This window comes from Capra hircus, chromosome 2, assembly GCF_001704415.2.
Source record: "Capra hircus breed San Clemente chromosome 2, ASM170441v1, whole genome shotgun sequence".
Taxonomy (NCBI): Eukaryota; Metazoa; Chordata; class Mammalia; order Artiodactyla; family Bovidae; genus Capra; species Capra hircus.
In genome coordinates this window covers 101,886,217-102,013,314 of record NC_030809.1, presented here as the reverse complement: position 1 = coordinate 102,013,314, position 127,098 = coordinate 101,886,217, and the positions used below count along the sequence as shown (strand labels likewise).

General features: G+C 38.3%; 1 protein-coding gene across 1 annotated transcript; it reads left to right on the top strand.

Moving 5' to 3' along the window:
- On the top strand, positions 35,196-117,824 carry FAP (fibroblast activation protein alpha). The gene is made up of 27 exons (XM_005676043.3): positions 35,196-35,447; positions 36,640-36,823; positions 37,154-37,238; positions 56,001-56,099; positions 57,205-57,299; positions 58,217-58,291; positions 60,022-60,074; positions 63,889-63,961; positions 64,650-64,770; positions 65,664-65,818; positions 67,919-68,022; positions 69,821-69,956; positions 73,630-73,674; positions 80,437-80,541; positions 80,640-80,710; positions 83,173-83,226; positions 84,981-85,105; positions 89,462-89,509; positions 99,280-99,378; positions 99,849-99,918; positions 100,660-100,854; positions 106,463-106,517; positions 113,787-113,886; positions 115,046-115,110; positions 115,581-115,653; positions 115,914-115,987; positions 117,425-117,824. The coding sequence occupies exons 2-27, from the start codon at positions 36,818-36,820 to the stop codon at positions 117,524-117,526; spliced, it is 2,283 nt and encodes a 760-aa protein (XP_005676100.2). The 5' UTR covers positions 35,196-35,447; positions 36,640-36,817; the 3' UTR covers positions 117,527-117,824.

The following is a 127,098-nucleotide window of genomic DNA, read 5'->3' as shown; positions in this document are numbered from 1 at the left end:
GTCTCCTCTTTTTATATGTTTTTTTCCTCCCCCTGGGCCTGCCTGATGTAGTTGGGCTAGCCAGGAATGCTGTTTGTTCTACCTGAGGTCTTCACTCCGGTCCTCGGACCTTTCTTTGTTCTATTTTCGCGGGCTTTTCCCTTCCTTGTCTTTTACCCACCTCCATTCTGGACTCCTTTTTCCTATTCTAACTACCTAACATCCCCCCCTCAAGAGATGGGAGGCCCAATTCTTTGGGAATAGGGGTGTTGAGGTCTTTCTGGCTACTGCCTACTGAACTGGGATGGCGACAGCTATTGGGCCTCCCCCTCTTGCTAGTTTCAGGCCTCAGAGTCCTTATAGTGGTGTCCATCTAAGGGTGAGTGATATTTTCCATGGTGGGCTTTAGTTTTATATAGCCTTGTTGAACCGGCACTGCATGTTGTAGCTTATTGACCTGGACAGAGACAAAACAGATTAGACAATTGATAATACATAGAACAATCATAAGCAGCATCAATATGACATAACAAGGACTAGTAGGGGCGTTATCCAACTCCAAATTCCCATCGCTAGGATGGCTCAAGTCCCTTCTTGTTCAGGGATAAGAAGATCTATCTCCTGTCTGTTTTGGAGTACAACCTCTGCCAAGCTATGTTGACTCTTTAGAGCTGTCCTGAGAAATCTTATCCCCAGAAGCTAGAATTTGGGGGTGTTTATTAGAATGACACTCATCTGTGGTTCTGAACAGGTATCTGAGATCCCCCAGGGGCTCACAGGTGTATTGAGTGTCCTCTTCTGTTTTCTTCCACAGCTTGACTCTTGTGTAGTGAATCCAGGAGTCATGTCCTGGCACCTTGACTGCTGTGGGGGTAGAAAGTATTACAAGGTATAGGCCCTTCCATGTGGGCTGGAGTTGAGACTTTGGGAACCCATCTTTCCAGACTTTAATTAGGACTTGAGTCCCTGGAGCATATAGTGGTGATTCCTTAGAACCTTTTGGGTCCTGGTTCACACCCCACAAGCGTATGTCCTGTTGGGTTGACCAATGGCCATGGCATAAGATTGGAGGGTCTAAGCCTCTGGATCTAGGAAGAGGTCTCCCGTCAGTTCAGTTCAGTTGCTCAGAGATGTCCAACTCTTTGCGACACCATGAACTGCAGCAGGCCAGGCCTCCCTGTCCATCACCAACTTCCGGAGTTTACTCAAACTTGTTGATTGAGTCAGCGATGCCATCCAACCATCTCATCCTCTGTCATCCCCTTCTCCTCCCACCCTCAATCTTTTCCAGCATCAGGGTCTTTTCAAACGAGTCAGCTCTTTGCATCAGGTGGCCAAAGTATTAGAGTTTCAGCTTCAACATCACTCCTTCCAATGAACACCCAGGACTGATCTCCTTTAGGATGGACTGGTTGGATCTCCTTGCAGTCCAAGGGATTCTCAAGAGTCTTCTCCAATGCCACAGTTCAAAAACATCAATTCTGCTCGGCTTTCTTTATAGTCCAACTCTCACATCCATACCTTTCCTTCCAAGCAGTAAGCATCTTTTAATTTCATGGCTGCAATCACCATCTTCAGTGATTTTGGAGCCCAGAAAAATAAAGTTAGCCACTGTTTCCACTGTTTCCCCATCTATTTGCTGTGAAGTGTGGGACCAGATGCCATGATCTTAGTTTTCTGAATGTTGAGCTTTAAGCCAACTTTATTACTCTCCTCTTTCACTTTCATCAAGAGGCTCTTTAGTTCTTCAACACTTTCTGCCATTAGGGTGGTGTCATCTGCATATCTGAGGTTATCGATATTTCTGCAATCTTGATTCCAGCTTGTGCTTCATGCAGCCCAGTGTTTCTCATGATGTACTCTGCATATAAGTTAAATAAGCAGGGTGACAATATACAGCCTTGATGTACTCCTTTTCCTATTTGGAACCAGTCTGTTGTTCCATGTCCAGTTCTAACATGGAGGTCTCCCATATAGCATCTCATAAGGACTAAAACCAGCCTGTTCCTTAGGGCCAATATGGGTGCAGAGGAGAGCTATTGGGCAAGTCTCCTTCCATCCCAGGGAGGTCTTTAAATGATGTCCCATTGTCACTTTGTAATGACCTGGGCAGACCAAATCTCAGAATGATTTCATGGAGCGGTTTTTTTACCACCACCTCAGCCTTCTCCGTCTGGGTGGGAAAGCCTTCAATCCATCCTGTGAATGTATCTATCATGACTAATAGGTTATTATACCCTTGAGAAACTGGCATCTGGGTGAAGTCCATCTGCCAGTCTTCTCCTGGGTGGGCCAGCTGGGGTCTTCGAGCTCCTTGGGGGTTGTTTAATTGGCAAGTGGGACAAGAGGAGACCACTTGCCTTATAGTCGTTTGGAGGCCTGTTCCTCTGAAGGACCTTTCTAGTAATCTTTGGAGGGCCTTTTCCCCTAAATGAGTGGTGACATATAAGGAGTTAACCAACTTCCATTGGAGGTTCCCAGGCAGAAAAAGGAGTCTCTCCTTTTGGAACCACCCCATATGATCTTGAAAGCCCTCACTCTTAGCTTTAAGAGTCTCATCTTCAGTATATGATGGAGTTTCTGGCAAATTAGTCTGTGGAACTAAGGTGGCAACCCCTATTGGGTCATTGTTCTGTAATGCTGCTCTCTTAGCTGCCTGATCAGTTGCTTGGTTCCCTCGTACCACTTCAGTGCTCCCTTTTTGGTGTCCTTTACTCTGGGAGTTGGTGATGGACAGGGAGGCCTGGCGTGCTGCGGTTCATAGGGTTGCAAAGAGTTGGACACAACTGAGTGACTGAACTGAACTGAACTGAACAGTGGGAAACTGAAACCTCAGCGCGCAGATGGACTGCCTCCAAGAGTCTTAGAATTTGATCACCATATCTGACTGGGGACCCTCGGGTGGTCAGGTGGTCCTTTTCTTTCCAAATAGCTGCATGTGCATGTAGCACCAGAAAGGCATACCTGGAGTCAGTGTAAATGGCTATTCTTTTTCCTTTTCCCAGCTCTAAAGCTCGAGTCAGGGCTATGAGCTCAGCTAATTGGGCTGAAGTACTTGGTGGCAGAAGCTTAGCCTCTAATGTCTCAAAATTGGAGACTACTGCACATCCGGCTCTTCTTTTACCATCCAAGACAAAGCTGCTTCCATCAGTGTACCAGATTTCCTCAGGATTGGTCAGAGGATCTTCCGACAATCCCCTTCAGGGTTTTGTCCAGTGGGCCAAGATTTCTAGGCAACAGTGAAAGGGGAGAGAGCCCTTGGGGATAGAAAGGAGGGTGGCTGGGTTAAGAACCTCACAAGGGGATATAGTAAGGCCTGGATTTTCCATCAGCACTACTTGATATCTGAGAATTCTTTTATTAGGTATCCATAAATGGCCTCTCCCATTTAGGAGTTGTTTCACTTGGTGGCTGGTAAAAATAATTAGTTAACCCCCAAAAGAGAGTTTTAAAGCATATTCTATCAAGACTGCAATAGCTGCAAGGTTCCAAAGGCAGGGAGAGATTTCTTGCCAGTAAGGGAGGAGGACAGTCAGGGACCACTAGAAACTGGTGGGAAAATATTTGTCCACCTCAGCAACAAAGTGCTCAGGTGAATTTTTTTGTAACTGTTTTTCCTGTAGCACTCAAAATGGTACAAATTTAGGAGGAGAAGCCTCTAGAGTAGAAGATCAAGACAGACTGGGTAGCCCCCGTGTCAATCCAAGAAATTTTCAGACCTACCTGCCACATCCAGTTGCACTCTTGGCTCCAGCCCCATGATGGTGGTCTGTGACAGGCGAGCTGGCTGGAGTGGGCCCACTTCAGTCCTGTTGAACCATTGTTAGGGAAGGCTTGGTGCTTAACCTTGAGACTTTTGAGTCCTGAGGGCAGAGTGCCACCCAATGTCCCAGTTGATGGCATTTGTAGCAAGCCATTTTAGGAGACTTGTCATGGTTTGGATGCTCTTTGGCCCAGTGTTTCACCTGTCTACAGATTATACATTTGCCTTGTGCCTTGTCCTTCAAGGACTCAGGGTTGCCATAGGGCTTCCCTGGAGGGAGACCACCATCTGGGCATGCCTTGTCTCTTTCCTTTTCTCCCTCTCCTGGGCCTTGGCTTCCTTCTTCTGTTCTGTTACAAAAGGTATTGGTGGCTGTCTGGACCATCTCATCTAAAGAGGCAGTAGGGTCCTGCTGCTGTAGCTTTTGTAACTTGATTCTGATATCTGATGCACACTGGGACAGGAATTTGTCCTTTAAAATCACCTGTCCCTCATAAGAGTCTAAGTCCAGATTGGTAAACTTTTGGAGGGCCTCTTTTAGTCTTTCTAGAAAGGCAATGGGGTCTCGTTGGGCTCCTGAGTTATTGCTGAGACTGGGCACAGTCCTACAAGGCTGTGGGACTTCTATTTTCATGGGTGGACTTCTTAGGGGTGAGTCTTTCTGAAGCTTATCCTACCCAGTACTGTTGCAACCTGAGAGCCAGGCATCCCCAGGTCAGGGTGCAGATCCCCAGGCAGGCTGAGGCTTGACAGCCTCCTGGAGATCAAATCCCCAGGCAGGTCAAGGCAGATTGGCCTCCCAAGAATTGGGTCCCTGGGCAGATCGAGGCATGATGACCTCCTGGGACCCCTGGACTGGTGGGACCCCGAGCAGGTTGAGGCATGACAACCTTTTGAGGACCAGATTCCTAGGAGGTCAATGCAGGTTGACTCCTGGGACCCCAGGACTGGAGTTGGGTATCCCCAAAGTCTCCAGCGTGACCAATGCTGGGTAGGACTAAAGGGTTGAAATTTTAACTCATTGCCAGTTTGTTCACCATGGATTGGAATAGATACCCTGATGTAAAGCAGTCCAAGCCTGCGCCCTGAGACTGGGAACCAGTGAGACAGTCATCAGCCTTGTCCTCTTACTGCTCTAAGGGATCATAAGTCACTGATTTCTTCCCCTAGTCCTCCCTAAGAGCAGGTTAGGGTGTCTCCAATAGTAAATATCTCATTGTCATAGACCCACTTTAGGTAATAACAGAAGTAATGAAAAAGGAGTGGGTTATCTGGCCTTGTTAGGGGCATTCAGTTCAGTCGCTCAGTCGTGTCCGACTCTTTGCGACCCCATGAATCACAGCACGCCAGGCCTCCCCGTCCATCAGCAACTCCTGGAGTTCACTCAGGCTCACGTCCATTGAGTCAGTGATGCCATCCAGTGATCTCATCCTCTGTCGTCCCCTTCTCCTCCTGCCTCCAATCCCTCCCAGCATCAGAGTCTTTTCCAATGAGTCAACTCTTTGCATGAAGTGACCGAAGTACTGGAGTTTTAGCTTTAGCATTTATTGTATTTCTTTAAGATCACACAGAAGTTGTCATTTCTACATTTTTGAAGATTAAATCTTAAGGGAAATCAGAAAAGAATCTCATATTTCTTGTAAATTTAAGTCATGGAAGAACCACATGATCGAGACAGAACCACAATAGACCATTTTAACCCACACTTACCCAGTCTCACGGATGGTCTGCTTCACAGAAAGTTACCTCCTATGACTAAGGAGAAACAAAATGTTGGAGGGACTAAACAGTAAATTCTGTGGTTTTTGGATTAATTAAATTCAATCTAACAATATCTTTGAATCTTTTGATTAAGACCTGAGCAAATATGAAATTAACCAATCAGAGCTCTTCAGAATATAAGAGGACAAAAGAAGGCTATGACATTCTTAAGATATTTTTAAAACTCCAGCTGACTCTATTTAAAGTATTGCTCTCTTCTAGAATATTTTGGAAATTATACAAGAAATCAAATGCATAGAATAGCTAAACATACTACCACAACATATGTAGACTGTTTATGAAGTATCAGCAAATACTAGGTTTTTTCATCAATGTTTTCCAGTATGTTTTCAATAAAGAGATGTTATTTTTACTGCAAAGTTTCAAAATACATGTTTCAAGTAACATAAAACTTAATATGCACTGTAACTGAACTCAAACTTTGATGCATTCAAAAGCCATTGTAATCGTTGTAACACTTTGATTGTTGATGAACAGTTTAATATTTTAAGGTCATTTACAGACTATCCTCATGACAGGTAGATATCATGTCAGATGCCTGAGTTTCTGTCCCCATATAGTCTTCAATTACTTGGGTAACTGAGCAACCTCATTTCACAGAGCCTGTGTTTGCTTTCTTAAAAAATCAGAGGTTGTATTAAGTGGTATCGAAGTTTCCTTATAACTCAAGCATTCTCATTGTTCATGCTTCTGGCTCCCTGGCTGCTCTCATATGGAGACCTTGTTTAGTGATTTGTGATATTACTGTCATGCGAGTGTATGTTCCTCGATTCTTTGTCTCATCACAGCAAAGATTTGGAGTGACGCACATTAAAGCCCCCTCGGCGTGTCACAGCTCTCAGGTCTTGGATAGACCGTGTTATAGCTCTTAGGTCTTGAATGGACAGTGTTATAGCTCTTTTTTTTTTTAATTTTTTTTAATTTTAAAATCTTTAATTCTTACATGCGTTCCCAAACATGAACCCCCCCTTCCACCACCCTCCCCATAACATCTCTCTGGGTCATCACCGTGCACCAGCCCCAAGCATGCTGTATCCTGCGTCAGACATAGACTGGCGATTCAATTCTTACATGATAGTATACATGTTAGAATGCCATTCTCCCAAATCATCCCACCCTCTCCCTCTCCCTCTCCCTCTGAGTCCAAAAGTCCGTTATACACATCTGTGTCTTTTTTCCTGTCTTACATACAGGGTCATCATTGCCATCTTTCTAAATTCCATATACATGTGTTAGTATACTGTATTGGTGTTTTTCTTTCTGGCTTACTTCACTCTGTATAATCGGCTCCAGTTTCATCCATCTCATCAGAACTGATTCAAATGAATTCTTTTTAACGGCTGAGTAATACTCCATTGTGTATATGTACCACAGCTTTCTTATCCATTCATCTGCTGATGGACATCTAGGTTGTTTCCATGTCCTGGCTATTATAAACAGTGTTATAGCTCTTAGACAAATCATTGTTACAGCTCTATTTTATTTAGAAGATAGCAGGAAAATCCATCTTCGAGGCGTGAGGGCACGTCGATCTAAAGAGATGAGGAGAAGAGCAGCCCAGCGCGCGGGAGAGAGAGAGAGAGCTGGCTCTGGCTCCTCTATTTATATGTTTCTCTCTCCCTGGGCCTGTCCTATGTAAATTGGGCCAGCCAGGAGTGTTGTTTGTTTTACCTGAAGTCCTCACTCCGGTCCTCGTCCTCGGACCTTCTTTTGTTTCATTTTCACGGGCTTTTCCCTTTCTTGTCTGTGGCCACCACCATTTTGGACTCCTTTTCCCTGTTCTACCTACCTAACATTACCAACCATGGACTCGGGCTTCCTAGGTGGCTCAGATGATGAAGAATCTGCCTGCAATGTAGGAAACCCAGACTTTGACCCCTGGGTTAGGAAGATACCATGAAGAAGGGAATGACAACCCACTCCAGTATTCTTGCCTGGAGAATTCCATGGACAAAGGAGCCTGGTGGGCTATATAGTCCATGAGATCACAAGAGTGAAATACAATTGAGTGATTAACACTCTAACAACTGTGGGCTAGATATCTACCACATACATTACATTGCACTTTTGAAGGTAGCTCTTGTTTGCTGAAGGGCATTGCAGAGGTCTCACTAAACAGGTTCACAGGCTGGAGTCATGCGTCTCAAGGCAGGGTTGAGAGGTCTGAAAGGGTCCGCAAATTTTAGAACAACCAGCATTTCCAAGCCAATAGATCACTGGTCAACCTTGGGGATAAAAAAAAAAAAAAAAATATATGTAACACAAAACCACATAAGCATTACAGCAAAACTTCAGATTTCCCCCCTTAATTCTTAAAATCATCTTTAAAATTAATTGAACTAAAAAATACTATAAATCATGCAATATTTTGAATATATAAAAGTCTTCTTTCATGTCCCTAATAAATATATTTATCCCATACTTTGCTCATTTTTGCCTGCACACTGCTGTTTTATTTCTTTTGCTAGAGATAATATGAAATGAATAAGCAATTAAGAACAAATTAACTTTTAAGTTGTTGAATAAAGGTTCATGAACAAAAAAAAAAAAAAAAAAGAACTGTAAAGACTTACTACCACAAGTTTGAGATCGTTTCAGTGAAATCTCATGAAATTAAGATACAGTAACTTATGGTTTATACAGGTATTTTTTTTGTAAGGCATTGAGAAAACGCATAAATGGATGAGAAATGGTTTTCCACGGATGATTAGTGCATGTCACAAGCAACTGTTGAAAATGAAAAACGCTATAAGAGAGGTGAATATTTTCCTCTCTGTAATTTAATAGTCTCTATATCAGAGTGTTGTGCCTTAGGGAAAGGAAGGCTTCTGACATTGTTTTCAAATGTTTGAACCTAAAGGCAAAGAGGATTCAATGTTTTTCATTGTTATTGTTGCTTTTAAGATGTAAGAGTCTTGAACAGTTTATGTGCGAAGAAAAAGACAAGAGGAAGTGAGAAAATTAGCAATGTTCAGCTCAAAAGTAAATTGTTTATTGGGTATTAATGATATATTCTACAAAATGTTTTCTTGCTACAGAATTTTCTAGTCACCCTGATCCTTTTTCACCCTGATGCCTTTGCACAAAAATAGAAGCCCTTCCGGAGGTGGAAATGGCAACCAGCTCCAGTGTCTTTGCCTGGAAAATCCCATGGACAGAGAAGCCTGGCAAGCTATAGTCTATGGGATCCCAAAGAGTCAGACACAACTGAAGCGACTTAGCAGGCAGGCAGGCAGAATCCCTTGCCATCTCTTCAGCAGACATCCTTCACATTTTTCAAAGACAAAATCTGTGTGTCACTTCCCAGTATTTAGCACAGTTCACGTTTTCAAAATTAGAATGGAGAGCACACCCAGGGAAAGTAATGTTCATGCACCCTGAGCAAAACAAAGTGTTCATTTCCAAAATCTGGTAAACAATTACATGAGTCATAGCAACAAAGAAAAAACAAGAAAATTATTTTATTTTCTTCTAAGAGTTAGGAAGTTAATTTGAAGTGACTGTAAGTTTGTTTGCTGTTTGTGAATTTATCCTTAATTAGTTCTACTAGGCATACAATTTTATATCTTTGTTTTTATTAGCAGATTACGGAGTGAGACAAACTTGGGTGTGGATCCTCACTAGCTTTGTGACTTGAGCAAGTCACTTAACATCTCTGAGACTATGGGAAATTAATACCAATCTTGAGGAACTGTCAGGAGAATTTGGATATTGCAAAAAAAACATACCTATTAAGTGCTAGATGCATTTGGTTTCTTGTATAATCTCCAAATATATATGTATATATTTCCAAATAATATATGTATAGAATATATTAGTAAGAGTTTTCAGAAAAGCAGAAGCAGTGGTAGAAGCACAGCTGTGGATATAGCATAATGAGAAAATTTGAGACCTATGTTTGATTATGAGTATTATAAACATTCAATACTTAATCTAGAGGGCTTTTCTAAAGAAGTAAGGGGCTCAGTGGTGAAGAATCCATCTGCTAGTGCAGGAGATGCTGGTTTGATCCCTGGGTTGGGAAGATCCCTTGGATAAGGAAATGGCAACCCAATCCAGTATTCCTCCCTGGAAAATCCCACGGACAGAGGAGACTGGCCGGATACAGTCGTCTATGGGATCACAAAAGAGTTGGACAGGACGTAGTAACTAAACAACAATATTAGTTATAATGACACATGATTGCTATGAATATGCTATTCAGTGTAGTTTGAGGAAGGATTTAATGGCCAAATCTTCTATAGATGCAACAACACAAAGACAGGTATCAATCACAAAGATAGAAAAATGTAAAGATCAACACTTTTTTAAGTGACTATAGGAGTTAAGTAGGTCTAGCATATAAATAACAATTATAATTAGAGACTGTCTTCATCTTCAAGGAGACTATAATAATGGAAGCAACCTAATGTATAAACATACTATGCATATATACGGAGAAGGCAATGGCACCCCACTCCAGCACTCTTGCCTGGAAAAGCCCATGGACGGAGGAGCCTGGTGGGCTGCAGTCCATGGGGGTTGCTAAGAGTTGGACACGACTGAGTGACTTCACTTTCACTTTTCACTTTCATGCATTGGAGAAGGAAATGACAACCCACTCCAGTGTTCTTGCCTGGAGAATCCCAGGGAGGGGGGAGCCTGGTGGGTTGTTGTCTATGGGGTCGTGCAGTGTTGGACACGACTGAAGTGACTTAGCAGCAGCAGCAGCAGTATTCCATTGTGTGTGAGTATACGTACATACACACACACATATATATGTATGTATATATGTATGCTACTGCTGCTAAGTCGCTTCAGTCGTGTCCGACTCTGCGCGACCCCATAGATGGCAGCCCACCAGGCACCGCCGTCCCTGGGATTCTCCAGGCAAGAGTGCTAGAGTGGGGTGCCATTGCCTTCTCTGATTCAACCATAAAAAAGAATGAAATCTTGTCATTTGCAGCAACATGGATGGACTTAGAGAGCGTTATACTAAGTAAAATAAGTCAGACCAGAAGATGACATATACTGTATAATAGTGCTTTTATGTGGAATATAAAAAATACAACAAACAAAGGCATATAACAAAGAAGAATCAGACTCATGCTATAGAGAACAAACTAGGGTTTACAGCAGTGGGGAGAGGGGAGCAGTATATACAGGTTGGGGAGTGGAAAGTACCAACTTTTGGTTAAGATAGGCTCAAGGATATATTGTACAGCACAGGAATATTAGCCAATATTTTGTAATAACAGTAAATGGAAAATGACCTTTTAAACTGAATATACATTTAAAAATAATAATATAATTTGAAACTGAGCAGGCCAGCAATTGCATGAAAAAATGAGAGCAAGCGAGAGAAGGATTTTTGTTGTAGCATATGAACAGTAATTTTTGTCTAGCACAAATTGAAATTTTTTTTTTTTGAGGGGGAGGTTCTCTAAACATTTTTTTCAGGTCATAGATTATAAAATATAAAATATATATGGAAAGCATTGCAGATATTCATTATAATTTTTAGATATTTTCTACATAGAGTATTACCAAGTCTCTCTATATAGGAAATTAGTCATTCCATAAGCATCTTGTTTGAGGATGACATCAGATAGTGCTGAGCTCTATTAGTTTATAATTTAAAATCCAAATTAAAGGCTACATTCTGGGTGAGAAGAGAAACAGACTGTTCATAGGAAGTAATATTTAGCTACGCAGTTGTTAGAATATATTTAAAGCACTATTTAATTTGAATATATGTAATGAAATATATAACGTTTTGCACACTAATTTCAAAACTGGACATTAAGACACAGATGAAAGAAATTTAAATGTTTGACTCAGTTATATATGTAAACTAATAATGAACCAAAGATGAGCCTTTTTTCAACTTAAATATATCCTTCAAACTCTGCCTTTTGCTGTTTTTAATGTGCACTTGCATTTTATTTTACATACACAGGATCACTGGACTGTTGGATGGTTAAATCCATTGGCCATTAAATCCTTCCTCAAAGAGATTCATTCTGAATCTCTTAATGAGCATGAAAATGATTTTAATTCAATAAGCTATAAGGATTTGTGTAACACTAAAATGACCTGAACATCTGAATTAGTGTTGCCCACCTGAGATTTATATCAATTCACTACCATACTGACATTTCTACTACTAAATTTACTTTTTTCCTTAGCATTTGATCCAGATTTATAATTTCATGACTTGACTTTGTACAATTCATGCCTAAATAACCTGTTAAGTTCAAAACTGCAACTTCATATGACTTTCAAAGCATTTATTACATTTGACAAATGAATCTTAAATCTTTCTCTAAAACACTGATGTTTCTTGTGTTTAATTAGACTAAATGGTTTTTCTTGTTTTGAAAACCACTAACATCTTGGGGAAAGATCCTTTAAGGTTCTCCAAATTTTGTAATAAACAACTTAGTTTAGTATTTTATTCTATCACTTGTTTAGAGATAAAACATAGAACTCAAATAACTGCAAGAAACAAACAAAAATAATGTTTCATTCCAAGGAAAATGGTGTGTTACAAGCAGGAGAGTAAAAAGAAGAGAAAATGAAGGTAAAAATGGAGTAGAAACTAAATGAATGAAACAATAGAGACAGAAGCAAAGAAGATAAAAAGACACCCACACTAAAACACATAGACAAAGAAATGATAAAGGAAGAAGGAAAAATGAATTTACCGAGAGATATGTGTAGTTTGAATAAATGGCCAATTCTGGCTTTTATCTACTAATCAAATATTTTTAAGTCCTACTATTTGTTTTGTTGTTGTTCAGTTGCTAAGTCATGTCCTACTCTTTGTGACTCCATGGAATGCAGCACTCCAGGCTCATCTATCTTCCAATATCTCCTAGATTTTGCTCAGATTTATGTCCATTGAGTCAGTGATGCTATCTAACTATCTCATCCTTTGTTGCTCTCTTCTCTTTTTGCCTTCACTCTTTCCCAGCATCAATGAGTCAGTTCTTTGCATCAGGTACCCAAAGTATTGGAGTTTGAGCTTCAGCATCAGTTCTTCCAATGAATTTTCTGGGTTAATTTCCTTTAGGACTGACTGATTTGATCTCCCTGCAGTCCAAGGGACTCTCAAGAGTCTTCTCCAGCACCACAGTTCAAAAATATCAGTTATTTGGCCCTCAGCCTTCTATATGGCCCAACTCTCACATCTGTGCATGACCACTAGAAAAACTGCAGCTTTGACTATACAGACCTTTGTTAGCAAAGTGATGTCCCTGCTTTTTAATATGTTGTTTAGGTTTGTCATAGCTTTCCTTTCCAGGACCAAGTGTCTTTGAATTTCATGGGTGCAGTCACTGTCCACAGTGATTTTGGAGCCCAAGAAAGTGAAATCTGTCACTGTTTCCACTTTCCCCCTTCCGTTTGCCATGAAGTGGTGGGAATAGATGCCATGATCTTAGTTGCTTTTTTAAAAATTGAGCTTCAAGCCAGCTTTTTCACTCTCCTCTTTCACCCTCATTAAGAGGCTCACTAGTTCCCTGAAAAAGTAGGGAAAACCAGTAGGCCATTCAGTTATAACCTAAATCAAATCCCATATGATTATACAGTGGAGATGATGACTAGATTCAGGGGATTAGATCTGGTATACAGAGTGGCTGAAGAACTTTGGATGGAGGTTTGTAACTTTGTACAGGAAGCAGTGACCAAAAACATCCCAAAGAAAAATAATTGCAAGAAAGCAAAGTGGTTGTCTGAGGAACCTTTACAAATAGCTAAGGGAAGAAGAGAAATGAAAGGCAAGGGAGCAAGGGAAAGATATATCCAAGTGAATGCAGAGTGCCAGAGAATAGCAAGACAAGATTAAGGCCTTCGTAAATGAGCAAGGCAAAGAAATAGAGGAAAACAATAGAATGAAAAAGGCTAGAGGCCTCTTTAAGAAAACTGGAGATATCAAGGGAACATTTCATGTAAGAATGGACATGATAAAGGACAGAAATGGTAAGGACTTAACAGAAGCAGAAGAGATGAAGAAAAGTTGGCAATAATACACAGAATAATGACACAAGAAAGGTCTTAATGACCCAGATAACCATCATGGTGTAGGCACTCACCTAGAACTGGACATCTTGGAGTATGAAGTCAAGTGGGCCTTAGGAAGAAATACTATGAACAAAGCTAATGGACCTGATGGAATTCCAGTGGAATTATTTAAAACTCTAAAAGATGATGCTGTTAAAGTGCTACACTCAATACACAACAAGTTTAGAAAATTCAGCAGTGGCCACAGAACTGGAAAAGATCAGTTTTCATTCTAATACCAAAGAAAGGCAATGCTAATGGATGTTCAAACTACTGTACAATTGCATTTATTTTACATGCTAGCAAGGTTAGGCTCAAAATCCTTCAAGTTAGGCATAAGCAGTATGTGAACCAAGAACTTCCAGATGTACAAACTGGGTTTAGAAGAGGCAAAGGAACTAGAGATCAAATTGCCAACATTCACTGGATCATGGATAAAGCAAAGGAATTCCAGAAAAACGCCTACTTTTCTTTCATTGACTACAGTAAAGCCTTTGATTGTATGGGCCACAAACAATGTGGGAAATTCTTAACAAGATTATAGTACCAGCCCACCTTACCTGTCTCCTGAGAAACTTGTATGTGGGTCAAGAAGCAACAGTTAGAACCAGACGTAAAACAACTGACTGGTTCCAAATAGGGAAAGGAGTATGTCAAGGCTATATGTTGTCACCTTGCTTATTTAACTTATATGCAAAGTACATCATGAGCCATGCCATGTAGGGCATGCCATGTAGGGCATGTCTTGTAGGGCCATCCAAGATGGACGGGTCATGGTAGAGAGTTAGGACAAAATGTGGTCCACTGGAGAAGGAAAAGGCAAACCACCTCAGTATTCTTGCCTTGAGAACCCCATGAACAGTATGAAAAGGCAAAAAGATAGGACACTGAAAGATGAACTCCCCAGGTTGTTCACCATATAGGTGCCCCATATGCTAAGGAAGATCAGTGGAGAATTAACTCCAGAAAGAATGAAGAGATGAAGCCAAAGCAAAAACAACACCCAGCTGTGGATGCCACTAGTGATGGAAGTCAAGTCTGATGCTGTAAGAGCAATATTGCATAGGAACCTGGAATGTTAGGTCCATGAATCAAGGCAAATTGGAGGTGGTCAAACAGGAGATGGCAAGAGTGAACATCAACATCTTAGGAATCAGTGAACTAAAATGGACTGGGATGGATGAATTTAACTCAGAGGACCATCATATCTACTACTGTGGGCAGGAATCCCTTAGAAGAAATGGAGTAGCCATCATGGTCAACAAAAGAGTCCAAAATGCAGTACTTGGATGCAATCTCAAAGACGACAGAATGGTCTCTGTTCCTTTCCAAGGCAAACCATTCAGTATCATGGTAATCCAAGTCTGTGCCCTGACCAGTAATGCCAAAGAAACTGAAGTTGAATGGTTCTATGAAGACCTGTAAGACCTTCTAGAACACCCCAAAAAGATGTCCTTTTCATTGTAGGGGACTGGAATGCAAAAGTAGGAAGTCAAGAGATACCTGGGGTAATAGGCAAGTTTGGCCTTGGAGTACAAAACAAAGCAGAGCAAAAGTTAACAGAGTTTTGCCAAGAGAACACACTGGTCATAGCAAACACCCTCTTTCAACAAGAGAAGACTCTGCACACAGACATCACCAGATGGTCAACACCAAAATCAGATTAATTATATTCTTTGCAGCCAAAGATGGAGAAGCTCTATAGAGTCAGCAAAAACAAGATCGAGAGCTGACTGTGCTCCGATCATGAACTCCTTATTACCAAATTCAGACTTAAATTGAAGAGGGTAGGGAAAACCACTACCCCTTTCAGGTATGTCAGAAATCAAATCCCTTATGACTTTACAATGGAGGTAACAAATAGATTAAAGGGATTGGATCTTATAGACAGATTGCCTGATGAACTATGGACAGAGATTTGTGACATTGTACAAGAGGCAATGATCAAGCCCATCCAGAAAAAAAGGAATGCAAAAAGGCAAAATGGTTCTCTGAAGAGGCATTACAAACAGCTGAGAAAAGAAGAGAAGCTGAAGGCAAAGATAAAAGACATACCCATTTAAATGCAAAGTTCCAAAGAATAGCAAGGAGAGATTAGAAAGACTCTGTCAGTGATCAATGCAAAGAAATAGAGGAAAACAATAGAATGGGAAAGACTAGAGATCTCGTCAAGAAAATTAGAGATACCAAGGGAACATTTCTTGCAAAGATGGGCTTGACAAAGGACAGAAATGGTATAAACCTAACAGAAGCAGAAGATATTAAGAAGAGGCAGCAAGAATACACAGAAGAGCTATACAAAAAAGATCTTCATGACCCAGATGACCGTGATGGTGTGATCACTCATCTAGAGCCAGACATCCTGGAGTGTGAAGTCAAGTGAGCCTTAGGAATCATCACTAAGAACAAAACTAGTGGAAGTGATGGAATTCCAGTTGAGCTATGTCAAATCCTGAAAGATGATGCTGTGAAAGTGCTGCACTCAATATGCCAGCAAATTTGGAAAACTCAGCAGTGGCCACAAGACTGGCAAAGGTCAGTTTTCATTCCAATCCCAAGGAAAGGCAGTGCCAAAGAATGTTCAAACTGGTGCACAAATGCATTCATCTCACACACTAGTAAAGTAATGCTAAAAATTCTCCAAGCTGGGCTTCAACAGTATATGAATTGTGAATTTCCAGATGTTCAAGGTGGATTTAGAAGAGGCAGAGGAACCAGAGATCATTTGCCAACATTCGTTGGATCATGGAAAAAGCAAGAGAGTTCCAGAAAAACATTTATTTCTGCTTTACTGACTACACCAAAGCCTTTGACTGTGTGGATCATGACAAACTGTGGGAAATTCTTAAAGAGATGGGAATACCAGACCACCTTACTTGCTTCCTGAGAAATCTGTATGCAGATCAAGAAGCAACAGTTAGGACTGGACATGGAACAGACTGGTTCCAAATCAAGAAAGGAGTACGTCAAGGCTGTATATTATCACCCTGCTTATTAAACTTATATGCAGAGTACATCATGTGAAGTGCCGGGCTGGATAAAGCATAGGCTGGAATCAATATTGCTGGGAGAAATATCAATAACCTCAGATATGCTGATGACACCACCCTTATGACCCAAAGTGAAGAAGAACTAAAGAGCCTCTTGAAAGTGAAAGAGGAGAGTGAAAAAGTTGGCTTAAAGCTCAACATTCAGAACACTAGGACCATGGCATCTTGTCCCATCACTTCATGGCACACAGATGGGGAAACAATGGAAACAGTGAGAGACTTTATTTTTTGGGCTCCAAAATCACTGCAGATGGTGACAGCAGACATGAAATTAAAAGATGCTTGCTCCTTGGAAGAAAAATTATGACCAAGCTAGACACATATTAAAAAGCAGAGGCATTACTTTGCCAACAAAATTCCATCTAGTTAAAGCTATGGCTTTTCCAGTAGTCATGTATGGATGTGAGAGCTGGAGTATAAAGAAAGCTGAGTGCCAAAGAATTGATGCTTTTGAACTGTGGTGTTGGAGAAGACTCTTGAGAGTCCCTTGGACTGCAAGGAGATCCAATCAGTCCATTCTAAAAGGAGATGAGTCCTGGGTGTTCTTTGGAAGGAATGATGCTGAAGCTGAAATTCCAATACTTTGGCCACCTCATGTGATGAACTGACTCATTGGAGAAGTCCCTGATGCTGGGACAGATTGAAGGTGGAAGGAGAAGGGGACTACAGAAGATAAGATGGTTGGATGGCATTACTGAATAGATGGACACGAGTTTGAATAAGCTCCGGGACTTGGTGATGGACAGGGAAGCCTGGCGTGCTGAAGTCCAGGGGGTCACAAAGAGTTGGACACTACTGAGAGACTGAACTGAACCGAACTGAAAGTTCATTATGCAAAATGCCTGGCTGGATGAATCAGAAGCTAGAATCAACAACTTCAGATATGCTGATGATACCACTCTAATGGTAGAAAGAAAAAAGCAACTATAAGAGCCTACTGTTTGTAAGGTATTATACTTTAGGCACAGTAAAATAAGGATCTTTTACTCCATAAATAAGAATTTTTTACTCCATAATGAGTAAAATAAGAATTTTATTTTTAAGATTTACTTGCCACATTCACAAATTCATAAATTCGCCATATCATAAATATCAACAATACAAAGCACAGTGATCAACGCCAAAGAAGAGAGATTATTTCCAACAGGTTTCACTGGACTGTGGCGAGTCTAGGAGGTTTCTCAAAGTCTTTTTGAGGATTAGCCTACCTCGGAAAGGGTGTGTAGGGCCGACATAAGAAAAAAGGAGAACATGTAATAATTTAGGAAAGAGAATTTTACCTTCAAGCATGGGTAGATAACCTCCCATTAGAAAACAAAACGTTGTTCTGTTCAGAAAAAAATATATTTTTGGCTTAAAATGTATAATAAGTTTGAGAGAGTTTTTATAGATAACATAGTATTTAATTTTAAAACATTACACTTTATTGAAGTAATTATAAAATAGCTGAATTGTTTCAAAAGATTCAGTGCCTCTGTAAAGGTGTGAAATGGAACTGAACTGATTTAAGAGGATGAGAACTGTTGGTATAGCGCTTATGGGGAAAGGTCAGGACTTCTCTGAATGGAGTTATATACGAGAGAAGAATTGTAAGATGCCTGTGTTCTGATCATATCCATCCTGTTCAAAAGATGCCTAGAGATGCAGTCCTACTTTTTCAGCATTCTCCTAGACAAAGGTCTTAGCAAGTGAACCAGCAGAGTCATCTTCTGGCCCAGGTAAGGTCATAACCACAACCTCATAATCATTCTGAGGAAAAGAATGCCCAGACAATCATAGCTTGCTCTGGGACTACAATGGTGGATGAAGGGATGGATAGTTAATGCCACATACATCTTTGTTTACAATATCCAGTGACTGTGATGCGTTAAAAATGTTCTTTAAAATGTTTTGTGATGAGTGCTCAATTTGATTTAATTATGTGTTTGGCTGAAGGAAAACTGACCTATAACAAGTGAACCTAGTAGATACTCTTCAACAGATAGTGAATTTGCGGAGGTGGAAAAATGGATGTAATGAGAATAGATACTCTCTGAATAGGAATTGTAAAAAAAGAAAAAAATCGCAAAAAGAGGGAGATGGGAAGGACATTTTGAAAGGGAATCTAAAGTTTCAAGCCTGTTTACAGGACAAGGAGTAAGAGTCAAAAAACAAGGCGAGATTCAAGACTCAAGAGGAATAAATGAGAGTGTAATTGTTGAAACAAAAGCCTAGGAAGGAGGAAAAGGATGAAACCACCAAGAGCCCAGGAAAGACAAAGGTTGGCAGCAGGAGAGCTGCAGCTGCTTCTGAATCAGGAAAAAAGTAAATATGAGTAAAAGATACAGCTTAGCACAGAAGGAGGAGGTTGATGGAAATATTCTCTGACATCAATCATCAGACTGTCTACTGAGCTGGGTTTGGAATTTAAGGATGGGCATGGGGACATCTAGAAGGGATTTTCAAACAGGCTTTGATGAAGGCAAAATAAATAATTAGAAACCAAGAAGATGGTCATTCAGTAACTGAATTGAAAATAATAAATGTAGAAATAATAATTTAATAAAGAATTATGTGCAAGATATTAAACTAAGTTCCCTTATGTTTATTCTCTGGTATGCAACAGGAAAACATCTGTATGTTAAAAAATCTGACCGATTTGAAAACTTTAAAATATTATGGTCAGTGTAATACAAAGCTGGTTCTGTTTGTAGCTTCCCTCAGCATGAAGTTATATTACAAGAAACCTAACATCAATATCCAGACTAATTAAAAATTAATTTAATATTTTTTCTGGCATTCCCCAAAAAATCCAGATGGAAACTGCATATTATAAAAATATCTTCAAACCTTTTAAACTTGGGGTTTCCCTAAGAATTCTGCATTATTCTGAACTGCTTCACAACCTTCCTCTTTTCAAAACTCCTCAAAATTATCTCCCTAAATCATCCTGTATTACTTTTTATCTCACCTATTCCTTCTCCCAGTCTCTTCTTTTTAGTGTAAATCAACATGGATTTTTTTTTTCCTCTCAATTTCTTTTCCTCTCTTTATTATCCTAGGCTTGATGGATGCCTGAACCACAATTGGTTATCCTACCTTGGAAGTATGAATTGGGAGGTAGGAAATTTTTGTGAATATCCATATTAGTATTTTTAGTCCCTGGAATATCTGAAAGTAACAGTGACCATTATCAATGTATTGCCTTTTATCTCCAAATTCAACCTTTCTATCTGCTCCCTAAAGATACGTCTGGGTCCTTTGAATATTTTTGATTTGCCTACTGCCGTGACGTTAAAGTTTGCCTGGAGAGGATGCTGCAGAGGCAATACAGGAAGAAAGGGTTTATTTCCTGGTTCTGGTGTGCTTCTATGACAGGCTTCTGCCATCTGAGTAGTTTCTCCAGTGTCCAGTTACTGCAGTACCTGTGACTTTCTCCAGTATCAGTGTGTTGCATGGCAGCCAGCAGTACTCAGTGGCCAGCAACTGCATATTCCCAGGCAGCTTTGTTTAGAGTACCTCCAATAAGACACGTCCCCTTGAACAGCTTTCCCTGGTTCCCAGAGAGCACAATTTCAGCAAGGTCTAAGAGGTAGGCTACTTAAGTTCTAATGGCACCATGGCAACTTCCTTGCTTTCTAAAACCTACAATTGGGTTGTAGTCTGACCCGTCTGGGAAGAAGGGCTCTGGGGAGAAGGGGGCAGCCCTCACCTCAGTCATATACTGCAGCATAGCCATCCGGGCCAGCTTCTCCTGGATCAGCCCAAAGTTGTGAATTTTCTCTCCAAACTGGGTACGGTTAGCAGCATGATCCACCTGTAAGAGGACACATGTGTCCCAAAAATAAAAAATAAAAAAAATAATAAAACCTACAATTGCCCTCTCCAATAAAGTCTGAATCAAGCTTGGGTGCTCTATCTCAACCACAAGAGAAGCCGCTGCTTCATATGTCTCTGTTGTTCAGTTGCTAAGTCATGTCTGACTCTTTGCGACTCCATGGACTGCAACATGCCAGGCTTCCCTGTCCTTCACTACCTCCCAGAGTTTGCTCAAACTCATGTCCATTGAGTCGGTGATGCCATCCAATCATTTCATCCTCTGTCACCCCCTTCTCCTCTTGCCTTCAATTTTTCCCAGCATCAGGGTCTTTTCCAATGAGTTGGTTTTTCACATCAGGAGGCCAAAATATTGGAACTTTAGCTTCAGCATCAGTCTTTCCAATAAATCTTCAGGGCTGATTTCCTTCCCGACTGACTGGTTTGGTCTACTATTTCTATATTCTTTAGGATTCTTTATACTTCTTAGCTAATTCTCTGTTACTCCAAACCCATTGTCATAAGTCATTATCTATATTAAAATTCATAAGTTCAAATTACTCTGTGGTTTTTCTCCCAGCAGACTAAACTCGCATTCACACAACAATATGTAAAGGCATATTGGAAATAGTTCTTAAGAAGTTATCATTTTCAAACATCCAGTTATGTTCTCTTAAGTTTAAGCATTGAATTTCACATTGGAAATTACTCAAATGCATCTAAACCAAAAATTTAGAAACAGGACAGAATGTGTTTTATAACTAGATAATTTCATTTTCTGAATCTAAGCTATCCACTTTATAATACCAATAACTGAGCTGCAAATCTCTATCTTATGTGAAAGACCATGAAATGAGTTGTGGAGAGGATATAATGAGAAAATGTGTGTATGACATATTTTTTAAATACTTGAAACTCACCAGAATTACTCTCAGAGAGAGAGAGAGCAAGAGAAAACTACTTTTGTAGAACCCTTGCTAACATATTTGCTTATTTTTGAAGATGAGATCTTCTTAGGTCATTGGTAATGAGTCAAAGAAATAGTTTAAATGTTTTGCATTAAACAGAATCAGTTTAGTAGGAGCTAAAGAGGAAGGGAAAAAAAAAATTGAAGAGAGAGGGAATCCCAGAGGCAAGGCAGGAGGCTGCAGCCTGAGTTGAAATTACCAATGGAAATTCAACCATCGTTGTCCCAAAACACCAGTAAATCTGCTTATTACATACTTGAGTTGGTGTCATTTGGCATCAGACATCAGGGCAGTCTGGCAGGGAAATATGGAAACAATGAAGGGAGAGCACTCACACAAAGGAAAGTGGAGACAGAGAAATTCTGGATAACAAACGCTGGACATATTTTACAGTGACTGACAGTAAGTAGGTATTCAATAAATATTAATTTCCTTTCCTGACTTGAAGTATTAATATAAGGTGTAATCTCTGACCTTAGGGAGTTAACAAATTGGTTGAAAGTTCAGTGACTATAGGTACAAAATTGTCAGAAAAAATATGGGTATACAACAACTGTGCGGTATACAAACTATAGATATTCCAGACTTCTCAAAAGTCAGGGATTGAGAAAAGCTTCTGAATTAGAGTAATAAGGAATTTGAATAATGCCTTGTGTAGAATAAATGTTCATAGTTCTTTAAAATAATTTTAAAAGGGAAGGAGTAGGGCATACGTTCTAAATGGAGATAGTGAGGAAGAAGAGAGAAGAAAAATGAATGTGTTTTGCACATCTATTGTGAAGCCAGACTGAGTGTGGCCTTGACAGGGTAACCAGCACAAATGAAGTCATTCTAGTTTTTTGAGCAGTGGAGTAACATGTTTCAGACAAGATGATCTACAGGGAGTTAAGCTAAATCATCCTGAGGAAATAAAAACTGGAAGGAAAAAAGATTAAGGAAGGAGCTGGTTGCAGTCACTCGGGCTGAGGTGATGAAAACCTGGACTTGATCTTTGGCAGCGAGAGTGAGAGAAATGACTGGTTCTAGATGACGCTGAAATAATGTCACGAGCTGAGGAAAACATGGCTGGCATCGAATTGATGGCAATCAGCAAAGAAATACAAAAGGACAACACAGTTTGTGACAGAAAGAAATGCAAGTCATTTCTTTACGTTACCTTATTTTTGTTCTCAGTGTGACTCATAATTCTGTTTGGTCAGCATCTAGTGCCACGTGCGGTCATGTTCCTGGCATATGGAGTCATTGTTTCATTGCATCCAGGAACTTGCTCACTGGGCTCCAACTGTTCCCTGGTCCACCCACACGTATCACTGAGCTGTGGTGAATACAATTCCTTTGTCCTGAGGAAAAGGCTTAAAATGAGTCAGAATCTCTTGATTTGTGAATAAAGCAAACTTTTTGTTTCCCTAAGGCTCTGGTTACCATGGAGGAGAGCACAATGCATCTTGGTTACTTCCTCCATCCATTCCCACTCTACCAATGGGGACACACTGGCTATATGCCCCATGTGCCATCTTGGTCTCTTAAAAGATAAATAAAGTGCTTCGGGGTACCTCCCACTTTACTGAGGCCAGGGAAATGAATTTCTGATAATGCGGAGGAGATTGTGCTATACTCTTTATTCTGCAGCCCTTTCAAGTGCTGCTCTCTCTGAGGCTATGGCTTGAGATTATGACACCTTTGTTAGACTTTAAGATTTTTCTAGACCAGCTCTGTCCAATACCCGTGAAGCACACAGTTCAGTTCAGTTCAGTTCAGTCGCTCAGTCGTGTCCGACTCTTTGCGACCCCATGAATCGCAGCGTGCCAGGCCTCCATGTTCATCACCAACTCCCGGAGTTCACTCAGACTCACATCCATCGAGTCTGTGATGCCATCCAGCCATACAATTAATCTAAAATTTGTCAATACTGAGTGCCGAAGAATTGATGCTTTTAAACTGTGGTGTTGGAGAAGACTCTTGAGAGTCCCTTGGACTGCAAGGAGATCCAACCAGTCCATTTTGAAGGAGATCAGTCCTGGGTGTTCATTGGAAGGACTGATGCTGAAGCTGAAACTCCAATATTGTGGCCACCTCATGCGAGGAGTTGACTCATTGGAAAAGACCCTGATGCTGGGAGGGATTGGGGTCAGGAGGAGAAGGGTATGATAGAGGATGAGACGGGTGGATGGCATCACCGACTCAATGGACATGGGTTTGGGTGAACTCCGGGAGATGGTGATGGACAGGGAGGCCTGGTGTGCTGTGATTCATGGGGTCGCAAGAGTAGGACACGACTGAGCAACTGAACTGAACTGAACTGATATTGCCAATAGCAGATGAGATTAATTTTCAGTTCAGTTCAGTTGCTCAGTTGTGTCCGACTCTGCAACCCCATGGACTGCAGACCCCATAATAACATTAAATTCAATGTAGCAAAAATACTATATTGATGTTACCAAGATAAAATTATAATAAGATACTTCACAATACTTTTTTGCCTATTAAGTTTCCAAAATGTTGTCTGTATTTTACATTTCTAGTACATCTCAACTTGAACTTGACTATTCAAGGACTCGATTGATACATGTGGTTAGTTGTCACTGTAGAGGATACTGTCATTTTAGACAGTGAATCACCTGAAATGTATAATATTGTAAATCAATAATACATCAAAAAAGTCTCATAAATCTGGTCCATGAACCCCACAAAGATTTTTTTCTAAGTCTAGATGTTAATCTAATATTGGTTCTTATAATTGAGGATAATTTTTGACACCCATGAAATTGCGTATGGGTGCTAAATTGCCTCATTGTGTCTGACTAGCCCACCAGGCTTTGTCTGTGGGATTCTCCAAACAAGAAAATTGGAGTGGGTTGCCATGCACTCTTCCAGGGAATCTTCCCCACCCAGGGATCAAACCCACATATCTATGTTTCCTGAATTGACAAATAGGTTCTTTACGATTAGTGCATTATATGTATGTATTTTAAACTAAAAGTTCCTGGTGTAAAAAATTAATAAACAGGATTAATAAATAGAACTCAATTAAGCAAAATTAGGTGACCACAGGGAGAACTCTCATGGGCTGTAAAGATTGTAGAGTCTAGCTGGAAGAAGAAAGGTTCCATTTGGCCCTTTACTGATCACATGTAGAGGTGTTCCCCTTGAGCAGTATCTATCTCGGGCCCACACTGAGAGCTGGTGAGCTCCTGATCTTCTATATTCTTCTTCATTCATTCATTCATATAGCAATATTTATTCAGCACTTACTATCCACTGAACATTGTTTCTATGTCCTTTGGCTACATGAGTGAAACAAGCCAAAATTAAGGATAAAATATGAGATCAAGGGGAATAGCAATAAAAATAATATATATGTATACATACCCCATATTTGATGATATTGGGAAGTGGTAAAATCTACAGAGTGAAGTAAGCCAGAAAGAAAAACACCAATACAGTATACTAACACATATATATGGAATTTAGAAAGATGGCAATGATGACCCTGTATGCGAGACAGCAAAAGAGACACAGATGTATAAAGTGGACTTTTGGACTCTGAGGGAGAGGGAGAGGGTGGGATGATTTGAGAGAATGGCATTGAAACATGTATACTATCATGTAAGATATGAATCGTCAGTCTATGTCCGATGCAGGATACAGGATGCTTGGGGCTGGTGCACGGGGATGACCCAGAAAGATATTATGGGGAGGGAGGTGGGAGAGGGGGTTCATGTTTGGGAACACATGTACACCCGTGGTGGATTCATGTCAATGTATGGCAAAACCAATACAGTATTGTAAAGTAAAATAAAGTAAAAATAAAAATTTTTTAAAAATTAAAAAAAAAAGAAGAGTAACTAAGAAAAACTGGAGGCTAAGAGAAATCAATTTTAAATGAGTGAATCAGCCTCATTGACAAGGTGACATGAGCAAAAACTTGAGCTCATGTTGGCAATGTCTTTCCTATTTTCTCATCTAGAAATCTTGCTGCTGCTGCTGCTGCTGTCACTTCAGTCGTGTCCAACTCTGTGCAACCCCATAGAAGGCAGCCCACCAGGATCCCCGTCCCTGGGATTCTCCAGGCAAGAACACTGGAGTGGGTTGCCAGTTCCTTCTCCAATGCATGAAATGAAAAGTGAAAGTGAAGTCATTCAGTCATGTCCGACTCCTAGCGACCCCATGGACTGCAGCCCACCAGGCTCCTCTGTCTGTGGGATTCTCCAGGCAAGAGTACTGGAGTGGGGTGCCATTGCCTTCTCCGATCTAGAAATCTTACTTTCTATTATAAATCTTTCCTGATGCTATCTATTAGAAATAAGAAAAGGGTTTAAGACTACATAGACTTCAGGTCTAGGCCAGTGTTCTTTTTTTTAAATAATAGCATATCATTTGTCTCTTGAAAACCTAGGAGACCTGGCCTTACTCATAGTAGCAGCTGGTCAGTTCATAGATGGTGTGGCGTAAGATGTGCTCCCCAAAGTCCTGTTTTGTCTCCCAGTTCCTCTCCTGTTTTAAAATCTACTTCTTAAAGAAATTATGTGATTTCCCCATCAGACAAGCTGCCTGTGTTCACTACCATTAAGATATTCATTATATTAAAGCAAAGCATAATTATCTCTTCTCTTTTGAAATTCAAATTTGTCATGGGAATAAGACTCAAGAAAAAACCTATATTCATGAAAGGGAAAGTCTGTGTCTATGGCATAGACTGGCAGATGTGTAGACAGAAAGTCTCCCAAATAGACCAGGGGCTGAATTGTCAGTGATGAGGTAGGGTAGAAAAGTAGAGAGAGTGCAGATATAGACCAGAACAAGGATGATAGGGTCTTAAACTTGATGTCATAGGCTTTGCATAGTAAACACACAAGATATATTTTTTGATCTTGCAAAGACATGTGCTTTTACACAGTTTTCTTGACCAGTTGGCCCTCTGATGTAACTTTATTTTTACACTGGGATAAGACTTTTTGAATTTTTTTTTTTGGCTGCACTGTGAAGCCTGAGCAATCTTAGTTGCCCAATCTAGGACTGAACCTATGCCCTCTGCAGTGGAAGCTCTGAATCTTAACCACTGGACCACCAGGAAGTGGTGGTCCACTTTTTAACTTTTGATGGAATGGCACAACAAGAGTGGGATACGGTGAGAGTGAGATGATCTGCTTTAGGAGAAAGGAGAATTTTATTACCAAAATTATTTAGAACTGCTGCGTATGGTGATAAGAAAAAGCAGATTGATTTAGTAGGTTTTGTTGTTTGTAAATATGTTCTTGATATACATTTCCTTTTTTCTGCTTCCAGGGATAAGTATGTCCTCCATGCCCCCACTTCATAACCAGTGCTCTGACACATATATTTCCAGAGTTTCTACTACATATATCCCCACATAAACATTTTCTCTCTCCTTTTCACACACACACACACACACACACACACACACACACACACACACACACATACCATACAAACTGAGCGATTGATTGTGGATATTTTTCATGTCAACACATTTAGACCTACAACATTCGCTTTCTTATGTTCCATGATGGATTTGTCCAATTCCCTCTAGACGGGCTTTTAGATGCTTTTCAGTTTCTAGATATTGTAAACTGACTTTCAACAATACTCTTGTATTTGCATTTTATCCAATGTCATCCTTAAAATATACTCCCAGGGTAGAATTGCTATCCCAGAGGAAATGTATAATTTTGATGTTTGTTCCTAGACTGCTTTCCAGAAAGTCTGTCTCTATTTAACATTTGATTTCTTTATACCCAAAATAGGAGTGTTGCAAGGACTGTTATAGGGAATTAATAGTCTCTGTTCCTTTAAATTTTCGATGATGGGTTTTAACCCTTCCTTAACCTCAGGTTTCAGTGGATACTGCTTCTTATGTGGAAATAAGTGCGGGTCTTTGAGCTTGACAACAACAGGAATAGCATTTTGTGCTCGACCCACAGAGTGGTATTTTTCTCTGCCAGCAGCTGATCTTGAGAATGCATTTCTTGGTGACCTTGCTACCATTTTTTAATCCCTGTTATTTCTGCCTTATTGACTATGCCAAAGCCTTTAACCATATGGATCACAATAAACTGTGGAAAATTCTGAAGGAGATGGGAATACCAGACCACCTGACCTGCCTCTTGAGAAACCTATATGCAGGTCAGGAAGCAACAGTTAGAACTGGACATGAGCAACAGACTGGTTCCAAATAGGAAAAGGAGTACATCAAGGCTGTATATTGTCACCCTGCTTATTTAATTTATATGCAGAGTATATCATGAGAAACGCTGGGCTGGAAGAAGCCCAAGCTGGAATCAAGATTGCCGGGAGAAATATCAATAACCTCAGATATGCATATGACATCACCCTTATGGCAGAAAGTGAAGAGGAACTAAAAAGCCTGTTGAAGAAAGTGAAAGAAGAGAGTGAAAAAGTTGGCTTAAAACTCAACATTCAGAAAACTAAGATCATGGCATCTGGTCTCACCACTTCATGGAAGATAGGTGGGGAAACAGTGGAAACAATGTCAGACTTTATTTTTTTGGGCTCCAAGATCACTGCAAATAGTGACTGTAGCCATGAAATTAAAAGATGCTTACTCCTTGAAAGGAAAGTTATGACCAACCTAGATAGCATATTCAAAAGCAGAGACATCACTTTGCCAACAAAGGTCCATCTAGTCAAGGCTATGGTTTTTCCAGTGGTCATGTATGAATGTGAGAGTTGGACTGTGAAGAAAGCTGAGCACTGAAGAATTGATGCTTTTGAGCTGTGGTGTTGGAGAAGACTCTTGAGAGTCCCTTGGACTGCAAGGAGATCCAACCAGTCCATCCTAAAGGAGATCAGTCCTGGATGTTCATTGGAAGGAATGATACTAAAGCTGAAACTCCAGTACTTTGGCCACCTCATGCAAGGAGTTGACTCATTGGAAAAGACCCTGATGCTGGGAGGGACTGGAGGAGGAAGAGAAGGGGACGACAGAGGATGAGATGGCTGGATGATATCACCGACTCGATATACATGAGTTTGAGTGAACTCCGGGAGATGGTGATGGACAGGGAGACCTGGTGTGCAGTGATTCATGGGGTTGCAAAGAGTTGGACACGACTGAGCGACTGAACTGAACTGAACTGAACTGAATACAATAAATGCTTCCCAGGTGACAGTAGTGGAAAAGAATCCACCTGTCAATGCAGGAGACTCAGGTTCGATCCCTGAGTTGGAAAGATGCTCTGGAGAAGAAAATGGCAACCCACTCCAGTATTCTTGCCTAGAGAATCCCATGGATAGAAGAGGCTACAGACCATGGGGTTGCAAAGAGTCAGACTCAAATACAATAAATTAAAAATATCCGATTTGGTTATGTTATTTTGCATTTCTTTGATTTCTAGCAAATTTAGCATCATGTTTATATTTTTTATCACTTGTGAATTTGCCTGAGTAAACTGCTTTGTTTTGTTTTGTTTTACCATTTATCCACTTTTCCCTATTGTGCTGCAGAATAAATGTTCTGAAAGAGGAACAAAAGATGGGAAGCACAAATGTCACCTCCATCTTATTCAGCTTATAGCTGAAAGTTTATATCCTTTACCAAGCTCTCCCTGTTTCCCCCAGCAACCACTTCTACTCTATTTCTGAGTCTGACTTTTTTAAAAAAAGATTTCATATATAAATGAAAACACGACATATATGTCTTTCTTTATTGAGGTTATTTCACTTTGCATATCGTCCCTCAGATCCATCCACGTTGTTAACAGTAAATGGCAGGATTCCTGTTTTCTCATGGATGAATAATATTCCATTGTATATGTTGTGTGCTTAGTCACTCAGTCATGTCCAACTCTTTTCAGCCCCCCAATGGATAGTAGTCTGTCAGGCTCCTCTGTCCATGGGGATTCTCCAGCCAAGAACGCTGGAGTGGGTTTCCACACCCTCCTCCAGGGGATCTTCCCAACCCAGGAACTGAACCCAGTTCTCCTACATTGCAGGCAGATTCTTTACCGTTGGAGTCGCCAGTGAAGCCCATTGTATATGTATACCCATAATTCCTTATCCATTCATCTGTTGCTGTGACACTTAGGTTGTTTCTATATCTTGGCTATCGTGAATAGTGTTGCAATGAACATGGGAATGAAGATACCTCTTTGATATCCTGTCTTCACTTCCTTTGGACATGAACCAGATGAGGGATTACTGAATTCAAGCTTAAATGGTTGTCTTCTGTTCTCATAAATATCTTTGTGGTCGTTTTTCCCTATTTTTCTTGAGTTTTTTTTTTTTTCTTACTTCTTTTTTCTTAGTGTCTTTACATTTTCTTTAAGATTTTGACTCTTCTTTTTTTAAAAAAAAATTCTTCTCTACTTATTCTTGGTTTTCATAGTAGATATAAGAATGAGGGAAGATCAGAGAGAACTTGGTATGCAGGTGGAGCTTGTTGGCTGGTGGGTTTTGTTTAAGGATAAGTGGTCAGGAATCGATTGAATTGAAGAACTGAATTTATTTTGTTGCACTGACTCCCAGCAAGTTCCTCTCACAGTCCCCACAAATAGTTTAATATCTCTTAAATATTTTTTTTTGGCCTGGAATAAATGCTCAGCTGCAGACTGTTTTGCATCCAGAGGTGAAGAATCCATACATACATATCTAACTGCTGCTGCTGCTGCTGCTGCTAAGTCGCTTCAGTCGTGTCTGACTCTGTGCAAACCCACAGACGGCAGCCCACTAGGCTCCCCCATCCCTGGGATTCTCCAGGGAAGAATACTGGAGTGGGCTGCCATTTCCTTCTCCAGCCTCGCTTTTTTCTGAGTGCCAGTTCTCTCTCCTACCCTCACTGGTAAATGTCATTTCAATTCTGGAACCATTCCATGCAAGTCCCATTCTAGGTGTGTCACAGGCAGTTTCTATTTCTGCTCTGCTATATGCAGAGTACATCATGAGAAACGCTGGGATGGAAGAAGCACAAGCTGGAATCAAGATTGCTGGGAGAAATAACAATAACCTCAGATATGCAGATGACATCACCCTTATGGCAGAAAGTGAAGAGGAATTAAAAAGCCGCCTGATGAAAGTGAAAAAGTTGGCTTAAAGCTCAACATTCAGAAAACGAAGATCATGGCATCTGGTCCCATCAGTTCATGGGAATTAGATGGGGAAACAGTGGAAACAGTGTCAGACTTCATTTTGGGGGCTCCAAAATCACTGCAGATGGTGACTGCAGCCATGAAATTAAAAGACGCTTACTCCTTGGAAGAAAAGTTATGACTAACCTAGATAGAATATTCAAAAGCAAAGACACTACTTTGCCAACTAAGGTCCGTTTAGTCAAGGCTATGGTTTTTCCTGCAGTCATGTACGGATGTGAGAGTTGGACTGTGAAGAAAGCTGAGCACCAAAGAATTGATGCTTTTGAACTGCGGTATTGGAGAAGACTCTTGAGAGTCCCTTGGCCTGCAAGGAGATCCAACCAGTCCATTCTAAAGGAGATCAGCCCTGGGTGTTCTTTGGAAGGAATGATGCTAAAGCTGAAACTCCAGTACTTTGGCCACCTCATGTGAAGAGTTGACTCATTGGAAAAGACTCTGATGCTGGGAGGGATTGGGGGCAGGAGGAAAAGGGGACGACAGAGGATGAGATGGCTGGATGGCATCACCGACTGGATGGACATGAATTTGAGTGAACTCCGGGAGATGGTGATGGACAGGGATGCCTGGCGTGCTGCGATTCATGGGGTCACAAAGAGTCGGACACGACTGAGCGACTGAACTGAACTAAACTGAGCTGAATCCCATGCTCTCTCCATCTCTCCATTGTTATATGTCTTATCCTTTTCTTCCTTTTCCAATCAGTTTAACCGTGTTTTAGAAGCAAAGTAATTGATGTATATGTTCATTCTAACATTTTGACCTGACGTGAAATGAAGTGACCTGAGAATCTTAATAATTCTTTTATAAACAGTTTAGAATGTGACTGCATGTATTTCTTCCCCCTCCTCAATTATCGCCATAATATGGAATCAATTAAGATCCCATATACATCCCAAACGATTCCCTCACTTCTCATTGTTTTGGCAACTATAGTATAGATACCTTCACCTCTTTCCTCTACCATAGCCACTTACTTCTGTATCCACACCCACACCTTTGTCAGCACCTTGCACTGAAATCTTAAACTGAAGCCTGCTCATTCTGATAACAACCTCTTTATGTCCTATTCTATTACTGGTCTCATTAAGATATCCAGCTTATTAGACCACCTAATTTCTCCCTTCTGTTTCACCTTCTCCTAGATCCAGTCTTGATTACATACCCCAATTGCTACACCTATATTGTGTATATATACCCTCCTAGCAGAAACTGAAACATGGGCCAATCAAATTGTATTATAGGATAAGACTTTTTGGGTTCATGTGGTGTCTCTACCACCCACATAGCTCATGAACACATAATCATAAGCTATGTAACTTTGAGGAAGTTATTTAAATTTTCTTTGCATCCATGCCCTTGTGTTTCAAATGAAGAACATAATGGTACTAATGTTCTGAAGGTGGAATGAGAAAGTACAAGTAAAGTGCTTAGAAAAATGTCAGGATTAATACATATCCAATAAGCATTACCTATTAATAGTAATATTCTTTACTGTAAAAATACTGGTGAAAGAGCAGTCTAGTTCAGTTCAGTTCAGTTCAGTAGCTCTGTCTAGTAAGTTTTATCAAATTGTATAAAACACACACTCAATTTAAACTATTTAATATAATCAAGCCTACTGATTTATTACTTTTAGGAAAATGTAATATTTGCATTTTTAACCTGCATCTAAACACCCAAAGAAATAGGTTGTTTCTCTACTTTTTATTTCCTAATCCAACTTTATTGTTAACTCTCTGGGCCACCAAGGAGACCTTGCCCTAATTATTAGAGGATAATAAACACTGGCATCTAATTATAACATTTATTAAGAGAGTAGGTATCAATTACAAACCAGAAGGCATGTTGCTTCATATTCTCCCTCATGTAAACAACTGGAGTTTTAGAAAATAGATCAGACTCAAAGGAAGTTTAAGCTGTATCGTTTGTCATCAATGCTGTTATATCACATCTTCCACATCTATAATTATGTGACAGTTGCCCTGAGCTTGGACGACATTAGCTCTTCTTAGTTTATGATGGATATTCTGGTGAATCCCTTAATTTAAACAGATCCCTGGAGGGATACCTTCTAAGCTTAGGCATCCTGTAACTAGTGCTCTGATTACCAGACCTCGATTCTAATAAGACTCTAACCAAGCTGATATTTTGGACGCAGACCCTATAGAGTAAGACTGAGATCTTTGGAGTCATGTGTAACAGTGTTCTCTGAAGATGTGAGGACTATACATAATTTAGCTCTAATTATTCTACCATCATACTTGGATGCCTTTCAACAGAAAACTCAGTAAGATATTAATTAAAAATTTTACTTATTTTTATTAATTTTTAAGAATATGTTTATTAATCAATATATTTTTTAAAATTAAAAGAAAAAAGCTTTGGAATCAACTTCAAGACTTATCACAAAGACTCAATATACCATAGTAACAATGGTTCCTGCTGGAATCTTGGGCAAGTTATCTAATTTTTCAGTTCTCCATTTCCTTCTCTGCCTTTGGTTCTCTTGTTAGAGAATCATTCTAATGAGGTAACTAGTTTTTGTTTGGTAACATATTAGCAACCAATTCCAGATCATTTGTTTTCATCTAGATGTGAGGTCTTTCTTTTATTCCCCCAATATTCAGGACACTGGTATGAAACACATTTAGGAACTTAATTTGTATAAGAATACCATCTCTAATAAGATACTGCTCATCCTTTTCTTTTGGAGAAGGAAATGGCAACCCACTCCAATATTCTTGCTTAGAGAATCCTGGGGACAGAGGAGCCTGGGGGCTGCTGTCCATAGGATCGCACAGAGTTGGACACGACTGAAGCGACTTAGCAAGCACGCATGCGATCATTAAAATGGGTCTTGTATGAGTTAAAGGAAATGTATTAATGCACTTTGTACAAAACAGTTGACAGGAAATTTTTAATGAATGTGAGAAGTCAAATGGACAGGCATGGCCTTCTTGGGAGCAAACGTTTATTTTAGAGTTATTGCTCAACCTTAATAATAAGTTTTAGCTTTTGATTAATGAAAGCATCTCTCTTTATCTCCCTACCCCAAATTAAAAAGACAAAACTTATTTATGCTTTCAACATTGTCTTAACCTTCACACTCAAGGAGTATACAGTTGAATATGTTTTCTGGAAAAATATCTATATCAAAATCATTTTGGCAGACACAGTAGCTATTAGTAAATAGTTCTATTGCTACTAAATAGCAAGCTAAGGATTTATGTTATAGTTAACTTATCCAGTGGGCTTACTAAAATGCAGTCGTATTTTAAATTAAAACATGTAAGTTCTGTCTCTGATAAAAGCTCACTTTAGTCTCTAGTATCCTAATACTTGCTCTTAATTGTTTACAGGCCAAAGTCATACTTTCTATTTTATCAGCAATGAATAGGTCCAGAATTGCTAAATGAGGAAAGTCTCAGTCTCAATAAAAATAAGACTTAGACTTGAATTAAGGATCACAAACATGTGTCATGTTGACTTTCTGTCTCTCTTCCTGGGTCCATGTAGCAATCAACAAACCCACCAGGGCACTCTTGGGCACTTTTTACTACTAAACACAAAGCCAGCTTCAGGTTCATTCTCAGCAAGGGCTCCAGGAAAGGAAAAGAAACAAATACGTAAGGATTTACTTGCCAGGTGGCGCAGTGGTAAAGAATACACTTGCCAGTGCCGGAGAGGCAAGAAACACAGGTTCAATCCCTGGGTTGGGAAGATTCCCTTGGAGGAGGAAATGGCAACCCACTCCAGTCTTCTTGCCTGGAAAATTCTATAGACAGAGGAGCCTGATGGGCTATATAGTCCAGGGGGTCATAAAGAGTCAGACATGACTAAGCATACACACACACACACACACACACACACACACACACACACACACACACAGAGTTGCCAGGCTTGTAGAAGAATGTAAGTTTCCTGAAGACACAGAACATAGCTTATTCATAATTATTTCCACCCCCTGGCTTATTCATAATTATTTTCCCCAAGAAATGTTAACTGGATGTTAACTAACTATATAAAATAAGGATATATTGAGTTTCCTTAATGTTTAAAAAATGTTAGCATAAACATTTGCATTTTGACTCTAAAAGGAGAAAAAGTCAGTAAAGATGCTATAATATTAAAAGAATGTAAGTTATTTTTGTGGGAGTACTTGTTTGGATGAAAATTAGAACACTTACACATTATCTCAAAGGGATGGATATGTGTAGTTCTGTTATAAGCAGTGTATCCCTAACTCACTTTTATTTCTGTAGTCAGTCTCATTTTTCCTGAAACCTTTCAAACAAGTCAGAATCTTCCAAAATTTGAATTACCCAACCGCCCAAGGGAAAAACAAACAAAATTAAAGAAACATGTTTTAGCCTCATATTTTCCCTTCTCACTAAAAGTTTCAATCAAAACTTTTCCTTCTTAAAGCACTCAGATTTCTTCTTAGATTCTGTCAAATGAGTTTTTTATAGACACCCACACTTGACTGCAGTCCTAAGTGGTACCCAGGCAAGTCACATGTCATGCATTTTTAATTGCTAAAGCCAAGAGTAACCATTCTAATTATGCCCTAATCATTTACTACAGTCAGTTTCTCTTCAGGATGTAAAGTCGTGGAAATAACTCACTAAAAAGCACTTGGAGACTTTGGAGCCTTGGCAGCTGGAACAGAACTTCTGAGAATGCGCTGTGTGAACTTTCCAAAGAAGGCAATACATGTGAGAGGACCCACATGGTAGCAGCAGTTCATTTGGAACCTGGCTGGTGGCTTTTATCTTGGATTTGAGGATTTCACAAGCACATGGAGATGCCTACATGTATATAGCACAACTTGGATGTTTATCTCAATGATTGCTCCAGTTTGCAAAGAGCTGGCCCCATCAACTGCAAAGGAGGGAGGGGCGCCTCTCCAACCTGGGGTGGCTACATCTCGCTGCCAGTAAGTGCTTCATGACTCATTTTCCTCAACAGAATTTTCATAAGGCTGGAATTCAGGGAGGGATGTCTGGAGAATGTCTGAAAGGAAGTTCACAAGCCACTGTCCTGCACTTTACTGGAGAAAACCTTCCATGGTAGTCAGACCAGTTGACTAAAGCAAACAGCAAAAGATTTCAGAAACACTCACCATGAAGTTTGTTTTAGTCAGGTTGAGACCCATGAGTGGGAAAAATACACACAGTAGGTTAACAACTGTATTTATGAGGAACAACAGAATCTATCCAAAAGAGTTACATTGAACCAGCCAACATACGCTAATAAACTTGTATGTGTGTGTGCACGTGGATGTGTGTGTGTTTTAATTCAGACCGATGTCAGATGATGTCAGGTTGACTGATTGCTTGGGATTTATGCAAATTTAGCCAAAATGAAATTGTATGTAAGACTTACTTCTTTTTTCACATGCTTTTTATTTATTTTAAAGGCTTTATAATTACTAACTGTTCTCTTTCAGAATATATTCTGAGAGGGAAGCAAAAATATCACTTTTGCAAAGCCATGTTCATTCTTTCAAAGGTCTGCTGGTAAATTATTCTTACTGATCTTTCCATCTTTCTGGCCTGTGCATACACACCTAACCCATACTAAATTTCACCAGATGGCATTTTAATTCTTTAAAGTAAAGCAGTCGTGGGTTTAGACAGTTGAATTTTTAAACTTCTGTATTTACTGAAAGTGCATATGGTGCTATATGGACAAAGAAATTGTGCTGAAAGAAAAACATTTCTGTCTGCAGTACCTCATAATCTCCCAGAGAAAGAAAAATTGCAGTAACATGGAGTCTGTCTTACAAAATCTTATGTGGCTTTAATCTTCTTCCTCTGCTAAAAGTTAGATACATGTGTATTATACACACCTTAAAGTTATATTTTAAATTCTTCTTTTGGTTGCACATAAAAAGGTTATCCAAAATCCCATGACTTCCCAATATGACTCATAAGTGATTTCTAGAAGAAAATGAAACATAAACCTAAACTTGTTAAAAAAATATTTTAAAAAACCTCTGTATGTCAGCGTAAGCAGATGTTGGTGTAGAATTTACAAGGATAAGAAGGCTATAAAACCTCCCTTGGGCCACTCACAGTTCATTTCAAGGCCAAGAACGCCCCCAAAATCTGTTTCTAATTTTACAGAAATCTTTTGAAATTTGGCACGGTTTTCGAAAGTCCGTGGAAAGAAAAAAAAAAGAAACTTGCCCTAGCTTCGACTTCCAACTACGAAGACAGACCTGCTTCTTTCAACGGTTTTCACAGATCTGGTGACCCACGCTCTGAAGTCAGAATTAGCTAACTTTCAAAAACATCTGGAAAAATGAAGGTTAGTATATGCAGCCTCAGATACTGCTAAAGGATGGGGGCTGGCTGAATTGAGCACAATCAGAGTTTTCTATTGTTTAGAAGGTGAGGATTTGTACATAAGTATGTACTTCCTGGAGTGGGTTAGGATTGGGAAGTTGTTCTAAATATACTGTGGAAACGTTTCTCCTTGCAGAGCTGGAAGAATTCCAGCAATTATAGCCAGATCAGTGGAAGACAATCAAAAGCTTTACAGGGAGGGAGAAAGCGGATTTAGGAGTAAACAAAATCTTGCCATTTCTACTATTTAGCAGAAAACATTTATATGTCTAATTTTCTTTATTTTATGTAGACATGGTTAAAAATTGTAGTTGGAGTTGCCACCTCTGCTGTGCTTGCTTTATTGGTGATGTGTATTGTCTTACGTCCTTCAAGAGGTAAGAATTTTCTCTATTTTGCTCTGTCTGCCTAGAACAGTTTGGAAAAAGCACTAGCATGGTGACAAGAGATTGAACATTTCCTAAGTGCTTATTTTCCAAAGTAACTCTGCTATTTCTAAGAAGACATATAAGCTCCCAGGTATGTTGTTGAGCAACCAGAATCACTGAGGAATTGAAGGCATAGGTAGCAAGAGATTTCCAGTATTACTTTTGCAATAGAAAAACCCGAGCACTCTTCTGTAACACCCCGACGTCTCTCCAAAATACATGCTAAATTCCAAGCTTTGACAGGCCTTTAGAGACAGTATTTTTAACTAACATTGCTTTTCATTATTGGATTGCCTCATGGAAAGTAAAGATGAGTAAGAATGGAAAAGTTAAAACAGAATCTATGGAAATTTTTATTATGAGTCTTTCCAAAAATTTAGGGAGGCAGTCAAGAATAGAGATCTCAGGAATAGCTGCATAGAAAAAGTGAAATTGTTGTTCTAGATGCAAAAGCCAAGAAAATCCAATTAGAAGACTAAATATTATTAAGCAAGCATTATGTTTAGTTTTTAAATTGACCCTTTTTAAACAAGCTTAGATAACATTGATCTCACTTTGCTAAAATGCAGGAGACTGATGCTGGGGCTAGTTTGGATTTAAATTAAGACTTTGTTTATAAACCTTTCTGTGATATCAGGGACATAGGTTTTTATGAAACTATGTAAAGAAGCTGACGATCTAAAACAGGAAAAATGTACAATAATAACATGTCTAGCTTTGGAGTCTAGGGAAAGGAAAAATGTTTGCCCCTACATTAAAAGCTTATGATAGCTTCTGATAGCTTATGATAGCTGAAGTGGGAAATACCTCTGGTTAAAAGCTAACTGACAATAATGGAAGAACAGTGACAAGCCTTTAGCTGAAGAAAGTATGAGTTCTGAATTATTTATCGCTTTAAAAATGAAATATAGGAAAATACTGTGAAAAATTAAAAATGCTCATGAGATTTGCACAGAATTACAAAATGAGGAAGTTAACCAATAAGATAAAGGCAATATGTCTTCAGTGTAGATCTTCAATACTCATTCCTCTCTGCTAGCACAAGATTATTCTGAGGCTGTTGATTGAAAGAGATTGTGTGAGTCTGTATTTTTTGTACTTTGTCAAGTTAAAATTGTTTTCAGACCAGTGTCTCACCTCATTTTGGGGCCGTATTTTTCTCAAAACAGCAGTGGTCAGGTAGTGGATTAGGTCCTATCCTATTGATTCCTTAAATGCTAATACATGCAAAAATAACACCTAATTTTTAAAGGAAACTCCCCAATACTTGAAATGGATATTTTGCTCCATCAGAAACAAATGTGCGGGGAACACAAGTGTGTGGATTTTAGGGGAACTAAGATCCTGCATGCTGCTCAGGGTGGTCTTAAAAAAACAGTCAAGGAAAAGTATGTGGATTTTATGGTGAACCTGCCTCCATGTCTAGAGGCAAGGGTGAGTTGCATTTGCACTTTGGAATTTGAGTCATTATTTCCAGTAAGAAATATATGACAGTTATAATATATAAAAGTAAGAACATTTTGAGAAACTTAAAGACCCACTTACAAAACACTCCTTCATTTGTTGTTGTTTAGTCGCTGTTCAGTCATGGCTCCTTGCGATCCCACGGACTGCAGCACGCCAGGTTTCCCTGTCCTTCACCATCTTCTGGAGCTTGCTCAAACTCATGTCCATTGAGTCAGTGATGCCATCCAACTATGTCATCCACTGTCATCCCCTTCTCCTGCCTTCAATCTTTCCCAGCATCAGGGTCTTTTCCAATGAGTCAGCTCTTTGCATCAGGTGGCCAAAGTGTTGGAGCTTCAGCTTCATCATTGTTATATATTGACAAATGAAGTCCCACTAGCTAGTCCCACTCAGTTAACTGAGTTTCACCTCTGCCCATCATTGTGCTAGTTGGGGAAATAAGGGCACTGCATTTAGACTTTCATCTGAAAGTATGATTAAGAACGCAGTATGGATGCTCAGTCATTACCACCAATATGGGATCAGGCATTCACTTAGACCACTGGGTCACTTAAATCACCAGGTCTAAGTGAAATAAGAAGAGGAAGGGCTTTTCCAAGGAGAGGGTAGGTCCCAGGAACATTAGTCTGAAAATTAAAAGAGCTTTGGGGGAATTAGGCAGGATTTTAGGAACAAATAGGGCAATGGGGTGGTAAAATGAGAAAGATCCATTTAGCTCACTCACATAATAATAAAAATAACAGATAACTATTTTGGGACTTCCTAATTTTCCCATTTTTTATTTTTACCCAATGAGAAACACACGTGAGTTCCCACACCTTAGACCCAAGCTGTCCTAACTGGCCTACTCCCCTCCAACCAATTCCCTTTCTTTTCTCCTGTCTCTATTTTTTCTCTTGAGGTTCTTCTTCCCAAGCATCATTCCTCATCCTATGTGAAGATACAACCACACCAAGAGTAGAAACTAAGCTTCTCATCTTTCCCTCTTTTTCGCCAACCCTGAGGACAAACACAAGACTTTTTGGTTTAAGAGATATGCAGAAGTGACAAAATAAAAGCCAGACAAGCAAAAACTAGAATTGGAAAGTAACAGAGGCTCCAGAATTTCTCAAGTAAATTCTATATGGCCTTGCTTCATGATTTACAGTTTCTGAATTCCTGAACCTTTGTGAAAGGTCTTATGGGAGCTATCTGCACTTTTCTTGATTTCAAACTGAACTGATAGAGTTCACTACATGAGCAAACACTCAACAAACATTAACTTTTTTTTAAACAATTGCTAACATTTTGTGGCAGCTTAATAAATGGTAGCAAGCATTTCATTGTGTTCTCCATCCTAGTACACAAAGATGACAGCTCCCTCTGTGTGATGTTTTTTTTTTTTTTTTTCTCAACAGTGCTCTTCTTTAAGTCTGAGAGTAGGGAGTAGTTCTTCCTGAGTAGCACCCGTGTTCCTATCTTCCACCTCTTTGGGTCAAAAATGAATTTTTTCAGGAATTTTGGTTGCAAGGGAAGGATATTGGCAGCTCTAAGGCAAAAGCAGGAGAGAAGAAATGAAGAAGAAAGGAAAAGGAAGCTGAGGTGGGTGGGAGTAGAGAATAAGGCTGAGTGAGGGAGAAAGGGAAGAGAGATTATAAAGTGTGGAGAAGTCGGGTTCTTCTGGGCAGGGCTTCCAGTGCCTGCAGTAAAAGGAGCGCCACCTTTAGCTAGCGTAGGTTCAGATCTCCTTGAAGGCCTCTCATCGACCTCTGCATACTTTTCCTTTTATTATTTTTTCATTGTTGGTTTTGGCCTGCAGTATTTTATACAAACTTGCATTAGTTGTCAATTTTTTTAAATCATAAGATTTCACGTAAAAATGTAATTTTTTTACTTCTTTTTAAATATTAGATCTGACAACATTGGACCCAGAAGCAGCTGTTGTCTTTAGGTTGGCAATGCATTCTCCAGTTTGCTACATACCCCAATATAAAATAGAAAATGGAGAAAAACTTTCAGTTTTATTTGCATAAAATAACATATTCACTTACAACATCAAATTGACTCTTATAAACACTTGGATTTTTAACTCGTGAGCCAAAGAAGTTATAGTGTTCCTCTTGTGATTAAAAATAACCACCTACTGAATATAAAACAAAAACAAAAACAGAGATTAGCATCCCATAGTTATCCATTATCCACAATGCCTAGTCCACTGTGACTTTTGGGTACTTTGGTTATTTGTTCAACAGTTATTTATTGAGTACCTTCCGGATACCAGGCACAGGTATAAGGCATAAATGACAATTCTCTGGCCTTACTAAAGGACAGTCTGACAATAAACAAGTAAATAAATGAATTAATAGAATATTTCAAATTTGTAAAAGCGCTACAGAAGACAGCTGGAGTGGGGTTGTGTTAGACATCCAGGGCTGCCATAACAAAATATCACCTGGGTGATAATAATAAAAATCAAAATAAAGCCTGGGTGGCTTAAATAACAGAAGTTTCTGTTCTCACAGTTATGGAGACTGGAAGTCTCAGATCAAGGGGTGACTGGGTTTAGCTTTTCTGGAGGCTTCTCTCCTTGGCTTGTAGGTGGATGCCTTATTGCTTTGTCCTCACATGACTTTTTCTGTGTGCTTGCGCATTCCTGGTATCTCTTCCTTTTTCAGTAAGGACACCAGTGGCTTCATCAGATTAGGGCTCCGCTGTGTGTTCCTGTGTAATCGTAATTACTTTGTTAAAGCACTTATTTCCTACAGTTCCACTGAGGATTGGAGCTTCAGTTTATGTATTTTGAGGGGACAAAATTCAGTTCATAACAAAAGTGGCTAGGGAAGGCTTCTCTGAGACGATATCTGAGCCAAGACCTAAAGGGCAGGAAGGATGCAAACTAGAGGCTAGATCCTCACTGCAGAGGGAAATGCAGATACAAAGTCTCTGACGTAGGCAAGTATGTGGGAGGTTCAACCTGTGCGGCCAAAATCATGTAACCAATGAACACAGGAAAATAGGTATATACATATAGACTTATGAGTATAATACACATTTATAAACTGTATAGTGATTGCTTACTTAGGTAAGTAATAACCTTATATAATTATTTCAGAAGATAATCTGAATTCACAGATGATTTAGACAGAATGTGGATCAATATTTTATAAAGACAAGTATCATTTAGAATGCCTATATTTTCAGCAGAAATCCATTGTTATTATTACTATTAGTGTAACTATTACTAGTACTATAATCTCAACAATCATTCTTTGTAAAGTAAGATATATATGAGACCAAATTATCATCAAAGGAGATGTGAATTTGTTTTTAAGGCTTAAAATTTTCCCAGTATCAACATTCAGAACTGTGAAACAGACTCCCTCAAACATCTTAAGAGTTTTAAGCTTATTTATTCACTGTTCTTTTGGAGGAAATATGGGGAAGTCTAAAGGGCTAAGGAAAAGATTTAGAAAGTTCATGGACCTAAAAGTGTTTTTGAGTTGAGTATAAATATATCAGCCTTGCAGATTATATTTCTCTACTTTGCTCTTGGATTTTAAAATCACAGAGGATGAATCTTGGCAAATTATTTTTCAGTTTTGCCAAATTCTAAATAATTTGAAAACAATCCAAGTTAATGCATGATTCCCACATTGCAGAGGAGTTTACCTGTCTCTGATTTCCAAAGTGAATTGTGTTACAACTTACACAAGAATTTATAGTCATACATACACCTTGAAAAAAACAGGTTCTAAAGCTCTAACGGGGAATATGGAATCAAGGCTAAAGATTTTTTAACAACAAGAGACAATCAAACAGCCTTAAAATCTAGGAACATGCTAGGGTAAATTAAAATAATATCTCCATGGGATAATCAATATTAATGAGTCTTTTATTTACTTATTGCTTATTTTATGTAAAGCAAAGAACTTACTTTTAATTTCAGTATCCTTGTGAATTAACAAAAAATATGTAGTAAAAATGGAATAGCTTACAATCCTTATTAACCTTTATCCCTGTGAGTAATAAACAAATAGAGTTGCTTCATATCTAAATTAAAATTTCTCCAATAGATTATGATTTTTATACTTGGTAGAAAAACTGATGTGATAGTACTCCTTAAAGGAACAGGTTAGAAAGACTGTATGTCAAAAAAAAATAATAATCAGACAACTTAGATGAAAAGAACAAATTTCTATAAAGATAAAAACTACCACAATTCACTCAAGAGTAAACATAAAACCTGAATAGAATTATAACAACTGAGAAAATTGTTTTAATGATTTTAAAACTTCCCACAAAGAAAACCCCAAGCCCAGTTGACTTCTCTGGTAAACTCTAGAGAACATTTTAAGAAGAATTATTATCAACCCTTCATAAACTCTTTCAAAATAAAAAATAGAACACTTATCAATTCATCTTTAAGGCTAGATGCTGTGATACCAAAACCATACTTCTTTACACTACAAGTAAAGAAGTTACAGACCAATAGTAGTTACAGAACAATATTTATTATGAATATAAATGGAAAGATCCTCATCATACTACTAGCAAGCCAAATCCAGTAATATATAAAAAGGATTATTCACCAAGATCAAGTGAGATTTATCCCAAGAGTATAAGGTTTAACATCCAAAAATCAGTTACTATAATGAGTTATATTAATAGAAAAAGAGACAAAAAAATATGGTGATTTCAATAGATACAGAAAAAGGATTTAACAAAATACATCTCCCTTTCATTATGGAAACACTCAGCAGACTGGAAATAGGAGGAAGTTCCTCTAATAAAGGGCATCCACAAAAAAAAAAAAAAATCAGAGTTAATATCACACTGGTGAAAGTCAGTGCTCTTCCCCTAAGATCAAGAATAAGATAGCATGTTAGTTCTTGTTTCTATTAAATGTCTTATTGACAGTTGTATGGGCTTCCCTTGTGGCTCAGCTGGTAAAGAATCCACTTGCAATTTGGGAGACCTGGTTTTGATCCCTGGGTTGGGAAGATCCCCTGGAGAAGGAAAAGGCTATCTATTCCAGTACTCTGGCCTGGAGAATTCCGTGGACTGTACAGTCCATGGGGTCGCAAAGAGTCGGACACGACTGAGAGACGTTCACTTTCACTTTTTGGCAGTTGTATCCAGGGCAATTAGATAAAGAAAGAAAGAAAATTATCCAGATTGGGAAGGAAGAAGTAAAACTATCTCTGTTTACAGATGACATGATCTTGTTTATGGAAAATCCTAAGGAATTCACTAAAAAATAATGGAACTAACAAGCAAGTTGAGTAAATTTGCAAAACACAAGATTAATATATATAAATCATTTCCTATACATTAGCAATAAACAATACAAAAAGATATAAATAAACAAAAATAAATCCTATATTTATAGATCACAAAACAGCATTTTAAAGATGGCAATAATCTCTAATATGTCTGCAAACTAAATATGACCCCTATCCAAATCACAGATAATACTTTCTGCAGAAATTTATAAGGTGATTCCAAAATTCACATGGAAATACAAGGGATCCAGAATCAGTTCAGTTCAGTCGCTCAGTCCTGTCCAACTCTTTGCGACCCCATGAATCGCAGCACACCAGGCCTCCCTGTCCATCACCATTTCCCGGAGTTCACTCAGACTCACGTCCATTGAGTCAATGATGCCATCCAGCCATCTCATCCTCGATCATCCCCTTCTCCTCCTGCCCCCAATCCCTCCCAGCATCAGAGTCTTTTCCAATGAGTCAACTCTTCGAATGAGGTGGCCAAAGTACTGGAGCTTCAGCTTCAGCATCATTCCTTCCAAAGAAATCCCAGGGTTGATCTCCTTCAGAATGGACTGGTTGGATCTCCTTGCAGTCCAAGGGACTCTCAAGAGTCTTCTCCAACACCACAGCTCAAAAGCATCAATTCTTCGGCGCTCAGCCTTCTTCACAGTCCAACTCTCACATCCATACATGACCACTGGAAAAACCATAGCCTTGACTAGACGGACCTTAGTCAGCAAAGTAATGTCTCTGCTTTTGAATATGCTATCTAGGTTGCTCATAACTTTTCTTCCAAGGAGTAAGCGTCTTTTAATTTCATGGCTGCAGTCACCATCTGCAGTGATTTTGGAGCCCAAAAAGATAAAGTCTGACACTGTTTCCACTGTTTCCCCATCTATTTCCCATGAAGTGGTAGGACCAGATGCCATGATCTTCGTTTTCTGAATGTTGAGCTTTAAGCCAACTTTTTCACTCTCCTTTCACTTTCATCAAGAGGGTTTTTAGTTCCTCTTCATTTTCTGCCATAAGGGTGGTGTCATCTGCATATCAGAGGTTATTGATATTTTTCCCAGCAATCTTGATTCCAGCTTGTGTTTCTTCCAGTCCAGCATTTCTCATGATGTACTCTGCACAGAACTTAAATAAGCAGGGTGACAATATACAGCCTTGACGTACTCCTTTTCCTGTTTGGAACCAGTCTGTTGTTCCATGTCCAGTTCTAACTGTTGCTTTCTGACCTACATATAGGTTTCTCAAGAGGCAGGTCAGGTGGTCTGGTATTCCCATCTCTTTCATAATTTTCCACAGTTTATTGTGATCCACACAGTCAAAGGCTTTGGTATAGTCAATAAAGCAGAAATAGATGTTTTTCTGGAACTCTCTTGCTTTTTTGATGATCCAGTGGATGTTGGCAATTTGATCTCTGGTTCCTCTGCCTTTTCTAAAACCAGCTTGAACATCAGGGAGCTCACGGTTCATGTATTGCTGAAGCTTGGCTTGGAGAATTTTGAGCATTACTTTACTAGCATGTAAGATGAGTGCAATTGTACAGTAGTTTGAGCATTCTTTGGCATTGCCTTTCTTTGGGATTGGAATGAAAACTGACCTTTTCCAGTCCTGTGGCCACTGCTGAGTTTTCCAAATTTGCTGGCATATTGAGTGCAGCACTTTTAAAGCGTCATCTTTCAGGATTTGAAACAGCTCCACTGGAATTCCATCACCTCCACTAGCTTTTTTCGTAGTGATGCTTTCTAAGGCCCCCTTGACTTCACATTCCAAGATGTCTGGCTCTAGATTAGTGATCACATCATCATGATTATCTTGGTCGTGAAGATCTTTTTTGTACAGTTCTGTGTATTCTTAGCTATCTTGAAATGGAAGAATGAATCTGCCTGCACTGCAGGCAGATTCTTTACCCACTGAGTCATTAGGGAAGCCCACAGCATCCGGGAAGCCAAAGGACAGACATATCCCCTAAAGAAGATATTGTGCTTGTTGCTGAGTCACTAAGCCATGTCTCTTTGTGACCCCATGGACTCAGCATGCCAGGCTCCCTTTCTCCTGGGGTTTGTTCAAACTCATGTTCATTGAGTCAGTGAACCATCCAACTATCTCATTCTGTCACCCTCTTCTTCTCCTGCCCTCTTTCTTTTCCAACATCAGGGTCTTCTCCAATGAGTTGGCTCTTCCCATCAGGTGACCAAAGTATTGGAGCTTCAGATTCAGCATCAGTCCTCCCCATGAATATTCAGAGTTGATTTCCTTTACAATTGACTGGTTTGATCTCCTTGCTGTCCAAGGGACTCTCAAGAGTCTTCTCTAGCATCACAGTTCAAAATCATCAGTTCTTCAGTGCTCAACCTTCCTTATGGTCCTACTCTCACATCCATACATAACTACTGGAAAGAAGATATGAAAGTAACCAATAAGCTTATGAAAAGAGACTCAACATCATTAGTCATTTGAAAAATATAAATCAAATTCACAATGAAGGGATTTCCTTGGTGATCCAGTGGTTAAGAATGTGGACTTTCACTGCAGGGGGCCCGGGTTTGATCCCAGGGAATTAAGATCTTGGGTGCCAAGAGATGTGGCCAAAACAAACAAATAAACAATAAAAACCAAAAAAAAAAAAAAAAACCCCGCAAAGAAATACTAGAAATGAAATTGCAGGTGTAGCAAACAGATATCCATTACAGCCTACCTAGTGAGACATAGCTTGGCCTTGGAGGTTGTAGTAGAAATAGAGAGGGTAGAGAGAGATTTGGACATAGAATTGTCAGACCTGGATGCTAGACAAAGGTGGTAAGCAAAGAGGAAAGGCAAAGATAATTCACAGGTATTTAAATTGAACAATGAAGTGGATGATAGTGCCACTGACTTGGAGAAATCTGGAGCAGCAGGATGGAATTCCTGTTTTTCTGAGCTTTAGACATACTGATTTTGAAGTGCTTGTGAAATACACAAGTGGAAATATCATCTAGGATTCAAAGAAGAAATCCAAGTAAATTCAATAAAAATTACATCACAGTTTAAAACAGAGATTAGAGGAAGATGAGCTGGCAAAGGAGACCGAGTGGGCCTTCAAATATAGACCAGGTTTGCTTTCATCTTCAGGGTCACCAAAACATTTGTCATTTAACACCATGTGGCGCTAGTGATAAAGAACTCACCTGCCAATGGAGGAGACTTAAGAGACGAAGATTCGATTCCTGGGTTGGGAAGATCCCCTTTAGGATGGCATGGAAACCCACTCCAGTACTTATGCCCAGAGAATCCCACAGAGAGAGGAGCCTGGTGAGCTACAGTCCATAGCATTGTGAAGAGTCTCCCACGACTGAGGTGATTTAGCAGGCACGGAAAGTAGTGAAGATCACAGGGTATGGTCAACACAAAGCATAAGAACATAGCGCATGCATATGTTCTCAGCCACTTCAGTTGTGTCCAACTCTGCGACCCTATGGACTGTGGCCTGCCAGGTTCCTCTGCCCGTGGGATTCTCTACGCAAGAATTCTAGAGTGGGTTGCCATGCCCTTCTCCAGGGGATGTTCCTGACCCAGGGATTGGACCCGCATCTCTTATATCTCCTGCGTTGGTAGGTGAATTCTTTACCACTGAGCCACTTGGGAAGCCCCTTTCTGCTCTAGAGATCAGGGCGGGGGGAAGCCCCATTTAACATAGCACAACAATAACATAATACACAAAATAAACTTTTAAAAACCTGACAATTCCTTTGAATAACTTATGTTGTTTAGTGTTATCTACAGAGAGAACCTTGAAATATTCTTTCAAAACCAAGAGCTACTACATTGTTCAGTGAGACATTAAAAGCTTTATAGCAACCTCTTTGCTAATATTTGACGAAGATCAAATCGTCTCATTTTTCTCTTAATGTTCGTTTTGAGATATAACTATCCTACCTCCCCTTGTGTGCTGTTTGATTTTTGTGTTTGTTTTGTTTTGTTGTTGTTTTATTACAGTGTGCATTAACTTTAAATCAAAAGGTAATGAATGGTAAAGCACCCAGTCTCTAAAATCAGATGGAGCTAGATTTAAACCCCAGCTCTGTTATATATTAGCAAGTTATTTTAACTCTCTTAATTTCCATTTTCTAATCTTCAAAATGGTGTTGATAATAGTACTTATATATCAGAGACTTGCTGTGAGTGTTTCATGGGACTATACATGTAGCGTGCCCCATACACAGAACTTAGTATAACACTTTTTGTTACTGGTCTAAAGCTACCACAGTGCCATTTCTTCAAAGTTGTCAGCCTTTGCCCAAATATAATATTAGTTTTAAATAGTTTGTTCCCCACCCTTTTATTTCTAGCATTTACTCCTATGGTGCTCACTCCAGAAATAAACATGACCTGATGAGATGGCTGGACATATTGCCTACTGAGGACAGTATCATTGTAGAGCAAGCAGGGAGACAGATGCAGTGTGCCTGGAAGTCCATGTCACTCCACTGAGATGGCCTCATAAGCATCAGTTTCAAAATCAGAATGAAAGTGAGAACAAAAAGACCCACCAGCCATTCATGAGCCCACTTAATAAACCATGTTTTCTCATTTAGTTTGTGATGAATATTAGAACTGACATCTGATGTCTCTGCTCTGACAGTTATTGCCAGTTTTTCAAGACTAGAAAATTAAATGACAGAAATAGAATCCTAATAAAGAATAAATACAAAATTTTAAGAAAGAATTAGGAGAATAGTGAATCATTACTTGTAAATTATTTCTGTGAATTGTAATTTCTTGGATTCGTAATTGAAATAATTCCCATCTTTGTTTTAATAAGTTGAAAATGCAAATAATTATTGTTAATTAGAGTGTTTAAGCAGTGTATGAGTAACTGTAAAGATGAGCCAAATTGACTCGAAGGGCGCTATCAGGAATTAAGTGTTAAGCGAGTGTCAGTTACCAGTGGAAGAAAGATACACTCTCAGAATTCATTTCTACTTCTGTTCAACTACTTTGAGTTTAAAAATTTCAGATGGCAAAACTAAACTTTCAAAATAATCAAGAGATTATAATTCAGTATTAAAACACTATTTAGAAAAAGTAATGAAAATCCACGCATTCAATTTTTTAGGTGACTAGAACTTGTTTAGTGTGATTGATGCCATAGTGATGAATTTTATACTGATCTACACATACAAACACACACACACACACACACACGCACACATTCAAAACACTAGAAAACAATGGCTCCTTCCCCTATCATTGGTTTCCCTGTTATCTTGTTTAAATATAAGCTATGGCAAGATCAGTCCCCTTGTCCTTTCTCTATTCCTTAAAAGTCAGCAGAAGGAATGTACCTAAAGAAGAATCCATCTGGCAATGAGCAAGAGGACTGAATAGAGACAGAAACATTAGGAGACTCTGAACATTCCTTGAAAGCCATGATCAACATTAGCTGTGGGGAGTTTGTCTGTGAGATGTAAATTGCTATGCAGGCCAGATCTAGCCACCTACCAGGAGTTCATAGGCAGTGAGAAATTCAACTGATAGGCACAGGAGAACATTGAACCAAGCAGATTCAGTGAAATCACTAAACTTGGATTCTTTGAAGAAGACTTACCAGTGGGGCTTGAACAAAAATGAAAATCAGGGTTTTCTCCCCAATTCTGAATCAGTAGATTTGAGATAAAAACTAGGAATCTGTTTTTCAAACAAGTGCTCCAGCTAACTCCAAGGACAAAATTTTGATATATTTTAAAACGATGTCCAGGTAGAAGAGTTTATATATTAAGTTTATAACATGGACAGGATGGTAAAGAGCAAGGGCAGGTGTATCTTTGGAGGAGGATTAGTAAAAAAAAAAAAACACCTAAAATAAAATCTGTACAGTTGATTTATTTTTTCATTGAACAAATATTTATTTTTCTTCCACTATATGCTGAGCACGGTCCTAGCTGGTACAGAGAACCAGAGATTAGATTGGAAATTCTAAGTACATGTTTTATAACTCTTAATATGTGACCCAATCCATCATCTTAGAGCAGGTATATTACTCTATTCTATTATGAACGTGTGGTCATTTTAAGCAGGAAGAAAAGAATGCCTAATGTAAATTTTCCCCCATCTGATTCAGTAGAATCAGCCAGACTCCAGGACAGGCTGACACCTTTTGATCTCTGGTTACACTCCATGCAAAGTTAGGAGTAATCACCTATCCCAAAGCTGTGCCGCAAACCCTATACAGCTGGCTCCTCTTGATGTGTTCAGTATAACATCTTATCTCTTCCTGGGTACTGGTGGGGCTATTATCATTATGATAATTAGCAGTACAGTTAATGCATATTTAAATTGTTTCATAGATATTGAGTCAATATGACATATGTTAAGTTCTCTAGATCATTAGCATTTATAGCTACTATCAGTTCAGTTCAGTTCATTCGCTCAGTCGTGTCTGACTCTTTGTGACTCCATGGACTGCAGCATGCCAGGCTTCCCTGTCCATCACCGACTACTCCTGGAGCTTACTCAAACTCATGTCCATCGAGTCAGTGATGCCATCCAACCATCTCATCCTCTGTTGTCCCCTTCTCCTCCAGTGATCAATCTTTCCCAGCATCAGATTCTTTTCCAATGAGTCAGTTCTTCGCATCAGGTGGCCAAAGTATTGGAGTGTCAGCTTCAGCATCAGTCCTTCCTATGAATATTCAGGACTGATCTCCTTTAGGATTAACTGATTGGATCTCCTTGGGACTCTGAAGAGTCTTCTCCAACACCACAGTTGCATAGCTACTATGCACCCATTTAAAATAAATGACCGGCTGAGAAGTAATATGACATATACACTTACTCTCACATAACTTTCTTGGATAATCTAAATTAGAGGTTACAAAGAGTAAATAACTAATCCTTGAAATCTTCTTGAGAAATCTGATAAGAATCAATGTGATTGTTAATGTTAAACAAAGGAAAATGAGTAGGAATTTTAAAATAATTTGAAATTCTTGTTTTTTAATAAATTTATTTATCCATATGTGTGATATTAGTACTAACTGTACTTAACGATCATGACTGGACTATTTCAGTTATAGCCCTAGGATGACCAAGATGTTCCAAGTATAACTGATGAATTCCATTACTTTAGAATAAAAATTAACCTTTATATACTAATTGTTTAATATGAAACTGCATTTCCTATATTGTCAGGGAACGTTCAACTTTAAGGAATCCAATATGTTGCGCTTTTTTTCCTTTGTGTGCCGTTTCTCAAGGATTCTCTGTTCCTTATCAGTTCCTATTCCGGGAACAAGTGGAGCTGCACACAGTTCTCAGGACTGAGATCATGGGAAAGGGTATCTGCCTGGATTCCTCTCAGTGGCTCCCTTCAATGACTCTTTTCAGTGTCAGTGACCTTGTATGTATTAGACTATCCATTTTGTTACAATTGATGGGATTTCATCCTTTGTATTGACTGAGTAATCATTTTACTAAATATATAAGCCTGCATTTCTGCTAATAAAATACCCTTGTTCCACTAGAGACTTGGGTCCTCATGTCATTCTTTCTCTCTCTCCCTCTGGCTAATTCTCTGGAGCATGGCAGCCTGCTGAGCTCACGTTCCTGCCCAGGCTTTCAAGACCTCTTCCAGAGGATGCCCTGTGCCTCTGTGAGTGGTGCAAGCCCTGTTCTAGGGCTTTATTGGTTCTCTGCCTAACCCAGGGAATACTAGCCTTTTTCTCTCTTTTGGTTTCTTATCGTTGACTCCCCACCACCAGGCTCTGGTCCATTAAAGGACCGCAACACTATATTGTGATTTGGTGTGTTTGTGCTTAGTTACTCAGTTGCGTTTGATTTTTTGCGACCCCATGGACTATATGAAACCCACTGGTCTCCTCTGTCCATGAGATTCTCCAGGCAAGAATACTGGAGTGGATTGTCATGCCCTCCTTGCTGTGATTTTAGTAGATATTTTTAAAAATCTCAGTGGCCAAATTAGTTTGGGAAACACAGTTCAAAAATATTTATTTCAAGAATATGATGAGCTATGACAATAACAAAAGCTAACATTTGTTGACTGCCAAGCATAGAGTTAAATGTTTCACTTGAATTAGCTCACTTAATTTAACCTTCTACAAAAATGAAGACTAATTATAGCTAAGAACTTCTCAATTAAACATAATTGCAAGTAAGGGAAATTATATTCAAGGATACTTAAATAAGAAAATATATTATATAAGTCATTAGCCATAATCAAAGCATTATTCATGCTAGAAAAAAAAGATGTCACCAAGATTATATTAATTTATTGAATTAGTAACTAAAAAAGTTTTTTAAAAGTGATTACCTAAGTTTTCTTGGTATTCATAATACAGGGGTTCACTAAGGTAAATTTTTTTCATCTGTAAGTTCAGTATTGTGAAGACACAAATTAAATATATCTCAGAAGAAAATAATTTCCAGTGTAAATAGTACTAGAATTTTCCCTTGACTATTTAGAAACAGATTGCAATTTGCTCTTGAAAGTTAAATAAAATCAAATTAAAATATTTAGCAGTTATACTAATGCTATTGTAGTAAAATGGTATTTTATTCATTGAATGGGAATTACCAAATCAGTGGTATGAATTTTGTACAAGATCATTTAATTAATTAGAACTACTTTCATTAGAAATAATTGTATAGCATGTAGAACTTTACTTAGGATGCAAAGTACCTGTACAAATGTGATTATTAGAATAATCTAATTTCATTCATTAAGTATTTAGTGTCTGGTTGCAAACGGGTTCATCAGTCACTCATGTTCTTCTAGCTACCAGGATAATGTTTAGTAAATTGAGATAACTCATGGTCCTAATAAAAAGTTGAAGCATACTTACTTCAGTGAGAATCAGTTAAAACCTCCGAAAATGCTATTATCCAGTTGGTCCCTTGGACCTTATCATATGGCAGTTCACTTATGTGATTGTATAGTTAATAGAGCATGTTTTTTCTTAAATTCCAAAATTTAAAGTGGTAGACCTGGAAGGTATTATCAACATTTTCTAGTCCAGTCCTTTACATTATAGGTGAGCAAGCTGTGATGCCAGAGATTGTCTTACCCAGTATAGGAAATTGGTAGTAGAAACATTCTGTCAAGAAGAGTGCACAAATGTCATCCATCTACCCATCAATCCTTCATTTCATGTATTCATTCATTCAACAAGTATTTATTAAATGCCTACTATGTTCTAGACCCTAGGGATATGGTGGTAAACAAAACTAGACATGGTCCCTGGCCTTACGTGACTCTTTTGAGAATACAGTGGGAGGTAACAAAATGTGAATAAAATAATCACTCAAATGCATACAAGATAACAAACCAAGACAAATGTTCTTTGAAAGGGGAACCTGACCTATGGTACTGTATAACAAGGGAACCAGACCTAAACCAAGGGGTCAGGAAGGGCTTGCTAGAGGAAGTGGCTCTTATATTAAGCACAAAGGGCTAAAAATAAGTTATACGGAGAAGGGAGAGGGTGAAAAGAAGTGCAACGGCTCTAGAGAAAGAAGTAAATATTTGAGGAACAGAAAGTCCAGCATGTTTGGAATCTAGAGGTAGTGAGAAAAGGGCAAGAAAGGGCTGGAGAGATAGATCATCCCAGATCAGCTAGGGCCTATTGTCCAGACTAATGGTTTTGTTCTTTATCTTAAGAGTCTTGGAAAGTTGTGGAAGAGTTTAGCAGGAAGATAAAGTTAAAGCTCATATTTCACAGCTTTATTTTTACATGAGCAAATACCAGATTTGTATATCCTATTCAGAGTATAGGACACTTTCCTCCGTTTTGATTCTATAAGTGATGGTCTGGAGAAGGGGTAAGGTAGGAGAAATGGAGAACAGAAATATGGATGTGAAGAAGGATTGGAAGTTGGTCACCACAGTTTCTGGTGTAGCAAACCATTCCCAAGCTCTACAATGACAGAGTACATCATGAGAAACGCTGGGCTGGAAGAAGCACAAGCTGGAACCAAGGGAGAAATATCAATAACCTCAGATATGCAGATGACACCACCCTTATGGCACAAAGTGAAGAGGAACTAAAAACCCTCTTGATGAAAGTGAAAGAGGAGAGTGAAAAAGTTGGCTTAAAGCTCAACATTCAGAAAACGAAGATCATGGCATCTGGTCCTACCACTTCATGGGAAATAGATGGGGAAACAGTGGAAACAGTGTCAGACTTTATCCTTTTGGGCTCCAAAATCACTGCAGATGGTGACTGCAGCCATGAAATTAAAAGACTCTTACTCCTTGGAAGAAAAGTTATGACCAACCTAGATAGCATATTCAAAAGCAGAGACATTACTTTGCTGACTAAGGTCCGTCTAGTCAAGGCTATGGTTTTTCCTGTGGTCATGCATGGATGTGAGAGTTGGACTGTGAAGAAGGCTGAGTACTGAAGAATTGATGCTTTTGAGCTGTGGTGTTGGAGAAGACTCTTGAGAGTCCCTTGGACTGCAAGGAGATCCAACCAGTGCATTCTAAACGAGATCAGTCCTGGGTGTTCTTTGGAAGGAATGATGCTAAAGCTGAAGCTCCAGTACTTTGGCCACCTCATGCGAAGAGGTGACTCATTGGAAGAGAGTCGACTCATTGGAAAAGACTCTGATGCTGGGAGGGATTGGGGGCAGGAGGAGAAGGGGACGACAGAGGATGAGATGGCTGGATGGCATCACTGACTCAATGGACGTGAGTCTGAGTGAACTCCGGGAGATGGTGATGGACAGGGAGGCCTGGCGAGCTGCAATTCATGGGGTTGCAGAGTCAGACACGACTGAGTGACTGAACTGACTGACTGACTGACAATGAATTTGGTCTGTGAGTGGAAATCACATTTGAAACATATAATTGTCTTGGAGGGTTCAAATACACCTGAGTTTTGCTTGTGGTTTGCGAACTACTTTAAGTTAGTTCTTACATGGAAAACCTCTACTCTTGGAGTTTCCAAGGTTATTGTATAGATGATGTGGTTTTCTTTTCTTCTGGTCCACTTTGTCTTTATAAAAATCCCAAGCCAGGATAAGAAATTATCTGCATTCATTAATGTCTCTCTTGAGATGTCTGAAGGTAAGGATTCTGGCTGATGTCACCTGACCAATTGGGATGCTAAAATACATCATTTATAAGGCAATAGAAATCTAAGTCAAGCATGTGTGAGGAACTACAAAGAACTGCTTAAAAGACTGAGTTTTTAGTCAACTGTGCATGGGCTTCCCCTGTGGCTCAGTGGTAAAAAATCCACCCGCAATGCAGGAGCTGCCAGAGATGTGGAGGCAATCCCTGCATTGGGAAGATCCCCTGGAGGAGGAAATGCAACCCTGCCCAGTATTCTTGCTTTGAGAACCCCATGACAGAGAAGCCTGGTGGGCTACAGTCCATGGGGTCTCCAGAGTCAGACACGACTGAAGCAACTAAGCATACATGGTCTGCAATCTCAGTTTTGTAAGACCTAGAGCTGTTGGAGCCTCATCTCACCTTCCTTATTAAAAATCTCTGAAAGTTCTTCACTACCTGAAGAATAATATCCCTGCTGCTCAGCATAGTCTCCTTCACACTTCTCAAGTTTTTCCTACAACATGTTCCTTTCGGGCAATCAAACTACTTCTCTAAGCCTCGTTAGCCTCTCTATAAGAAAGGAAATAATACTCATAGTCATTAGGACGGGAGTTAATGGTGCTGGTGGTAAAGAATCTGCCTGCCAGTGCTGGAGACATGAGATGTGGGTTCAATCCTTGGGTCAGGAAGATCCCCTGAAGGAAGAAATAGCAACCTACTACAGCAGGTTCTCTCTTGTCAGGAGAATCCCATGGACAGAGAAGCCTAGTGGGCTACAGTCCATAGGGTCACAAAGAGTAGGTCATGACTGAGCATCTGAGCAAAGACACAAAAAACAAGGGTTTAGCAATGGCCGATCTTTTCTGCATATAATATCTGAGAGATATCTGAGTTATTAATCTTCTTTTAAGTAACGATATGTTTCCTCCTTCCCCAAAGTTCACAACTCTGAAGACAGTGCAACACGAGCACTTACACTGAAGGATATTTTAAATGGGACATTTTCTTACAAAACATTTTTTCCAAATTGGATTTCAGGTAAGTGAATTATTTTTTATATTTTTTTAAATGTGCGGTTTTAGCGTTTTTAGTGCCAGCACATCTCTATTGTAGCAAAAGCCACCTTAGTTGAAATGGATTAAAAGAGCAATTATTTAGATAAGTCAAGTGGCCACCAAAGCATTTTTGACAGAACTACTTAGACAGGATTTGCTCACTAATAATGATGCCAGTAGTAGTTTTAGTAGAACAGTAAAATCTGAGAATGCATTGTTAGAATAAGCTGAGCATAGGCTATATCCTTTTCAGAATGGGAAATAACCACCTGTTTAAAAGAGGTCATGTTTGGGAACGCATGTAAGAATTAAAGATTTTAAAATTTTTAAAAATAAATAAATAAATAAATAAATAAATTTTTTAAAAAAAGAAAATAATGGAAAATTAAAAAAATAAAAGAGGTCATGAGAATTTTACAAAGAGAAATTCCATTGTTAATTCCATTGTTAAATTCTTAGATAATCCAAGAAATGAAGAAATCCTACCCTGAAGACAAATCCTTTAAGGGCCATAAAATTGATATTTGCATATAGTTTTTCAAAATAGTGTGTTGTTAAGTGAATCTAATCAAACAAATGGTAAAAGAAACTAAATTGCATACATTATAATTTATATCCAAAATGCCACTAAATGTTGAATATTTTTGTTTTAGAAAATAACATGCATATAAATAGGCTTTAAACTAAGCAAAAACAGCCTAAATGGAATGTGTGTATATATATATATATATATATATATATATATATATATATATATTTGCAAAAGAAACATGCCATTTTAACTAGTTTATTCTCTTTATAATGCAGAGAAAATCCAAGTTTATTCCTAATCACCCTGAACTGGTAACATAAAGCTTCTATTAGCAAATACAGCATTTTTGTATAAAGTAGAGGAAAGCATCCTTTCCTCTCTTCCACCATCAACTTATTGGTTTTTTTTTTTTCAACTTATTTTAAATTTGACAAAGCAATGTATACTGGACAGAGAGGGAAAAAATTGTCTATAAAATAAGAGAGGAGTTCTTTGTTATAAATGTATTTCTTGCGAGGGAGATCATTTCAAGTTTTGTTTTCCTTCTTGTTTAAAGGACAAGAATATCTTCATCAATCTACAGATAATAATGTAGTATTTTATAATATTGAAACAGGAGAATCATATACCATTTTGAGTAATACCACCATGGTATGTATCCACCATCATCTTCCTCCTCAAAAACCTCTGCCAGCTCTTCACTGACCAAGGAACAGAGTTCAAACTCAGAGCAGCTGATCTGGACCCAACCTGCCTTCTCAGTCATCTCCCACCATAGTTATCCTCCAGTTCTCTCTTCTAGTCACACTAGGTTACTATCCTTGCCTCCTCAATTACTAGCATTTTTCTTCCTCTGTGGAACTAGTATCCCATGAGATAAGAGGTACAGACTCAGTTCTTCTGGCCAGGCAAATTGAGTTCAGATCCTTGCTCTCATTTGCTAGTTATGGGGCCTTGGGGGTTCCACATTCTACCATCCTCATTGTGCCTCAGATTCTTCTTCTGTAGAGTAGGAATAATAATACCACTTTGGGTTAGTACAAGAATTAAATAAAGGAAAATTTGAAAGTGCTTAGAACAGTGCTCAGTAAGTGCTCAGTGACTAGTCCCATGGTACATACGCACACGCTCTTCTGTCCTAGACCCTCGGACCTCCTACTTTCTCTACCCTCTATAGCCTAGTAATCTTTTAGTCAAGCTTGGCTATTTCTCCTTCTCTGGGCAACAAATGATCCTCTCATTTGCATTTAATCACTTTTCCCTCAAAATTTTTGCAATGCTGTATTTACCTCTCTCTTATAAAACTGTCTAAATTATAATGTTATTTATTTACAAGTTTAATATTATAAGCCTCTTGAAACCACAAAATGTATCTTATTTAGTCACACTGTCATCCCTTAAAGTGTAGTAAATTTCTTTGTATATGGTAGGTATTAATGAAACTTTTAAAAAATTACTTTTAATGTATATGTGGGAGTATATCAATGATATAATATTCTCTTTGAACTATAGATGTATATGGCTCTGTTATTTTTTCTGTATTCTAATCAACTTCTTCATAATTTCAGAAAAGTGTGAATGCTTCAAATTATGGTTTATCACCTGATCGGCAATTTGCATATCTAGAAAGTGATTATTCAAAGGTATTGGTGATTTAATTTGGATTTGTCTGATAATATTTCCTATTAACCCACAGACTGGTCTATAAAAGAGGAAACAAGAGTCTCTTTATCTCTAAATATTTGAGAAATTAATGCAATTCTAGTTGAATCCCTAAAGCATAACAGTAACATACAAGTAATTCAGAATTTGGCATTCCTGTCTGGTTATCATCAAGTATTAAAAATTACTTTCATCCTGAGGGAAAAACTTATTTTGGGAGCACTGACATTCGTCATAAAAATGTTATTTGACATCATAAATCATTAGTCAATTCTCACATATTTTAACCTTTTAAACATTTATTATTATTGAAAATGGAACTATCACAATGTAGCTTATTTAACTCACTTGCTCAAGCACAATAATATACAGTCAGTGGTTAGACCAAGGTTTAATCTGTGTCTTTGAAAGCCTAGTGTAGTGTAGCAGTATCCATAGCTGGTCTATTTAGCCTTACTTAATTTCCCCTTCCTGAATGAGGTTGTAGAGGGAAGATAATCACCTTATTTTTTTCTACTTTTACTGGCCAAAGAATTTATACCAAATTCAACTTCTAATAATTACTTTGAGATCGAGAACCTTTTTTAAACTGCCATTTTTCAAATTTAGTTGAGATGCAAAACTCCCTAAATGCAGAGAATGAACAGTCAAGCTTGCCCCTCCCTCATTGTTCAGACAGCTGGTTATTTTCCCTTGGACCAGATCTTGGTCACCTGCAATCTTCAGAAAGACATGTTTCAACATGCTGGAGTTTCTTTGCCAAAAGGTTGAAAGCCCTATAAGAAATAAAATCCAAAATAATACTTGATTTGTTCACTTAACTACAGTACAGATGCATGTCAGGAAGCAATAGTTAGAACCGGACATGGAGGAAATCAGTCCTGAATATTCATAGGAAGGACTGATGCTGAAGCTGAAACTCCAATACTTTGGCCAGCTGATGTGAAGAATTGACTCATTTGAAAGGACATTGATGCTGGGAAAGATTGAAGGCAGGGGGAGAAGGGGACGACAGAGGATGAGATGGTTGGATGGTATCACTGACTCAATGGACATGACTTTGAGTAAACTCCAGGAGTTGGTGGTGGCCAGGGAAGCCTGGTGTGCTGCAGTCCATGGGGTCAGACACAACTGAGCAACTTAACTGAACAGTACAGATAAAAAATGAAAAAAAAAGAGCAGTTTTCTTTTTCTTTTTTTTAAAATTTTTTCAATATCTATTATTTTTAAAAAACTATGCTCAAAAAAAGCAAGCATTTTACAAGAAAACTATATGATGGATAAAATTAGCTTTACCCAGTTTTATAGGGTATTATAATCATTACTCAGGTACAGGGTAATCCTTACAGGACTTGGAAATTGTAGTAATTTTACTTCAATCAAGGTTAAGTAGAAAGGGAACAATTTTTAGAATAGAGTGTGTTAGAGAAAAGATTTTTATATTAAGAAATGTCTTTGGATATACTTTTTATGGAGTAAGGGTTGAATCACTGCTGAGATTAGTTCTGGAATTTGGATGAACAGCACAGAAGTCTACAGTAAAACTCTTTAAATGACACTCATTTGGAATTGAAACATCTCTTTCCTATTGCTATGTGAAAACAGTTCTTTTATAATTCTGAACCTTGAACTCAGTGATCTATGGTTCTACCTTATTGACCTGAGCCTCTTGTGAATCATAATTTGTCTTTGCCTCTTTTCTTCCTGACAGCTTTGGAGATACTCTTACACAGCAACATATCACATCTACGACCTTACAAACGGGTAAAATGTCATGTCTTTTTATTAACACAACTTCAATCTCATATAGAGCCTCCAGACTCTAATTTGAGATTGACTGTGTTATCTCATTTCTAATCTTAGTTTCTTACGTCTTTATAATAAACATATACCTATGCAACTAGAGAAATTCAAAGAAATACTTCCTTGGAATATTCACCTGTTTTTATTTGACTGATATCTTAACATTTTTATACAAAACATAGTTTTGTTTTTCCTACTTTTGAACACCTAATTATAAATGTCTAATTTATGAAAGTAAACATATCTATAAAAGTACCAAAAATGCATGGGAATGATACACAGTGTTGGGGAGAGGGGCTCCTTCAATGGAAGGAAGCAGAAGGGAGGGAAATGTAGCATTTAACCTAAATTTAATTAATATTATGCTAATTGTTTTTAAATGTAAAATGTTAATACTTTTAATTTAGATGGGTTAATTATCATCTATTATATTGTTTTCTGTATCTCTGTTTAATTTTTTGAAATATTTACAGCTTAAAAAAAATTTAAAAGAATGAGTAGGTAGGCAAAGGACTGAGGGAGAGAATTTCCGACAGAAGCAACAACACGAAAGACCTGAAAAGAAAGGGAGAGCACAGAGTGTTCAGGAAATTCAAAGTAGGTCAGTTGAGTTGAAATTGGAGGAGGGCATGCTTACTAATAGGAGGTGGTGTAAGGTTGGGAAGGAATTGAGGCCAGAAATCACACGCCAAATAATAATAAGGAAACCATTAAGAAGAGTTTAGTTCTCATCCTGATGACAATAGGGAATCACTGAATGGTTTTAAATGGGAAATGACATGATCAGATTTGCACTTAAGAAAAATCACTCTAAATATGGACAATGAATTGGTTTAGTTACTCATCTTAATGTGATATCTTATTTGCTGTTATATAAAAGGGAAAATAATTATATGGCTTGAAAAGGTATTAAAAATCTTACAGTCTATTTCCCCTTTTGTCCAGCAAAAGCACAAAAATTTAAAGACAACTATCTTTCTACTTCTTTTAAATTCTTTCTACTTCTTTCAGAAAAGAATAACTCTGATCTTCTTAAACTGTCAAATTAAGAAATAGGATCTACTATATAATGTAGACTCTAAATCCATCCAATACACTGAGTCTTTTCCTCTGTATCCACATTGTTGCGAAAGTCAAGAAGTGTTTATTGAGCAACTCTTATGTGGGTTTCCCCAGTGGCTCATTGGGTAAAGAATCTGCCTGCAATGAAGGAGACAAAGGAATCAGTCCCTGGGTAGGGAAGATCCCCTGGGTAGAGAAATGGCAACCCACTCCAGTATTCTTACCTGGAAAACCCCATGGGCAGAGGAGCCTGGTGGGCTACAGTTCAAAGGGTGGAAAAGGATCAGATGCAAATGAGCTCAAGCACAGACAGACATACGACAGGGAGACAAAAATAGGTGGTAACCTATAGGTAGTAACTCTATATCAAAATCTTTAGACTAGTGAGATGGAAACCTTACCCTTTCAGTAGAATTTCTCAAGGCTTTAATCATTTCCTTGTTTTTCTTTTAATCATTCTCCAAGTCCTATCTCTGTGGAGGTTCACCAAATTAACATTCCAAAAGAAGATGACAATACTAGTATTTTAATCATGGTCTCTATAAACTTCATGGCCTAGAAGCATTTTAAATATTTAGCTTTTGTGCAGTGAATTTAATCAAACCACTGTTTTGTTTGTTTTCCTGCACAACTATCTAATTTGCCAGATTGTTTTTTGGTCCGGTAAATACACCATAATTTAAGGAGTGAAGAATGACAAATTTGTTGAAATTCAAGGCAAGACTGAATATCATTCATTCCAAGTCTTCTATGTCCCTCTGAAAATTTTATTTAAAAAAATCTACCTTAGAGAAGATGAGGATAGTTCTGGTTTCAAGCAAGGGAAGGGTAACTGAAGAGATGAAAGCCTTTGTAAAGAACCGTCCTCCATTTTCTCTCATACTGTAAGACAGTGGCTGCTGTGGTGGCTTGCCAGCCATGAAGAGACTATAGGCTGAGATTTTCAGCTTGTCTGCATGATTGCATAGATGATTCCATGGGATATGGAAACCTAAAGCATGTTACGATGTCAAGGTAACATGGACACTGATTTGAGACAGAGCAGTAAATTGGGGCGAATGTCTTCTCATCTGGGACATTCTTTTTCCTCTGCTCTCCTATGATGATCTGTTTGGAACATTCTAGTGGCCTGGTGCTCATAAAATGCCTTCTACGATCAGGATTCCCACTGCAACACCAACATTCTTCCTCTGTGGGCATCACTTTTTCTACAATCAAAGCTGATCTGTCCAGTGCCATGTTCCCTCGTTGTTTGCTAGGCCTCAATATACTTCATGTTTGCTAGGCCGCATCATACTTTGTGATGTGATAAGTTAAATCAAGGTAACATGTGTTATAAGTGCTCACAAGTGTCCAAACTTTAAAATGATGGGAGAAATAGAAATAGCAAGCCTATGTCAGGTTGGAGAGATGCTTTTGGAGGGGGCAAACAGGGAGTCTTCCTTCAGGTGCCTCACATTATACCTTGGAGGCAAGTCTTGTTTTGCATCTCCACACAAGCATTCTTGATGAAACTATTCATTTCATCTTCGAGAAGATAATAGTCAAAATTTAAACACGACATCCTATGACTCTTTAACACTTATAAAAGTCTGAACATATTCTTGCTGAAGAACTACAAAATCTCCACTGTGCAAGTCAGTCAATTGAGTATTTTCAGGGTGACTTGAAGCATCAAAGTGAGATTCGCACAGAGTCGGACACGACTGAAGCAACTTAGCAGGAGCGGCAGCAGCAGTATATTTGAAATTGGGCGTCCCAGGGGGCGCTCGTGGGAAAGAACCCGCCAGCCAATGCAGGAGACGTAAGAGATGCGGGTTTGATCCTTGGGTTGAGAATATCCCCTGAAGAACAACATGGCAACCCACTCCAGTATTCTTGCCTGGAGAATCCCATGGACAGATGGAGGCTGGCAGGCTACAGTCCATAGGGTCACAAAGAGTCGGACACGACTAAAGCGACTTACCACACACGCATGCATATTTGAAATTTCCCCATGGGTGGAGGACTTTCAAGCTTAAGGCATACTGCCCAGTATATGATCTGTTTTTCAGTTTAGCTTGAGATCAGATGTTCCTTTCCTTTTCTGATTTCAAGTCAGATCCCTGGGGAGATTGTCAAATGGCATCTTATTTTCAAAAATTTGAAATGCATATGCATTCACAGGGATGGGGGTTGTGAATGAAAATGTGGAAGAGTACATATTAAACTTTAGCACAATTATAGAATTTCAGAGCTGGAAGTCTCTTTAGCGACCATTTCAGCCTGGTGTGTACAAATTTTACAGTTCTGAGGGTTAAGAGACTTGAGTTTAATGAGGGGTCTGCCAAGAACCAGCAATATTATTTTTTTTAAGTCCTATCATTTCTCTAATCTTAAGTTTATTTTCACAAGACTAGGGAGATTTAATTAGATAATTTCTCGAGGTATTTCCACTTAGTCTATAAACATTTAATCCATTCACCTCAGTATAAAAGGTCAGAAAACTGAGATCCAGAGACATTAAATGACCTGTGAACTAGTGAAGAACTGCAGCTACCACCCCATGTCTTCTGTCTTGTGTTATATCACATTCTTTCTATTAGGTTGGCAGGAGCATAGATGATGATGCATTATTTTTATTTTTTTTAATTTTTTTCCTTTCATACCTATTATTTGCACTGAACAGCAAAATTCATTTATTTGTTTTTTTTCTTTCTTTCTTTTCTTCTAGGGAGTTTATAAGAAGAAATGAGCTTCCTCGTCCAATTCAGTATTTATGCTGGTCGCCTGTTGGGAGTAAATTAGTAAGTGTTTAAATTATAGAAGTGTTTAATCATTTAAATAAAAGAGGAGCCATTTGATTTTGGCCTTTGTTAAATTTCCCTGCCTGAAAAAAAATACATTTATGACTATTTTAAGTGGTTAAAAATGGGAAGAGTTTAGATAAATTGAAACCCATCTGAGAATTCCGCAAAATCTCAAGCTCATGGATAGACTTCTTTAAATATCGCAGTCAAAAACTTTATCCTTATACTCAGCCAGAATGCGTTGTGCCAGAAAGCTCAGGAAAAATATGGTTTTCACAAGTTTCCCAGACTAGCTTCAGACAACATGAAATTTTGTCCAAGCTCTTATTTAAGGACTCTAAATAAAGATTAGATCTGGCTAGCTATTAATATTCAGAGATTTATTTGACTTTCTGTTAATATACACAATTATTTACTTAGTTAATAAAAGCAACTAATATAATAGCAGACATTATTCTTTAATATATAGACTTTAAAATAATAACTTTTATATGTTAAAAATAATGATAATGTGAGTTGGTTGGTATTTTTTGACCTGTTAAAATGGTATCTTAGTTGTGAGTCTTTTCATATCTGGATTATCACTTTTTAAAAAGTATTAGGTGAATAATTAACACAAATATGCAAACTTTATTGTGTTTCTTATGAAATTTCTCCTTGTTAACTAACTTACCACCACTTCTAGGCATATGTCTATCAAAACAATATCTATCTGAAACAAAGACCAGAAGACCCACCTTTTCAAATAACATATAATGGAAAAGAAAATAAAATATTTAATGGTATCCCAGACTGGGTTTATGAAGGTACGTCATATTCTTTTTCTTCTGCTGCGGTTAGGCTTTTAATTGAAAATAATCACACGCATTTAGTAACATTTAAATGAGTGGTATGTTACTGTGATGAGGGTGGCATTTCTGAAAGCTGTTATCAGGTTATGAACAGGACGTGCATATTCTGAAAGAACGAAATCTTGTTATCAGACTGGTGGAATTTATTTTCATGAGCATTATAAAGCAGTAGTAATAATTTATATTCTAAGAAGTATATGGTCCTTAGAAGCAGTGTGAGTATATTTTCTCAGGTTTATTTTTTCTTGCAAAATAAACCTTTTATCCAAAACTAAAGAGCTGTCTATATTATTGTGCAGGAAAATAGTCTTAGTTCTCAATGCTGTCGTGAATTTTGTCCTCTTTCTTAGCTCATGTAGGATCCAGGACTTAACTGGACTTTAAAGGTCTTCTAGTCCTTGCCTTTGTTAAAAATACATATATATATAACTAAATAAACTGTTTTTTTTAAATATTCCCAGAACAGAAAGTTAACTTTCAAATTTACGTTGCTCTGTAGTATAAGTATGGTTTTCCTTGTCTTGGCTACTTTAGATGACTGTAAAGAAGCTCCCCCCAACGGGAAAATTAATTATTGTTGAGATTTTATTTTAAAAAATACATTCCTGATTAATGTCAATTCCCCAGTAGACTAATTGATGTTTGATATAGGGTATAAGGTTAAACTATTCCTCTATACCCAGATTATTCATCTTTTGATAACCAAAGCATGATATATATCACATCCACATTAAATAAATTATTTCAGTTAGTAAATGGCTATATACAATGTATTTTGAAGTATTTACAATTATTTTGAGTAAGCCGTCTCAGTAACTAATAATAATATGCTAGTATTTATTTTTCAGAGGAAATGCTTGCTACAAAATATGCTCTCTGGTGGTCTCCTAATGGAAAATTTTTGGCATATGCAGAATTTAATGACACAGAGATACCAGTTATTGCCTATTCCTATTATGGTGATGAACAATATCCTAGAACAATAAATATTCCATACCCAAAGGTATGTGGAATACTTTTAGCAGATGCTTCCATTTCCCTGCTGTCAAAATGAGCAACCAATACCGTGAATAGAGGTGGAATCAACAAGTTTGGAGAGCTTCTTATCCTTGTGCATTGTAAGGCAAACATTGTACTGTGCTCTATTATTTATGTGGACATCTGTTGCTTTGGACATCTGGTTGTGCTGGATGAAGTAGTCTTTGCAAAATCCATTGCAGTCTTTGAAAAACATATGGTCTAGATCATGGAGGAAAAACAAGCTTAACTTAATTTTAATTTTTTTCTTACTTCATGCTCCAAATTCAGGGTAAAGTTCTGTTTTGCAATTCCTTTTGAATTCTGATCTAAATGCAAACTAGAATGGGAAATTAAGACGTTGAATGTGATGTTCCTGTCAGGTCAAGCAAGTAGGAGTTATGGTCATTTCTGGACATTTATAGCGACTTCACTTTCTCTTTTCCCTTTCATCCATTGGAGAAGGAAATGACAACACACTCCAGTATTCTTGCCTGGAGGATCCGAGGGATAGGGAAGCCTGGTGGGCTGCCGTCTATGGGGTCGCACAGAGTCGGACACGATAGAAGCGGCTTAGCAGCAGCAGCAGCATATTAGTTTAAGTTTATGAGCCTAGGTTCTTCTCTGAGGGAATTAGACATGCTGTGAACTGATGTTTCTTACATAAACATTCTAAAATTCTTAGCTTATGTACTTCACATTCAGTCTCACGTCTCAAGAGAGGCCTCCTGAAAATAAGAGGCCTCATGAAAATAAATTCCACCAGAATGGCCATGTCACAGTGGAGAAATGTCGTATTCTGAGTTAACTTAGAAAAGAAATCTAAAAGATCAAATCACAAATTCTTCTCTGGCATGAGGAGTAGAAGTGATTTTAGAATGTAATTCTTTGTTCTTAAGTCACTGTTGTTTTTCCTTGCCAAAGGGAACCCTGTTATAGAGGTCCCTATATTGACAAAGATGGGAAGGACATGCATAGTCGCAAGTGGATTCTGAAGCAAGTCAAAGTGGCCACAGTGAGAGAAATAGAAATTCCAGATAGTCTAAAACTTATATTAAAAATCATATGAGAAAAGGAAATGAGTATGGGGGAGGGTGTCTGTTTAGGTAGAAGATCCTTCAAAGGTTGTGTGTTAAGTCTGAAAGCTGGAGGTATTGGAAGTGAGAGGTATGATCCTTGGAACCCAAAAGATGGAAAAGAACCTGGATCTTTACAAGGTTGTGTGGAGCAGGAAGAGATGAAGAAACCCAGAAGTCAGGAGCAACTCACACTGACAGAGAAGTCAGGACCCAAATTCTCCCGTTTCTTTGAAGCTGAAGCTGCTGAACATCTGACCCTGGACTGAGAAGTGAGGCAACTATATATATATAGCCTATATGCCTAATTTTTGTGGATTTAAATTATTTGACAATTTTAAGGTTCTCTTTTTCTGTGCTAAATAACAGAACTCTAAGAAGATATGTGAACATGAACTACACTGTCGTGTAAACCTAGGGCATATACTAAGGAAAAAGCACAAAGCAAGAACAGTGTAAATCACATGACATTTTATTTTGAGGTGGAATTTTCCTAATTTGGGAGCATTGAAAGCAGTAATAATTTAAGCAGCTAGTAGACTGTTTGGTAAGTGTCCTAGATCAAATTATAGGGTAAAAGCAAAAAATATCTTTCATTATTTATTCTTTACATTCGCTTCCCCAAATCAAGCTCCTTTCTGCACTCCCCTTGGCACATGGAGAAATATTATTACAATTATCCTAATAACAACAATAATAGTGCAAACTATCTGTCTTAAAAGTCAGGAAATAGAGTGTCGATTATGGAACTGCATTTTAAAATCCCTAATAGTTTTCCCTATGAATTAAAGCTCCCGTTAATCACTAAGAGTATGTATTTTCACTCTGGTTGCACAACATTTGTAAGTACACTGCAATGAAATTTGTAAACGTTATAATTAGAATGTTTTCAACAGTAATATACCTAACAATTATTAGCTTATAAAAATCCGCCTAAATTCCAAAGTGTCTTTCAAATGTTGGCGATAATTAGAATTTTGTGAGTTTATCTATCTCCGCTTTCTTCACAGGCTGGAGCTAAGAATCCTGTTGTTCGGATCTTTATCACTGATGCCACTTACCCTGAGCATGTAGGTCCCAGAGAAGTGCCAGTACCAGCAATGATAGCCTCAAGGTATATTCATCTCTGATGCTCTCCGCCTTTCAAACTGAATTTTAGCACTGAAATTTCTTCATCAGGGTTTACATTTCTTTTCTAGCGAGTTTGCGATGACTATGCTACAACAAAAATAAATAAATAAATAAATTAGCATGTCAAGCTAAATATATAGCAAAATTAAAATTCACAAAAAAGTTTTCTAAATTGATGTGAACATATAACCCTTTACATACATGTACAGATGACCAGAGGACTCAGTCTAAGTGCTGCTTCCCTTGGATGTGAGTGTAGGCTAGGGACGAAGAAGGAGACAGTGAAATGTACGCATGCTCTCAGCCTGGCTTCCTTCAAGTCTGGCCTACTTTTTCCCAGCGTTTGTGGATCATGCTTATTATATGTGCATGGCAAACAGGAGAAGATAAGCCAACCCCCTCCAAATATTAGTGTTTTTCACTAGGATGCAGTCTATTTGAAGTGATCTGGTTGTAGCATTATCTGTTTGTGGATGAACTGCAGGCAGAGCTGCACAGAAGCATTTTCATTTCTGTGAAAGGTACCAGCATGGTACGCATTGAGATCTTGTCTGATTAATCCTGGTCATTCTGGTTGACATGGAAAATGGGGAGGGGTCCATAAGCCCTGCCTGGCTGGCCTCCTTACTCCTTTCCACATCCTCTCAGAACAAGGCTTGACTCCTCTTCTCCTGCTTCAGGAAGGAAGGTCAGCCAGGGCCAGATGATTGATTAATAGGAAAAAACACCTCATCAGAGGCCTCTGCCAGCCTTTGCCAAGGTGAATCCACTCTCGGATAATCAAAAATTCTTTTTTTTTTTTCAATTATCCATTATTCCCCACCCTAATCTAGTTGATGAAAACTGGACTAAATATACCTGATTTTTTTATGCATCATTCTTCTCAAGAGTCAAGCGGAATGAAAGAAAGCATCATTTGTGTATCTGTAATACACTAACAATATAGTAATAATATCTAACATACTCACTATGTTGTATGTATAGTTTGTAAGCATTTTAAGCATTCTTATAAATCTTTACAGCAACCTTTCATACTGGTAATGTTATTATTACCATATTATATAGAAACGGAGGCACAGATATGTTAGTCAAGGTAGTATAGCTGGCAGGAGATAAAGCCAGACTCTGAACTGGAGATCCCTTGTAGCCCTGTGATTCCTTTTATAACAAGGTCCAACATTTTGTGGTTTATTTACATTGTTGTTCCCTACACGTTCACCCTCAGAGCCAAGTAATCATTGCTTCCTTTCACCAACATCCACTTTGTGCCAAGCACTGTTTGAGTTACTTTGCATACACTATCTCTGATTATTATACTAACCCAAATTTCAACCCCTGACCTGTGGCTAAAACTTAGCTTCCAACACAAACCTGCCTGGAAAGAAAGATGGTCTTTTATCCACTTAGCTCTTTTTTAATTAAAAAGTGAAAACTTGTGTTCAGCTATGGAAAAGTAGGCAATTTCATGCTTTTTGTCCGCTAGGTTGGCCAATAACTTTGGCCTTGTGTCTTAATTTTTTCCCTAAGATATTAAAATCCCAACTGGGGATAAAACTCAATTATAAAATAATTCTATTAGATCAGTGGACTCTTGTATGTTCTCTAAAACTCAGCAGGTGTATTTAAATTTTTTAGTGTTTAAAAGAATATTTTGCATTCCTTACCTGTGGCTTAAGTGCTTCAGAATAATAAAATATGTCCTTTTGAAAACACAATTTAAGAAATTATTTGAATGTGATATTGATTTATAGTTCTGACTTTCTGTTTTGATTTGTTTGCAGTGATTATTATTTCAGTTGGCTCACGTGGGTTACTGATGATCGAATATGTTTGCAGTGGCTAAAAAGAATCCAAAATGTTTCAGTCTTGTCTATATGTGATTTCAGGGAAGACTGGCAGACATGGAACTGTCCAAAGGTATGTTGTATTAAAACCACAGAGGTGTATTTCTGAAGATAAAAGTACAAGAGTGGGGACTTATTTATAGCTAACATTTTATATTATAAAGCAGAATTACTGCATTCAACTCCTGATTTCTTTGCAAAACACACTATTTGAAGATTCATTATTTTTATTAAACAAGTAAGATACCTTTTGTTTTCTCGAATGACTTTAGCATTGAAAGTGAATGGAGAAACAGATTAAATGACAATGCCATACTGCAAAAAGCAGGCATCTGGTTTTGAATTACGATGGAAGTCCGTCCTTTTTGAGATTATAAAATTATCAGTCCAAAAAAGCAAAATAATGATGATGAAAACATAAGATGGATCCATTAAAGAAGTATATGTGTTCTATTCAAAAGAATTAGAGAAAAATGCAAACGGTGATGTCTGCATTTGCAAATGCAAACGTTCTATTCAATGTCAAAATTGAAAAATAAGAATTCCAAAGTAAACAAATATTATCAAAGGAAAGCCAAACACTTCTATTTGAAAATCAAAAGTAGGTAACTGAGAATCATATGAAACAGATTTAATTATCCTGCTATCCTGTTATCTTTGCAGAGTGCTCAATACTGTGCTAATTTTAGGGAGAAAAAACTAGGCACAGATTTATTGTTGAGTTTTAATTGTTTTTATTGCTCAAATCCAAACATAATCTGTTGAATTAATGAGTCAGAAAGCTACTTCTCCAATCGGAAAGCTTCAAAATAGGCCTGTTCATAAGTACTCATATTAGAAACTAAGAAACACAAAATGTTTTCTTTAAATAGGAAATTTGATGGGTACATTTCATGAGACATCTAATTATGAAGAAATGTTTCATTAAACCAAATATAGAATAAACCTATTTTATAAAGTAAGAAAAAAGCACAGAGCAATCAAAGTAAAACACTAAATTCCATCTAGAAATTAGGACATTATGTTTTGCAAGAAAAAAGTCATATGAATCTGTTTGGAAATATATCAGGACTATAATAGTCAACATTACTCAAGCTAAAAATATTTTTAAATCACTACTGTGTCTGTAAGAAGCTTGACTAATTTTGATGGAATATGCTAGAAGCTTATTTTTATCTTATTTATGTTTTGATAAACAAAGCAGGAAGATTTTTGGCATTAATGCAGTGTCATAGACAAAAAGAAAAGATGGAATAAATTTAATTTTTCTAGTTAAATAGAAACAATTGGGTGAATATATTGTTAATGTCTTCATTGAATCTCAATACTAGGAATTATTGATTTAATTATATTAGTTTATAAGATTGGTCATTTAGATAAAATTTTTAGCTCTTAAAACTAGGCATTTAAAACTATAATTGCTTTGGAATTTGAATTTCTAATTTATCAAATCTGAGACAACTTAATCCAAACTGACAGAATATATAAGATGCTCATTCAATGAGATGTGGAATTCCCTGGAATATAAACTTTAGTTTTATGGCCAAAATCAGTGATTAAGTTTAAAATATCAGGTTTGAATAACCTTAAAATTTCAAAACAACTGCAGTTTCGAAATAGTCTGGTAAGTACATGGAATGTATTTTTCAAACTTAAGAACAACAGAGTTGAATTTTCCAGTAACCATACTTATGACTAATATGTGTGTGTGTGTGTTTAGTTTTGAAAACAAACAACATTTAAGGTTAAGAGACATGGCAACACTTTATTCATGTTGGGAGTCATACCTAAAATAAAGAAGCAAAAGAAACTGGCAATAATTACTTGTAATATAACTGTATTAATAAATTTATAGTTTGGTGGAGGAACATCCTTCATCATATTATTCTCTGCAAGAGAATTAAAATTAATTTTATCTTAATATCTAGAAATGATGAATAAAACATTTCACTTTATCAAGTCTTATCTTGTTTTTTCTGAAATCCAAACTATGCTTTCAAAATTTATTATTCCTTTGCTTCTTATGACAATACACTCTCTCTCTCATGGTTCTCTTTCTAATTTACTGTTTCTTTCTAGCTCTTCCTCTTCTGACTTTTCTAGAAATCTTATTATTCTCCAAGTTAATGCATTTAACCCTTCCAAAAGTTCAGTGGGTTAATACAATAGGTTTGCACATTCATGTAACCATCTAATAGTGAGTCCAGGTAAGTTGGAAACAGTGAGGGTGAGGAAATGGGTGCTCTGCTCCACAGAGTCATTCAGGAACCCAGGTTGATAACATTTCTGTCTTCATCCAGTAACTTCTAAGGATATTCCAAGGTTATTCAAAGCTGGTCATCAACATCCAGCAAGGGAGTGAAAAAAGAATGGAGGATATGTATGATAGGGTTTTATAGGTTAGACGTAGAAGTAGTACCAGTTACTTTTGCTTGAAAGCTATGGGTTAGAACTTACACATGACCACATCCAAGTGGATGGGAGCCTGGGAAATGTAGCCTACCTGAAGTTCTAGCAAAACCAGAAGGTAAATGATTGCTAATTATCTTAAGTCTCTGTTCCAACACCCTGTTACTCTCCTAGGTGATTTTTATCTAATACAAGAAAATTGCCCCACAAATTCATTCTGAGGATTTGAACTTTTATATATCTCTGGCTACCTCTGCTCTACTCCACCCTCACTACCACTGTCTAGATTTGGGTCTTCAGCATCTTTTTTCCAAACATTTCAATGTCGTTATTTAGTCGCTAAATCATGGCTCACTCTTTTTGTGACCCCAAAGACTGTAACCCGCCAGGCTCATCTGTCCATGGGATTCTCCAGGCAAGAATACAGGAGCGGGTTGCCATTTCCTTCTCCAGGGGATCTTCCCATCCCAGGGATCAAATCGACATCTCCTGCATTGGAGGCAGATTTTTTTACTGCTGAGCCACCAGGGAAGCCTCCCACTATGTTACCCACTTTTTATCTATTCTCTGTATCATGTTCACAATTATATTTTTCAAATTGTGATTTTGAAAACTTTCAAAGGATTTATTATCCAGTGGAGAAACCCAAACTTCCCAATTGTGGCATAAAATTTCCTCCATGATTTTGCTGATGCCCCTACATTCTCCCTTATCTTCTAATTCTTTCCCACAGTCAGGCCCCACTCAGCTATACTGAGCCACTTGTGGTTTTCTAAGCTAGCCTCATCTCTATGCTATTTATTTCATCTAGAATGTTTTCCATTTAACTGTTTATAAAATTCTATTCATTTTTAGGTTTATTAAGTATTTGTTCAATAAAGGATTTACTGTACTATCCTCAAGTATATACCAAAAATAAGATTCAGTGCAAATTTTAAGATTTCTAGCTACTTTGTAAGATTGAGGAAAGAAAAAAAAATTTAACCTAAATTCCACTGGGAAATGCCTTTTTACCTACATGACAACAGTTTGGTTTGTGGTAGGTCTCCATGGATATTGTCATAATTCCAGTCACTGACTTATGGAAAATTTAGCCAGAATTATGAATGATTTGCAATAAGATACAGCCCTCAGATCATCCTTATGTATGCAACAGTGATGTTGTATAAGATTTTGAATCTAGTCATCTTCAACTCAAGTATGTAGTTGGTTGACTAACAGTAGTACACTCTGACCAGCCAGCTTAACTTGTTCAAATGTCCAGATTATATTTAGGAAAAACTGTCCTCTTGATACTATGTTTCATTTGATGTTTTTTTTTTCTTTTTTCCTCTTAGACCCAGGAACATATAGAAGAAAGCAGAACTGGATGGGCTGGTGGAGTATGATTGCTATCTTTTCCTTATCTTTTAATGAAATTCTGAGCTATTAAAGGACTATTTGAAATGTATCCAAACTGACACTACTTGATTTTATAGAAAAATAACAAGGTAAAAAACATAAAGGTAGTGATCCCTTCAGCAATTTTGTGCCAGACAATTTTAATGTCCATATATCTAGAATTCTATTAAGAATGAATCATATACCTCATGTTCTGTTCTTAACTTTTTCAACCAACTGATATCTATAGCTAATATTGCTTCTTTAAAAATGTAACAAATATTATTTTTCAAAAGGGAACACAATCCCTGATTTACTTAAAATAATCTTGATAACTTTTAGCCATTTGAATCCAGGGAAAATAATTACATTTGCTATCCTTGGTTTAGAGACAACCCTACCTCTCATTATATTTTATATAAATAAATGAGTAGATTAATCTCATACATACTCATATTTATTCTAGTTTTTAAGTAAAGTGGTATCAGTTAGGGAAGTGTGTGTTTTGTTACAGTTTGTAATCATATATATCTGGATTATTTTGGATAGATTTATTCAGTGATTTATAAAGATTTTATGCAAAACTAAATCATGTTTTAGGAAAACATCAATTGTATCTTATATCTTATACAAAGAATACAAAATAAGACAAATAATAAATGAATATTGTATGAATATTACCATTTATCACAAATATGTGATTGAATTCAACTAACATTTGGGTAAAAAAAAGAAAAGCTACTTCTGAGATTTGGACACATGCAAAGAAAAAAGAAACTCTTATCTAATTTAACACATTAACCCAAGACAAGGGACAATAAAGAATTCAGAAGTAAATTCTGAGATGTTAAGTCTTGTAAAAATGTAAATTAAGATGGAGAGTGAAGTAAGCATCTTCAGGTATTGAAAATTATTTTTTGTATACTTTCCTAGATCCAGCAATTTTAGCTTACATATATTTACTTTCTATCTTCAGTTAAAGGTACTTCAGTTTTTTTCATTAAGAGAATTTTGTGGGGTCAGTCTTATCTGACTCATTGCAACCCCACAAACTGTAGCCCCCAGGCTCCTCTGTCCATGGTCTTCTCCAGGCAAGAATACTGGAGTGGATAGTCATTTCCTTCTCCAGAGGATCCTCCAGACCCACGGATTGAACCCCAGTCTCCCATATTGCAGGCAGATTCTTACTGTCTGTGCCACCAGGGAAGCCCCTAACTAGAGAATAGTTATTACTTTATTTTTTTATGCAAGTAAATGTACATGGGTGCAGGCTAAGTCACTTTAGTTATGTCCAACTCTTTTTGACCCTATGGACTGTAGCCCATCAGGCTCCTCTGCCCATGGAATTTTCCAAGCAAGAATACTGGAGTGGGTTGCCCTACCCTCCTCCAGGGGATCCTTCCAAAAGCGAAGTGAAGCAAAGCGAAGTCTCTCAGTCGTGTCCGACTCTTTGCGACCCCATGGACTGTAGCCTACCAGGCTTCTCCGTCCGTGGGATTCTCCAGGCAAGAATACTGGAGTGGGGTGCCATTGGATCCTTCCAACCCAGGGACAAAATCAGCATCTCTTATGTCTTCTGCACTGGCAGGCAGGTTCTTTACTACTAGCACCACCTAACAAGGTAACAAGGATAAGTGTGTAATTCAGGAAAAAAAAAGAAAAAAAATCCTGTTTTATTTCACTCTTTAACATTGTATAAGTAACAGGAAAAAAGAGAAGTCAGTGAAAGAACAGGATTTTCTAAATTTTTTGGATTCTAGGTCAACCAGAAGCTTGCTTTCCAGAAAGATAATTCCTAAATCAGCATTTGAAAACTTGAGAAAAGGGAAAATTTTAATTTATGAGTTCACTGTCATTATAGAGATTTCCTGTAAAGAATGAGAGAAGAAAGAATACTTGAAAATATCTTTAGCTGTATTCTCCATGATAATGATATAGCTAGAGTTTCTATAAAGTAATATGAATGATGTGATTTTACAAATAGATAAACCATGATATCAGCAATCTTATCAAAGACGTGATCTTAGGAATCCATACACATTTATTCTGAAAATACTGGCACCATTCGGAACACTCTGAACTACTTTAAAATACATCTTTTGAAATCTGTTTATAAGCAAGTTGCGGACAGTTGTATCTTATAAATTTTTATAGTCTGTATAGCACCAGTCTTGTAATCCCAGCAAACAATAGCTGAATGAATGAATGAATTGCCTTCTAAAGTTTTTGAACATTGTTTTAAATACCCTCAGTGGAAGCACATACATGCCCTTTGAGGGAGAATGAGGTCTCTACATTAAATCAAAATTCATGCCAAAATAAATCTAGTGAATAAATGAAATATGTATCTGCAAAATATGATTTTACACTAAATCATTATAAAATCTATAGTTTTAGAATTCTATTGGGAAAAATTAGTTTTCCTGTGTGCTAATCTCAATCTCTCCAAATGTATCCAATAGTCATTAACTTTCTGAATATTAGAAGAATTGTGGAAAATAAGTGACGGTTTTCAAGAGTAAGTCCACACTTCCCCAAGGCAGCTATTTTCAAGGGGGCCATTCATTAGATTTTATAAGTCCTGACAAGCCTTTTGGAGTCATGACTTTATATAGTCATATCTCATATGTCATAATGTGCTGCATAGCTTCCTTTGACCCATAATCAAACCAGCGGCTTAATAAAACTACCCAGAAATAACCTAGAAATATTTGTTTTTCAGACATCTGTTCAAATAATATTTATGAGGGTTTTAGATAAAGTGTATAGGCTAGTCATATTAATATAAATTTAAAGAGCAATTTTAGATCAGTTTTTCCTTTAGTATTTGTCAAAGAGGTTTAAAATGAAAAAGCCCTTCAGAGATCACCTATGAACTAGAAAAGAGACTAAATGGCAGTTTACCTATTAATTCAGGCAGAGAACTAGCAAATACTTCCTTGAGAACTTTACTTGTCACTTCCTTTTCTTCCACATGAAATATTGTGTCTTAATTTGGGGGAAATACTCTAATTTCTTCTTTGGTATTTTATCAGAAAAATAACAACAAATTCACTTCAAATTATATATATATATATATATATATATTTTTTTTTTTTTTTGTCCTGTGGGGAGCAGACAAAAAAGGAAGATTTAATCAAAGACTCTATTAATAGTGTTTAACCACTAAAATGTGAAGAACAAATACTAAACACATAATGCTTAGGATGCAAAGCCACATTTAAATCATTTAAAAATAAGGAACGCATGTAAGAATTAAAGATTTTTAAAATTTAAAAAAAAATTTAAAAAAAATAAAATAAAAATTAAAAAAAAATAAAAATAATTAAGCCATACACCACATCACATTTGAGTGGTTGGTGAAATCCTATGGCTTAGATAAATGGATGCTCTACTTGATGCTTGAAAGTCTGTGCCTTTGACTAAATGTGGACTCAGTTTAGGCATCAGCCTTCCATAAGCAGGTTATTTACCATCTGTGGCAAAAAATTAACTGGTGTTAAATCATTTTACCTTCCAAGAAAAATATTTTAAATGACTTTGTAAGTAGAGATGAGGAGTTTATCAGCACATCTAAGCATGATAAAGGGAGCTGTGAGGATGTCTTGTTAAACTGAGGACCACCTAGTGACATGTGGTTATCTAGGGCCCAGGCGTGACTTGCTGCCAGAGCACTTAACTCAGGATGCATTATGGATCTCACTCTGGCAGAGTGAATGCGGAAATATTTTACACTCTCTTTACCTCACCCAAGTTACCTGTTCATCTAAAGCATCTGTCTTGGATGTGTGCAATTAAAGGGGAGAAGATAACAGTCTTTGCCTAACAAAAATATTCTTCCTGTTTGCCTGATTCTACTATCTTGAAACATAATGTTCTGCCCTCTTATTTTCTGTTTTCAATGAAAATGAAATTTTCTATTTTAATCTGGAACTAAGCCGTTTTTAGAGTTCCTTAGCTATCTGCAGATGTGAATTTGAGTATTTTTTTCACTAAGGTACCTTATAGTATTTGTGACCCCAGTTCCATTACAGTGGTTGAGAAAATGTGGAGCCAATTTTCATCTTTCATCTTGATGGGGAGAGGGGAACACTGTAAAGTGTTTACTAATAAGGAATCACTTGGCTGAGAGGGTGAAGCCTCGTTCTAAAATGAAAGAATGGTTTTTCAGGCCACTACTAATGAAATTCCTTCCACAAAATTGCAAATCAGAATTTCCTATTCAGGGGCCTCCTGGCTTTCAATTTCACTGAGTCAATACCTAGAATCCTACCAGAACTGGTCTTATGATTAGTGTCTCATGCAAGGAGACAGAAGTTTCTCATTATTCCATTTTTTATTTTATTAAAAACATAATTTTTATGCCAAAGAGATAGGGACATCATATTAGTTTCCTAGGGTATCTGTAAAAAACTACCACAAACTTGGCTTAAAACAACAAAAATTCATTCTTTCATCATTCTGGAGGCTAGAAGTCCAAAGTCAAGGGGTTGGTGGGGCCATACTTAGATGTCTCCAGGGAAGAATCCTTTCTCACTTCTTCCAGCTTCTGGTCTCCTGGCAATCCTTGGACTTTCTTGGCTGGAACTCCACTAGCTCCAACCCCTGCTTTCATCTTCACATGACCTACTCCCCCTGGGTCTCTTTGCACCCTCATCTCTTCTTATGAGGACACCAATCATTGGCTCTAGGGCCAACTTGGATCCACTACGATCACATCTCAGTTCTTAACCTTGATTACACCTGTGAAGATGCTATTTTCAAATAGGTCATTATCCTACTCTGTTTGAGCTGTTATAACAATGTATCCTACACTGAGTGGCTTATAAACAACAGAAAGTCATTTCTCACAGTTCCGGAGGCTGGAAGTCTGAGGTGAGGATACCAGCATAGTCAGGTTCTGGTGAGAGCGCTCTTCTGTCAACTTCTTGTTGTATCCTCCATGGCGGAGAGCAGAGCAGGGGGAGGACACTCTCCGGTAATTCTCGTAAATGGGCTAATCCCATTCGTAGGAGCTGTACCCTTATGATCTCATCGAATCCTAATTACCTCCCAAGGCACCCACCTCTTGATACCAAATACTATCTTAATAGGGGTTGAGTTTCAATATATGAATTTGGGGGAACAAAAACGTTCAATCCATAACAGTTATCTTCTGGGTTAGGTGGAAAAGAATTTGGGGGACACTAGTTAGACCCCACTGGAGAAGGCAATGGCACCCCACCCCAGTACTCTTGCCTGGAAAATCCCATGGATGGAGGAGCCTGGTGGGCTGCAGTCCATGTGGTGGCTAAGAGTCGGACATGACTGAGTGACTTCACTTTCACTTTTCACTTTCATCCATTTCATTGGAGAAGGAAATGGCAACCCACTCCAGTGTTCTTGCCTGGAGAATCCCAGGGAGGGGGGAGCCTAGTGGGCTGCCGTCCATGCAGTTGCACACAGTCGGACACGACTGAAGTGATTTAGCAGCAGTTAGACCCCACAGATACCACATCAAAAAGTTACATTTTAATATCATTCAATCATAATCATGACTTGTATTAAAAAACATTATGTCAAATTGCATATAGAATCATCATTAAAAATACCTACAACTGCTTCCCTTGTTCTCACTTCGCTGTAAAGTGTGTCCCAGCAAAATGAGTGTCAGCAAATTAGGTGTTTGTAGCTGAAAGATACCTGTAGTCTTTTGATTGTTGTTGCTTGGACAATTGCAAAGGATCTGAACGTTTTAACACTGTCGTGTGGAAGCACTCGTGCTAAGAAATCTAGTTTGGAATAACTTGTGGGAATATCTACTGCCGCAATGCATGGGGTTGCAAAGAGTCGGACACGACTGAGCGACTGAACGACTGAACTGAACTGAACTGATGATGTAGAATAGCTCTTTCCTCATGGAGCCCCTTCACCACGTTACCATCCTTCCTCCACTCAATGATCAGGATAAAAAAGGAAACCAGCAAATGTACAATGAATCTCTTTTTCTAATGGGAGAAACTACTAGCTAAAATCTGATGTCAGGACATTTACAGGACTTTAATTATCTGTACCTTTCAGGATGCTGAGTTGTAGCTTGCTCTGTTCAGGACACACTAGACCTGTGGCAGAAACTCCGTAGGTTCTTAAGCAGTTCCCTGCAGGTGGTGAGCATGGGCCCTGGGAAGAGGTCAGAGGTGAACAGTGGGGTTTGGTCTCTTCTCTAAGCTCAAGGAGTACACCTTTCATTGTCTTGTCATTGGTTACATTTTTCTCTCAAGTCCAGAAGTCCCTTTCTGCCATTAAAAGCTGTGACTAGCAGTTTGTGATATTTTAATCTTTAAAATGTCTTTATCGCATCGTCAGTATTAGGTGCTTGACATCAAACAAATCAAGAATTACAAGAGGCTATCAGCATTCAGAAGAGCCACATTTGGGTCAAATATAACATTTTGAAGTTTGACTTGGTTAAACATCAACATTCATTTGTGAATTTTATTTAACTAGGTCAAACCATGTAATCTCAGAATACAGAAATTCAAACTAAGCAATATAAACCCAAGGATATGTAGTAGCAATTAAGCAGTATTTGGAATGTATAAGTGCCTGTTAGAAGCACGAGAAGAGCTGTCCATTTGAAAGGAAGGCATCTAGGGTGTGAGTGCTGGAAGGTAGGGGAGGCAAGACTTTCTGGTCCCGATAATTGTAACTACACATGGCTTTAAAAAAATCAATCATTTTAGTTTGGTTGTCTCCTGAATATAACCTCTGTTCATTTCTTTCAGTTCTTTGTTTCAACACCAGTGTTCAGCCATGATACCATTTCATACTACAAAATATTTAGCGACAAGGATGGCTACAAACATATTCACTATATCAAAGACACTGTGGTATGTTCCTTCCAAGATTTATCTCCTGAAAGATCATTCACTTGAGGTTGCTCAAATAACGCTCAGCTTCACACAACATAATGTTTGTCTTTTTATAGGAAAATGCTATTCAAATTACAAGTGGCAAGTGGGAGGCCATAAATATATTCAGAGTAACACAGGATTCACTGTAAGTATTGCATGAAGCTTGATGCACCATTCAGGTTTTAATTGGCACTGATGGACGGATGAAATCTACAGCACCACTGCTTTCAGTTAAGAGCATTTTCGTTACTTATTCTAAAGTGTAGTTCAGACAGCTGTGGTTTCATTAAAATTACATTCTTTAGTAATTAGTCAACACAATTTCCTTTTTTGGAAAGAACATTTAGTAGGTGGTTATTTCTCTTCTGATAGTTGGTATATAATTACATTAAAAGTATAAAAGTTTTAGAATAATAACTGGTCCTAAAGACAAATTTTCCCTCTAGCACTTGAAGCAATAAGCTAGATTCAGAAGTCCATGAGGGCAGCCCCTTGATAAGAAACATTCTTGCAGTGATTCATTGTTGTATAAGTTTGAGATTATCTGTAATAGCTATTATTTATTAAGTGATTGCTGCGTACCACATAATATAAAGTAGAAATGATTATCCCAGTTTTACAGATGAGAAAGCTGATACTTGGAAATTTAATTAACTTGGGCAAGGCTACCTAGTTAGTGGTAGAACTAGGATTTAAACCTAAAATATATTAAATCTAAGATTCTTATTATTAACCTCATCATGGGGCTTCTTTCTTCTAGGTCTTTCCTTTTCAGTCCATCCTGTGTACTGTCTAAATAGACCATCTTAAAATAAGCATTTTTGATCAAACATCTCTAATCAAAAATGTGTAGTTTTTTTTCCCCCCTTTACTTCTAATAAAATCCAAATCTAGGGCACTCTCTTGTAACTTCCCTGCCATTAGCTTGAATTCTAAGAACAAAAGAGGAAGATCAGTCCAGCTTCACTGGATAAAATTTTTTTAGAAACTTGTTGCCAATCCATGGAATTCTTTAAACTGTCAGCAAAGGCGTTTAGCCATTACATGGAGCAGCCATTAAAACTGCCCGTGTAAGATGAGCAACAAGATAAAACCTAATGGGAGATTTCAGGAATAATATATTTAGGAGGTAGGGGAAAACTGAAGGCAGGAAGACCCTGGTATGGTCATAATCTAGGCCTGAGGGGACAGAAGCCTGAACTAGAATAGTGGCAATGAAATGCAGACTCCAAGAGAAAATTATGTCTCTATTTTTTAAATCTTTGGAACATGGGATAGTGCCTGGCACACAGTTAAATGAATGAGCGGAAGGGTAGACAGACAGTGAAGAGAGACAGAGCTGAAAAGGTAAGTCAGTGGCTGTGAGGGAAAAGGGAAGGGAAAGAGGGAATGTGGGCTCCAAGTGTTAGAGACAGAGACAGTTGTGAAACCTTTGACGTAACAAAAACCTGTAGGAGGCAGTTTGGAAAAATCTGAGTAGTTTATTCACAGGTAGTTTGAGATGATGTGGGAAGAGCAAGTATAGTGATGTTTGGAATCCTATGAAGTCAGTAAAGACATTTAGCAGGATGCTGGTTTAGAAGGTAAAGTTAATAGTAGGAATCAGGTGTATTCTGTTGCCTTTTCCTTTTACTGGGGGTTTTCCCAGGTGACTCAGTGGTAGAGAATCTACCTGCTAATGCAGAAGACACAAGTTCTATCCACGGGCTGGGAAAATCCCCTGGAAAAGGAGGTGGCAACCCACGTCGGTATTCTCACCTAGAAAATCCCGTGGACAGAGAGCCTGGCGGCTACAGTCCATGGTGGCCCAAGGATTCAGACACAATGAACACACACACTGGTGCCTTTTACTGGGAATAACAAAGTTGTTATTTCAGTGAGGATATACAAGTACTTGGGTGAATGAAAAGTTCTGAGAATTAAAAATAAGAAACCAAACCTAAAAATTTTAACACTTTATTGTGCTCTTCCTAAGAATTAAATGTCAGTCATTTTGTTATATTCAGATGAACTCACAGAGGAGAAAATCATGCCCATTAAATTGGATTTCCCACTTTGTTAAGACAGGTTAGAACTGGGACCGAGATACTTAAGTAATAAGCATGCTCTCTCGTGACTTGTTTTGCTTCTGGGTAAATTAGCATGCCCCTTTCGTGTGGAATCCTTGGGTAGATGAGTTTCCTGATTTATAAAAAAGCGATCTACTGTCAGTGCTTCTGTAAAATAAATTCTAAACATGTTCAAAATCATAGACAAAATTAAATAGTTTAGCACAAAGAAATCAGCAAACTGTTAATTATGGAAAGGAAAGAGGTGATATTAATCAAACATCCTAGCTTAACCAAAAAAGAATACTCAACATAATTTAATGTTTCTCCTATAATTTATAAATATATTTGTGTAAATATATTTTATATATGTATAAGTCAGAGTATGTATGTAAAATTCAGAAGTATGAACAGCAGCAATTTGCATACATAAGTGCCAATTAATTGCTTCATTCCATTAAAGTTGGACTATACTATTTACTATATTAGTAGTATATTAACAATTCTATCACCATTTAGCCATCAATAATTATCTGATAACTTCTGAATATATTTTCAGGTTTTATTCTAGCAATGAATTTGAAGGTTACCCTGGAAGAAGAAATATCTATAGGTAATTTATGTCAAGTCATTCTAATATTTTCATATATTGAAATTTGAATAAAAATCTATCAGAGTCCTCAGAATGTATAAAATATTTTTAAAAAGCTGAAATGTAATAAAATTAATTTATGAATTAAAATATTCAGAGAATGTGTATACTACATCACTATAAAATATATGCCCCCTAACATACTAGCTAACCAAATGTTTTCAAAAAGAAAAATTAAGAAATTTTAATGCTGATATAAACATGGCCTTAAACATTTCAACTAAATTTAGAGGCAATTGAGAAAATTCCTGTAACACACATTCATCAAGTTACTACTGTATACCATGCATTGTGTTTATTCCTGTAATGTGTGATTTCTTTAACATGACTTGCTTAGAGACTATTATGATTAGAAGGAAGTCATCTCTGTTCATATATTAGTGTTTTAGTTTATGGCCCCCTTGGTGATTGAAATGGTGCCCTTAACAGTCCCTTCTGGATATGGAAGTGAAAGCAATAGCTTCCATGGGTTGGTGGTCTGCTATAGGCCTTGCACATTTTTATCTGCTTTATATATGTAATTTCATTTTATCACAACAACAAATCTATGCAGTCAGTGATGTTGTTGGGCCAGGATTTATACCTGGGCATTCTGAACTTGACCCTTTATTGCTAACCGCCTACCTAATGTTTTCCAAGATCACACCAAAATATAAATGTGAATGCTACTAACTGTAGTGAGAAAATGAATTCTTCCTTCTGCTGCATTCCTCTGTTCCCTTCTGGACCATAGCTTTTCATATGTTGAGAAGAATCCCCCTCTGATGATAGCAATGACTCTGATCACCCTCTACCATGCTCAAGGCAATGTCAGGGGCAGCAGCAGAAGGAACACTGCAGTGGCCGCAGGTACACTTAACCAGCCACATCAGGACTCTGCCTCTGGCTGCATCCTGGCATAAAACCACCTGGTCCTCCCCAGATGAGACTCTGAGGGTTTGGGGTAAGGTCTGGGAAGTTGTATGTTAAAGCCAGTTACTCAGAGAGTTGGGCCAGTGTGGTGGGTACAGGTTGGCTTGTGTAGGGCCATTTGGCGGGGGGGAGCATTTCCAAGAAGAGCTTCCATGAACCCAGATTTCCTGCCAAATGAAATGAAAGGCATGAGAGCTATTGAGAATCATGTTTGTGGCTTATTACTAATTTCCCCTTCTAGATATATAATAAAGACAAGAGATCCCTTTTTTGGTAATACTGCCCAAATCTTTGTCTGTTTTGCCATGGGAGCACACATTATAGGAGGTAATTGAGAAAATTCATGTAATACACATTCATTAAGTTAGTCTGTATACCAGGCATTGTATTTATTCATATAATGTGTGATTTCTTTTAACATGACTTGCTTTGAGCAGATGGGAGAGAGATGGTACATGGGATATGAAAGAACTACGCATTCTCAACCACTTTGTAAAGTAAGAGATTGATAGCTATAAGAAGTGGCTACCTCGCTCCCATTTGAGGTGCTAGATATTTCTCCCACCGCCAGAAAACCGCCAAGGGCTTCTCCCTCAACGTCTGTGCCTATTCAGGCGAAGATGGATTGAAGATCAGAGAAATCAAAATACTGTGATTCTCCCTTTACTTTAAATGATATTGGCAACAGAAAAATAGTGAGCTTGATGTTAATATGTAAATCAGTCATTTTGCACGGAGTAGTACATTTTGATAAATACAATCTCAAAATTCCAGCTTTTAGTTTTATTTTCATTTCCCTCCAGAATTAGCATTGGAAGCCATTCTCCAAGTAAGAAGTGCATTACTTGCCATCTAAGGAAAAAAAGGTGCCAATATTACACAGCAAGTTTCAGCGACTATGCCAAGTACTACGCACTCGTCTGCTATGGTAGGTAACGGACCTAACACAGGCTCTACCCTTCTCTGCCTCTTTCCTTGTCCTTGTCATCATTATCTGATCAATCCTTAGCTACAGGTTATTGAGCACCTGTTATATGTGAGGACCTTATCTGCCTTATCTTATCTAATGCTTACGGGAAAAAAATGTAAGGAGGATAGGAAGGCATTATTATCTCCATTTTTTGCAGCTGAGGAAACAGACCTTTTGTAAAAGGTCCACACTGCTGGTAAGCATCAGAGCCAGATGGGAGTAAGAGTTCCTTGGCTGTAAATCCCAACCTCGTACCCACCATGTACCACAGCACCATGACATTGTATTGTGAGAGCAATATCATAAAAAGAAGCATCCTCTGATAAAATGGTTCCTGGATTTCAGCCCCATTTGCTTGGAGAAATGACAATCTCCTATAGCCAGGGAAAGAAATCTGAGCTGTTTGTCTTGGAGGCCACCAATTCTTTGAACTATAGCTTCCATGGGTATGGAAAATAAGCTTTTGTCACCTAGTATATCCTTTCTAAATTTGAGAAACATAATAAGTAATTCATCCAAGTATTAAAAAAAAAAGCTCATAAAATATACTAGATGTTTCCTGGTTGTTTTGGTTATATGTCCATTTAAGAAATAATTTCTATCCAGATAATTTTATTTTATGCATAACCTTTCATCTGTATCTTGAACGCATAGCAAAGTTGGGTTAGGCAACCAGTAAATCATTGAAATATGTTAGGTCCTTGCTAGTCATTATGGGGATTTTGGAAAACTGATCTGAAACATATCTACCCCTCCATTCTCTGATCTGACACCCCTTCCCCCACCACTATTAATCCCTGAGTTTCCTTGCGAGTTGAGGGTGGACAGAAAACAAAAGGGAGTTATTAAAAAACATATCCCATTCTTGTTTCTGGTGTGACACCAGACACTGGTATTTGGTGGGCAGCTCAGAATATAAACAGAATCTCTGACTGATTTCAATCCCTGCTCAGTGTAGAGGACCCTGAGATTCCCTTTACTTGCCAAAAGAAAGGTTACCCTGACATGCCACTTCTTCAGTCCAATCATCTGGGCCCAGAACCTCACCCCAGCTCTTTTGACTATGTGAAAATGAGTAAGCATTTTAATTTAAATGCTTCCTTCAAGATGGCACAAGATACCACTTTAATACAACACTTTCACAAAAGGTTTGGTCTTTGGCATCTCTGTAAAGTCAAAAGATTGTTGTTCATGACCATACGTGCTAATTGTGGTTACAGCATTTCAAGGTATACGTTAAATGTCCCTCTCAATTTCTGTGCAACATTTTTCATCTCAAGCTACGTATTCATGCAGCATATATTGAAGCTTACATGCCAGGCACAGGGTATCATTGAAATAACTGTCCTGAATCATCTGGTTGTCTATTTTCTCTCCTGGAGGCAGAATAAACTTTTCTTTCATCTTTATATTCATAAGGCCAAAAAAGAATGGTTAGTGCATGATAGACGTAGAATGTTTGTGGAATGAACATAGGTAACTAGGGGAGATCGAAACATTGCTGCTTTTTGCAAAGCGTACCCCAAGCCTCATTTTTACGCTGATACTTGTTGTTGTTGTTGTTCAGTTGCTAAGTTGTGTCTATCTCTATGCAACCCATGGACTACCACACCAGGCTCCTCTGTCCATGGGTTTTCGCAGACAAGAATACTAGAGTGGGTTGCCAATTTCTTCTCCGTGTGATCTTCCCGACCCAGGGATCAAACCTGCATCTCCTGCATTGACAGACAGATTCTTTATTTCTGAGCCACCAGGGAAGCCCTTTATGCTGATATATTTACTGATAAAGACATCAGTGACCCTACTCATACAAACGCATTTATATTTTATGTAGTCCGCATTTGTACAGTACTTGAATGCTTTCTGAAAGCACTATACCACTTCTTAGTGTCTTCCTAAGATCTGCTTGAGCCTAAGTACCCCCTGAAGAGTAAAAAAATCAAATACTAATCTCTCATCAAAAGTTGGTGAAAGACTCCTTTCTGGAACTCGAATCGCCTGACTTTTCCACACTCACTCTTCCTCGGCAGTATGGTAATTTCCCATTTAGCAAAAAATATACTGTGTGGGAAGCATCACATCGTCTGGTGTTTTTGAAGCTCCAGTAAAATGAGTCACTGCACCATCATAGGAAAAACCTTGAAATCTTCCCCTTTAGGACTAAGAGTAAAGCTTCATTATGTAACTTCAAACTCTCTGAGAGAGATGGTGAGTAAATCCCAGATAATAGGATTGAAGTAGGTAAAATCATATTGATGATGCTGATGGAACAAAAGCAGTGCAAAGAATACTTCTGCCACTAGGACCACACCCTCAGGCCACTTGTTCAAGGGCAGTCAGTCATGAGTTTGTCTCATAGTTTGGACAAAAGATATAAGCTAGTTATCCCTACTGGAACTGCACACCTACGAACATCCCATAAGGTGGGTGCTGTTTGACTAAAGTTTAGAAATTCAGATTCATGTCTCATTGCCTTACATGCTAACAAAAATTACAATATGTATTTGTACATTTTAATAATGTTGAAGAAAATCTAGTCAAAATGAAAATCTCTAAAATCAAATTCTATCAAATTGAGATTCCACACAGTAAGCATTGCTGGTTTTTGAGGGAGCCTATTAAATGATATCCTTTCTCCTCGCTGTCAGGTCAGATTGAGGAGTCAGGCAGGAAATCAAAATATCAGCTTTATTGCCTATAAAGGTTAACTGGAAAATGGGACTAAGACCCCAGAATCACAATTACTCATACAAATATGGGTATAACCAGACAGCCTCTGGCTTCGCCCATGGGGCCTGCCACGTTTAACACTTTTAGCACACTGAGAAGCAAGTCAAAAGCATCTTCTCTGAAGGCCGAAAGATGTCAGGAACAAGGCAGAAGAAGGAACTACTCACATCCAGGGTTTCTAATAACTTTACAAACATATTTCCAGGTATTATTTATTCTATAGTTCTAGTAAGTAATAGTTTTTTAAATATTTACAGATATTGTTAAAATGACCAATTTTTGGACTTCCCTGGCAGTCCAGTGACTGGGACTCTATGCTTCCACTGCACTGCAGGAGAGCAAAAGTTAGATCCCTGATTGGGGAATTAAGATTAAAAAAAAAAAAAGGCCAATTTCTGTACAGAGAACCTGAATTCCATGTTGAAATATATGGTGGACACTGGTTTGCCACTCAGACCTCCTACCTTCAGGACTGAGTCCTCATTTCTCCAGCTGCTGAGAGAACTGGTGGCTAAAAGCTTACAGCTGGGCCCCCTGCACCCAAGCCAGAGATCGCTCTTCTCTCAGGCCAAAATCAAGAATCACTCCATTCTGGGAGATAAAAGGCGAACTAGTTGGCTCCATTCAAGACAACTCTGAAGGCCAGCCAGCTCCAGAGCTCCCAGTGAGGTTGGCTGAGGTCTCTGTTGTGACTGCACCTCGACCCACTTTCCCTCAGTACCCCACCTTTTTTTCTCTTCCCCCACAGCTGGGATCCTAATACAGCACCCCAGATGAACTTTTGGTGCACAAAAGTTTGGTGCACAAACCAGACCTCCTTCTAGGTCTGTTTCGTAGGGAATGTGTCCTGTCACAGCATATTGAACAGGAAATATTTTCTGTATAAATATATTTCTGCCTATAGCAATTAAGGGGGCTTTCCTAGTGGCTCAGTTGGTAAAGAATCTGCCTGCAATGCAGGAGACCCGGATTCAATCCCCAGGTCAGGAAGATCCCCTGGGGAAGGAAATGGCAACCCACTCCAGTACTCTTGCCTGGAGAATTCCATGGACAGAGAAGCTGGACAGGCTGCAGTCCCTGGAATTGCGAGGAGTCGGATACAACTGTGTGACTAAATTTCATAGCAATTAAGTGAAAGAAAAAGAAGTTGCTGAGTTCTACCTACCAAACTAAACTGAACATTGAACCAAGAAGCAAAATTGAAAATATAATCTGAGTATTGGTCAAGTTAAAGACACAGCTAAAACTGGCCCATATAGCCTATCTTCCCAGAAGGCCATTTATCACTGCAGCTTCTGGGGCCCATTTGTGTAATTAGATACTGACTATTTAGGATCACTCTTGGAAATATATACAGGCAACTCTTCTCTTATGTCTGTTCTTTGACTGGGCTCTGGTCTCATGTATTGTTTGAATGCAACTTAAAAGGGGATGTTTACTTCTTTATGGGAGGAAAAAAAATAGTTGCATAAGTAAAAGAGGTAATTGAGCTTGACAGTAATCATAAATACGACCAGCAATTCTTATTGAAAGCTAAATGTTATTTTAAAACTAAGCCATGCTTTTGTTTCATCCTGTGCACAGGCCCAGGCCTCCCCATTTCCACCCTTCATGATGGCCGCACCGACCAAGGTACTGTCTCCCACATGCTGCTGTCTTAAGAAATCCTGGACTCTTGTGACACGAGAGGAAGCAAGACAGCTTCCCCACACCAGCAAGGGGAGCAGTGACATATAGCTTAGTGCATAGCTTATGATTATATTGATCAACCTATTCTTTGTCAAACCTGATCATATGAAAGTTAATTATTATTTGCAGTAAGAACCTGGCATAAAGCAGATGAGTTATATAAGACGAATTAATCCTGTCTTCACCAATCACCCTTATAAAAACACAGAAGCTTAAAATTGGAAGGAAACTGAAGATTTTTAGTACACTCTCCCTCCCAAATAAGAAGGCCTGTTTTTTGTTTTTTTTTTTTTTTAACATCCCGAACTGGAGATGAGTTCCGGATATAACTCCAGTTCGAAGCAGAGGGTGACTATCATGCTAGCTTTTTTGTTTTAACAGCTACATCACACTGTTGCCACGTATGAGGGCCCTGAAATTTGGAGGCTCTTTCCATTTTCAGCTGCTATCAAGACAGATCTCCTCCATCCTGTATTCGTGATATTGGTTCAAAAATAGTTCACAGCTCAAGGATGACCATTTTTACTCTCGACGGAGATATACAAGTGTATAATTGCCCTGAGACTCTTCCTGTGGTTCTCTGTTACCTTTTGATTTACTATGAAACGTTGTGGGGTTGAAGTTGATGGAATCTAAGGATGGAAAGGGACTTCAGCACTCAAGCCTGTGATTGTCCTTGGACAGCTTTGGTGACAAGTCAGGAGACTGACTGCTTTGGAATTAGTTTGGCTGCCAGCTCAATGGCCTACATACAGGTGAAAATAAGGCAATGAGGAAAATCAGAGTCCATTCAGGAGCTCAGGACAGGACAAGCATTGTAATAATGAAACTGTGAATTTAGTTTTGTTTTGAAGTTTTGGGGTTTTTTTTTTTTTTTTTTTTTTAACCTTGTGTCTAATAATGAAATACTTTAAAGAATAACATATTGTATTTCTGAGTTTGGCTCATTTCAACCTTCAGTGAGAGAAATTTTAAAGCAAGACTAGTTTCAAATTTCTAAGTCTTTGTTTTAATGGAAATCACCATAAATGTGTAATTCTCATTTGTTCTCAAAAGAGAACACAATCTCTGATTTGCATAAAATAATCTTGATAACTTTTAGCCATTTGAATCTGGGGAAAGTAATTGCATGGCTGCAAAATAAAGGTCAGCTTCTCTTTTTAAATGAATTTCCACTTTCTTACTATTCTCATATTCCTGCTAGATACCAATTTTTGTACTACTTACAAAACTTTTATCACTTCATTCAATACTTACAAAATAGGTACAATGTTCATGTGCCTATATATGTTATTGTTATGCCCAGAGTCCAAGTCCCCAAAACTGAGAGAATAAGACGTCCACAGCAATGCAAAAGCATGAAGGGGTTTTATTTCTAGCTCGAGCTAGGGCTCCTGCCACATCCAATGCAGTGGAGTAGAGCAAGGAGCCCAGATTTGCAGCAGTATTTATAGGTTTTAGAACAGAGAGTTGGCAAGGGCTGATTGGCTGCAGCAGTTTCCTAGTATTTACTAATCGGCTAATCTTTATTGGCTGCAGGGGTTTCCTGGTATTTACTAATTGGCTCTTGGCTGCAGGGGGATGTCTTTTACGTCCTGATAAACTCAAACCAGGTTACGGGGAGTATGCTGATTAGACAGGTCCTGGCATCCGCGGGGATGACCTCACTGGGCAATGACTCAGCCTTTCCCGTGAGTCCTACCTTAGTCCCTGAAGCCTATCATGGCGTTTGTTAGGTCCCAACATTCCCCTCCCCCCGCCCCCCCCCCCCCCCGTCTTTTGTTATACTGAGGAATCTTCCTCAGCATTTTGGGGCAGGGCCTGATATTGCTGCCTAAGTACTAGTACCTGGACTGTATTGATGCGCTCCTTAACAAATGTGATAAGTCTATTTATGATACAGGGGCTAAGAGTGAGCTTGGCCAGGGACTCCCTGATTACCCCTGAGTGATACACATAAAAACAACGTTCTTCCCCTAACACAGCACATAGGCCCCCTGAGAGACTTCATACTCAAGATACTTTTTGGGAATTGGGGCGGAGGTCTCTTTCTTCTGTAACTTCTTCCTGCTGTGCATGGGCGTAGGCCTGCCTAGCAGAGCAGAAGTCTCTCTACCTGATCTAAGTTGGGGTTTTCCACATCTGAGACCAGCTTTTACCCTTGTAGTTGCAGCAATTTAGTTGGCTCCTCTCAGAGATGAAATAGACAAGGGCCAAACAAGAGACCTACCAGGATGGTCATCTCTGGTCCCCGGAAACAGAAACTATTTCTTAATAGCCAAAGCAGATTTTTACCATTAATGACGTCAGTGTTTCTCTAGATATGAGAAGATGCAAGAATTGGGACTCATAAAATTTTCTCCTGAAAAGATCTAACTATCTGACGACCTGTTCTGCCAGTTTTCCCAGAGCGCAGAGTGCCTCATTCCTAATTTTCACCCTGAACTCCTTTCAGGGGGGTTGAAAGTCAGCAGTTGCAGCTGCCATGATTTAATCTTTGTAGATGCATATGGAGAGTGCCATTCTTCAGTTGGCAGAGCCCCTTTTTGCTCATAAACTTGACCATGATTATGAGGGGGGGCACTTCATGACCATTTTATCCCATGGTGCTGAGAATGTCCATTTTCAGGTTTGGCAAAGATTTTGTTGACAGGCCACTCAATGTGCTGTTACTGGATTAGGCCATAAAACAGTATCCAAAATTCTCTGGACCACCTGTCATTAGCTTCTTGATCCAGGAAAATATTCCCTCTTGTTGCTTCTTGCCATATTTAGAGTTACACTGTTACCATCATCGATCTCATATGGGACTATATATTATTCTATTAGAGGCCTCATACACACATTTGACAGTGTAAGAAACAGCAATTTTGTAAGACAGGGGAAATACAAATAACATAGCCAGCAGTATTAGTAAAGTCACAAGTAAGACTTATGTTAAGAACTTCCATTAGATGTAGCCCAGTATATCTTCAGGGCATCTGACTTAGTCTGCCCTGTAGAATCTTTATCTTCCAGGGAAATTATATATTGGCACCATCTATAAGGCACATGGCCCAGCTTTCTAGTGTTACTCGACTGATTATCTTTAGTATGATTTAATTTTTTAAGTAAATTTTCTCAGGGCCAACCAGTTAGAGTCTGGTAGTAGAGAAATTTACCAAGGTAACCCAGAACTAGACACAGGTAGTTGGTCACAAACCCAACAGTTGGATTGATTTTTAAAACTAGCATAGGATCAGGCCTATGATAGAAAAGCATCTGACTTATATGCTACCTCTGATGTTGTCATCTTCTCATCCTGGTGTAGTGTAGTTTCTCCTGATAAAAGTCCTTCCATCCATGTTGGAGACAGTCCCTTAAATTATGTCTTTTTCCAGTCCTGGTTGCAGGTCATGAGGCGTCTGATCTTCATCCAAAGATAGATTACTGAGATAAGCTTCAGAAACAAACTTAGGGTGTTCAAGAATTCAATTAAATTTTACATTAACATCACATAACAGATTAATCCTAGGTACAATGAAAATATTCTACTTAATGTTAATTATTCTAAGACATGTCTGTATTAGATAGGTCAACAAACAAACATTAATATCAGGTATTTAACATTGAATATTTCCCAGTTCGCATGAACCTGGAATTTATTGTTTAAGCCAAATAAATAGAGCTCATATACAAAAATATTACCAAGACATATTTAGACAGACACAGTGCAAGATCTAGCTTCAAGTCTTTTTTTTCCTTTTTCCTCAGTGTCAGATAAATGTTCCTGAGAGCCCTGGTCTCAAGGCACAGGGAAAGAAAATCAAGTTCTAACAAAATGGCGGCAGGTCTAAACCACATGGTTGCCAGACAAAGCAAAATTTCCTTTTCCAGGGGATCTTCTCGACCTAGGGATCAAACCCAAGTCTCCCATATTGCAGGCAGACGCTTTAACCTTGGCTCCACCAGGGAAGCCCTTAAATACAAAAATACAGTCTCTCAGAAAACCTCCTATAGAGACACAGAACTTCAGATCTAAGTACTAACATCAGTCATAGGGACAAAGGAGTAGAAGTCGCTTGCCCCATGATTACAAAGAACACAGGAGACAAAATGAACACACAAGAGCAGAGACAATGCCGGCACTCACACAGACACGACAAACAGATAACAAATACACATCGGCCGAGAACACAGCACTAGGTCTTCCTGGGCCCCCCTGAAACTTTCTTTCCCTCGAGGTAATTTTACCAACAAGGCGTCCACAGAGCCAGCCGCCTCCCCAGCAAAATGCCAGGCCTTGGCCTTACGCTGGGCTTAACCAGAGAACAGAGCCAGCCGCCTCCCCAGCACAATGCCGGGCTTTGGCCTTACGCTGGGCTTAACCAGAGAACAGAGCCAGCCGCCTCCCCAGCACAATGCTGGGCCTCAGCCTTATGGTGGTCTTAACCAGAACTAACACTGGTGTTCAGATATCTCTCCTCCTAGTGAGGAAACCCCTTCTACCGGGAGAGTGTTATTCTTCCCAGTTAAAGGGATCCTGGACGAGCCCCCAAATGTTATGCCTAGAGTCCGAGTCCCCCTAACTGAGAGAATAAGACGTCCACAGCAATGCAAAAGCATGAAGGGGTTTTATTTCTAGTTTGAGCTGGGGCTCCCGCCACATCCAATGCAGTGGAGTGGAGCAAGGAGCCCCGAGCCCAGATTTGCAGCAGTATTTATAGGTTTTAGAACAGAGAGTTGGCAAGGGCTGATTGGCTGCAGCAGTTTCCTAGTATTTACTAATTGGCTAATCTTTATTGGCTGCAGGGGTTTCCTGGTATTTACTAATTGGCTCTTGGCTGCAGGGGGATGTCTTTTACGTCCTGATAAACTCAAACCAGGTTACGGGGAGTATGCTGATTAGACAAGTCCTGGCATCCGCGGGGATGACCTCACTGGGCAATGACTCAGCCTTTCCCGTGAGTCCTACCTTAGTTCCTGAAGCCTATCATGGCGTTTGTTAGGTCCCAACAGTTATATGTATTTACATGTTTTTAACTCTCAAAACCAATGAAAATTCTTTTATAGTGCAGTTCTGCAAACTTGCCCCATGATGAAATTCTCCAGAGAGGTTTATTATAAATACAGATTCTCAGGTCCGCCTTCAAAATTCCAGTTTAATAAGTCTTATACTGGGCTGCTGCTGCTACTGCTAAGTCGCTTCAGTCGTGTCTGACTCTGTGCAACCCCATAGAAGGCAGCCCACCAGGCTCCCCCATCCCTGGGATTCTCCAGGCAAGAACACTGGAGTGGGTTGCCATTTCCTCCTCCAATGCATAAAAGTGAAAACTGAAAGTGAAGTCACTCAGTCGTGTCTGACTCTTAGCGACCCCATGGACTGCAGCCTACCAGGCTCCTCCATCCATGGGATTTTCCAGGCAAGAGTACTGGAGTGCAGATAAGTTTCAGAGTAGCTTTTCAGAGCAGATGCTACGTCTTCTATTTATTTGTAGTTTCTCTTTGCATTTGGTGCCAAAATTTTTCATTCAATACACATTTATTAAGCACCTATTACATTAAACCAGGCACTTTGCTAGAAAATACATCCTAAAAGTGAACAGATATTGCATTAGAGATGGTCTTGTTCTCAGGAGATTACAGGTCAGTGGGGAATGCAAATGTGTGAACAGACAGTTACAACACAATGGGATTAAAGTATTAAGAGAGGGAAAGTAGAGAGTCATGAGAGCATATTAGCAGGGCTCCTCCTCTGGAATAGGGGGTTAAGAAATGTTTCCTAATGATGACTACATCAACCTTCAGACTCATAAATATAAGGGAGAGGTTGATGCTGTTTGGATGTCTAACTTGGTCAGATGGATTCACACTGATGCTTTTTATTGAAAGATAGGACCCACTGTGGAGAAAACGTTTTTGGAGAGGTGATGAATTTTGTTTTGAATATTGAGTGTGAGGTACTGATGACATGTATCCAAGAAGAGCTGTCCTGGAGTGACATACTTTTGGATCTCAATGTTGGAGGATTAGTCTGAGTTGAAGATAATTATCGGGAAGTTATTCATTTATGAAATACATGGTTACTAAGTTAGTGGAAATGCATGAGAGAGCAGAGGGGGAAAGTGAGGTTGGGCAAGGGTAGTAAAGAATGAGCCTAGAGTAGAATTGTGCAGAACACCAACATGAGAAATGGAAAGAGAAAATGAACCTGTAAAGGAGACTGAGGGTGGAGAGAAGGAGAAGGACACCCTTGAGAGTATGGACTCATGGCACGCAGCAGAGAAGAGGATCTCAAGAAAAGAGAGTGCTCGTCTGCGTCAAGCACTTCAGAGTGAAACAAGACCTGACCTAAATCAATGAGCTTAACAAAGTAAGGATGAGCATTAGCTTAGTCAGAACAGTTTCAGCGGAGCAGTGGAGGCAGAAGCAAGATTGAAGTAAGTTTAGGTTTGCATAGAAGGTAAGTAAATAAAAAGAGACTATTTTCAATAGGTGTGACTGATGAGTGGAGGAAAGAGGTGGATAATCCTGGAAGAGATTGATAGAGGTTTAAATTAGCTTTTGAAAGCTGATAAACATTTGAGAATGGTTCAGTGCTGATGGAAGAAATGTGGAGACCATGGTTGAAGGCATAAAGGAGTGGATGTCCCTCCCCTCGGGGTAAAGTGGAGTCCAGAGACAGGTGAGGAAATTAATCTCTGGCCTTGTGATGAGAGAGAGTGAGGAAATTTTTGATGTAGTTCTAAGAAAGTTTGTAGAAAACAGGGCTTCCCTGATAGTTCAGCTGGTAAAGAATCCACCTGCCACAGTTTGGAGAACACAGTGCAATGGCTATATTTTCTTTGCAAAGTGAAGTAAAGTCATTGGACAATAACAGATAGCACTTGACCCAGATGCTACAAAAACATAGAAGAGTTGACACTTGACATGGAGGACCCATTTGAGGCTTAGGCACTTCAGACACAGCAGATTTTCATTAAAATTGCTCAGCTGATTGAATAGCCTTATCTATCAGGTTTCCTGAAGATTCTTCACATAATTTAATCAATGAATAATATATCATAGTTAATATGATTTTAACAAATAAATCAGATGTAATCTATCATTCTTACATCATAATGAAGCGTCTCCAAACATATGGAGAACACAACCACATATCATGTACTTGGTACTGAGCATGCTGGGCATCAAGTATACAATGATGAGTAAAAGAAGGTAAAAGGTATAGTCTGGGCTCTAGCAAGCCTTGCCATATTATCTACTCCTAATGCAAAGCCACACAGAGAAACCCAATTGCAGCCCCTCCCTCTCTTCACAGCCCTATGAAATTCTATTTTGCTCCAAGAGGTAGGAAAATTGCTCATCTACTATCCATAAAGATGCAACTCTGGACTGTAGAAGCATTAATAAGCTTTTCTATTCAACTTGTCATTTCAGTAAGTCCTTAACTGGGAACAGACTAGAGAAGGAATCAAGGTCAACCCAATCAGGCAACATCCGTGTATTGTCTCAGACTTCCAGCATCTGTTGGCAAAATGATAAACATGGTCTAAGTAAATATTACAGCCACTCTGTGTGCTTGCTCCACATAGATTCCCTTTATCCTTGACAGTTCGACAATCAGAATCCACACATAGAGAATGAAGGACTGGCTCCATTGTACTTAGAACTGAGTATTCATTTAACTTATTTTTTTTTTTAGTTTTGAGTTTTTAAATGAAATACAGTTAATCTATAATGTTGTGTTAGTTTCAGGTGTATAGCAAAGTGATTCAGTTATGTGTGCATGCTAAGTCACTTCAGTTGTGTCCAACTCTTTTCGACCTCATGGATTGTAGCCTGCCAGGTTCCTCTGTGCATGGGATTCTCCAGGCAAGAGTACTGGAGTGGGTTGCCATTTTCTCCTCCAGGGGGATCTTCCCAACCCAAGGATCAAACCCACACCTCTTATATCTCCTGTGTTGGTAGGAGCATTCTTTACCCCTAGTATCACCTGGAACATCCTTCAAGTGAAAGTGAAAGTCACTCAGTTCTGTTTGAGTCCTTGTGACCCCAAGGACTGTAGCCCGCCAGGGCTCTCTGTCCATGGAATTCTCCAAGCAAGAATACTGGAGTAGGGGCCCATTCCCTTCTCCAGGGATCTTCCCAACCCAGGGGTCAAACTTAGGTCTCCTGCATTGCAGGCAGATTCTTTACCTTCTGAGTCACCAGGAAAGTCCATATATATATATATATATATATATATATATATATATATACTCTTTCAGATTCTTTCCCATTATAGGGTGTTACAAGATACTGAATGTATTGATAGTTCCCTGTGCTATACAGTAGGTCCTTGTTGTTTATCTATTTATACACAGTAGTATATATATGTAAATCCAAACCTCCTAATTTATCTCTCCCCATCTCCTGCTATTCCCTTTTTTAGTTTTAACTTTTAAATTGCCGTAACTATCTCTTTCCTGATGGATTATCCAAAGTTAAAATGAAATGTATTATGTATCTTATACAACTCATACCAAAACATCTATCCTTGTTCTAAGATTAAATGTAACACGTTGGAGCAAAATGCCATGAGTACATGAAAACTGAGAGTTACAAGAGAAGTGGTTTGGCAAACTTAGTGTAGTTACAAGCACTCCCCCAGCTCCCCATCTTCAAGGTCCACTTTTTTAAAAAAGCACAAAAACAAGGAGTCCACAGGCCTGCTGTATCTCAGAAGTCATCCAGACCGTCTTTTTAAAAATAAAGCTACAAGCATCACTTATTATTCAAAAAACCTAACTTTTCTCAGGAGATCAATGGATTTGTTCAGTTAAACAGCAGTTTTTTAGGAGATCTTTGCCAGGTGCCCCCTTTAAGAGTTCTCTTTAGGAGTCTCGGGTTGGCTCAGATGGTAAAGAATCTGCCTGCAATGCAGGAGAACCAGGTTCACTCCCTGGCTTGGGAAGATCCCTTGGAAAAGGAAATGTCAACCCACTCTAGTATTCTTGCCTGGAGAATTCCATGGACAGAGGAGCCTGGAGTGCTACAATCCATGGGGTCACAAAGAGTCAGACATGACTGAGTGACTAACACTTTATGATGAAAGATAAAGATCGTAAGTGTGTATATATGGTTGTCCTACTAAGATATATAACTATCTTGAAGGAAAGGATTTGAAGGAATTGAATGCACAGTAATTCAATTACCAGAAAAAAAAAAAAAAGAATATCCTATATTAAGCAAGTACAGCAGCAAGAGTTTAAGAAAGAAATAGATATGAAAAAATCACAGACTTAATATTTGATCTTGTTCATTGAAGATTTTAAAACAAACTTTATAGCTGTATACTTAATTGCTTTAAATATGAAGTATCAGCAATATAGATTTTATTTCTACCACTTTTGTTTCAGCAAATTTTTTTTCAAAATGCTACCTACTCAGGGCACTTATTAAAAAAAAAGGTTGGACACAGGAAAATGTGGCTGAATAAGCATTGTTACTTCTGTGATTCTGCTCAAAATGTGTTTTGATGCCATCAGGGTCAGTTTAGGAGACAATGATTGATGTCTTTTACAAGCTCATCCCTGCTTTAAAGCCTGTGTTAAAAATCTGCTTGTCAATATGAAAATACTTAAGCAATCCGTTTACCATTTCAGTTCCATCCATAGTAAATTGAAAGACATTTTAAGAAAGAAACTTTTTATAGAACTTCTATTAATTAAAAATGAACTTCTTTTTTTAAGAAATTAAAATCCTGGAAGACAACAAGGAATTGGAAAATGCTTTGAAAAATATTCAGCTGCCCAAAGAAGAAATAAAGAAACTTAAAGTGGATGATATTAGTAAGATCTTTAAAAACTTCTCATGAATAAATATGAAGCTGAGCACTTATCTTGCTTTTTAGAAACAAAATTGTATAGTTTTAAGTGTAATGCTATAATAGTGTAACCCTATAATATTACAGGATCATAATTTTAAAATCTTACTATAGCAATAAGGTTTTATGAAATATCTTTCATATGTTTGTGAATAGGGTTGCTATTTTTTCTATAGCTCCATTTCAACACTGATTGTTTTTAAAGTTTATCTAATTTTAATTTTAGAATGTGTGCCTCTAGAAAAACAATAGTTCGATATTTCTAGTAACTTGTAAATTAGACAAAATACATAATAAAAATCAAGAAAAACATAGTCTTGATTCTTCACAATTTACCAATTATAAGTTGATTTTATGTTATATATTATTATTAAAGAAAATAAATAATGCTGAGTATAGTGGAATGAAGATTTTTCTCTGTTTTTGTTTTTCAAGCATTGTGGTACAAGATGATTCTTCCTCCTCAGTTTGACAAATCAAAGAAGTATCCCTTGCTAATTCAAGTGTATGTAATATTTTCTTTGGTTTAAAAACTATTTATTGAAAGCATGCTGTATTAAATACACATTTGTGAGATAGAATGAACCATTCTCCTCAGTAACAGTTCCTATTGATGGTGTTTTATATATTCCCCAACTAATCAGAGTAAATAAAATATGGCTATTTAAAATAACTTGAGAAAGTTTTGAGATTTTTAGATGGACTTGCTTGCATTTGCTGTTTTGAATTTCCTTTGTGTGGCAAATTGCCTAATGTGTCAGAATACCTTTGAGATAGAGAAATTGCAGCCAAAAAAATATTGTAAATCATCTTCACATCTTATGTAATTGAGTTAGAAATGAAATAAGGGAATGGAATACATTTTGTGGAATCACACCCCAAATCAGTGCTGACCTACACACAATTTGCTTAAAACACCATGCATTTTTTTTAGTATATCTTATGCCTGCTTTTAGCAAGTGGCAGGTGGCAGAAATGACGAAAAACCCACACATATTCCTTGAAATGCCAACCCTAGATGTATCCGTTTTGGGGAATAGGAGGGGCTGTGTCCCAGAACAACTTCCTTGTAGCAAACCTCTGGGAAAAGCCTGGTCCTCTCTTGATTCTGAGCCAGTTCTAATGCCGCTGTTATTGAAATTTTATCATACGAATGTACTGGGAAATACTAAAGGCAATTCTTGGCCCTGATGGGAAGTTGAGTTTCACAAAAACATCAGAGATTCTCTTTCTTTTTTCCCTTTAGGTATGGTGGTCCCTGCAGTCAGAGTGTAAGGTCTATATTCGCTGTTAGTTGGATATCTTATCTTGCAAGTAAGGAAGGGATAGTCATTGCCTTGGTGGATGGTCGAGGAACAGCTTTCCAAGGTGACAAACTCCTGTATGCAGTGTATCGAAAGCTGGGTGTTTATGAAGTTGAGGACCAGATCACAGCTGTCAGGTGAGCGCCTTCTCATTCAAACAGAAACTGATGTCAACAAAAGTTATGCAATAACTTTTGGGTTTCTCCATCCTTAATGCCTTAATTCTTTTTGTCTGTTTTCCTAACGTCATCTAAAGCTATCATTAATCATCAAGGGATATTTTTACCCAATATGAGAAAAAAATTATTCACGGAAAAGAGTAGAAAAATAATTCATAGTGAAAGATGATAAATACTCTCTTTCCATGTTTTAGTCATTCTAATAGCCTTTCATTAACATGGCTCACAATTAACAGAAAAATTTGTATAACTTTAGGAATGGTCTGTAGAAAACAGGACATCTGAGTGCTCAAGCCTTGTGGATTCTACCTCATAAATTCAGAAATGGCTCAAGATTTCATTGGCACTATGTACTTTCAGATATCAGACATTCATTAATGATTAAGCTATCATATTAGCAAGAAAGTGTTTTCCTACTTTCATTTGACCAAAAAAAATTTATTTTATGTAATAGAAATTACATTATGAAAACATTTAGAAGAAATACAGGTTTATAATCTGACTTCTTCCCAACTACATTTTCAACCACAATTTATGGCTCAATCATTTCTTCCTGAAACAAAAAGAAAAGAGTCACCAAAATTGTTCCTAGTTTGGCAGCACTGTGCAGGATTCCTCTGGATATTTCTTATAGCTGTCAGGTAGGTGACCTTAGAGAATAGTAGCTTGTAAATGTAAAAACTAACACAGTCTGATTGCACTCTTAGTTGTGGATATACGTGCATGCATGACAGCTGAAGGTCAAACAATGCTTCACAGAAAAGACCAATTTAGAAAATTAATTAGTATGTTTCTTTTACCATCTTAATATCACGAATGATTATTGATTTCAGTGTAGCGTGCATAACACAGACTGTATTTAACAACTAGGAGCCAGGCCCAGACAATACTTTTCTGTATTTTTTGTCTCTAATCAAAACAGAAGAGTTTAGACTCACAAGTGACTGTTTTTTAATAGAAAAGTAATCATATGCTTTTAAATTTTCATTCTGTGGACACTAATTACACACACACATAAAACATTCAATTAAAAGCAAAGTCTATTTGGATAAAATCTAACAAATTAATAAGTAAATTATTAAATAATGTTACACAATCTATAGACATCATTCACACTTAACTTCTAGGAGGCTCTGTCTTTCCTACTCACCCAGATTTTTGGCCTTTCCACTATTTCAACTTTTTTGAGAGATACTTCTGTGTAACAGAGAGTCATAGGAAAGGTAATTCAAAGAAAAATCCCAAGATACAATGTCTCATATAAGACTATGGTATGCCTTAAAAATAGTAACGCAGCTACCAGCATTATAGACTTAATTCTTTTCTGGCTGTGCGTCACACTTGCTTGTATGAAACCATGCAATAAAACACCTGGGACATGTAATCCAAAGGACAGAGATGGAAACTGTGGTTTATAATTCGACTTTCCAAAGTTGGTAGAGCTAAAAAGTGATTTGTTTGGTGTTGATTAAAAACAATCATTACCATCATACATCATTATATATTTGTGTATTTATTTATCACCAAAAATGTGGCATTCAAATTTAAGAGGAATAACTCAAGAAACAGAAGAGATAGAACAGATAACTTCTTAATGTTTTTCTTTGGATGAATTGAAAATTTAAACCTGATATCCATGCACTGACCTTAATATAAATTGCTATTTCTGTTCAACACATAAAACAGGAAGCCACAAATTCTATTGATTTTTCACAATAACATAAATGACACTTAGAACTGAAATGAAGATTGGACCAGAGGCCGTAACTATCTACCTTTACCTCCTCTGAGCCATTTTTGGATGGAACCTGAAGAAAGTTTTTGTACTATAGATCAGATATATGTTCACTCATTGACTCAGCCATTCAAGAGCAGGTGAAGTAGTATATGCAGTTACAATACTCTGTATAAAATCATGCAATTTACAATCTCAACTTTCAGTGCACTTACGGTTTCTGAAGACTGAATAAACCACATGGAACTCTCTGTATTTACCTCAGTGAACAGGGGTGTCTGTGTGGCCCATGCAAAGTGCATCTACAGCAGTGGAGATGCCAACTGGGTTTGGCCTTCACTTTGCTTGCAACCATTATTCTGCAAAAGTATAAGGGAGGCCTTAAAGCCCGATGTTTTGAGAAGACAAAGCTAGAGAATAGATTTATAGTCATAATTCTGGAAAGAATTCAGTCACATATTTTCCAGAGAAATGTTTTAGGAGTCAGACCCTGAATGTCTGACCTGAGGACTCGGGATTGTAATCCCTCTATGATAGTCCTCCAACTCTTGTTGCTGTCATCCAGTCACTAAACTGTGTCTGATTCTGCAACCCCACGGACCGTAGTCCACCAAGCTTCCCTGTCCATTGTCCTCAAATTACCTCATCCTGCAAAAAAAAAAAAAGAAAGAAAAGAAATTTGTTTCCTTGAATCTCTTAGGAAATGCAATCAGGCTAAATTTTTTACATAGCAAAAAAATCGTATGTACATATTTGAAAATACTAGTAAATACTGTTGAAGGTTGAGAAATAAATTCAACTAAGTAAAGCAGGGGAAAAAAGCCCTACAGTGGCACAAATTCTGAATGTCCCAAAGGAAATGCATTTGAGGTCAAAGCTTAAGGAAAACTGAGCCCTACGTTCTTCAGTCTCCTTTGCAAGTGGTATACATGTGAGTCCCTTAAAGCTTCAGTAGTTACAGGGTCAAATCTGCTGATCTGGGGTAAGTGTGGCACTTTAGACTTTCCCACAATTTTGAAACTTTATATAACTTCAGGGATAGCGATAAGAATTATATGGGAAACAATATACTGTTATACATGATACCAATAAAAAACATTTCCAAAATAGAATAACAATCAATCAATAGTGTTTCAAACTGATTTTTAGCCTAGGGTTATTTTTAAGAGTGAAAATTTGTAAAGTCCAGACCAGTCTCCAAAATTAGAAAAACATGCTTTTTCCCATTATTAACATTTTGTTGATTTAACCACATTATTGGCAGTATTTCTGATAACCCTCCTGAAAGCCCTTCAGAATTTTGGAGGTAAATTTTATAAAGCCTGGTTGGTCTCAAAGTGCTGAGATTATCTAGCTAACCTTTAACCTAGTCTTGCCACATTAAGTGTTAATGTTTCATTTCCATGTTAACTATTGCGCTATCATTTCCTGTAAATGTCATCCTTTTGGAATAAACCTAGGAAGGGAGCTGTTAAGAATTTCCTGTTCCCATGTATCACCTGTTATTTGCTTTTACCCCAGATGCAAGGCAATATGATTGCTAGCTTCTGGGAGATCATAAAATCATGATTGATTTTATGGCTTCAAACTGGCTTCAAGCAATAGCAGCAAGATTGCTTTGTTTGGGGTTTTTTTGTTTTTTTTTTTTTTTTTGACAAAGAAAGTGAACCTTCTTTTCTTCCATTTGGCTTTTGAAGTTTGTGGGCGAATTGCCAAAATACCGCAGTTGACAGCCCATTTTCTCTACCTACTGTGAACAAGCATCCACACAGGTAGCAACTCTGCGTTTGCTACTGCATTTCTCCCCTGAAGACGCCTCAGTGTCCTTCAGAATTAGTGTCGAGTAAGCTGTGACTGACGGGGCTTCTTCCCATCTGTTTGTCCCGGGCATCTGCCCAACTCCTCTGTGCAGCAGAAACGTGCATTTTGAATCCATGCAACGAGCAAAATGGTTGCTGTGAAATCCCTTTAAGAAATTCCATTATTCAACTAACGCAAATCACTCCATCCTAGTTCCAGAGAAGAATGAGGAAGGACATTAACGTCACTTAAGGCAACCAAAAAAAAAAAAAGAGTTTTTCTGGTCATGAGGTCACTTTGGTCCCATCCCCTTCTTTTCCTGGCCTGGTCCCATCCAGGCCTCTGTAATGGTTCATTCCCTTTGCTTTTTCCTTCCACTGCTTCTGTTTCTTTGAGAGTTTCTTCTATCAAAACACTCCCTAAATAAATCACAATGGCTCTCGAACACCAGCCCTCAGGTAAGCATGGAGTAAATTAGCCCAAAACACTCTTGCTTTGTACCAGCAATGCACTTAGATTTCTGAGAGTTTCCCAGGACTTTCTGAAGGTCACCATTAAGCATGGCCCTCTGCTCCTAAGGAGAGATTTGTCTTCAAACTTGATTTCAAATGAAGGGTCTTTTGTGATAGAGCTTGAATAAATCATGTTCATATTCTAAAAGATACATATAGTTGTCCAAACCATGATAAACAGAGGGTATCTAAATATGAAATAAGGGAGGGATAGATATTTTTCCATGGATGGATGTGACCAAAAATGAGACAGTGATTATAATGTGTGTGTATGTACTAAGTCTCTTCAGTCGTGTCCAACTCTTTGCTACCCTATGGACTGTAGCCTGCCAGGCTCCATTGTCCATGGGATGCTCCAGGCAAGAATATTAGAGTGGGCTGCCCTGCCCTGCTCCAATTATAATGAATGTCAATTTAAATAAAAGGTTAAAATGAGGCGAACTCAAAATTGTTTAAAAATGAGTTTATTCACGTATAGCAGAGGAATTGCAGTTCTGGACTCACAAACTATAGCAAGCTATAGGCCAGTTCATTGAGGGTTTAGGATAGGCTGTATTATAGGCAGGGAATATAAAGAGGGAAGAGTTCAGTGAGAGTCTGTTAAAATCAAAAACAAACAGAGACCAACTTTGACTACTACCTGGACAGATAAAACTAGTCCCATCATACAAAGCTCAATTCAGTGTATTTTGAAGAACTAACCTGACTTGGGTCATTTCTTGTTCTGGTCTCTGGAAACCATAAGCAAAACTTTCCAAGGCTGATATGAGGCCAACTCCCTATCATTTAAGAAAATTTCAGTAATATCAGTTTTCTGTACATCAGGCATATATGGAAATCAGTCTCTCGCAGTCCTGAGGGCACCTGTGTGCAATTTTTCATTTTTATTTTTCAGTCCCATTTTAGATTGAAATTCTTTCACCTTAACATGTAAGCAAACAAAATCATAAGAAATTAATAAAATTTAAAACAGGAACAACAAAACTTTTTTTTTTTTTCCAAAACCTGCAGATTTGGAAATTTGGCCCCACTCAAAATGCTATTTCTCCTGGTGTTACTATGAGCCTGTCTCTGTCTCTTTTTTACCTATAAATAACTTAACTACATTTAATATCAAACTCAAAAACAGGTAGCTGTAGTCTGAGAACCTGAACTAACCATTTACTTGTTCAGTGCACTAAAAAATTATTTCCCCTTTCGATCAATATTCATTTGCTGAATACGAGCTTCTTCATCTGAGCCCCAAGTAACTCACCAGGACAATTAGGGTTAGGAGGCCTTACAGCCACGAGAGTACTACTCAATAGATGTACCATAGAGTTTAACAGCTCCTGTATTCTTTTGCAGAAAAACGATAATATTATTTTAATTATTTGTAAATGCAACCTTATTATGCATGTGTTTAAACAAAGAAAATGTAGCGTTTCTATTAAATCTTTGGATTAAATATGCTTGTGTAATGAAGTAAATGTCATGTGTACACACTTAAAATTCTAAAAATTTGTTTCTTTTACTTTAGAAAATTCATAGAAATGGGTTTCATTGATGAAAAAAGAATAGCCATATGGGGCTGGGTGAGTTGTTTTATATGTTTTATGCCTGTTATTTGGTTCAGCAATCATCATTTTCTAAAGTGTTCGCTTATAAGATTTCTCATGAAATGTTAATGTTGCAACATAATTTGATCTGTCAATGGAAACAGTCAATTTGGATAATCTGGGCTTCAAAGTGGTGGCTTTAAGTGTTTGTTCCTTTTTTAAAAATCATTTTGTTTCTCCCTTGTATAGAAAATTAACTCATAATTGATACTCTTTCACTTAATTTCAGCCATTAGAGTATATAAAACTGAATCATATTTGTCAGAAGTTTTATTCCCTTTTTTTTTTTAGAGTTAACATATTTTTTTATACTTCATCATTTCATTTTCATGAAAAGCTAAGATAAAGTTGAAAATTACAGGAAATTTCAAAGTATAAATCCCTTAGGACCCAGTCTATCCTAGTCATATCTTGGCTATTTGATTCTTATTTTTGTAATCAAATTTTTTCCCTGAACTAATGTTAATGTCTGCTAACTGGAAGAAATAATTATTTATTACTAGTTATAGGTCGTGGAAATCATTTCTCAAGTTTGAGAAACTATACTGGTTTTCTAAATACATACTGAAAGAAAGTGGCGACATTTACCAGTCTTGGGCAATAAAGTCACTGGAAAGTTCAGAGAATTATGGGAAAGAGTTTAGAATCGCCTATTATAAATTATGATAATCACCCTTCAAAGAAGATTTCCTGTTTCACTTTTTGGTCTGAATTTGTACATTTGCAAGTCAATTTGCAGCCATTTGTGCTTGGGTTGTTTTTCTTGGCTGTTTTCTGAGAGCGGCCTGCACAAGATGGAGGGAATGAAACCCAATATTGAAGGGAATCTGCAGGATTCCTCTCAGCTCAGTGACCAGATGAAGAGCTGTTATGAATTTGTAAAAAGTTGTTACTTCGAGCCATTTGGTCCTTCTTAAAACTATCAAGTGTTAAGTATCAAAACAGAATGGAATTCAAATGGGTGGAAATAAATGAAATATTTCATAGTGAAACATTTCAGATAAGACTTTTCTTACCATCCATTTTTATAAAATTTCCTAAAGTAAATTCTTGAAAGATTCACATTTTGAACTGAACGCTTACATATAATCATGAACATTTCTCACTTTGCTTTTACTTCAGGCTTTGAAATAACCATAGAGTGAACTTTTAATTTCATTTCTAGAACATTCTAGGTTGAAGTACTTTGGTAGAGAACCACGTATGTAGATGATTTAAGAAACCCACTCATCACATGAAGGAGAGTGGGCTTTATCCATGACTCTGTAACATGTTTCTCCTCTGAGTTTTCTGTTTCTGTGACCATTATACTCTATTCATCCTTTAAATGTTGGTGTTTTTCTGGATCTGGTCTTGATTCTCATTGTTCTTCACTTTCTTGGGGAAATCCACATGGTGTCAAAGATGAGGCCGACTGCCAGATGCCTGCCACTAGCCTCACCTCTCTCTTCTGTGCACCACATTTCAAATGCCTGCTGATCATGTTTCCCAAATGTCTTACCGAGCCCTCAAGCTTAACTTCCTGAAGTTAAACATACTATGTTGGTGGTGTTCGGTCTCTAAGTCATGTCTGACTCTTTTGTGGCCCCTTGGACCATAACCTGCCAAGCTCCTCTCTCCATGGGATTTTCCAAGCAAGAATATTGGAGTGGTTGCTATTTCCTTCTCCAGGGGATATTCCCAGCCCCAGGGTTGAAGCCACATCTCCTGCACTGGTAAGTGTATTCTTTACCACTGAGCCAGCAGGGAAGCCCTGAACAGATTATAGTCTACTTTAAAACAAATCTTCACCTTTAATAAGGACCTTACCACATACCTGAGCTTCCCAGGTGGCTCAGTGGTAAAGAATCTGCCTATATACTGGAGATGCAGGAAACACAGGTTTGGGAAGATCCCCTGGAAGAGGGCATGGTGACCCACTACAGTATACTAGCCTGGAGAATCCCATGGGCAGAGTGGCCTGGCGGATTACAGTCCATAGGGTTGCAAAGAGTCAGACACGACTGAAGCCACTGAGCATGCACAGCGTATACCAAGTCACCCAAATTGGTGAGATGCTTTCAGCTCTAGAGATGCTTTCAACTTCTCCAGCTCCCTGACTCCAATATTCTATTGATTAGTAAATTCTGTCAATTCTGCCTCCATGTATCTGAGTCTATTCTCATCATCCTCACTGACATTATTTTAGTTCAAGTTTCTTTATATGTAATTTAAACCAGAGCTTCTCCAACCTTAGCTTATATAAGCATCACCTGGAGAACGTGTTAAAGCAGTTCCCAGGGCCCTCACACCAGAGCTTCTGATTCTGTACTCGAGTGGAGTATGAAAGTCTACTTGCATGGACCATAGGTTGGGAGGTACAGGTTTAAATCTTGCAATTGTCCCTTAGCTAGCCTCCTTGCTTTAGTTTCATAAGCGCCAATGTTGCTGATGAAATTATTGTTCTAAAACACAATTCTTTCCATGTTGCTTTTTTGCTTATATTGCTCATATATATTCTAGGGCTACCTGCTGACTTCAGCCTAGTGCCCAGACACATTTACTTGCATGCAAGGCCCTTGGCAATCTGATTGCAACCTACTTTTTCAGTCTCATCTCCCTCTACTTCTGCCCACACCTTATGAATAATTTGATTTGTCTGTGTCTCCTTGTTCCCATGAGTCTATCACACCCGTTTCATGCACCTCAGTGACCATCCTCTTCTTCCATGCCCCATGTCTTCCTCTCTTCAAAATGCAAAATTTCTACTTATTCTTTTAAGACCCAACTCAGATATGACCTTTGTATGCTCCAGTAGCTCTTGATTACTGCTCTTATAGGAATTACCGTTCTATCTTATTTGTACATTGTCTTCTCTCACAAGGATGTAAGCTCATCAGTGGAATGGACTTTGTCTTTCAACTTTGTTTCTCAAATGCTTAGCGCAGTATTCACCATCTCACATATCTATGAGGCTGTTTAAGCTGAATTTAATCCTGTAAGTTAACGTTCCTCCAATGTGTTGTACCATGAAATCTGGGGGCAAACGTTCTCTGGTCTAATAATTTAGTAAATTATGAACTCCATATAATAGTGCATATAGGTTCCATGAAGAACAGTAAAGAAATCTGTTAATTTTTTTTAATATAGTATTACCAAAAAGTATTTGATTCCATGGATACCTCTTTGAGCAGTGGTCTTGAAGTCAATAGGGAGTGAAACTGGAGTCTTAGGAAGATACTCTTGGCTGCAGAATGAAGAATGGCCTGATGTTGGGAGAGGGAGTGGTTCAAAGGATTAGGAGGGATGTAATATTGGCAACAAATACCAAGGGCCTGAATTTATGCAGTGAAGAAAGGGGCAAAAATAGGTCATAGTTTTGTGTGTTCTTTTATAATATAATAAGCAGAGACCTATGGGAAATTGGAGAAGGGAAAGAGAAAGATGTTGAGAATGACCATTTGGGTTTGTTTACCTATTACTGTGTTCTGTAAACATCTGTTTCCACAAAGTATTAGACACCTTGCGAAACTGAGAAATACGCTAAAGCTAACTACACAAGTTTTTCTTTGGCCAGTTGGTCAGTAAGATGCAAATCATACATTTCCCTCCATTATCCAGATTAAGAAGGGGAGAGAAGGCATTTTCATTGTACCCTTTCATTTTTCTGGCACACAAACTAAATTCTAGTAGCCTGGTTTTTAGCTACTTAATAGATATGTACTGTGTACTATGTACTCAGCGCTATGCTTAGGAAGTGTCTGTTATGACAGTGGTTCTGACCTGGGCAATTTTGCCACTCAGGGGACCTTTGGCAATGTCTGGAGATACTTGGTTGTCGGAACTGGGGGAGTGCTACTAGCATCTAGTGAGTAGAGGCCAGAGATGCTGTCAAATGTCCCACAGTGCACAGGACAGCCTCCAACAAAAAAGAATTATCCAGCCCCCAATGTCAATAGTGCCAAGGTTGAAAAACCTTGATTTATATGAAGAAAAATTAAAGCGATTATTGTGACAATTAAAGAGCAGCAGGGGTTTTGCTAAATTATTAGAATAACAACCTCATTTATGGGCTTTGCTTTGTTAATATAGACCTAGCCAGGTGGTGTTGAATAAGCATTAGTTCGTGATTTAATCTTAGTTCCTTTCTCTTCCAGTGACTAATTATAAGCAATTTGAATTGCTATGTGTGATCAACGATGTAAAAGTAGGACAAATGCACCTCTAATGAGACTATATTAGACTCTGAACTTAAAACTTCCAAACAAGGTTGCTCTAATGTAGGGATATAGAGGAAGTAGCTTGTTGTCAGATGTCCTGCAGTTGGGCCTCAGCTCTACCGCTTACTCTAAATGTATTCTGAGCCTCAGTTTCCTCATCATGAAATGCAACAATAAATTCCCCACCAAGTCACTATGAGAGTTAGATGAGTTAATAGGAAAGTCATATATTAAACAAATATTGATTCTATTCCCAATGTGTTTCAGATTGCATCATCAGTGCTAGGGGGGACATTCATTAACAAGATGGACAAAAATCTCTACGTTTATCAAGCTGGGAATGGTTGGGGAGAAAGGCAATAAGCAAGATAAATAAATAGCACAGATAAAATGTTAAATAATGATTGGTGCAGTGGAGGAAAGCAAAACAGGAAAGGAGTAAGGAGCATCATACAAGGTTGATGCAGTTTTAGATTAGAAGGACAGGTGAGACTTTTTTTTTTTTTTTTTGGAGTTAAGACTTGAAAAAGGAAGGAAGTAAGCCATGTCAATTGTGGAGACAAGGAAATTCCAAGCAGGGGGTGGTGGCATTTGCAGACGTCCTGGGGCTAGATCACGCTTGGAGAATTCAAAGAACACTAAGAGAGCCAGTGAGCAAAGAGAGACGGGATAGGGGAGAAAGGAGACAGCCTGTAGGACCACAAAGACTGTTGCAATGACCTTAGGCCTACAAATGTTGACTAGTTATTATTATTGCCTGTAGGCAAAATAGTCCAGTCTGATTTATAGCTCCCATCAGAATACTGTTCCATAAATCCCTCAAAATTCTGTGCCCTTCTAAGAAAGTTTTTAAAGATATCCTTCATTTAAACAAAATGGCAAGGCATCTAAGTGCAAAGGACAAAATTCTAGAATTCTCATGGCCAATCTGCTCCGTGGGCTCTTTTCTTACTGCATCCACCCACTCTGCCTTGGAGCCCCACCCATGGGAGAGCAGAAAAAAGTCAACTCGGGTGGTTATTTTTTTGTTTTTTTTTCCTCTCTTTATTTCTACAATAGAAACAGCTTTTCTAAGCTGCCTGAGAATTTAAAGTACACCTTCTTTTGTTATGCTGCTGCTATACTAATTTTGCTTTTACAAATTTCTGGAGACAATGTGTTCATATCGAAAAGGTGAAGATTTTATTCAGATACCACGCTCTTATCTAATCAGCGAACAAATACAGATTAATATTTTTATAATTTCTAGGATTTGGGACAGAGATGTTCAAAACCCTTTTTACTATATGCAAATGCTCTAATTTCAAATATCATTCTGTGCTATTTTGTGTTATGGGCGTACAAGAGGCAAAGCAGAACCCAGTCTTATAATTTGCAGTGAACATACTTTTCCAATTAAACCATAAACGATCAAATTTCTAAAGGACTCAGGCTTACTCTACATGCATTTAAATCTAAAATTAAGAACGAAGAAAAAAATCTTTCATTTCAGTAATAGTTGTTGCTAACCTACTAATCCAAACAGATTATTTTTATAAGTAAAAGTTTGATCCTGATGAGAATTTTCACTTATCAAAATGATTTTAAAACCCACATTTTCCTTCTGTTTTTAAAATATATTTTTCCTCTATTAAAATACGTTTAGTTCTCCTCCAAGTATAATGAAAGGAGGCCACGGTATAATTGGAGCTGCCTCTTTTAGTCTGTGTTTTGTAGCCAAGGGTCCTCAGTAAGATTCCCCGGAGATGGAAACATAAAACTGTAAACCAGTTAGAGCATTCTTTCTCTAACAATTGAATTCAGCAAGAGGCTTTAGCTGATCCCTGCGGGCCACGTACTTATGGATTAAGACTAGACCCCGGCCACTGACCTGCTGCCTGATTTCACCGTGTCTGTCTTCTGTCTCTCCCTTGCTCTGTAGGGCTCTCACTCCCACCCTCTCTTAAGACTGACTTTTCTGTGGCAAAAGACGGTATGATCTCTCCTGACCTGAGGGCAGATCATCCCCAGAAGTTTGTGGTAATAACAAGGCACCCCATTAGTTAGAGAGCCATATTGCCCTCTTTTGATTTATAGGGATGTTCCTGTGTTGGGGCAAGAATAATCACATCCTAATCTAGCACAGACATTGGTGCGGGTGAGGGTGGGGGTACACTTAATCCAGGACACTGCTTAATCCATGTGCCCAGAGGAAGCATCTCTCTCCCAACAGGTAGACAAAATTGCCTTCTGGGGGAAGATGCAGCTTTCTTATGAAGTTGTCTGTTCATTTCTTCATTTTCAGGAAAAGGTTCAAATTTCCGAGTGACACAGACACACATCTCCTTCTGTTATCAGGGTCACATTTCTGAATCACCTACCGATTCCCTGGTAAAGAAAAGTGATGAGTGCTAAACCTGCTTCAGACTCTGCAATTTGTATCTCCTTTTGTGTTTGTGTTCCCTGAGGTAGTAGGGGCAAGCAAGATTTGTTAAGGCACCAATGGCTTTTCCTCCTTTGAGCTGCTATGCCAGAAATCCTCAAAACAGAATACGTATATACAAACTCTGGCCATCTCTTAAACTACACAAGAGGTTCTTCTGTCGTTCCCTTGATGTTCTCTTTTGAAAACAGATTAAGTAAATACACAGATATAAGTTTTGCCTCACATTACTGTTGTACATTGTGGAATGTATCTTGCTTTTACATTTGGAAAAGATCTTTTTGTGTGTGCACTTTTTAAGAATAAAATTCTGCTTCTGCCATAGCAAGGTCCTGGTTGGAAAAACATAGAGGCATGGGTAAAGAAATTCTTGCAGAAAAGTTGCAGTTGTATCTATCTCTTAAACTGCCCCCTCCATATTCTGATCAGCACACCAGGTATGTGTAATTGACTAGGATGAAATTATTGGAACTTATTGCTAAGAGTGCAAGATAGACATTTAATCTACCCAATCCATATTCCCCAGCTCCCATCAGCACTTATTGTGAGTAGAATCATTATACAAATATGTTGGAGAGTTTAGGAGAGTGAATCTGGGACTGACTCCTAACAATGTCTCTACAGTCTTATGGAGGTTATGTTTCATCGCTGGCCCTTGCTTCAGGAACTGGTCTTTTCAAATGTGGGATAGCTGTGGCTCCAGTCTCCAGCTGGGAATATTACGGTATGGAAACATTTCATAAATGTTGCTGCAAAAACATTTAACACATAATTACTCTATATTTAAGGTTGCTAGGAAAACAAATTATGCAGTAAAATTCACCCCAGCATCACTGGGAAAAATATAATCTGTAAATGAGGTTGCTTATATGATTCATTATAATCATGTTGCAACAATCAAAGAAATCTTAAGATGAGAAAGGACTCTTCCAAAACCCAATGAATGTTATTCTCCTAGAAACCTTGTGCACCCTGATAAACCAAATCTTTAAAAATCAGAGCTAACTCTGTTTTTGCAGACACACAGGTGCAGCCAAACTGGCTTTTAAGCAGTACTTAGGGAAAATCAGGCCAAGCCAAGTAATTCACCACCGCACAACAGTTTGCAGCTGCCTGATACATTACTCCAGAAGTCAAAGAAACAAAAAATTTGTTCAAGAAGTATATCTTCCATGTGTGCCTATTTTTATGATTAACATCAATGCAGGATAACTATTTGGAATTAATTATAATAAATGCACAAAAGTTAACTTTCATTAGATCCTCTTCCCTGTGTTGAGGTGAAAATGAGGCAATTGTGACTTGGGAATCTTTATTCAGAGGAAAAAAGTGTGTTGGGGGGTGAGGAGGAGTTGGGGGACATATTTCTATCCCAAATTAAGAGACCAATGAGAGTACTAGAGGTGGCTGCATTTGTGATTTCTTTAAAAATGTAATGAGGTCATTCCTAGCTCAACATTTCCCCCATCAAAGAACTTTGGGCAGAAGTGAAAAAACTGAAGAGCTGTCCATTCTATTGTTAGGTGCTCCTGTTTCCATAATCTTCTTCTGCATCTCTTCTCCAGAGACAACTAGCAGAGCAAATGACTAGGGTGGAGCATTACAGAAAGGAAAGCAAGACCTTTCCTCAGCAGCTCCCCCTGAGAGATTGAGGAGCTGGCTCAGACAGTAAAGAATCTACCTGCAATGGAGGAGATCAGAGTTTCAATCCCTATATTGGGAGGATCCCCTGGAGAAGGGAATGGCTGCCCACTCCAGTGGAGAATGCCATGGACAGGAACCTAGCAGGGATGCAAGAAATCAGACATGACTGAGAGACTAATGCATTCACTATCCGGCCTGAGTTATCACATGCAAACCTCATGCTCTTACATATTTTACAGCATCTATCTACACAGAGAGATTCATGGGCCTCCCAACAAAGGATGATAATCTCAAGCACTATAAAGTAAGCATCTTCTGTTTTATTTAGGTCATTAATTTATTTCATATGTGCTAAACAATTGTAAAGCAGTCATTCAGAGTTTATACTTCTGCTGGGTCCACAGGCAAATATAATGATCTTTTGTCAGCTGTAAAACACCTTACTAGAAGGAATTAACTCCCTTTGGATTCTACTTTTTCTTTCCTCATCCTCCTCCCCACCCCCAACCCCCACACAGCTTGAGCGGGCATCGTTTATGCCTAAGGTCTCACTCATATGTAACATATGACACATAAACTTTCAGTTTTTCAAACTAAGAATCAGATGGAAGTAATGCAAATGATGATGAAAATGTGTTGCTCTGACTCTTAAATATTTATCAACCAAAGCAATACATAATTTCAGTATTGGTGCTAAGTCCATTGCACAATGATTTAGCTAGTTTTCTATTAGAACTTGCAGCAACTAAAATGTTAATTTTTCCCCTTTTCCAGAATTCAACTGTGATGGCAAGAGCAGAATATTTCAGAAATGTAGACTATCTTCTCATCCACGGAACAGCAGATGGTGAGGTTTAAGCAAGACTCTTACACATAAAAATACTGAGCCAGCATCACTTTGTTTAAGAAACATTAAGCATCCTCCTATGCCTGTGCTCAGGGTCAGTACCTAAGAGTCAGGGACATTTCCATAAGCGAGTGTGATTACTCACTGCTGACAATGTCAACTGCATGACTAGACAATTGTTGGTGTTCATTTCCAGGCAGTACATTGTCACTCTGCTTTCTGGTATTTAGCAGCACTTTAACTCTCTCTCTTTGTTGCAGATAATGTGCACTTTCAAAACTCAGCGCAGATTGCTAAAGCTCTGGTTAATGCACAAGTGGATTTCCAGGCAATGGTACATAATTTCATTTTATTCAGGTTGATGGCTTTAGACCCCTAAGCTAAAAGGAGGACACTTCTTCTTCTCCTTTTTTTTTTTTTTTTTTCTTGCTGAAACCTGACAAGAAGGCTATTCAATAGAGTAGGCAGAACATTAGCAAATGACTCTTGGATCTTCCATGAACTCCCTGAGGGACACTAGGCAAGCCACGCCACCTTTGCTGACCCCAGTCGAGTCATATATTAAATAAAGGCTTCCACAAGATTAGAGGCTCTTCTAGCTCAAACATCCAACAGTTCTATGGCCCTGCATACTGAGTGCAGCTTCATGCTTCAAATCCCTGTAAAACCCCAAAGCAGCCAGAAGATTCTGTTTATTCAGTAAGAAGCCATCACAGAAGGCTGTCAGAGACCTCAGAGGCTCCCAGAAATCATGCGGTTCCACTCAGAGCTAGAGAATCCTTCTATCTCTGTGTTTTCAATGCCTGACATGTGCTTGGCCCACCACAGAAGCTCATATTTTCACTGACTGAATGAATGAATGAGCTAGCTGTGAAATCCAGTTGCTTGAGGAGTGGGAAATGGAGACAGAGAGGAAAATAAGGCAAAACCCAAGTCGAGAGAGACAATCCTTGGTGGTTCCATCCCCCTTCTCCACTTTTCCCTCACTTGCTTATGTTGCACAAGAACCTAGAAAAGGAAACCCTCCTTCTTTCAGAAATTTGGCTTCTTAAAATAATTTACAGAGGGTGAGGTGAGACTTTTCTGGTCTTTTTTTATCCCCTTTACCATTTTTTAAACTGTGACTCCTAAAGTGCACTCAACTCATAAGAATATAGTATTACATCAATAACCACTAGCCAACTTTATTCAGTGAAAATCATCTTACTGACATCTCTCCAGTAATAAAATTTAAATCCATAATACCATCTCCCTGTTTTTTTTAATAATACTATTTTTAACTCCTATGAAGGATGTTTATGGTTATACATATTATAGATTTTCTACAATAGAGATGAATTAGATTCAGAAGCTAAAAGCTTCATGGAATTTTTTAGCTAGAAGGTGCCTTAGAGGAAGTGAAATCCAACCCCCTCATTTTTCAAATGAGGAAACCAAACTCTGGAAATTCAAAGTAACCAACCCAGCACCCCAGTTCTGGAATCCAGGCTCGGAATTCCAGGGTGCTGGCCACTGTGAAAGCTCTACCACCCCAATGTGATCTCACATATAGGTTTAAAAAATATGAAACAATGGTGAAAGTTAGTAAAAGGGCTTTAAATCTTCTTGTTCTTCACATATACATGTAAATTATTTTATTTATGCAAGTATTCTTAGGTATTTCAATGGTAATATTAGAAAAATTACCAGGTTCTGAGAGCACAAAAAAGTCAAAGCTGGAGGCACTGTGGGGTTGCAGGAATAAAATAAGTTTCTTTCCTTTGTGTTTCAGTGGTACTCGGACCAGAACCATGGCCTATCCGGCCTATCTACGAAGCACTTATACACCCACATGACCCACTTCCTAAAGCAGTGCTTTTCTTTGTCAGACTAAAACCATACAGATACAAGACTGTATCACAATCTGAACACTTCCTATGAATGCCTCAGACCGTTTGCTTGTTTCACTCTTAATGCTGTTAAATGTTGGTATAAACAAACACACCAATGTTGTTCTGAAGGCTGACAGAAGATTCAGAGGACTCAGAAGTTCAACCTAAATATTGTTTACATTTTCTGGCACTCTGTGAAAGAAGAGAAAAAGAGGCCCTGCCTTTTGCTTTGGACACAAACAGTGCTTTGTTACCTGTTCATTTGAGGGGGAAAGAATAAAATCAGAAGTTAAAATGCTATTATTTTCTCTGTGTTCATTCATTTCAGGTTCCAGTTTCTATCAGAGAAAGAAATGCTTGGGTTTGTTAGACAAGTGCTTGAATAATAGGGTGGTCATGGAGGAGAAGAATCTAGAAGCAGTTTTGGATTTTTGTAAATAGAATTCGAAATGCTGGGAAAAAAAATAGCTCAGAGTGTGCGAAAGCATTGTTCAGAAATCAGGTTGGTGATACATTTTGTAGAGGCACCCTGACGTTTGCTCTCTGTGCTGTCCCTCCAAGAAATGTTTATTAAATTTCTCCCAGAAGGTTTCTTATTGTCAAAAGCATTTGATAAAGATAAAGTCAGAATTTTGAATCCAGGCTCCTTTTAAGAAATGCTTCAAATTTGGAAATGTTCCTATTTTAGATTCCGTTTTAGAATGAGTAATGGTAACTGTTTTCAGATTGCTACGCCACACCAAACTAAATAAAACAAAAAATTAAACAAAATGGACATCAATAGCTAGAGAAGGAAAATGTTACATCTATGAGATTATTCTGGGGTTTTTGTTCTATAAGTTTATTTGAAAAAGAAAAAAATACCAGAAGTACCATAATGCCTGCAATCCCAAAGGCAACGCTCTGCCAGGAGCTGTCCCTGTCAATTAGAAACACAGACAGTGTGCCATCTCTGTGATGACCATAGAATTAAAAAGGTCCATACCAGGTCACCATAAGGTATCTCTTATATGAATGTTGAAAGTATCCACAAAGCCACCACTGAGGGGACTTTTCATTGACATGGTTCCCAGCATTGGATTACCCTGGATGATATCTCCCCACCCTTGGCTTGATCCTTCCCAGTGGTAGATAGGAGACCTCTACCTCTGTCATGCTATATAACCAAAAGAGGCATGGAAACTTACAGCAGCAAGGGGCCTTAAAGGTCATATACCATAGCATCCTCTAGGGTTTTCTGATCTTTCTCAGTCCAGAACTCTTTCTCCTATGACTTTCTGAAATCAGGCTCCTGTTCAGGTCACAGAGTCCCACCTCACCTGTCAGGAAGGGCACATTGTGGATGTCAGGGAGCCTGGGCAACACCCCCACAGATTCGGAACTGGCCATAGCGCCTCTGCACATCTACACAACAGTTGATGCTCTGAGGGTCAGAGAGAAGCTATTGCTGTCCTTTTTTCTTCCACAGGGAGCAGTCTGCAAAGCAAACCCAAGACATTCTGCATAATTTACTCCCCATTTGCTCTCTACAACTAGGAAATGAAGACTAGCCAACAGTCATTGCCTGACACTCTATCAAGGGAGATACCAGGGCAATTACAAATAATAAGGCAGTCTTGTTACCTTCACTTATTTTCTGTCTTTGTGAAATATGTGAAGCTGGCATTCAATATCAATGTGCAAAAAGTCATCTCCAGTCTCAAGCCTTGGCTCCCACTACTATAGAGGTAACTTCTATAAGACAGATTGCCATTTTCTCCAAGTAGAAATCTCTAAGGATTCTCCATGGTCTGTGAAATAATGCTGTGGATATTCGATGTAGAACATTGTCATCATTACAGAAAGTGCTGTTCAGTGGTGCTGTCCTAGAGGAATCTTCACAGACCATATCTTGGAACATAGCATATTGCATAGGCTCGCCAACTGGTGAATGATTGAACAACTCGACTCTATTCATGGGAGACTCAGGCTTTCTACATCACTGTTAATGCAACCTTCGAGAACTCCTCAGGCAGAATTATCCAGCAGCTCCTTGGGACTGTGTGTGTTTGTGTACTTATCTATCCATTCCAAAAACATTTGTCCAGTTTGTCTATATACCTGACACTATGCAAGGCTTTGAGGATGTAGAGCAGAGCAAGGAAGCAATGAGAGTGACAGGGTTATTTTGTATTTTTTTTTTTAACATTAACATTTTGTAGAGATTTACCAGATTTTTCTTTTGGCTTGGAAAATAAGAAGTACATAAAGTACAAAGATTTTAGTAGAAAATACCAAATTAAAAGGGATAATTAAACATCATTTCTATTTGCAGAAAGTGAATTAGAATAATAACTATCCTTTGCCACACTTTATTGTTGTATATGAGATTTGGGAAGGAGGATGTCCCACCATATTAATTCACCCTTCAGTTCAGTTCAGTTCAGTCGCTCAGTCGTGTCTGACTCTTTGCGACCCCATGAATCGCAACACGCCAGGCCTCCCTGTTCATCACCATCTCCCGGAGTTCACTCAGACTCATGTCCATTGAGTCCGTGATGCCATCCAGCCATCTCATCCTTGGTTGTCCCCTTCTCCTCCTGCCCTCAATCCTTCCAAGCATCAGAGTCTTTTCCAATGAGTCAGCTCTTCTCATGAGGTGGCCAAAGTATTGGAGTTTCAGCTACAGGTTATAATAATCTTTCATATATTGCAAACTCGAGATTTTCCTGCATTCATTCAACAAATGCAAATGCAAGTCCCTGATTTAAGTACTATAGGTGACCTTCTCCCCAGAAAAGATATGTATGTTAAACAGTATGCATATCTTTAGGCAGAGCTTAAATTCTGTAAAGTTAAGAAATGAATGTAACTACATTGCAAGTTTAAATGAGATCAGGACTCTGGGGGTGGGATTCTTGTATGTGTTAGAGGAAAACCATAAAAAAAAATGATGCCATTTCAAAATAATCTCGAATTTTAATCCTGCCATGATGGCCTTAGAGGTATTTCAAAAGGTTTCAAAATTCTGAGTGACCATCGTATATTTGTTAGCATGAATGAGAAAGAAGCAATAAGAAAATGGGTATCTTACTAAATTAAATACAAATGAGGGAACCTTTTTTGAGGCTTAATTTTTTTTCAAATCTTCTTCAAATTATGACATGTATGATTTATTTCCTTCAACAAACATTTTTTGAGTACCTATGCTGTGCACGACAGTATTCTGTGTCCTGCAGGGGTTACAAAGATGAATTTTTGTGACAAGCTCTCAATTTCTAGACTGTTTCAGTGAAGGCAACATAACGAATCTGATTTTCCCAACATTTGAGCATTTTTCAGAAACTGACAGATCTTTATGCAAATGTTGTTGCCAAGCTGTTTGTAATGGTGAAATTATACTTTGACAGTAACTCTTTAAAATACATTAAACCCAGCTAAGGTTTTCTTTGAAATGTTGCCAATTAAGTGACTTTAATGAGCTTCTTGATGGTAATATAATTAAAATTCAGATGTTCTAATTGTAAAAAAAAAATACAGTTCTGGGAAACTTAACAGTAAAATAAGCAAATGTGAAATGAAGTAAGGCTAATTTAAATGGTGATTATGTGGTCTGAGAAGATTCTACGAAAACAATGCTTTCAATTATCCTGTTTGTAAAGAAGAAAGATGGCACCTAACAGATATTTTAAATGTATCCCTTAAAGTAGATATTTTGAGTTTATCTAATAAAACAGATTAAAAAATTCTGAACACAGGCAGTCATTCCCACCTTGTGAAAGAACTGCTAAAACACTTCCTTGGCTTTAGGAACAGGTATCTTGGCAATCTGAAGTGAAATAATTTCTAATTCAGGGAGAAATTAGTGCCTGGACCTTACCAAGCTATTCACGGGGGAATAGATCTGGCTCCTAGTGAAAGTCTCTACTGGCCACCTGCTCAGATTACTGGCGTGCAATACTAGCATGCTGGTCACAGACACTTCTTTTTGACACACAGGTAATATCGTTGGCAAGATACAGCAGTATGATTTCATTCTATTGGCCTCTAATTCATACTCCATTACTTTCTCCACCCACTTGAAAAATGGCCTGACAATAAGTGAGTGAAGTGAAAGTTACTCAGTCATATTTGACTCTCATGGTTCCTCTGTCCTTGGGGATTCTCCAGGCAAGAATAGTGGAGTGGGTTGCCATGCCCTCCTCCAGGGGATCTTTCCAACCCAGGGATCAAACCCAGATCTTCCTCACTGCAGGTGGATTCTTTACCATCTGAGCCACCAGGGAAGCCCAGGTATACTGGAATGGGTAAACTATCCCTTCTCCAGGAGATCTTCTGAACCCAGGAATCGAATCGGGGTCTCCTGCTTTGCAGGTGGATTCTTTACCAGCTGAGATACCATGGTTCACAAATGTTCTTTGGTGCAGCATTACATCTTCTGCTCTGTGGTTATAGAGTCCATATTATGTGCATAAGAGGGAGGGGTAATCAAGCCAAGACAATGCCACCATGGTTTGAAAGTTCATCTTCCTTCTTTCATAATTACTGTTTACAGAGTAGCAAAGACAGGAGCATCTTTGCTAACCATGAATTAATAGGGTTAGGCATTTTTTTCTATGTTATAGAAAGCAAACTGTTGAAAACAATGTCTTAATGAAACATGTAAAAGGATATAAAAGTTATTTCTTTGCTAAAAAGCTACTATCTATTCACTCATGATTCAGTTTGTTATGGAAACATCCTTTCTGATAAAAGACATGATAGAAAATTTATATAGGCCAAAAAATTTGCTTTTATCATACACATTTTGCTGAATATCCAGCTTTAAGGGACAATGTTTTACTATATGCAAGTGCTTTTTATACCAACAGGAGACAATGCTGCTCACTTTGCAATATTACCTTCCTTTCAAATGAATTGGCTCACATGCCATTTCTTTTAAAAATAATAAGTTCATTGTAACTTATTTTAGAGGTAATTGACTGTAACAGATTAGGGCACAAATACTAAAGTTAGATTACCTGATTTGAATCCTAGTTCAGCCACATACTAGCTGCCTAACTGTTGTCAGCTTTCATACATTCTTTCTGCTTCATCTTCCTTACACGTGAAATGGAGGATAATAATACTTCCTACTCCACGGCATTTTGGAGATTTAATTTAGTTGCTATTGCTACAGTTCATAGAGTGGCATATAGTAAGTATTTGGTAGGAGTCTGCCTACATACATAAAGTGAACCACTTTTTAGTTGGCTTCTTCAGTAAATTAATTCTCAATAAATTAATAGTGTAATCAGAAACCTATAATTTCTTCCCAGTATTAGTGAGTTTAGTAGAAATATCAGAATCATCCATCAGTTAAAAATGAATCTCTGTCTTTTTCTGAATCAATACGGCCCTTTAAAAAAAAACCAATATGATGGGGAAACTCATCGACCCTAATGAATCATTTGACAATAAGTAATATTGCCAATATTTGACAGTAGTAATGAAAACACCTTTGGGGAAAGCAGACCACCAGGGAAAAGTGTGCTTGAAAGACACGAACAGTTCCCTCAGCCAGCTTCACACACAGCTGCAAAGCACCACACCATTCCTTCCATTCTGGTTCTATCTTTACCTGCTGCCCTCCAAACTCCACGCACTAAGGCTCCTCTTTTTTTTTTTTTTTTTTTTTTAATGTAGTCCAAGCTCATTGCTGTTTCAGGGCCTCGACTGTGGATTTCTTGCATTTTTCATTTGGCTGTGTCCTTGCCATCTACTTCTCAGGCCAAGTATCACAACCTTAGAGAGAACTTCTCTGGATTCAGCAGTCACTGGATTTAATGTTTCTTCTTCCACAGCCAGACTTCCAATCACAATATCTAACTTTGTTTGCTTGATCGCATATATAACCATCAGAAATTTATTTAGATGTATGTTTGGAACCTAGTTCTCCTACTCAAATATAAGCTCTCTGTTAGCAATGACCTTATCTGTCTTTTCACCTCTCTGCACCCAGGAACTTGATAGCCTTTGGAATAAGGTGGAAGGAACTTGATAAACCGTTGCTGAATGTATTTCCACATTTTGCAGATGGAAAGGCCTATGAAACTAGAATCCTTATGTGTGATCTCACGTGGAAACCGATCTCACCCTTTCTGGAAATGAGTGTAATAGAAACTTGTCTTTTCCCCTTCAAAGCGAAGAAGAAAAAAAAAAAAATCCCTGAGTCACAGGTGATTCACAGTCAGGAGAATGCAGTTAGGGAGGACATGAATCTTAGCCAGAGATCTAAAGAGCTGGCCTTTGGAACAAAAATTAATTGGCTTAGGAAATAGAAACCAGCCCAGTGCACTGTCTTACCTCCAATTCTCACTGCCCCTAGATGACACCACAGACCAAGTTTAACACAAAATATTCAGACTGAAAAAAGTCATAGAAGTCTCTGGAATGCTATTGATTATTTTAGCATCTTTCACTTTTTAAAGTATTTTTAAGAATATATTTTACTTAGTAAATATATTTTAAGTACTATGGTTTCTTTCACATTATAAAACAAGCATGTTTTACACTGTTTCTTTCTCCTGATCAGATAAATCATAAGTTCAAACCCAGAACGTTTGACTGGTTGGTTCTTTTAAATTCAAATTATAAACATGGAGTTATCGAAAATAAGCCAAAGAAATATGTCTTTCAAAAGTTGTAAATTAAAGATCATATTTTTCTAGTTGATCATTCAACATGGGTGAATTGAACTTTCTAGGGTCTTATCGATACAGCAGAGTATGGCCTCGTATATCTGCAAAGCTGCCAAACAGAATCAAGACCACTGAATTCTAATTCTTATGATTTGGACAAGCTCCTTCTTTTCCTGAGTTTCATTTCTGTCTGTGTGCCACAGTTACTGGGCTGAATCCATGGTTTGTAAGCCCTAAGAATTAGTCTGTATTCCATTAGGTGATAGTACAAGGTAATTGCTAAGTGCTAAATCATATTCCTAGGAGAAGGCAATAGCACCCCACTCCAGTACTCTTGCTTGGAAACTCCCATGGACGGAGGAGCCTGGTGGGCTGCAGTCCATGGGGTCACTAAGAGTCGGACACGACTGAGTGACCTCACTTTCACTTTTCACTTTCATGCACTGGAGAAGGAAATGGCAACCCACTCCAGTATTCTTGCCTGGAGAATCCCAGGGATGGGGGAGCCTGGTGGGTTGCCATCTATGGGATCACACAGAGTAGGACAAGACTGAAGTGACTTAGCAGCAGCAGCAGCAAATCACATTCCTAAAACTGAGACCCATAAATTGGACAACTTGAGTCAATCTTGTGTTTTAATTCACTCTTCCCTCCCCTGGATCTTATCACCTTCTGGGATTACAGTAGTTACATGTAGGATTTTTGTTTCCTCTCAATATAGAGCTTTCATGGTCTCTTTTCAGGCTCTATTTGTAGAGATGGGGTGAGATAACCATGCTTTATTATTTTTGGCCACATGGTACGTGGGATCTCAGTTCCCCAAACAGGGATCGAACCCATGTCCCCAGCACTGGAAGTACAGAATCTTAACCACTTCACTGCTAGGGATGTCCTTTTTCTTTTTTTTTTACAAACAATATCATATCCCCTAGAAAAACTGAGATTGAAGTGTTCTGCCTGACTTGGATGATGAAAGTAAAGTCAATGACCCACCACGGCACTTTGATTGGTGCTAATACAGTATAATGGCAGAATTAAAGAGCCTCTTGATGAGGGTGAAAGAGAAGAGTGAAAAAGTTGACTTAGAAAACAACATTCAAACCTAAGATCATGGCATCTAATCTCATCACTTTATGCAAATGGAAAAGTGGAATCAGTGACAGATTTTATTTTCTTGGGTTCCAAAATCTCTGCGGACAGTGACTGAAGTCATGAAATTAAAAGACACTTACTCCTTGGAAGGAAAGCTATGACAAACCTAGACAATGTATTAAAAAAGCAGAGACATCATTTTGTGGACAAAAGTCCATAGAGTCAAAGTTTGTCCAGTAGTCATGTATGGATGTGAGAGTTGGACCATAAAGAAGGCTGAGTATTGAAGAATTGATGCTGTCTAGTTGTGGTGCTGGAGAACACTCTTGAGAGTCCTTTGGACTACAAGTAGATGAAACTGGTTAATCCTAAAGGAAATCACTGTGAATATTCATTGGAAGGACTCATGCTGAAGCTGAAGCTCTGAGAGTTTGGCCACCTGATGTGAAGAGCTGACCCACTGGAAAAGACCCTGATGCTGGGAAAGATTGAAGGCAGGAGGAAAAGGGGGCAGCAGAGGAAGAGATGGTTAGGTAGCATCACTGACTCAAGGGACATGAATTTGAGCAAACTTTGGGAGATAGTGAAGGATAGAGGAGCTGGCATGCTACAGTCCATGGGGTTACAAATAGTCAGACATGACTTAGCAACTGAACAGCAACAACAATATGGTAATATTCACAAAGGAATTGCCATCACCACTCACCATCTTCCTTAGTGAGATTGATTTTATATGAATTAAATTGATAGTTGAGAATCTTGTATTGGACAAGTGCGACAGATGCCTTGGAGTAGAGTTCTGCATCTCAAGCAACTGCTGAGGTCAGCTAGGCAATCGGGATAAATGAAGCAAACCAAAGAAGGGGTCATCAGAGTCTCAGTAACCTAAGGATGGGACTCAAACAAGCTGGCAAGTGCTTCTAAAAGGATAACCAGTACTGACTCAAACTGTTGCTAGTGACAATATGGGCCTGTTATTTCCCAATTTTATTTTTGTCAAGAGAAGCCAGAAAACTGAACTGTTAAATGCAAACTCTCTCTCAATTTTGAACCCTTGATAACTAGTTTATGAGTAAAGAAAACTCATCTGTGTGCCAGATTTGGTCTATGGGTATTAATTTCTATTTTAAGTAATAATTTAATTGCCTATTTCTGAATGTCAATTACATATCAAGTACTCCATATACATTATTCCACTTAATTCTCCGAACTGTAAAGTTATAATTTTAAATTTTAAAAATTAAAATATGTGTATTTCTTATTAGGAAAATTATATTAAATTACAGAGTCCACTGAAGATTCCTAAATTCAAATCTGCTGGACCATGGTCTTCCTACAACTCCATGTAACAAAGACAGTGCCTTTTATCAGGTATTCCAGAGGAGCAAGCAGAATGCCTTTTCAGGTGGCGTTGTTACATATTACTGCCATCAACAATGTTCAGTATAGATTATCAATAAACACAACCCTAGCGGCAGGCCCTCAGTCACTATTAGAATTTAAGTACAGTTAATGGAGTAGCCATTAAGTGACTGCTTAAATAAACATTGGTAGGGTGGCTTGGAAAATGGAGTATGGTGCCCCTGTCTATAATTCGATGATTTCTACAGTGTTTGCATCTTGTTTCTGGCCCCAGCAAAATTTTGTGTATGTAGAGGAAAGCCATCCAATATGTAAATCCAGTTCGTGCCTGGACTCAGAATGTCGTTAGCGTTCCAATCTCCTCATCCCCTCTCCTCCACTCATCAGAATTTCTTCTGGATGTCTTCTCTCTGCCGTTACCCCTGCTTTGTACCTTCCCACACCTGTCCTCCTACCAGCTC

Bases quoted from the DNA above. Each gene is read 5' to 3' on its own strand.
- FAP (XM_005676043.3), top strand. The intron at 69,957-73,629 runs GTATGTTGTATT...TTTTCCTCTTAG, and splicing joins AGACATGGAACTGTCCAAAG to ACCCAGGAACATATAGAAGA. The intron at 80,542-80,639 runs GTATGTTCCTTC...GTCTTTTTATAG, and splicing joins ACTATATCAAAGACACTGTG to GAAAATGCTATTCAAATTAC.